Genomic DNA, 144,179 nt, shown 5'->3' on the forward strand with positions numbered 1-144,179 from the left:
AGTTTTAGCAGGTTTAGGCTGTGGAGTCTCCGGAGTGGTATGTTTCGGCTCTGAACTTTTAGGCGCTAAGGGTGTCTGCTTCAAGCTTTTAGGTGTGGAGTGTTTCGGCTCCGAGGCTTTAGGCTTGGACTATCTCATTTCAGAGTCCTTTGTTTTGGAGGGTTTCAGCTCTGAGGGTTTCGGTGTTGAAGGTGTCTTCGGTGCAGACAGTGTGGGAAGTGGCACCTGTTTCTCTTTATGTTGTGGTGCTGAAGGTGTTGGTTCAGCACCAGAATGGGGCCGGCTCGAGTCGAAGGCTTCGGTTTATGTTTCATGGCCGAGATGGAGGGCGGGGCATCTGAATTTTTTTCTCAATGTCGACCAGAGCCAGAGGGAGAGGGAGAGGGTGACACCGGAGCCTTATCTTTTGTTTGAGTGGGCACATGGGGATTTGTACTCTCGGTACATTAACCCATAGTGACGTTCAGGTCTTCCTCCGTGTCTGAGTCAGCTTCAGGCACAGTGACCAATTCTTCATCGGCAGGACGGTGTTCTTGTTCTTCACCCAAGATGTCAGGTACTGAGCCACTTACGCTTTGCATCTTGTAGTGTTGAGCCGACTATCACGGATGGTCTTCTTTGAGCAGAATAATCGACACACTTCGCAGTATTTTTCTTCGTGTTCTAGGGATAAGCACAGGCTAAAGACCTTGTGCAAGTCGGTGCGTAGAAACTTAGCACAACATCCGGGACATAGCTTGAACAGAGTCCGTTCCATCGACTGCTGGCATGGTCGCCACAGGTAGGCCTGACGGCACGACCGAAGGTTTTCACAGTGTAAACGATACAAGAGGAATGGGAAACCGCGATCGAATGACAATACCGTCAGGGTAGAGGATTGCAAGTCGAAGGGGTTCGAAAACGATACCGAACCAGAGTGCGGCAATACACATCCGAATCAGACGGCGGAAAAAAACAATCTGGGGATGGAGTTGATGCCCATGTGCAGTATCACCGAAAGGAGGAGTCACCTACCTTGTGACTGCAAAGACTTCTTCGAACAAAAACAAAGTGCAAACATCCGGACCCAACACCAGATGGCGATCTATGCTAAAGCCGATGATTCTACAGCTCATATGCCTCGAACAATCTACACTTGCTGTTCTGTTAATTCCACATGTTGAGCCAGCTCTCGTCTCACAAGGAAGTATCTAAAACAAACAAAATAGACACAGGGACACAAAGAGCAAATATTTATTCCAAGCATGGCACAGTTTTGCGGACTGAAGCGCAGGACACTGAGAGGTGGGGTTGAGGAAAAAATCAATGTGAAGCCCACTCCTAGAGATTAAAGAAACATTTCAACTGAATAACATTCTACGTCCTGCAAAAACCACCAGGCAACAACAGCAAAAGTGGTTAGACAAAGGTATGCCTCTTAAGAAACCAGAAAATTCACTTTTATCTGAAAAAAACATTCAAGAAATACAAAAGAGATCTTCCACCCAAGCCTATTCCCCAATGACATTACATCTTAAATGAATAATACGCATTATTTAATGTCCCACTTCAACAGTAATAAAGTGTTCAGCACTCGGATAGAAATTTAATCCAACAAAAAGATGCTGCATAAAGGTGTTCGGCAGTGGGAGAGGCAACTCATGCATAAAAAAAACACTGATTTCACTTCTTGCCCTTTCAACTTTTCATATGACAAAGGAACACATTCTGGTGCTGTAAACAACCAACTACCCAATGTCACCCATCCGACTGCTCGCACTTACCCAGGCAACTGCCTTGAAATAATGATCACTAGTCACCCCACATTCACCAAGCCGCATCCGGGCATCAGTCCACCGTCAGAGCCCTCACTAGGTGACAGGTTTCCTGAAACTTTAGCCGTCATTAGAAGACTTCTGGTCATGTTTGAAAATGGTAACGGAAACCACTACTTAAAGAATTAGAAAGCACTCGAACCCCTCAAAAACTGAGATGCTGTTTTTCTTTTATATAAATACACAGTTGTGGGTTCAAGGAGTCTTTCAATGTTTACATTACAGAGAAGATAATGAAGGCATTCTTCAAGCCTTTCAGAAAAAGGATTTGTATGCAGCAGATGTACATTATCAAAATCTAAGAGGGTCTGCAACCACAAGTGTAAAAAATATCCTTGAACAATCAGAATATTATGAATATATACTTTGCGTATGCTTATTTCAAAGCTTGCACAATAGCCTCATGGCAAGGAAGACAGGTCGGAAAATGTAGATAAAAATAAAACACTCTCCAACGACCCCCCCCATCCAAACCCCACAGCAGCTCCTCAGTAAAGAATCCTACTCCAACCCTATACTTAAGTGAAACTCCCTTTGATTCACAGATTAAGAAACAGTCCTTACAGTACTGATGAGTAGAGAACACTACTTGAGATGTAACTCTTCCCCAAAGACCCACCTCAAGATGTTCAACAATCAATCCTTCAAAATGTTGCTACAAGCAGCCCACCTCCTTCCTCCTCTGCAGAAAACCTCTCCACTTTCACAACCACTCAAGGTCTATTTGCTTAAGATTGTTACTGGGTTTCCTCTGTAGAGTCTCTCTCTCATACTAGTGAACTGGCAGGCTACCTCTAACCTATAAGACTGATGCTCCTGAAGTTAAAAATCAAGCCACACTACCAAGAAAAAGGGGTTCACTTTTAAGGTAACAATATTTTAATTCAGCCATGCAGAGATGTCACTTAAGCTGGTACACAACTTAAGCCCCACTGTACTCACGAGCTGGAGGCTTTCCCTTCACCAATCACGTGAAATGTAAATCCACTGGGACAAAGAAAAAAGCAACTCTATGGGTTCATGTTAGGGACAGATGCAAAAACGTCTCGTGTAGAACACAGATTTGAAGCATTTTTAGACCGATGCAGAACAAAATATAAATCTGTTTGCTAAGCAGCAGAGGGTCAACACGTGTTCACACCAGCAACTGACTTCCCATACTAGAACACTGCCACCAACCACATTTCCAGCAATTCTTAAGCATCTTTCTGAAGCAAAGAGTGAAGTTAGAGGCTGCTTAGGTCAGTATGAAGTGTGTCCTCTTCTGCCTTTGTTAGAGGCAAATAAGAGCAAACTCCCACGTCTGGACATACCAGAGAGCTACATGCTTTTGGCACAACATCATGCAGGAAAGTTAATGCTGTGCCTTGCTGCCTCTAATCAACCTTAACGGGTGCACTGTAATTTCTCACCCAATAGGCTGCATGTTTTGCCAGCATTTCCCAGCAGAGGACCAGACTCTACGGCCAGGGGGTCTAACACAGTAGACCCACTCACTGCCAAAGGCACCTTGGGCCCTCCCTACGTTGCCTATGGGACAACTAACTTGAAAGTTGACTAGGTTTAGGGGCACAACGCCCGGTTGTGGACCTACCCGGCTTCTACGACAGGACCCTTAATTCATCCAAGTGTGTGTCGAGGGAAGAGTGAGAACCAGACAGGACTGCTTTACATATCAGAGAGTACAGGGAATGGGGTCCGAAAGGAGACTGTGCTCAGGCATCAAGGTTTCCGCCAAACAACAGTATCCAGGCGCCCCCTTCTGTCTGTGTGCTACTGGGGGGAGCAGACGGAGTGTGAGCCACTCCTTGGAACGAACAGAATGATTCTGCAAAAGCCGGAGTTGAAAGCCTAAAAAATATTCACTTGACAGGTGGTAGAGATTGGAAACCCCACCGATATCCCCATAGCGGATAAATATTGTGCCTCCTAAAGTATCAACTCAAACTTCAAGTGGATGGGAACATTTACAAACGCTGCTGCGCTCCCACAGCTTTGGACGGGCCTAGGGCCATAGAAGCAGCTCTGCTCTCGTGATCTAACCTGGGAATGGACAGAGCTGGAATGGACAGCATGGAGAGGAGCAAGCCCATCGCCACAATGACTAACAGTAAGATCCTGCAAACCGTAGTGTACAAGGAAGTCATCTAAGTAAGCGAGCAGCCCAGAAGTCATAAAGACACTGAAGCTGAGCTGGCGAGAATTACCTCAAGGGCCGCTCTAGATCTGCACGGTTCGCGCCAAGAGGTCAAACAAAATAAGAATGCATCACCTCATATCCTGCTTTTATAAAACCCCAACTTGACCCATCCCAGTAACAGAGCAGAGCCTCTTACTTTCCACTCTAGGGTGGAGTTCCTGCTGGATAAGGTCAGACCGCACAAACCTGCATCTGAGGGTGATGCGCCTGCTGGCTCAGTTCAGTCAATATCGTTAAACCAGAGCGCAAAATCTTGCCCCTTTCCGTGGCGCTTGTGAAGCAATGTGTGTAAAACCCAGACTCATATAGCCCGACACCACTCCTATGATTCTTCAGTGTTGGTTCGGTGAATGTGACCCTATGGTAGGTCCCAGGCTTCGGGCACAGGTATCCCCACTCCCTACATGAAGAGCTTTGTGCAGCTCAGGAATCTGCAGAAGAACTAACATCAAGAATCAAAGGTTGAGAATAGGTTTCACAGCTCGAGCCACCAAGCAAACTCTCTAGCCCTTGGGAGAGCACGTAGAAGACCTTTCTTCAGGCATTCTCTTCTGCAGAAGCCCAGTGCTATACGCAACATTACCCAAGTCTCCCAGGAACAGATGGCCCGTGTCCTGTCTAGGGACCAAGCCTTAAGACAACTTATCTTGAGAACGTGGTAAAAGATTTTCAAAAAGCTTCTCGACTTATCTTTACATATCTGAATTGTGCAAGCTCTGAAACGCGCTGCAGGGGTAGTAATCACAGGAAAAGCAACAAAACCCAACATGGAGTGCGCGCCCGCGCCCTCCCAAATTTGGTAAGACTAATGCCCACTGGTCTGAGCCGCCAGACATTTCACATGTGTGGTTTATTTTCACCAAGTGTGAGTGACCTTAAGCTGGGTTATTCGATTGACAAGCAAAGGATTGCAGTTTACTAAGACAACAAATGTCCACCCCTCCTCCCCACCACCACCACCATCACCAACACCATCTGCCAAACTGTTTGCAGCACCTGCTCCACAGTCCACATTTCATTAGCCCTTGGGCACAACACATACATTTAGCACACAAAAAAAACACATAAAAATGTGCAACCCTTTCCAGAGTTATGGAAGTAAATGAAAAAGGACCACCACCCAACCCCACACCTATTCCCAAGGTAAAGAAAAAGTCAGTCGGTGTTGGGCACAGTAAACAAGGGTGTCTCATCCATTCATTATGTCTATACTGAAAACACAGATGAACACATTTGATGATAGCAGCAAGGATAACACGTGTGGGTGCTTAAATACACAACTGCACCCGCTGGTTAAGGAATGAGGAAGCTCTGGAAATTGGCACCTTGATGTCGAGCAATGATCTCTCCACTAGTGGACATAGCAGCTCCGGGGTCAGCAGATGCTACGAGATTGACAGGCCCAGTTATGTGCAGAACCGGGGGGATCAGGTAGAAGCAATTGGCACAGAGCAAACAGTCCTTCACCTTCGGATTGGCACAGAGAGCCTTACACATCTAGGACTGTATGCCACAGGGGACTGAGACAGGCATAGGGGGCTTGCCGCCTCTAGGGCTGGATGGGCTCATGAACACAGAATTCACAATCGGTGGCCAGGGGACGAGGTAGGGAGGGGGTCACTAGGTGCCTGGTATGGTACTAAGTTAGCAGGGAACTAGGTCAATAAACTCAAAGAACTAAGGAAAACACAAGTGTTGATGTTGAATGTGGGATGCCAAGAAGACACAGAGCACATCTTGTCCTTGGGTTGCATAGCTCTGCTCACAACATTGATACAAAAAATATAAATTATAGCAGCATGTATAGCAGCTGTCAGAAATGAACCCAGGGATCAAGAAACACAGTAACTGGAAATCAACACATGATTATAAAACCATGCAATCAGACAACTAGACCGAGAAGCTCGTTCCTTCCCCTTCAGCACTAAGCAGCTCACATGGGACGGGGAAGCTCAGGGGGCTCTAGCAACTACGTAGCGATGGGGCAGCTTAGAGAAGAGCACTGAGCCAAACAAACTCAAGAATACAGGGAAGGGTTCTGATCTTTGCTTCCAGTCCAGAGGGATGGGAATGGATGAGGAAGTGGGACAATCCGTCCCCTCCAGGGGATATTCCAGGGATCTCACTTTCAGGGGATTGGCACGGTCACCTTTTGCGACAAATTACTCCAAACCTGTTACTTGGAGGGGATTTGGCAGGGGGAAGCATAGTCAAACTCAGCAGAAGAGTGGAGGGGGGCAGTTATCCATTTAAGACCTGCTGGATAACCACAGACTATGGTTATTACTCATTTATATAAAAGTATGTGTAAAACTCATGAGGCGATTCTGAAACTCTGCTCCATGTCTCCAATCCCCAGCACTTTCACAGTCTCCTGTTGGAAACCCTCTGCCAAAAGTGACACTAATGCAGAGAAGTCATGTGGGGGCAGAAGTGGCCTCTTATGAAAACACTGCCCCCCAAAATCCAAGAACTGCTGTCATGGCTGCACATATCAAGCCCTCTTGGTGAAATCACGCTCCCCTGCACAGCTGGCTTAACAAGGACAGAAGTAGTCAAGCTGCTGCGCCTCATAGGAATGGATCCAATCTCAAGTCTGGCCCACTATCCAGGTGCCACATGAAGCACTTGTGGGCATGGTGTTGAACTCAAAACTGAGGTGGGTCTAGAGGGTGGAGGAGTGGGCATGAAGTGCGTCTGGAGGGGTGGCCGTGAGGTGCGTCTGTAGGAGTGGGTGTGAGGTGGGTCTGGAGGATGGCAGGGTGGGCTTCAGGTGTATCTGGAGTGGGAGGGGTGGGCATGGGGTGTGTCTGGAGGAGTGGCGTGAGGTGCATCTGGAGGGTGGAGTGGCCGTGAGGTGCATCTGGAGGGCGGAGGAGTGGGCATGAGGGCTGCGAGGACAGTGGAAAGATCATTGCCACCAACCCCAGAACATTTAATTCTACACTGAACGTTGCAATCTGCAGGGTCACTTAGTGCCTTTCAGAAACATTAACATTGTTTGAAACCAATGCAATGTATGTACAAAAGAACTTTAAATAATATGAAACATAAAACAAGACAACTTAAGAACATAAAATCCAGACCAAGTAATAACTAGTGTTAGGAGACCCTGCGGTAAAATGGAAGCAGGGGCAGAAAGACTTCCCGTGATAGAAACGCGGCCCATAGCCTCTGCATCATCCGGGCACTGCAGCAGCCACCCCCTCATCAGCCCTCCAACCCGTTAACAAGGGTCAGTCAAATGGGATTTCAAGCGACCAGCCCACTTTGGAAGGGGACTATGCGAGTGGCACCTACACATCCCTCCCCAACACTTGCAATTGCAGGCGCCAGGCCCTGCAGCGGGAGGGCACTGCAGTTGAACAGCTTCATAAACGGCTCCTGGTCACAGAAAGCAGACTACAGTGCTCCAGTCTGATGCCTTTCTCGCAGTACAAACTTGCCACTTGGGCTGTGCTACCTACAACCCTGCACCTGCTCGGCCTGGGACATCACAGGCCGGCACAGGATTATTCAACCAAGAATTACCAATGGAAACAGGCGTTTGGAGAGAGCGGCCTCACAAGATGTACCTTCCCAACCCTGTGGAGAAGGCCCAGCCGTATAGAAAGGCATACAGCGTGCAACACCCGACAGTGTGGAGAACAACTGGTGAGCTCCTTGCTCAGGACCTGGCACCCAGGAGACCTGTTTGAGAGGAAGACACTCAATCAGGCAGGTGTCTCAACAGGTAACACTTCTCTTTACATGCAGATTATTTCATCTAAACCCAGCCCTCGTTAAATCGACAGTCACCATAGACAAGAGACCAGGAGCTCTTGCAATGAAGCAGAACCAGCTGCAGGACGAGGACGACAGTCCCAAGGATTGAAATCAAAATACCAATCCCAGCACCTCACGTGCCACGGACTATGGATGACCTCCCTCGCGATGATCTTCAATACAACGCTGGCCTCGGATGCTGAATCTCTGCTCATTATCCTCGCGCTCACTCAATACCGTCCTGGCTTCTGATACTGAATTTCTGGTAATTGTCCTCGTGCTCACCTACAATACAATCCTGGCTTCTGATACTGAATCTCTGCTAACGGCACCATTTAACACCATTAAATTCAATGTTCAGTAGAGGAAAAGAAATTTCCTTATCGCAGCAGCAGACCCAACACAGCAACAAGCATCCTTCCAGTGGGTTTACGATGATCACAGAATCCACAGGCATGTTGAAGGCAAAAATATTAGACACTGAATGTCTGCTGCTGAACTTGGCACAGGGCACCCCCTGCAATCAGGCACCCCTAGCAGCAATCCCTCTTGGACAGACTGTGCGCTGATTCCTTGTTCACTTGTCACAACCTTCACTCAGACTCCTGTGGCTAAACACTCAGGAGGGATAGAGTCCCCGCTTTCAAGGTCATTCCAACAGGATTTAAAAAATCTTGCCATCTAGTCTCATCAGACCAGAGAAGACCTAAAACCGGAGGGATGTCCCCTGCGGTCTGCAGCGAGGCCATTTGCCAGGGGCCACAATACCACGCTGTACCCCAACAGCAAGCGCGCAATTGTGAATATAAGGAACCATGAAGAGGTAAGTCCTCCTCTAGGAGGAAGGGTGCGGTCATTTAAAAGGAGAAGAACCTTCGAGGACGGAGTTCTTAAGGTGTTGGACTTGGTTGACCCTGAAAAAAGTCAGTGTTCCAACAGCATCCTTCCTGATCCCACGTTGAAAAAAGGTCCTCCAATGAGGTGTGACCCCTTGAAAGGAGTGGCATTGCATGGTCCTTCCATAGGACGGTATCACTGAGACGCGCTCTCACTGGTGCGGAGGGAAATTGTTGCTTCATCAACCTCTTCCCTGAAAGACTTGTCCAAGCCATGAGGTGCTGAGAGGGTGCTACCAAACAACAATTTGAACAACAAAATGATACAGAGACACAGGAATCTGCACGTCACAAGGACAATCAGGACGCACAGCCATGCAGCACGTAACAGGAAGGGGCAGCTGCGCGTCCGGGGCCTCCAGGATCCGCGGAGGGCGGGGCATCGGTCCAGTAGCCCACCAGCTGGCCATCACATGTGCTTGATTGTGTACTTCCCCTTCTGCAGCTGCGAGATGTACAGCTTTGATTTGCTCCCGTCCTGCCTCTTGAACCAAACCTCATCATGGTTGATGGTGGTGATGACGGCGCTGCGTGGAAACAAAGTGCATATTAAAAGAAGGCAGAGACACCAAAACACTCAGTAGAAATATATTTAAAATGCATATTTCCAACAGGCTGTCCCTTAGGAGAGCAGCTCAGAGGCGTGAAAGAGGACTTCAGACCGCAATGGAGCAGCTTTTGCCAATGGCAGCCACCGACCTCATGAGTTTGAATGAATTTCCATCCCCTGGAATAAAACCATGACTACAGCCATCACACTGGCTCTGCCGAGGGACATGTGAATCTACAGCACAACACGCTAAGAATAGATCTTTACGGAGTAACATTTTCCACTCATTCCAGAGCATGAGTGGCTGTAAATACACATCCCATGAATAGACTGTAAAGCGGTTTCCCTTCAAAGCAGTGGTTAGCGAGCAGACGCAGAGGATCCTACAGCTTTTAACACAACCTGACCACATACTGCCTGCGGACGGACTTGAAGGTCTACGCAGTAGTGTTTAGCTAACATGTGGCACTGATCAGCTGGCAGCTTTACAGAGGTCTGCTAAAGCGGTGCTACTTCAGAATGCCCTGTGACTCCCTTCCTTTGTGTAGAATGCCCTCTAAGAAGCGCAGATAGTGAGCGTTTGGCATGACAGGTTTGTAAGTATTTAATGGACAAGTTACTTACCTTCAGCAAAGCCTTCCCTGGTAGAGACCTGATCTAGCCGCAGATTCCTTACCTTTGAAATTCCAGGCTTCAGGCTGGATCCAGAAGATGTTTCATAGTAGTACCCATGCGTATTGATAGGTGGCGTCGGTCAACTGTGTGCCTTTGTCAGCGTCACGTCTATGCTGTCAATATAACTGTAACCCCCGCACGGAGACGTCAGTACTTATCACGACTTTCCACCCCAAAAGCACAGAGCCATGAAGTGACTGACCATGTGTGTTAAAAAAAGAGCATGGGCCCTGAAGGGGAACAGCCCTGACAATTCCACAGTGTGAGGAGGAAGAGTGGGTGTGTAAGCAATCTGCAGCTAGATCATGGCTCACCCATATGGAATATGCTACTTACCAGTATGCATCTGTTCTTGGCATGTACGGCTGCTGACATTCATATTTGTGCATAGATCACCGCCTAGTGTTGGGTCCGGATGATTGCACATTGTTGCCCTTGAAGAGTCTTCGAAGTATCACGAGATAGGCGACTCCTCCCTGGACTACAGTGCGCATGGGCATCCTCTCCATCCTCAGATTGTTTTTCGCCATTGTGGCAGAGATGGAGTATGGTACAGTAAGAGATGTCCATGCAAGAAAGTAAGAATGATTGCTACAGCTGCGACAGGCACCGGGGAGGTGGGTGGGCGATATGAATGTCAGCAACCCTACATGCCAAGAACAGATGCATACTGGGAAGTAGCATATTCCGTTCAAGGCATGTGGGCTGCTGAATTCATATCTGTGCATAGAATGTATAGCAGTCTCTCCCTTAGCGGTGGTAACCTGTGCCAGCTGCAGCCATCTGAAAAATAGTTTTTAGAACAGCCTGTCCTACAGCTGCTTGCTGTTTTGAATGTACATCTACACAATAGTGTTTTGTGAAAGTATGTATGGTAGACCATGTGGCTGCTCTACATATTTCCTCTAGAGGAATGTTTCCTAGGAAAGCCATGAACGCCCCTAGTTTGCGTGTAGAATGCGCTCTTGGGGGAACTGTTAGAGTGCGTTTAGCTTTTAGATAACATATTTGAATGCACTTAACTATCCATCTGGCTAACCCAGATTTAGAGATGGGGTTGCCTTTGTGTTGTGGTGAAAAGGCAACAAACACCCGTTTAGTCTTTTTAAAATCCTTAGTTCTATCAATGTAGTATAGAAGAGCTCTCTTGACATCTAGTGTGTGTAGAGCCCTTTCAGGTACTGACTGTGGATTTAGAAAGAACACTGGCAGTTCTATTGTCTGATTGATATGAAATTAGGATACCACTTTTGGCATAAATTTAGGGTTCGTTCTAAAAACTACTCTATTTGCGTGTATTTGGATGAATGGTTCTTGAATAGTTAGGGCTTGCAGCTCGCTAACTCTTCTAAGCGAAGTAATCGCTACAAGAAAGGCCACCTTCCATGTTAGAAATTGTAATTCACATGAATGCAACGGTTCAAATGGTGGTCCCATTAGTCTGGTTAAAACGACGTTTAGGTTCCAGACAGGTGAAGGTGGGTGTTTTGGGGGGGATTATTTGTTTGAGTCCCTCCATGAATGCTTTAATTGCAGGCACTCTAAACAGCGAAAGATGCTGCCTGTTCTGAAGATAAGCTGCAATGGCAGCTAAGTGTATTCTTATAGATGAATAAGCTAGATTGCAACTATGTAGGTGCAAAAGATAGCAAATGATATTTTGCGTTGAAGCATCTAGTGGGTTTATGTCATTGTTATTACAGTAAATGACAAAACGCTTCCACTTTGCAGCGTAAATTGCTCTGGTAGTAGGTTTCCTTGCCTCCTTGATAATGTTCATACAGTCAGGAGGTAAGTTTAGGCACCCAAACTCTAAGACTTCAGGAGCCAGATTGCAAGGTTCAGTTGTTGCGGATCTGGGTGCTGTATGTCTCCATGGCTCTGAGTGAGAAGAGTGGGTGTTAGCTGCAGTCTTTGATGAGGCACCACGGAAAGTTCTAGAAAAGTGGTGTACCATGGTTGCCTCGCCCATGTTGGAGCAACCAGGATTAGTGTCAGTGAATGCTGGCGTAGTTTGCGTGCCACTAGCGGTATTAACGGTGCTGGGGGAAAAGCGTACGCAAATCTGCCTGACCAGTTCATCCATATCGCATTGCCCTGCGGATGTGGAAACCTGGCGGCAAAGTACCGGCATTTTGCGTTTTCCTTTGTGGCGAACAGGTCTATCTCTGGTTGCCCCCAATGTTGGAAGTATGGTTGTAGCACTCTGGGATGAATCTCCCACTCGTGCATTTGTTGGCTGTGTCTGCTGAGCAGATCCGCTATTTGGTTGTTCTTGCCTGGGAGGTGTTCCGCCATAAGAAAAATGTTTCTTTAAATGGCCCACTTCCACATGCTTTGGGCTAGATGTGATAGCTGTGGAGAGTGTGTTCCTCCCTGTTTCTGTATGTAGTACATTGCTGTCATGTTGTCCGTCCGGATCAACACAGTCTTGTTGCATAAATGTACTTTGAACGCTTTCATTGCCTGAAAAATTGCCATCATCTCTAACAAGTTGATGTGCATTTTCTTTTGTTGTGTTGTCCATAGGCCCTGCACTGTGTACTAAAGGACATGGTCTCCCCATCCTATCAGGGATGCGTCCGTTGTCAGCACTATTTGTAGAACAGGCTCTTGGAACGGTCGTTCCTTGCAAAGGTTTTGTGGGTTCCACCAATGCAGAGAGTTGTATGCACGACTGGTCACCAACACTAGGTCTTTCAATTGTCCTTGAGCCTGGTTCAATTGTTGTGCTAAGCACTCTTGTAGCGGACGCATGTGCAGTCTTGCGTGAGGGACTATGAAGATGCACGAAGCAATCATGCCTATGAGTTGCATAAACACTTGGGCAGAGAGCGAGTGTTGGGGCTTGAACTTTTGGATCAGCAGTTGCATGCTGTTGATTCTTGCTGTGTTAAGTGAGGTTTACCAAAAACGTAAAGAGATTTTTTTTTAAAACTGGTTTTGTTTTACCAAGAGACTTAGGCCTTTTAACATCTCATTTGTGTAAAGCCCTTTGCCCTATGGTGTCTGGGTGAGGGGAGACAACGGACAACAAGATGGTTTGATTACCCTGAAAAGGTGAGACTAACTCAGGCAGGAATTCGGGATGTGTGAAAAGGACAACCCTGTCCCTACTGACCCCAATTAAAGATTTTTCTATGGTTAAAGCCTGCAACTCACTGATGCTTTTGAGGGAGAGGTGATTGCCATCAGGAAGTCCCCTCTCAGGACAATAACTCCAGCCCCTAGAGTGGAATGGTTCAAAGGGTGGACCCATTAGCTGTGAGAGAACTACATTAAAGTTGCACTTTATAAAGAATAGAACAGAGATTTTGAAAAGGGATGCATGATCCCTATTTTGCTTGCAACCTGCGACTGCAGATAGGCGTAGATTGGTGTTTTCCAGAGATTGAGAGGTCAGGAGGGGGGCAGGTGGGGGAGGTCTATGGTTTTAGCAATTCCGTCATGAACAAACCTTTTCTACTCTGCTGCTTGGCAGGAGTATGTAGTCAAGTGAGAGCACCTTGTGCAGAATCAGCATTCATTCCTCTGCAAGCTTGGGATACCCAGAAGCTAGTGTGAGCTGTTTGGGGTCTGTTTATCTGAGCTGCCCCGATGCTCAGTGTCTAAGTCTGGCCTCAAGGGGCAGCGTCTTTTGTGGGCGGATGGTCATCCTCAGGAATGTGTAGCCCCAGGGTTGTCTGGCCCAGATTGGAGCTAATAGGACAAGTGTAGTGGCTGCTGGTCTAATTTTCCTGACCATGTACGGAATGAGTCCGAGAGGAGGAAAAGCGCAAGAAAATAGCTAAGAACAGTTCATCCACAGTGCACTGCTCATGAATTGTGGGTGTGGGCAACAGAAGCTATGTTCTGCTAATTTGTGTTTTCAGGGGTGGCGAACAGGTCTATGGTTGGCGAGCCCCAATGACGGAAGCACCTTCGGGGGATTCATGGGTTGTGGTTCCCCTCGAGGGCTTGTTAGTGCACCATAAATCACTGATCCACAAAGTTGTAATCTGCCCTGGCAACAGATGAATGTTGTTGTAAGTAGCCCAATGCTAAATCTTATGGACCAGCGCATTCAGCTAGAAGTGGGTAGTCCACAGTTTCTGAATGTAGTATACAGCAGCTATACTGTCCATCTTTATGGGGAGTGTACTGCCCCGGATAAGCGTGAAGAAACAATTACGGCTAGACCGATGGCCACAAGCTTTAGTTAGTGCCACCTCTGGTATTGTGAGATCAAATTTCCTGGAACAGTATAGTAGGGTAGGTGAATGCTCCCAAACCAACATATACGTGAGGCACCTATGGTAATGGCTACCTGCTGAAGAGGGTTGAAGAAAGGCTTGTTGAGCAACAAGCCGTCGTTATTCTACCATACCATCAACCCTCCGCTTGTGACCACTGCCTCACGAGCCAACCTTTAAGTAATCAGAGGTGCAACCAGTCATGTAGCACTACAGCAATGCATAAAGCAACCATCGCCAACAATGACATGACCGGTCTAACATTAAGAGATGCCCTGTGTGCAAAAGAGGCAGCAGTTTTAGGAATCCCAGCCCCCTTTCCCCTCACCCAAGGATGGACCTTAAGAAGAACTGGCTCTGTTGGGGATGGAATGGGACGTTAGGATATGGATGGTGAATCAATCTGTAAATTAAAGACACCGCCCTATGAAAGGGCGCGAGGCCTTGGCGGCTGCTGCTCTTGATCAGCCAATCATCTACACATGGAAAGAAGGAAATAGTTTCTCTGAACCAATGCTCTGCCACCATTCTAAACACTTGATGGACACCCCTGGAGCCGAAGAGACTTTGAAGTGTAAAACTTTGAATTGGTAGTGTTGTCCAATTAACACAAGGCAGAGCCAACAATGAGGGGAAGAATAAACAGCATCTGGAATTGGCATCTAAACTCCAGCACCATCATGAAGGCCTCTTCTTGGTGCAGGACTACATACTGCATGGGGGCCATGTGACAGTGCTCGGACAGGATGCATGGGTTCAGCAGCCAGAGGTACCCACCCTTCTTTGGTATTAAAAATTAGAAAGAATATATTCCTTTGCCACGCTGATGAGCATCGTTTGCGAGGAGCATTTGAACCTCCTCCTTAAGCAGCCGAAGATAGCCTGGGCTGAGGATGTGGCATAATGTTTGGTGTGAAATTCAAGGCAGAACCAATGCTGTACTAGAGTGCACACCCGTTTGTCAGAGGCAGAAAAACCAGCCTTTCCCCAACAGGTGTTGTATGATTGGGGAGTAGATGGAAGGAGAGTCATAGCTTTGAGGCTGAGGGACTCTGGTTGGTGGTGCCTCTGTAACCACCTCACATGAAGGTCTTAGCGGTCTGCGTGTTCAGAAAGGGCTGCTGCTGGTACCCATGCCTTTGGGTGGATTCTGGAGAGCAGTCGCTGGTTTGGGGCTTGTGAAAGGTGGACCTTAGGATTGAGGACTGAACTAGCTGTGTGCGTTTCTTTTTGATGTAATCTAGTATCTCATTGGCCGATGGGCTGAATAGACGCTTCCCATCAAACACAATACAAATATGCTATTTCACCTCAGGCCGCAAACCGGCAATCAGGGGCCAAGTGTAATGGTGTAAGTAGATGCCAGCTGTAGTTGGCAGAATCCAAGAAAAATCTAATTTATTTATTTTGAGAGTTTTCTAAAGCGTGAACATGTCCCACAGGTATCACAGCACTGTACAAAGAAACCATAACCCTTTCCTTGAACCATATAATCAATCAACGGACAGCAATATAAACACAAATGTTGCTTTGCTTGTCCGCTCTACTTCATAAAACAAGACTGGTGGTAACGGTCTTGGTGAGCGAACCTAGGGTGTGTCACAGTAGAGTATCATCCCTGGTCCAGACCCTTAGGATAGGAATTTGTTTAGTAGGATCCTTTTGACTTCTTTCTTAACGATACAAGTCAATGGGTTTGATCGAATCTCCGCCGGGAGAGAGAGTTTTATATCCTTGAGACAAATCTGTTGAAAGTGCCGGCATTGGTTCTCTTTTCCGTTTGTAATCTAGGAGGTTCCAGTAGAAGGAAACTGGTGCGCCTTTGGGAACGGCTTCCTCCTGAGGTTGTGGGTGTTTGTGCAAGGGACCTGGGTTCATCTTGGTGGGGGACTTCGTGCCTCAGACACACTATGTCCAGCTGGATCCTGGACTAGAACGGGAGTCAGTCAAGAGACACACAAGGGAGGGTGTGATGCGCTCTAACAGTCTTTCCTGTTAATAATCTTGCCGTGGCACTGAGGTACCGGTCGTGACTTTGGTCGCACTCCACCACAGTCCAGTCTGGATACGGCTAATGATTGTGACGGAGGTCTTGAAGTCTAGGGGCAGGATGTACAGTTTCACCTGAGGAGGTCGAGTTGGAAGCAAGCACTGCAGGTGGGTACGATGAAGTGGGCTTGCAAGTTAAGCTTCCTTCCGATTATTTTGATTTGATGATGGCTGGTTTGCAATTGAGGCCACTTAGGTGATTGATCCATTGCTGTAGGGGCAGGGAGCCAAACTGTTTGACAATCTCAGTGCGCATGGGTAATTCTTGGCGTTTTCTAGCTGGGTTTTGAAGAATTATGATTTTGCCTTCCGTATGATCTTTTTGCATGTTTTTCTTAGCTCCTGTAGCTGTTTCAGATGTATCCAGGAGTGTTTATGTCCCCATCACCTCGTCAGGTATGAGTCTCCTCCTCTCTTCATTCAAATTTTGGTTGTACCAGGGGTGGGATAATTTATTATTGTGTCTTGAGACAAAATGGGCTACTACACTCATAATGTTAGCTGTGACATGGTTGTAGTGCTCTGTTAGTTTTTGTAAGCCCCACATTTCAGTTGGGGGAGTGAGGGCACTCCAGTGTTTCTATTCAAACAAGGTCAAGATGGAGGACAGCTTCTGCTAGGTCTGTGGCATGTTTAGCCGCCAATCTGTAATTATGTAGCATGCACGTCAGAGAGGTTCCCTACGTCAGAGAGGTTCCCTACGTCAGAGAGGTTCCTACTCTTGGAGCACGTTTGCATGGTCAGGGATCAACTGGATCAGAACCAACTTCTTAGATTCAAAAGATTTACTTTGGAGAGTGTTCTTTGCAAGTTGTTGTTCACTCCTACCGTTATGTCTAGGATCAGTAATGTGAAATGGTGAGGTTACCTGCGGGTTTTCCTGGTATTCCTGGAGCAGGAATCCGGCGTCTGTGTTGGATAGCTGGCAAAGTGATTTATTGGGTCCGTTATTGAACAGCGCCAGTATGGATGCCCATGGAGGAGCGGTAGATCCTGGGTGTGAGAGGGAATGACTTCTGAGTGGGGGCTAGCAAATGTTACGCCTTCGTCGTAGATCTTGTGAGGCCTCTTTAAGGTATGTCATGATGACTTTAAACAAATTCAAAAATACTTTATTTAGACAGTGAAGTCAAAGTGCCTAAAATTACTAATAAAATCAAAGTAATAGTTATCGCAATTTATTTCGGTCTCCATAATTTAACAAGCAGTTCATAATTCATCATCACTAGTCCTCACTGGTAAAAAAGGTTTAAAATACGGGCTACAGAAAGGGGACAAATTTAGGGATGGACAAGTAAAACGATGGGTAACCCACTAGACAAGCAGCTGGCAGACCGATGCTGCCATTGGGTATTGGCTCCCTCACTAAGGTAGGGGAGAAACGCATACTACGATTTACAAGCTATTCACAGCTGGCACATGAGAAAACAGCGGGCAGAAAGCTCAGGGGGTGGGGGTAGGGCACTGGACACAAGGGAATGGGAGGCTCTACACCAAACAGCCAGAGTTGCAGTAAACTAGCTGCACATTGATACTACCCCAGAAATGTGTAATGTATTGAGACTTATATAGCCCACGTATCACCCGAAGGCATCAAGGCGCTTGCCTTGGGAACCCGTCCTGGCTTTTTCCCTGTGAGATAACCCCTACTGGGCATTCCCAAGGTGAAAGCCAGGCATCCCACAGCGGGTGGGCCGCCGTAGTGGAGATTAAGCAAGCTATTGCCCAGAGTTGCAGATAGGGACCCCATGATTAGAGTAGGCACCGAGGCGAGAATTATCGAGTCCGTGGACATTTTAGGGCTCAGGACCCTGCCGTGTCGGGAATTGAACCCTGGTCCCGGGCCAGACCTCTGCATCAGGGTCTGCCGCTCTAATCAGTGAGCCACACTCCTCCAGGGCATACCTGGAACAATACAATGTCCCTGGCGTGGTGATGTGACGGTCTCCCTTTTGCCTCTGCTATTGCACGGTCTCAAACTCAGATACTGGGAATCAATTAATATAGAGAAGATGTTGAATTACAGGATTCTGAGACCCCAGCATATGTAACCCCTAGAGTAGATGAGGTCACTTATTCTGTGAAACGCCTTCATGGGAAGCTTATTAAGATACCATTGTGTGTGGACAACCAGGCGATCCTGGGAGCGCACGGTAGGAATAAGTTTCCCGGCCTCAATCAGTGGTCCCATAACATATGGGAGATAACCGGCATGGACAAGATCACCAGGACACTGGAACACACATGAAAGGACTTTGAAAAGTTCTGGGACCCATGTCTTTCTTGGCCCAGGAATTCAAGGAACGTATACGCCGTATGCATCTCCGAGTGCTGCGTGTAATGGTCCCTTGGTCAAAAACTGCATAACTTCAGGGGCTGCCTTTCTGTGGAATGGAGAGCCCTCTGCCTGCTCAATGGGGCACACGTTCACATATTTCCAGTGGAGTTGAACAGGATCTGGACTGAGGGTGGGTGGGAGTTATTTAGCTGGTTTCTTGTTTCTGGGATTGTTTTCTATGACTTGACAACTAAACAAAAGCCTGATGGTTGCAGGGAGGTACGTGTCTTCCTTTGAGAAATCTAAAAAAATGAAGGAATATAAAGTGATGCCGGCCAACTACCTGAATAGTGGAAGGCCCCCGTTAATGCCAACAGTTGGATAATTGCAACAATCAGGCTCTACTCCGGCACACAAGAGCTTACTATAGCTGATTCCAAATGAGTAACGTACTAACGGATCAGATGGAGCGCCTCTCACCATCATTCATGTGGACTACTATCAGAGAGGATTCACATGAAAAGGATCTTCGGTGGGCATGCCCCTGCACAGAACTATTGGTACTTACAGATCAGACATCTACTGTTGTCAAACTTAAGAGACGCAGACCACGATTTAACGTCATCTAGCAAGCATGCACCGGACACTACCTGAATTACATCCTTCAGCAGCGTAAGAGGGATGAGTATGCCAAAACGTGGGTCCTGTGCTCGCCATGCCATTGAAGTCAAGCTATCCTGGCTGATGAGGGCTGAAAGCCCGAATCCGGTCCTAGGATGCTTGTTTCCAGTCCAGGGAGGACCTGGCTGCAGTTTGGTCTGGACTGTTCCCATGAGGCACAGGGTCAAGACTGATTTGCTTATGGCTGGGTTCAAGCTAGAATGGCATGGTGAGCAAAAAAACTATTGATTTACGCCCAGATCTCTGTACTTGGGTGAATGTATGACATTGTTCTGCATTCTGTCCATCAATTGCTCTTTTTGCATGCGGAAGAGGGCATGGGGCGCTTGGACGATACTGGCACACATCTACTGCAGTGTGATGCTGATGCAGCTCTTCTGGGATGCCGGGCAGGTTATGTTTGCCTTCAGATTTATATTTTCGACTGAAAAGACGTGAATATCTTGTGCCTTTGTGTTCAAAGAATTACCACAGTTTCGTTGTTTATAGTCATCGCTTTAGAAAATGTCAATAAATGGTTGTATAATTTTTTTGTTTTTTTAAGTCTCGGACATCACATGGCAAAATGAGGTCATGGAGGGGAGATCAGAAAATAGCCCATTAAAGAGAGACCTAATGCAGCCCCTCAAGCGGAATAAAGGCTGCACAAAGCGGAGGCAGTGAGCTTTGATATCACTCACCTTCCTGGCTGACGCAACAGCAAGAAATGCTTCCATGGCTGCACATGGGACTTCCAGGTCGGGGAAAAGAGAACACCTAAACACAGGCTGATATCCAGGCGTGGCAGAGACGCAGAGTGTGAGGAAGGTGCGTGTCTGCCCATGGAGAAGGCATCTTTTCCCTTGGATGGATCTGGTCACTGATCAGCGCCAGAACAGCGCCTGTCCTCTTGAGCAGCTCACCCTCAGTGTACCGTGCTCATCACCCCTCACATCCAGTGAGCAGCCCCTATGACCACAGAGAGGCTCCTTGTTCAGCTTTTGCAATCCCGAACACTGATCTAGCCACACAAAAGATAAACCACTAGTAGTTCACCCGTACCCAGAGTGAAGGACTCACTGTGAGAAAGTGCCATCTTTCTTGCATTGGTATGCCCCCACTTTTTGCTGAACTGCTGATGTCCCTTGACTGAGTGTGCCCTGGGCTCCTGCCAAACCAGGTGCCCAGGGCCCGTGCTCCTTCCCTAAAACTGTATTGAAACTAACACCCAATTGGCATCTCTGGACACCTGTTAGCTCCTGGTAAAGGGTACCCTAGGTACCCAGGGCATGGTGACCAGAGAAGACCCCTAAGGGCTGCAGCACTTATTGTGCCACCCTTAGGGGCCCTGTACCCCGACACCCACACACTGCCTTTGCAGGCTGAGTGTCTAAGTACAGGACTAAACAGAGTCTATATAGCACACATCCCTGTGTGCCATGCCCACAAGACCCACAGCCCTGGCATACATCAGTCACCCCTGTAGCTGCCTGTGGTGTGGGCACAGTTGCATGATCCCTGTGCCCCTACAGTACCCAGGGCCAATCCTGGTCACTGTAAGTGCAGTGATGTCATTAAGAGTATATGGTGCTGGGAGGTTGTCATTACGAACTCCACACCACCATAATGGCTCCACTGAAGACTGACAAGTTTGATATCAAACTTCTCAGGACATTAAAGCCGCACTGATGCCAGTGTGGGATTTAATGTAAAATGCACCAGAGGGCATCTTCGAGATGCCCCCTGAAACCTAACCTACAATCCACGTCTGGTCTGAGTGGCTGCCTGGGCTGCCACACAGCAGACATGTTGCTGGGCCCCTGGGTGGATCGCCCCCCACTCTCCTGGGCCTGCAACAATGCACATACTGGGCGAGGAGCTAGGTCTCCTCCCCCAGGATGGGGAGGGGGAAGCTTCAAAGGCCTGCCGCCCTTGTGAGCTTCCCCAGGCAACTTGCTGTACTCAGCAACTGGCCCCCACCAGTTCTCACCCCCACTCTGGCGGGAGGACTGGCGAGAAACCCTACGTCAGGAAGGGGGGGTGCCAGCCTGTGCCAACCCCACCACTCAGGTGGGAGAGGCGAGGTGAAGCACGACCCCGGCTCCGGCCATATTGAAGATGGGGAGCCCTGCCCAATCACAGCTAGGCTCCTGCACCAATCCCACAGGAGAGGAGCAGGCTAGGGGGTGTACCCACCCCAGGACAGGGACCTATTAGTCCCTGCCCTTGCCCTACCTGTAACAAACCTAAAATTAGTATTTACGGGCACCCTGAACCTTCCTTCCTCAGATCCCAATAAGAAAACAAGAAAGAAGATCAAGAAGAAGACCGCCGCGCAGCTGCTAACAGGAAGACACCAACTGACTTGGCCCCAGCCCTACCGGCCTGTCGATCTGGAACCAGCTCCTGCTGAATCCCGGCAACTCCTGCGGACAGCAACCTTGGAACACCCGGAGGACCTGCCTGCCTTGACGCTCTAACAGACTGGGACTCCCCCGAGCAGAGGCTCTGCTCCAAAAGCAATACCCCTGGTGCCAGCCAGGAACCGCAAATCCAGCCCACTCTGCACCCGCCAAGCCCAGCCCCTGGCCGAGTGATCCAAGACCACGAGTACATCCCCCCGGCGACTGGGACCAGAAGTCCTGTGCCCAAAGACCCACCTCGACGACCCAGACGACGCCTGCAGCCTCAGAACCAGGGACCCCGCCAACCGCGACCAGCTGAGGGTAAGATTTCCCGACACAAAAGACACCCCTGCACCCGGCGCCCTGTGCCTTCCTTTGGGGTACCTACATCTTCTCAAAGATCTCAACATACCTCTCAAAATGGTGGTCGCACCTGAAGAATCTCCGGCCCAGAGTCTGCAGCCTTTGTTCTCTTTTTAACTTTCCCATTTGATAACATTGAGCACCCGACGGCTCAAAAGCACCCTGCATCCAGCCACCCGAGTGCCGCTGGAAGTGCAACTACTACCCTACTCTACTTCCCCACTTGCCCTGAGTAAGTGGCCAGGAGCTCCGCTCCCACAGCCGCGTGGCCTGCTTGCTGGCAGCCACCAACCGAAGGTCCCCTATCCTCCATTGGATTGCATTGGGCCTACTCTCTCTGCACCAGGAGGGCCCTGTGCCGCTGAGGGTGCATCTACTTTACCTTTCTGACCCTGGGAGACCTGCGAGTCTATGCCCAGAACCTTAACTTCACCAGTCGAGTACTCACCTGGAAACCGATAACTCACTTTCCTTCCATAGAAAATCTTTTGTGTGTGAAGTTTTGAAACTATAAAATATTCATCTAAAATCACCCGAGTAACGAATTTCGAATTACTCACATGGAATCAGGAGAGGAGCCAGTACTGTACCTTTCAGCCCAGTACTGAACCGCAAAAGTAATTATAACTGTACTTACCCAGAACGTGAATTTTCTTCCATAGGAAACCATTGACTGTTTTACTGTGAAATTTTTTTTCAAGTGTCTACTTCTGCAAATTACAAATATTCCTTAAAAATCGTAGAATTACTAAAACGTATTCACTTACCTGTCTTAGGTAGAGACCCCAGTACTGAACCTACGCGTCCAGTCCTGGATTACAAAAGTAACGAGAACATACTTTACCTGTGACTTGAATTTCCTTCCATAGGATAACATTGCTAGTTTTTCACTGAAAAGTTTTTAAGTGTCAACTTTTAAAATACAGTTATATTCTTTAAAAACCACTGCAATAATCGAAACGCTTTTTCTAGACTATTTTCAGCTTAGGTCCCGGGACGGAATCTAGGATCCAGTCCTGGAGTTCCAAAAGTAATCCATAAAGTAATCAACTGCATTTATGTAGAAAAACCCATTGAGCTCAATGATAAATTGTGTTTATAATTGTGTTACCAATTGCAACTACTGTAACTATTGTACTTATCAAGTCTATTGCCTTTCTGCAAAGTAACTACCCAAGTGACTCATATTCAGAAAAGTATATTTTGATACCTGTTGGTTCTAAAATAAAACAACTATATCTTTTGACAAAAAACATATGGCCTAGAGTTCAGTCCTGGAGTGTGAAATCTTTTGCTGACTGAGTGTGTACAACAAATGTGTTACACTGTCGTCTGGTACTGCCTTACTGCTCGACAAAGCTACCACTGTAGAGAGTAAGGTCACACCTGGCTTTAACCTCTGTTATACCTCTGGGGGTTGTGGACTCTATACACCCTGTACTTCATTATAGTCCAGTATATATGGAGCCTCTTTCTCACACTCACCTGGTTGGATACTCGTCCTTCTTATCGATACAGATGGTGTGTCCTCGACCGTACCACTCTCCATCATAGTGAAGGCGTCCATCCTCCGACCTGGCGCTGTGCGGGAACTTATCCATCTTCATTGGAACTGAGGAAAACAGTAAGAGGAAGAATGAGCGCCTGCTACATGGAATGACTACTACCCCTAAGAAACAAAGCTGCCCAGAATGCTGGGGCAGGCTCTCTGTGCAAATGCTCTGCAGGGGCTGTGGCTGCTCTTAGATGGTCTTGTATGTTCATGCATTTTTTCTCTTACCAAGACTCAGGATTTCAGTCATGTGCAGATGCTCTTGTGTGCTAATGGTGCTTGGGCTCGGCTGCTTACATTGTGAATAGTCAGAAAGGGCCTCATATGATCATGTGTGTGCGATTACTCAGATCTGAAGTTCAATCTGCCTAGAAATTCCTGAATGGTCATTTATCAATGCTCAGAGTAGACAGGGCTGCTCTCACATGGTCTAGTGAGACAACGCTATATGTGTGGCTTCACCGGGGTGCATAAACACACTGTTGTGGGATATCCTGGAGGAAATTACATTGCGACTACTCTGCTTCCCTGTACAAGGGACCCTGATGAAGAGTAGACTCTCACAGTGGGTAGAGAAGGTCAACGGAGCCTGATCACTGCATAGAAGCGGGATCGAACAGCAGACCCTCGGGCCGCCAAATGATGGTTGAAGGAAAATGTTAGATTCACATACTCTGCATGCTCCTGCCATGTAGTGCTGGACTCGAACGTTTGCACATTGGTTTTCTTCAAAGAAAGTCTTCTGTGGCGCGGGAGGCAGTGGGACTCCACCCCAAAGCAGGACTGCACATGGGCACCGACTCCATGTTACACGGTCTCCACAGAGCAGGAGAAAGTGCTATGGATTGGCGAGAGAACACAGTATGGTGCACATGTAGAATATGAAAGGAATCTCGCTAATAAGGAGCGATCTGCAAGTAGTGCCACACAGTTCCAGTAGGGTGGGTGAATATGAATCTACAGCACTACACGCTACAAACAGATTCTTATGGGGTAAGTAACCTTTTCCATTCGTAGCATTTCATGCTGTTGATACACACACTCTACAAAGACTGTAAAGCAGCACTTCCATTCAGGCGGTGACTAGTGTGTGGATGAGGCACACATCCACACAGTAGTGCTTGGTAAAAGTGTATGGTGCTACCCAAGCGGCTGCTGTACATGTATCAGCTAACAGGACATGGTCAAGGGAGTCTATGGTTTCTGCTGTGTGAGTAGAGGTCGCCCAAGGCAACAGGGACGGCTCTTTAAGCTTTATGACAGCAAGATTGGTCTGGCAAAGGCTACAAACTGGTCAGCCTTGCGGAACAGCTTGGTCCTGTCGATGTAATACATGAGAGCCGGTTGAACACCTATAGGGAAGGGCCCTGTCTGCTACAGAGTCTGGGTGAGGGAAGAAGACTGGGAGCTCTAAAGTCTGGCTGAAGTGGAAAGGGGACACCATTTTGGGGAGGAACTTTGGGTTAGTTCTGAGAATGGCCCTGTGACACGAATTAGGTTCCTGTAGCACAAGGGCCTGCCACTAATAGATGGGTTCGAGAGGTTATGGCTACGAGGAAAACGGCAGAGAGCAAGAGTGCGAAGGATTAAATGGGGGTCCAAGGAGTCTAGGAAGAACCACAATGAGACTGCACACAGTGGCATGCTGGGGTTCCTGTGAGGAATGAGTCTTTGGAGACCCTCCATGAAGACCTTGACTACAGGGATGCGAAGTAGGGAGGGGGTTCCCTGTTTTGCATTTAATCAGCTATTGTTGCCAAATGGAAACACAGAATTATATGCCAAGACCAATTTCTGCAGATATACAAACTAACAGATAATATTTTAGACAGTAGGCTTAAGGGGGTCCAGATGTTTGGAGATACAATAGCAGGCACATTGTCATCCATTTTGCTGCAAAACTGGCTCATGTGGTAGGCTGCAGGACTCCTGCAAAAGGGCCATGCGTTCTAGGACCTCAGGTGCCTGGCTGCTAGATAGATATGTCTGGGCGTCTGATTTGACCTTGGTTCTGCGTGAGAAAGTTGGGCCTGTTGGGGAGCTTCTTGTGGGCCCACCTCAAGAATTGTTTAACACCAGGGCTGTCTGACCCGCTTGGAAGGCTATTAGGATTAGGGATATATGCCACACGTTCCGCACCAAGTATGAAAGAAGTGTGCGAGGAGCATAGACTAAGATCCCTGACCAATGCGTTGCCCAATGACTGTGGGCGTGGGTACCTTGAGGCAAAGTGAGGACATTTTGAACTTTTTGGGGCAACAAAGATCTCAGTGGTGAGCGCCGCAGCACTGAAAGTAAGGGAACAGGATTTGCAAGTGAAGTTCCCACTTGGGGACTTGTTGAGGCATTCTGCTAAGCAGGTCTGCCAAGTCGTTGTCCACCCCTGGAAGGTAGGTAGTCAGATGGTGCATGCAGCGGCAGCGTGCCCAACTGCAGGTCTGCTGTGCTAGTGATGAAAGCTACAGAGTGAGTGACACTTTGTTTTTGGGGATAATGCACAGAGGTCAGGTCTGTTTTGAGGAGGACTTACTTGAAGGAAACCTTTGGGAGCAAGGCGCTTAGCAAGGAACTTGAGACAGCTGATGCGATTCCTTTGAGGAGATGAGAACCCCTGTGTGTTCATAGGAGGTCCTCCCAGCCAGTGAGGGAGGCGTCCACGGTATTGGTGGCTTGAAGAATGGAGTCTAGGAAAAGCTTGCCCTGCAACAGGTGGTGGTTGTTTCATCACTGCAGACCACGATGGACGCTGGCTCTCACCAACACCAGATCCTCCCACTGACCAGTTGCTCCCGATCATTGAACCAAAAGGCATTCTTGCAGCACACACATGTGGAGCAGCATGTTAGGTAGCACAGTGATGCCGGAAGTCATCATGCCTAGAACGAGCAGGAGAATTCAGACTGAGTTGTTGAATGGGCTGAAAAAGAGGAAGAACTTGCTGGAATGCCAACACCCTCTGCGGGCCGAGGGAGGTTTGCCTGAAACCGTGCAGAGTACAGCCCCTGGGAAGGGCTGATTTTGGGGGGGGTTGCAGGTCGGATTTGGTAGCATTTATTGTGAACTCTAGGTTGTGGACCAAGGATGGTTGTCTGGGTATGTGCCAGACACTGATTCTTGCCTGCGATCTGGATTAGCCAATCAGCAAGACAGGGCCCAATGTGGATGTCTTACTCCTTAAGTGTGCGGCCACCACAGCCAGGCACTTTGTGAAAACCCTTGGGGCAGTGGTGACCTAGACAAGAAATATTCAGAATAGGCAAGGAAGGCAGCTCACCACAAGGTGGTGGCAGCGCTGGTAGGTGGGTTGACGTGGGCATATGAAAGTAGGCATCCTTCAAGGTCTAGTGCCATCATGCAATCGCCTTATTGAAGTAGGAAAATGACATCTTGTAGGGTTGCCATATGACAGTGTTCCAAGAGGCACACAAGGTCCAGAACTGGCCTGAGGGAACAGTACTTCTTGGGGAAGAAGTGATATGGTCGATTTTGTCCCAGTGAGAGGAAATGCTGCAGTCTTCTCCAGACAGGTGGTGAAAGATCGCGGGGTGAATGCAAGTCACTGCTTGGAGGTGGAGGCCCCCTTGTTTGGGCCGCCTCTACCTCTGACTTCTTTTTATTATTGCCCCTGTAGGCACCTCTGGTGTAACCTCATCCGGCCTGCTTGTGGAAAGGTTGTGTCTGATAGGAGGTGGAGAGGTCCAGGAAGGTGACCTTGGAGCCTCCTCTAGGCTGCTGCTTTTTTCCACAATCTCTTCAACCTGTGGCCCAAATAGATCTTCCTCATCGAAGGGCAGGATGAGGAGATTCTGTTGGACCTCCAATGTGCAGTCAGAAATTTCGAGCCAAGTGTAAGACCCCCCCACCCCCCCGTCAACCATGAGGACACATGCCTTCACCACTCAGGAAGAAAACAAGTTACTTACCTGTAACTTTGGTTCCCCAGTATTGGTAACTTTCATAGATTCCCATGCTTTGTATCATTTCCCGTCGTCGGAATGGGAGCCTCAGTAAATAGAAAATACCTTAGTAAGCACAAAGTGAAAAAATAGGCCTAGGCCTCATCTCATTTTGTAGCTTATCCACCTCTTTTTGTAAAAGAGACCAAACTTTTGCAGTAGCCAATCAGAGCAGCCTCACCCCATAGAACCTTCCTGAGAGAAGCTCAGAACCTCAGATTTTCGTAGCCGTTGTGAACAGCTATCTCAAAAGACAATAAGACTGAGCTTTCCCAGGGGAGGCGGGTGGGCGCATGGGAATCTATGAAAGTTACCAATACTGGGGAACCAAAGTTACAGGTAAGTAACTTGTTTTCTTGCCCCAGTATTGGAACTTTCATAGATTCCCATGCTTTGTATCAGAATAACCAGCAGTAAATAGAGAAAAAGCATATTTTGCAATTTGTGTACCTGAAAATGTCATACATAATTCTGATAAGAAAACCAGATACACATTAGAATCCTAAAGCACAATAATAACAAGTAACACAAAATATGCAAACAGGAAGGCGGGATAGTAAGGAAAGCTCACCGACTTATTGGAAAAGGTTCCTCAAAACCGCCTGGTCCACTGCCGCATCCTCTTTCACAGAAGAATCCAAGCAGTAGTGGCGAGTGAAGGTGTGGACACTGCTCCATGTCGCCGCTCTACATATGTCCTTGATTGGGACACCTGCGAACAGAGCCGTCGATGAAGCCATTGATCTTGTAGAGTGAGCACGAACTGCTCGCTGAAGTGGTTTTCCAGCTGCCTGGTGGCAAAAATGTATAGCACTGGAAATCCAGCGGGAAATACAGGGTTTAGAAACTGGACACCCCTTTCGAGGAGCACTGAATGAAACAAAAAGCTGTTAAGATTTTCTGAACTGTTTTGTTCGCTCCAAGTAGAATTTCAGGCATCTGTGAATGTCCAAAGAGTGCAAAGTTCTCTCCGCTGGTGTGGAAGGCTGTGGAAAGAAAGATTTTAAGACCACTGGCTCATTTAGATGAAATTCTGAGGGTACCTTCGGGATAAATTTAGGATTTGTCCTTAGGATGAGAACATTATTCTTGAACTGTAGAAAAGGTTCCTCAATTGTGAAAGCCTGGAGTTCACTAACTCTTCTAGCCGATGTCAGGGCCAAGAGAAGAGCCAGTTTCCACGAGAGAAACATAAGGTCAGCCTTATGAATAGGCTCAAAAGGGGCTTTCATGAGATATGACAAGACTAAATTCAAATGCCAGGCTGGTGGTGGAGGCCGGACTGGAGGAAAGACCCTGAATAGACCCTTCAGGAATTGTTTGATAATCCTTGCCGACCACAGGGAAGGACCTGATGATGAACGTCTGAATCTAGAAATGGCCGCTAGATGTACTTTTACAGAAGACTGAGCCAATCCAGATTTTGCCAGAGAAAGGATGTAAGGTAAGAGTTGGTGCGGTGCAGAAGTATATGGATGTAGACCTTCCTTCCGACACCAAACACAGAATCTTTTCCACTTAGCCCGATAGGTCTTGTTGGTACTAGGCGCTCGGGCCTGGGCCAAAATGTCCCTACATTCTCCTGAGAGATTTAAACCTTGGAACTCTCGGAACTCAGGAGCCACGCTGTCAATCGCAGAGACTTCAAGTCCGGATGTAGAACCTGTCCGTGAGCCATTGTCAACAGTGTTGGAACAGGATGCAGGAGAACTGGCTGATCCTGGGAGAGGAGGAGAAGTTCTGAGTACCAAAACTGTCAGGGCCATGCTGGTGCGATCAGAATCATACTGCACGGTTCTACCTTGAGCTTGCTGATCAATCTCGGGATCAGCGGAATGGGAGGAAAGGCGTAAACAAAGGCGCCGGACCAAGCAATCAAAAGCGCATTCCCCAAGGATTCCCGATGGTGAACCCTGCTTGCGAAGGACTGGCATTTGGCGTGCTGGGGAGTTGCAAACAGGTCGATGGATGGTGTCCCCCAGCGTGCAAAGAGATCCTCCAGAATGGTCTGGTCCAGTTCCCACTCGTGTGAGACTCAAAGCGTCCGCCCTGACATTGAGTGTTACCGCTAGATGTTCCGCTGAAAGGGTGATATTGTTCTGGATTACCCAATTCCAAAGTGTCTGGGCTTCCCTCGAGAGGGTGGAGGATCTCGTTCCGCTTTGCTCGTTTATGTAGTGCATGGCTGTGGTGTTGTCTGTACGAACCAGCACTGCATGGTTGCGGATCCTCGGAAGGAAAGCTTGTAGAGCCAGACGGATGGCAAGAAGTTCCAGGAGGTTGATGTGGAACTGGACTTGGACTGGACTCCAATGGCCACTGACCTTCAACTCCTGGAGGACCGCTCCCCATCCCTCCATGGAAGCATCTGTTGTCAAAACTATGGGAGATGGTGGAAGTTGGAACGATAAACCCCTGGAAAGATTGTCTTTCAGTAACCACCAGCCGCTTGCCTTTCTCATTTCTGGGGTAATGACAATCCTGTCGTCGAAGGAGCCTGTGACCTGACGCCATTGTTTGTCCAACTGTTCCGGCAGTGGAAGCATTCTGAGCCTGCAGTGTGGAACCAATGGTATGCAGGATGAAATCGATCCGAGAAGCGATTTGTACTTGCGAACTGTCAGCGACTTTTGAGTTTGAAGAAAGCGGGCTGAACAAATCAGCTTGCTTTGGCGTTCCTCCGAAGGAAAGGCTAGGCAACACTGTGTCCAGGATGGCCCCTAGAAACCTCGCTGTCTTGGAGGGGCGTAGAACTGATTTTTCTTTGTTGAGCCGAAGACCTAGTTGCTCGAACAGTTCTCTGCAGGACGTGACTGCCCCGGACGCGTCCTGGGAAGACGGAGCCTTCAGCAGCCAATCGTCCAGATATGGAAAGACTTGTATAGCCTGTCTCCTGAGAAAGGCTGCTACTGGAGCCAAAACCTTTGTAAAGATCCGCGGAGCGGACCGGAGACCAAACGGCAGTACTTTGAATTGAAAGTGGCTCTTGCCCACTGTAAATCGAAGATATTGCCTGTGAGCTGGATGAATAGGAACGTGGAAGTAAGCGTCTTCCAAATCTAGGGTCGCCATGTAGTCCCCTGGATTGAGAAGGTGGAGGATGTCCTGAAGAGTGACCATCCTGAAGGACAACTTGACGAGATAAGTGTTGAGCTGCCGTAGATCTAAAATTGGACGCCACTTGTCCTTTGTCTTCCGAACCAGGAAGAACCTGGAATAGAACCCTTTCCCCTTCTGAGAGAGGGGTACAGGCACTACCGCCCCCTTGGTGAAGAGTTGGTGGTCTTCGAGATGAAGGAGTTTGAGATGTTTGGGAGGAAAGGCGTCTGGAGCTCTTGTTGGAGGAAGGTCTTGAAACTCCGTGTGTCCTTCTTTGATGATCTGTAGGACCCACTGGTCTGTTATGACCATCCAGTTGTTGAGGCAATGGGCAATCCTGCCCCCCCACTGGTGTTAATGAGGGAACAGGAACAGTGGAAAGAGCCACCTGGCCGCTATTGTTTCCTGGTGTTGTCTCTCCTTTGCTGCCCCTGTCGTCCTCTTGGCTGTTGGCGAGAGAAAGAACCCCTCTGAGTGTATTGGGGTTTGTATGGCTGGCTAGATTGTGAGCCGGAAGAGTAGCGATTCTGATTGCCTCCTCTATAGGTGGAGAATCCTCTACCTCTTGCTCCTCTGAAGGGTACTTTGCGATATTGCACTTGGACTTGGCTGTATCAGTGTCCTTTTTTATGCCCTGTAGGGCGTCATCAACGTGTTTGCCAAACAGCATTTCTCCGTCGTATGGCAGATCCAAAATTTTATTCTGCACCTCCTGTCTGAACCATGTGGCCCTTAACCATCCTTGGCGTTTCAGAACAGCCGAACCGGCTAGCGCTCGAAATGCTGTGGTCGCTATATCCATAGCGCAATCAATGACCTCCGAAGAGGCCCGCTCCCCCTCTAGCAATATCTTCTTCACTTCTTCTTTAGAGGAATCCTGTAATTCCTCCACAAACGGAGAAAGGTTGCACCACATCTGGCGATCGTAACGTCCCAGAATTGCTAAAGCATTAGCTGCCCTAACAAGAAGACTGGCCATTGTGGAGAATCTTTTACCCACATTGTCAAGGCGCCTGCCCTCCTTATCTGGTGGTGTAGTTAGCGGCGTGGATGGATTTTTAGATTTGCTCTGGGCGGCCTGAGAAATGACCGAGTCTGGTTTTGGTTGACCCAGCAGACACGCCGGACTGCCATCTGGTGCTTTGTACTTTTTCTCCAGTCTTGGTAGCACCGGGAGGACTGTGGCCGGGTTATGCATAGCCTTCAGGCCCTCAGACCAAACATGTTCAATGATTGGTATGGAACGTACTGATTTCCTGAATGGTTCCTTGAAATCATATAAGAAACATTCGGACTGAACCGTGGTCACTGGGAGACCAAACCTCTTGGAAGCCCGTTCCATCAGGTTGTGAAAACCTCCAACGTCCGCTGGAGGTGAGGTAGCGTTATCTGGATCAGCGACGTCTGGATCACGAGGGTCATTTGGATTCCAATCCACTTGCTGGTCTTGGTCAGGATCCACTTGTTGGTCCGCATCAGACGAGGCAGTATCATCATCTATATCATGCACCTGCACCACTTCTTGTGGGTGCTCTTCAGGCGCAGTGGTACGCTCTTTTGGAGGCAAAGAGTTTACTGCCACAGGCTGTAACGATTGAGGCGGAGGCGTCGGAGGACGCACTCGTTGAGCTTCTTGGGGAGTAGGGAAACGCTTGCGGTAGTCCTGCAACATAAGTTGTAGATCAGTAATCAAACTGGATGGCATCGCCACCATCCCTTCTTGCGACTGACGTGAAGGCTTCTGCAAAGGCATTTGCTTGGTAGTTGTGTCCTCTTCCCCATAGTAATGTTCAGGAACATAATGTTGGTGTTCCATCTCTCCTTCCTCAGAACTAACATCCTGAACCTTAACTTGTAGGTCAGAAGGGCTATACGCTTGTCCAAACTCGCTAAAAGTCTCTTCATCAGAGTCGTCATCCAACAGAGGACTAGGTGGAAGTTTTTGAACCTGTCGCGGAGACGTCATCTCTGGTGTTATCTGCTTCCTTCTGCGCGAAAAAACAGGTTTTTCAGATGAGACCGTCGTCGACGACATCGTCGACGAGGTCGTCGTCTTCGACGGTAACTCTTTAAAGGACTTAGTCGTCGACGGAAGCGCCGACGAAGATACTGCCCTAGTCGTCGAGGATTGCGTCGTCGACTAGCAGAAACTCATCGTCGACGATGGAAGGAGCGTCGACGGGATCGTCGACGAACTCGTCGTCAGCATCATGGATACAGGAGTCGTCGACACGGTCGTCGTCCTCGTCATCGCCGTCGAAGCCATCTTTGTTGTTATCGTCGTCGACGTGGAGAAGGTGATCTTCGTCGACGACTAACAGGCATCAGGTGTCTTGAATACAGTCGACGGTGCAGGCGCCGTCGTCGACGAGCCCGTCGACGAGGCTACTTTCACAGAGACATCCTTTTTTACAGAAGTCGTCGACGTACCTGTGGTTTTCACCGTCGACGACCGCTGTTTTTTGTCCGAAATGACCTCCTGTGCTGAAGTTGAAGGCTTCTTGACCACTCTATCCTTCTCAGAGGGAGGTGAAGAGATAGTAGTAACCTTTTTCACCTTTTTTGAGGGTTGTGACTCCTCAGGCTTACCCTGCCTCTCCTTTTCACCGTGGTGAGGAGATTTTTGGGAAGCAGGCCTGTCAGACCTATCAGAGGTCCCTGGTAAGGCCTTTTGAAGGGACTCGCCTGAAGTAGAAGGGGGAGACCTACCCCTCTTCTGAGACTTCTTAGATGACACCATCGACGAGGAGCCCTCACTGTCTGAAGACACAATGTCCTTACGGTCCTTCATCTTCTGAAGCCATGTGAGGAGACGTCCTTCCCTGTCCCTCAAGGTCTTCGAGGAAAAGGTTCTGCAAATCTGGCAGTTCGTGGCTTTATGGTCCGCATACAGGCAGTATATACAGTCCATATGTTTGTCTTCGACAAACAACCTCTTCTTGGAGCAAGTAGCACAGGCTATAAAAAGGGCTTTTTTCTCCTTGTCAGACATGACTGAAAGAAATCCAAGTTGTTGAAAAAAGTAGTTTAGAATTGAAGAAACTGAGCAGAGCTCAATGGAGACTACCTTGCACAACGTGCGGTAGAAAATCTGAGGCTCTGAGCTTCTCTCAGGAAGGTTCTATGGGGTGAGGCTGCTCTGATTGGCTACTGCAAAAGTTTGGTCTCTTTTACAAAAAGAGGTGGATAAGCTACAAAATGAGATGAGGCCTAGGCCTATTTTTTCACTTTGTGCTTACTACTAAGGTATTTTCTATTTACCGAGGCTCCCATTCCGACGACGGGGAATGATACAAAGCATGGGAATCTATGAAAGTTCCAATACTGGGGCAAGAGGTGTTTGCAGTGACCGGAGTGCAGAGGATGGTGGTATTTGATATAGTCTCACTCTGAGACTATGACCTCCCTTCACTCCTAGATGACAGACATTCTGAATCTCCTCCCGCTGTGCCCGGTCACAGCAAGAGAGGAGCCCTCCAGAGTTGTCTATCCTTTAGTGGGTGACAGCCCCTACCGCCATCCTTTTGCCCGCAGTGCCAAGCTTTTCACTTTCCTTGTCAGGCGGCAGAGTGTCATCCATGGCTTGCGCGGAGTGTGGACACCCAAGCAGTCGGTGGGACATGACCCCTGAGGTATGCAGGGTCATTGTGAGAGGGTTAATACTTTTATTTTTTAACCTTTTGAGTTACCACCTTGGCTTTCACAGTTTTTTTAATGTATTTGGCTGATTTTAACATGCCCTTTAGCACGGGTAAGAATTGGACTGTCCGCTTAGATTTGATCATCTCCAAGAGGAAATCACCTTTCTCGTGGAGGACGTACATGTCTACTTTATGAAAGATGGTGGTAGGTGGATCACCTCCAGGTGGTATGCCATGGTGTCGTCTAGAAGAAACATGCTCCAACAGGGTCGTGTTCTAGGCCTGCGTCTCCCAGGGGATGGACATAGTTAACCCACAGGTCATCTGGGGGCACCGATTCAATAACTCTCAACAGGTGAGACGGGTCAATGCTCTTGAGCTGGAGCTTTGTTGGCCGAGAGGAATTTGTTTTGTGCTGACAGGGGACTGAAGGTGGCGGAAGTCCGAGACGGAGGATTTCAGATCAGGGCTGGACACCAGACGTCCTCTGGGGGAGTTCTCTACCTGTAAGTGAGGGCTCTTAGGAGGCTTAACGTGTGCATCGGTGCCAAACCATTTACAACCCAAATGAAGGTTTTTGTTTGAGGGCCACTGGTTGTAGAGGTCGGGGGAACCTCTGCCTCTTCGTCTGAGCAGCTGAAGATTGCTTCTAGACTAGGTGATAGTTGGTGGGGGGGAAAGCCTATGGCATATCTGAAAATGCAAGGTGCGTCATTGGGGAATTGCTGATGCATTTTCTGGTGTGCCCAACATCTCTCCCCTAAGTATCAAGAGGGTGTTTTTGACTGAAAAGAGAAGCAGAGTTTGTACACAACATTGTCGTGAAAGGAGCAGAGGTTACAGACCAGGTGATGATCGGACTACGGATACTTAGCACTGGGAACAGTAGTGGAAGGGAGTCCAGTCCAACACCCTGTGTGCATTCTCTTTGAAGACAAAGGGTTACACACCTCTGAGGAAGACCAGAGGCCTCGGTGGTTGTGAAAGGTTGCTGTGGATAAGTGCAGACAAATGTTTTCTCCAATTCTAGGTGTTGAGTTGATCTGAAACTCAACACAGTCCCACGAAAAAGTGGGAATATGTAGAGTGAGCCCATCCATACACTTCTGAACCCAGTGGCGAAAAGAAACATCTAACCAGGACTTGGTGCCCATGCACATTCCAGACTAGACAAACGGCCAATGTCCGAGCTCAACACTAGATGGCAGAAGTATGCAGAGAATGCCACATCAACATGTCAGAAACAAGTTATAACATTAGGATTTTACTGCAAATGAAGCACCAATGCTCACACTGCTGGTTCTGAAAATGCCTCAATCCCCCCCAGACAGTGTCCTCACCTACAGATACAGCAAGACCACGCCCGGAACTGTGACGCGGCGAAGCCCCTGGAGAGCGGAGTGAAGCTTCTACCAGATCTGTGAAAAAAAAAAAAGAGGCAATTTTCAGGATGTTAGTGCCAAACAGCTCCTCGAAAACCTACCAGTCTGCTAGACTAGAAAGACGCTATGCTCATCCTGCCCCAAGTGTTGTTACACTACGGCACAATGTGTGTGCTTCCAAGAGACACCGCACACATCTCTTTCGTCTCAAAACACACACCAAGTCTCTCACCTCTCTCCGCTCCTGAAATACATCAGCCATGGCTACTCCTTTTAGGGGGCACTGGAGAACTCTGTCCTCTACCCCTGCAAGGCCATGAACCAAGGTTCCTTTTCCAAGCCTCCACTAACTACCACACCTGGGGTGCCCAGTAAATGAGTTGTGCTCCTCTAATTCACTGCTACAAGCGGTTCTAGAGATCAGGAAACTAGCACCATGTGGCCCTGGAAAGAGCAGATTTGCCTCAACATTGTACTCGTAGCAATTCTGAGGAAATGTGCTGGTAGGGAGGTTTACTGAGAGTCGAAATATTGACCCAGAAAGGTTTAATGCCAGTGGGCCCAGTCGGGATTTTAACTCACAAGCAGCAGATCAGATCAGATGTGAGCAGCGAGAACTCCGCCCACAGCCATCTTGCAAGCCAACGGTATGGACAGGAATGCAAGTGGGCCTAAACAAAATTTTAAAAAAGAGCTGAACCTAGCAAAAGTCAGCTACAGCGTGGCAGAATGACAGAAAAAGTGTGGTATGCCGTAGGGGGGATTGCAAAAAGGGCCTTCGTTAAAAGTGGTGTCCAAATTTATGACTGGGTAAACAGAACAAAGTCAACCACCATGGCCTTGGAGTCAGGCATAGAGAGGGTCTGAAGATTATTTGTAAGGGAGTGAGAATGGCAATGCACAGACCACGAGCAGATAAGGGCTCAGCTCAGATGCAGCACACAAATGCCTCAAGTCTGGCAGATGGGGTATTGGATGAACCAGAGCAAGGATAGCAGCCAAACATGTTTGCGGTTCCTTGAGATTGGAACATGGACAGACATTCAACGCACCGCAGCCGCACACAGCTGCAGTGAGTTTGCGCTTGGCAGCCTTGCCTGGGAGCCAATGGATTTTGCCTTTGAGACAAGCAACTCATAAATCAGTCCGTACTTGGAGCATGTGCTAAAGTGCAAATCTATTAATTCATTCTTTGTAAAAAAGAAAAAACCTGCAGCACCGCTTCTTTACTTCGGATGTGAAACGTCGAGCTCACTCGCTCCTCTCTGTGCCCTACACAGACATACGGCTCAGATTTAGAAGCTCCAGTTCGACTAGCTGCTGTACAGAGACTGGCCTCCTCCCCATCTTTAATGCTGCTCTACTCTACTCCACGGCTGAACGGATTCTCCACGGCTTACCTTCTGCCTTCACTCGGTGAGGTCCAAGTGTCGCCATTGCCTGAGAGGAGAACAATGAGAACAAGGTTTGGAAACGTCAGTTAAGACACCAGACAAGCAGTCAAGAATCAAACAGCAGTAATGGAGCAGAGCACCTCTTTCCCATCAGCACCCCTTCCGCTCTCCGATGCTAAATGCTTCAAAAGTCCCCGTGCTGCAGTACAGAAGCAGAGCATTCTCCGATGCTTTTTTGTGCAGTAGCTATGCGCCGCAGACCCCTCACTCCCCCAAAGCGGCCACATGCAATGCTGCCTACACAGAAGAACAGAAGTTGTGTTCAGCTTTCTCAAAGCAGAGCACAAGAAGAAAAAAAAAAAAGAAAGGAGTCTATACACAGGTGATGTCAATATTGACAAGTGTGTGCGGGGTACAGTTGTGAAAATAAAGCACGACATGAACCCTCCCGTACCTATAGGCAGCAACTGTAGGACACTCAAGAGGGTGGCAGGTGTAGAGGAGCGGGTCTCTAAAGCTTTCTCTGAACAGGAGACACACCGTGTGTGAAATGCAGCTGACCGAATTAGTCAAACCAGAGTGCAACCATCATCTGCTACTCATACAAAGTCAGAGAAACCAGAGCGACAAACACCTACTGCTGGTCTCAAGTGGGAGAAAAATAAACTACGCTGCCCCAGCAACACCTGCTGCTAGCCTCTGGTAGAAGAAGCTAGACTGACACCAACACCCACTGCTGGTCTCAAATGGGAGAAAAATAAACTACGCTGCCCCAGCAACACCTGCTGCTAGCCTCTGGTAGAAGAAACTAGACTGACACCAACACCCCGCTGCTGGTCTCAAGTGGGAGAAAAATAAACTACGCTGCCCCAGCAACACCTGCTGCTAGCCTCTGGTAGAAGAAACTAGACGGACACCAACACCCGCTGCTGGTCTCAAGTGGGGGAAAAATAAACTACGCTGCCCCAGCAACACCTGCTGCTAGCCTCTGGTAGAAGAAACTAGACGGACACCAACACCCCGCTGCTGGTCTCAAGTGGGAGAAAAATAAACTACGCTGCCCCAGCAACACCTGCTGCTAGCCTCTGGTAGAAGAAACTAGACGGACACCAACACCCGCTGCTGGTCTCAAGTGGGAGAAAAATAAACTACGCTGCCCCAGCAACACCTGCTAATAGCCTCTGGTAGAAGAAACTAGACGGACACCAACACCCCGCTGCTGGTCTCAAGTGGGAGAAAAATAAACTACGCTGCCCCAGCAACACCTGCTGCTAGCCTCTGGTAGAAGAAACTAGACGGACACCAACACCCACTGCTGGTCTCAAGTGGGAGAAAAATAAACTACGCTGCCCCAGCAACACCTGCTGCTAGCCTCTGGTAGAAGAAACTAGACGGACACCAACATACTGCTGCTAGTAGGTGGTAAAAACCAAAGTAATACTGCTAGCAGCTACACCCACTGCTAGTCTGAGGTCAGTGAAACCGGAGTGACACCAACATACTGCTTCTAGTAGGTGTTAAAAAACAGTGATACAGCTAGCAGCAACACCACTGCTAGTCTCAGGTCAGTGAAACCAGAGTAAAAACATCCTGCTTCTAGTAGGTGGTAAAAATCATAGTGATACTGCAAGCATCACACTGACTGCTATTCTCCGATCAGAGAAACCAGAGTGCCACCAGGCAGGAGGTGCAGTCTTAGGTTGTAACAGCCATATGAATCCTGCTACCTGGAATAGCAGCTGCTAGCCTCCGGTCAGACGAGGTAGACCAACACTGGCTGCGACTCTATGGCCCCAAAAAAACCTGAGTGACTGAAGTCACCTGTAGTGGACAGAGGGGAAATGAAAAATGTAAAGAAGGTTTCAGCCCCGCTATGAGCAATTCATGGAGGGATTGATGGTTACCAAGGGGGACTATATAATGTTGGCAATCAGGTAAACAAATCATGTGCAGTACAGAAGGTCTACCTAGCCGGCAGGCTACTGAATACAAAGAGCTGAAAGCTCTCCTAGATCATGAAGAAGCAAGGAGCAAGAGTTTTGAGGGCACCTCAATAGGTGAACTGTTCAGAGATTCTAAAAAGCAGGTGATGGTAATACGGATTCTGTTTCATCAGGAAGATAGACACACAAATGTATAGGAGCTTAGGAGGGGGCAATACAGGCTTGAGATGTTTGAGGCTTAGTTTCCTCATGCTATCATGTTGCCTATGATGCTTTAAATGCACATATTTTGAACTCATGAATAGGACAACAGGTCGATTTACATCCTTCATAAATGCAGCAAAATGCAAAGTTAGAGTCAACAAGTCGTAAGACACTGAACATCTCAAACCAGACCTGTGACCATGTGAGCAACAAAGATAAACAACTTTTTGATATGGGCAGGCGTGTGAGGGATTGTGGACAGGGACTAGCGACGGATCTGTGTAGCACTATAAGAAGGTTCCTCTAGTCTTCCTAATTGTACAAAGCACAACAACAGCACAAAAATCATTCCCTGGAATCCCCATTGAACAAGGAATTAAAGTATTACATGAATGCCGTATTATGGCGAACAGACGGCCCTACCTTCCGGATCGACGTCCAGTCTTCCAGTATGTCCAGGTCCTGCAGCATGTACACAATATATGGGCGTTTGAAAGTTAAGGAAAGTTTGGGTTTACACATTTTTCTGAACCCCTTCCTGATCACACACAGTTCATTTCTGACAAGGGCCTGCTGGCCCAACTTAACATACACACTTTAGATAGAAGTTCCAATTCTGAAATCAGACCTGGTCAAATGAGAGACACAGAGCAGCTAAAACTACTTCACAGAGATGGAAATTAGCAAAGCGACGGGAAAACCAATCCCATTGCTGTTCTAGTTCTTCAAACCTTCCCTGAACTCACAGAGAAATCTGGCACAAAAAAAAACATTTGCCACCCTCAAGCCAACTGAAATTACATCCAAAGAATTATTCCACACTGGAAAAAGAAAAAAGGCCTCCACTGCTAAGCTTCCATTCTTGGGAAAGGAAAAGACCTCAAGAGAAGCCTCTACACGAAGGTTCTTAGAAGGCGGCATTAAAGCAGGTTCCCAATCTCAGAAGCCAGGTCCGTGATCAGGAAATGTGCTGATGGATCGGACAATGTGAATCTAAAAGCTGGTCTTCTACAGACTAAACATAGCAGGTGGTTCTAAGAAGTCTTTGCAGATGGCAAACATTTGAAGCTGGGTCCATTAGGATTCATGAAAGAGCAAACAGAGAGAGGGCCCCAAAGCTGGACATACCTGAGGAAGGGTACTCTCATGTTGACATTCACATGTTGTGGCGTTCAGCACAAGCGCCTTAGAGTCTAGTAGAAGTAAGCCATGTAACCAAAGGACTAGCGGAGTTCAAACCTCCACTCTATACGTAAGAGAGGGCAGTCATATTTGAGTGATAAAGTATCCCTGCCTCGACTCATATTGTACATATCTATATTGCATGCAGACGAGCGAAAAACACATTTATATATCAATCCATATCTCCTTACCTAGTGTATGTCCATACCATGTCTGCAATATGTGGTAATGGGGTAGCGCAGTGTGCCTCAGCACCTGGGTATTGATAAAGTAATCAACAGCTGGAACTGTCGGGTAAACCAATTGCTTAGCATTTAATTATCAATAATGTCTGAGAGGAAATGTTTAGCCAACTATTATTTTTAGACAATCCAATAAAACACACTGAGAAAAGAAAGGCCACCGATGGAGCGTCTAAAAGGTCCGGTTGTCGAGAATGACCAGGAAGAGTAACAACTCCGAATGGCCAATATGTGCGACGATTGCTTTACCAATGGGTCTGGACAATGAGAACAGACCAGAAGACTATCACCGAAAGGTGTCGACAAGGAGCTTGGTGGAGACACAGCCGAAACCAGACGGCGTAGAAAAAAAAATATCTAACTATAGAGCAGATGCCCAGGCACATTACCAGTAATAGGTGGAATCACTATACCTCGCGACTCGAAGGCTTCGTTGAAGAAAAATAAGTTTCACACGTTAGAGTCCAACACTAGACGACAGGAGTATGGACAGCATGTACATTTACAGCTTAATCGCGGAACCCAAGAAGATCTGCAGCATACCACAAGGATGGTTCCACAGCCCCACCCTCATCAACATGTACATGACCCCCCCCCCACAACCCCACCACCGACCAACACAGTTAGATGGCACAAACTCAATATCTCTTATGCAGACGACCACCAGCTCATCCTCTCGCTGTCAGAAGACGCCTCTGCCACTACAACCAACGTACACAGATGTCCTTAATCTAGTCAGTGACGTTCATCATACAACTGCCTCAAGCTCAACACGTACAAGACGGAAGTCCTCGTCTTTAGGAACACCACCTTGGCATTGAACGACACATGATGGCCTGCTAAACTCAGCCCTTCCCCCGCCCTGACAGACCACGCCGACAACCTCGGCATCATCTTGGACAGCAAGTTATCTATGCAGAAACAGGTAAAAGCAGTCTGGTCAATCTGCTTCCACACATTACGAATGCTCTGTAAGATTTTCAGGTGGTGCTCAGTCATCATCGGAACAAACGTCACTCAGACAATCACCAGTAATCTGGACTACAGAAACACTTCGTAGGAATCACTGAATGCCCCCTGAAGAGACTAAAAGACAATACAAAACTCAGCGGTAAGACTCATCCTCGACCTCCCCAGACAGATTCAGATCTCCCCACACCTCAAGAAGCTACACTGGTTCCCGATCTAGAAGAGTAGCCAGTTCAAGATGCTGACCCACATATACAAAGCCCGGTACGACGACGGACCAGCATACATCAACAAACTAATGACCTTCCACAAACCGAACAGACACCTGCGATCCACTTCCCTCTTCCTCACAGACACCTCTGGATCTGCTGAGCCAACATTGGAGGATCTTCCTTCTCTCACCTGGCAGCCAAATGCCTGAAACGACCTACCTCTGCACTTTAGGAACACCGCATAGCCCCGGAAATTTAGGAACGGACTTGAGACCTGGCTGATAAAATGAACAAAGCACCATAAAGCAGCTCGCAACTCCAGCACCACGAGACCCTCACGGGTGATTTGCGGTGCTTTATAAATGCGGATGGATTGATCGATGTTCCTTTAGAAACCCAAGTCCTGTACCCGGGGGGGAGTGGGCTCTAGGTGGTCACACTCAAGATGGCTGCACACCAGTGAGGATCTGGCATCCCGGAACACAAATCCGTAATTACCCTGCATGGTTTCTGGCATTTACGGCATAAAAAGACAGCAGGAGAGAGCATTAAGTGCTCGGTACCTGATAGAGCGAAATGTGGCCCATGAGAGAACCGCCATTGTAAGATACAGCCTTCACCACTCCAGAGCTGCCGCGCAGAGAAGAATAGCGATGCATCGCATGGCTGACGTTACATGAGACTGCAGGGCCTCGCATCGCATCTGCTAAACCAGAGGTTGAAGGTACTAACTGTCCGACCCCTGTTAAAGAGGAGGCCAACAATCAGGAAGCACACAGTACCGGTAAACAAAGTTCCTGCGCACACATATAAATTACAAATACAATGATTGACTTCTCAGAAACAAGACCATCCAACAGCAGGTTCTTTGTTCCGATTTGGATTCTTTAATCGTATGCCAGAGATAATAAATACAAACAGCCAGCCGACACGTGTTTCGTTGTGGGAAAACGTAATCCACAACTCTTCAGGGCTAAATGGCTTGTTCCAATTGAAGCAAAGCCCACTTCCAGTGATACTTCCAACCCAGTTGGGTAACACAAAATAAATAATCGTCTCAATTAGCAAGGTTCACGGATAGCGGTATCAGCTATAAACCATCCAAAAGGTATGAAGACGCCAGTATGTGGTAGAAACATTCCTCATAGGCAAAAACCGGTAAATCCCGGTGTAGCACGGGTGCGTGCTTTCACGATCACTGCTCTCATGAAGCGTCTCCTCTTTCCGGCGTCTTGTTCGAATAACGTGTCAACACAGTACCGGTGCCACCACGAGACCTCCAGCTGAAACGGCGTTCGGTGCCATGAGGCACAGAAAACTCTTCCTCCCCCACTAGTAGCAAGACTGCAAAGGGAGGTAAGGAGCGGCGCGGGACAGCCAGGGATCAGCAATACCAAAAGGCCATAACTGTAGGGCAGGACAGGCCCTGGGTACGCATTGCAGGGGATATTTAAGCACATGATATAAACGCACTAATGACGGATAAAGCTACAAAAGAACTCTACTCCTAACTAGGCCGAAGCAGCGTGATCCTATGTGACAAAAACAGGTGGGCAGTCGTACAAACTATATGCCACTATTAATATAATATTGCACTGTTACTGGAAGGACATTTGCACAAACGACAATGAGACACAGCGTGTAGTGATATAACAAACAGTGGGGTCATCTTTATTGGCCCAGAAAGTCCCGAAGAGTGAAAGGGGAAAGGAGGACTTTAATAACTGAAACAAAACCTTAGGTACAAGCCACAGCAAAGAGATAACTGTGTACAGTGGCATAGCGCGCATTGGTAGTGAAGATGTGTCAAACTGAAGTACAGCAACCCCAGCTTGAGTATTGTGAAGATGGCAGCGAGCCTCCATTGCTTGAAAATGGGAAGGACGGAGGGGAAGCAAGCTAAACTACCATTGGAACCTAAGGTGGTGCTGCACACACAGCAGGAAGAGCTGGAACTTATCAGGAGACACCCCTGAGGCAGCACAAAGTCAAGAAGACTATGTGAAAGTACTTCTGCTCGCCATGAAGCAAAGTCTCACCTCCATCGAGACTTAGATGGACTGAATGACAGCCTGCATGGGCTTCACAGCAATCAAGCTCAAAAAGCACTAATACCGCCTTTACAGGTGTTGAGCACAGAATATCGGACCTAGAGGATACTTTGACCAACAGGCAAACAAATAACACAGATGGATCAACTACTGAAGGGAATGGCAGCAAAAAAGGAGGACCTGGAAGCCTGCTCCAGGCAAAATAATATAAGGATACTGGGAGTGCCTGAAAGCGCAAACAGGGCAGATGGAAGAGTACGTTGAGCAGATGCTGTGGACTGTCCCTGGGGCAGACACATTTTCCCCATACATGGGGCTAGAGAGGGCACATCCATCACTGGGACCACAGCCACCCCCAGGAACACCTCAGCGACCAATAATTGCAAGAGTCCTGAATTATCGGGATCGGGACTTGGCACTATGAGTGGCTAGATAGAGGAGGCAACTCCAGTTCGAAGGAAATGCATTTGCATTACATATTCAGACTTTACAATTGCAGTGCAAGAAGAAGTTTGAACTGGTGAAAGAGAAACAGGCACAAACAGACTATGCCCTGATGTACCCCACATGCCTCAGAATCACTCATCAAGGAAAGCAACACTTCTTTATCAATCCGCAGCAAGTAAAAGACCTCCTAAAAACACACCCAGTGTAGAGAACAATAAGTTGTCTATTCCATCATCAAGAGCAGCATCACCGGCATCGGAATGAAAGCACCTTCGGTCGTACAAGCAAGGAATAAAGTAAAGATGTCGACTGCCTAAGGCATTCAAACGCGACATGGCACTATAAATCTGCAAAAGGTCACAAGCCAACCCTAACCATTACAGACGGCAGAAGTCATCAATAACAGTGGCGGAGTACTGTGGTAACTTTTGGACATAACAGCAGATGAATGCAGTACCACAGAGCACTCTCCCCCCATGGGTATTCCACTAATTGGGGTGGGAAGGAGAACACTGTGATGCCCTCTGGCATACCTCAAAAGGAGAGCCCCCCTGTTCTAAATCCTGAACTCTGTCTCAGTTAAGCTAATCGTTCACAATTATTTGGGATGTGATGGGAAATCTGATCCCAGCAAGTTTACATTGCCGGTGTGAGTGGGAAAGGGAATGAAGTTGGGGGATTGCACAGTACAAGTAACTTTGCATAATAAACGGATATCACATACATCCACAGACATATTACTACCACATCATAGCTTCATAGCTCAAGGATTCCTCTTTACTCTACCATCACACAAATCACCACCTCTTCAACAATTGCATTTCCTGACCTGGAATGTGAGGGGTCTGGAGGAACCCGCGGAAGTGTATATAGATACTGGTGTAGCTAGATATGCACATTATCCAAATTGTGTTACTGCAGAAGACACATATTAGCCCCTACGCTACCCCTGCATTTGCTGCTCATTGGGCGGAGCAGAGACTTTGCATTGTACTCTACATATTCTAGAGGTACAGCAATACTGATTAAAAATCCCACCCCTTATGTCCCAATAGGAGCGGCACATGTTCAGCAAGGCAGATACAGTATAATGTTGGAGAAAACTGGGTACCACATCTGTAACAGTTGTGAATTGCTATGGTCCCAACACAGACAATCCCACTTACTTCACTACACTATGGGGAAAGATACTAGATATTGGGTCTACACATGTGATATAGGGAGGAGATTTCAACAAGATACTGGAACTGAAGTCAGATGGATCGAACCCCCTACCCCACTGGTATACCAAAGGCAAGTACAAAGTATAGCTGCGGAACACGGCTTGGTAGATGCCTGGAGGCATTTTCTCCCCACAGCTAAGGAGGGCATACACCACTCTGCAGTTCACTCCACGTCGTCTAGACCTCATCACTGGCTGGACGCCAAGCAGTCTCCAAAGTAAAAACATAGCAAAAACATATTCAGACCACTCACCGGTTCACATGACATGGACTCCACCAGATATTAGGGCACCTCATAGGAACTGGAGGCTCATGTCGACAACGCTGTTAGATGAGGCGTTCCATACAGAACTAGGTCTAGAAATAACTGACTTTTTCCAGGGTAACATTGGCACGGTAACACACTTGGCCACAGTATGGGAAGTCTTTAAGGTCCCAATACGAGGAATCTGCACAACTAAAGGAACCGGAATACTCTGGGATATTCGCAATGCATTACTTACACTAAAGATTGAGCTGAAACTACACGAACAAGAGACCAGTTCTACTTCGAACAGTAACAGAGTTCTTATGGATAAACTGAAGGAATATAAAAACACGGCTGATCGGGAAAGGCTATTTCAAAGTAATATTATACGGCACGTAAATAAAAGAGTGAGAATGACCTGGGAAGGCACTAGCAGATGAAATTCGCAAACCCTACTTTTCTAACTATGTGCTGGAGATTTGAGACCCCAATGGCCAAAGCTACAGAGAGACAGCTGACCGGATTCAAATATGCACTACATACTATTCCACAACACGTAGGCAAACAGTAAATTTTACACCATTTCTGAGAGACGTGGCCCTCGGGTGGCTGGGCAATACGCAAAGAGAATTTCTATCTGCGCCTATACAGAAGGACAAGATTCAAACTGCAATAATGCAGAGGAGGTCTGATCAAGCTCCTGGCCCGGATTCTCCTGGGCCGGGTGGCCTACCGGCTGAATACTACATGCCTCATGTGGATCAGCTAACCCCATACTAAACAAGCATTTACAATGCAATAGGTCTCGCAGCATTAAAGTTTGAGTTATTGGCATTGTGTATGACAATGCCAATAGCTATAACATTTGCAAATGTAACACCTATAGCATTTGTAATGCAATATGAGTTGTATTTACATGACATGTGTGAATGGCTGGATGACCCAAGCGCCCCCTCCCCTGGGGAGGCGGTAATCGCTTTATAACACCATGACAATGTTTCTGAGCTCGGATTCAGCGGCAGCAGGCCATCAGGCTCAGTGTCCGCAGTCTGTGAGAGCGCAAGCTTATGTCAATGATACCCCCGCTCACGGCGCCCGTGCCCTCTCTTTACCCGTGCCTCAGCGCTGAATCTCCGCTCGCTCCCTGCCCCCACCAGCACCCCCACCCCCCTCCCCAACAATACATAGGGAGGGTGGGAATTGGCGGCTGAGGCTCCGACTGAGTCTCAGCACAGCCCGTGTCTAGGCTGCAGTCATGGCTGTTAAATGGCCCCACGTCACGAGTAATGGGGATGACTTTCAGTCTTCCTTATTTCAAGTAACTGTAATGAACATTCCGAGACTCGCGGGCTGATAGCGTGGTATACGTAGAGTCAAACTACTAGTCCCAGCATGCTTAGTGTCGTAGGCTGTAAAAACAGGACTGGCCGAAAGTCGCAGCGATGACATGGATGCTGTTTGACACTTTGTTGGGTAGCGCCTCTACTGCCACAGATACCCCTACTTTACAACACAATCGGATATGTGACCCTTGTCACCATGTCCATTAATTCAATGTAATGTAAATGGTGCAGCGTTTAAGTGCACGTGTGCTTACTGCACTCCTCAACACCCAGTTCCTCTCGGAAGTTGACCACGCGCTGCCGGCAGTAACTGGTTGGTTTAGCCCCAACAATACGTATTATCCACATACGCCAGGCACCGCATATACAGTCACGTGCTGGCATGGATTCGCGTGTTTGAATTGTATTGTGTGTGAACATGTTTCTAATAAGCATCTTGTGTTCCGCTCCCCTGGGGGTTCCTCACAGAGCGAGGAGGCGCTCACGCTGCATCTCACAGCTGAACAAAGCCAAGGCGACCGCTGTGCCGGCGGCAGCCCCCGTGCCCGGACTCAGCCGGCACTGCCAGTGGTCAGATACACGCCCGCGCACATATGCTCACAGCGACAAAAAAACGTGCTGTCCCGGAACAGAACGTGCCAACCAGTGGTGGCTGGTGAGATTTTAAAGTGGTGTGGCGTAAAGTTTCAGTGTATGTTCATAAGCCCGAACAATTAAAGGATGGGGGGGGGGGGGGGGGGTCTACCTTGAGAACATTTTGAAAAATGAGTGGGCAAATCGTGCATCTTCAAGCAAATTTGAGAAGCAAGAAGCTACATACAATTTCAGGTCTTCCTCTTCCACACATGCATTGAGGTGTCACTCAGTGACGTAAATAAATGAATGTATAATAAATTAGCAATACTTCAACCTAGGACGGAAGGGGGTCCTCGTGTCACAAATGTATCAGGACACACACGAACCTACAGAAATAGAAACGTCTCTTATATATAGCGCCCAGAAACGATATGTGTGCTACATAAAAAACAAAATGATAATGCTTCTTTTTGAAACCACCGTTCTTTGACGGCACGTGTATACCGGTACCCCTCGATGCACCCGGCAAGCTTTGAAAACAGTAACAATATAGGGCCTTACTTCAGTGCTTTCCTGTTGCTGCACTTTAGTTACCAACCCCTTGCCTGCGAGGTCCATGCTGTTTGTAAACCTCCCTCCTCCCCGAATGCCCTTTTGTGAAGTCCCTCCGCCCTCCTGCTAGTCTGACACACGTCTGGGCTGACCCTACCCTACCGCTCTTGAGTTGTTTTTTTGCAGTTTTAATTAATAGCGCAAACTCGACCGACACTGTACTGCAGGCGGCATTGTTTCTGCATTAGAATGACAAACAGACGCTTTGGGGATCCCGTTACCTCTTATTCTAATTAATCTGCTAAAGACACCTTGAGGTCGTGTTTTCTGTTAACCGAACTAACTGATCTGCAGCTCCAGCGCCAGATATAATTAAAGATAAGCACACAGACTCGTGCTCACATACTAAAAGACTGGACATCCGACATTCAGTAATGACCCACATATTCCACCAGTCTGAAAAATGAAGAATCAAAGGGCTTCTGAAGTTGAAAATTATAGCAGCATCACCACTTCGATTCGAACCGCCGAAAACCACACTGTGCAGCAAACACGCCACAGAACACTCCAGGTAAAAAAAAAAAATCAGGCACTGACTGCTATAACGCAGCCCAAATCCACAAGCCTATCAGACACATTCACTCTCTTTGGCGTTGTAAAGTAGCTGTTAAACATTTCATTTCGCGGTAGTTCAGACTGAGCAGCAGCATGTCACCTTCTGCATTATTTGAACAAGTATTATTTCCCACAAGAACCTCCACACGTGCAAATTCCGACCGCTGCACGTCTTTAGGTCTTTAGTGTGTGACAGAGGGGAGCAGTCGCGGCAGGAATGAGAATGAAGGGGGAGGGGGGTGCACGCCCGGGGGTGGGGAAGCAGTCACGGCAGGCATGACGGAGGGAGGGGGGGGGGGGAGGGGAGACTGAATTAAATTAAAAATAATAAATTTAAAAAAACTTACCAGGATATGGCATCGCCTCCGCCGGTCCCACGTTGCATCCCGGAACCCCGCCGCGGCCGCCCCGGAAGTCAGGCACGGTCGCCTGTGACGGGGGCGGGTCCACGTCCAGACCGGAAGAGGAGGCAGGCGGAGTCAATGCGTCTCGCGGCCCGGGGCTCCTGTGAGCGGTGTGGAGCCCCGGGGCCGCGCCAGCAGGAGGTTGGGCGCCGCGTGCTGAGAGCAGAGTCCCCGACATTGGCCAGGTAAGTTCCAAAAGGCTTGGGGGGCTTGGTGCACGTGTGTGTGTGTGTGTGTGTGTGTGCGTGTATGCTCGTGTGTGTATGTATGTGTGCGACGGCGGGGGAGGGGGGCCTCGGTGCACTTGTGTGTGTGTGTGCGCGCACGTGTGTGTGTATGTGTGAGGGGGGTGTCTCTGTATGTGCGTGCGTGCATGGGCGCTTGTGTGTGTGTATGCGCATGCGTGTGTGGTGCTTGAGCTTCCCAGGAGACAGCGCCTGGCCACAGCGCGTGTTCCAGTTTCAAATCACCTCCAAGGCGGTGCGCGCGGCCGGGACTGTCTCCTGGGAAGCACAGTCGGCAACAATAGATCTCTAGCGAGACACAGCGCTGACACGCTGTGTTTTCGCTACGAGACCTAAAAATATGCATGATGAGGCTAAGGAGAATGATGTTCTCCCACCGACCATAAGGGAAGCAATGATCACCTCACTGCTGAAACCAGGAAATAAGGCTAATAAATGCTAATCATAAAGACCATTATCACTGTTAAATAGTGACACTAAAATTCTCTCTACGGTGTTGTCTAATAGGCTGAGTCTGCCAACAGAGGGGTTGGTGCTACCTGACCAAGCAGGTTTCATTTCCGGGCAAGCGACATGCCATATTCTCAGAACCCTCTTTTCTGTAATGCAGGACATTGACCCAGAACTGGCAAGTCTTTTAAGACACCACAAAAGCTTTTGATTCAGTTGAGTGGGATTACCCAAGAGGTATCTTTCAACGAATGGGAATGCTAATTGGCTTTCATTCATGGATAAAGTTATTGTACAGTCGGCCAAAGGCTAGAGTCCTCATAAACAGGGTAAGCTCACCTTCCTTTTCAATAACACACAGCACAAGACAGGGGTGCCCATTATCCCCTTTTCTTTTTGCACTATCAATTGAACCCCTCGCAGCAAAGTTGCGGCAACATCATCAAGAACAATCCCTCTGCTATCTCTCACGACTTATCCTAATCTCCCAATATGCAGATGACATCACACTGTATATCAGGAATCCACAAGTTAGTTTAAATCCCATAATGAGGGAATTTGTTGCTTTTGATGAACTGTCAAGGATAAACATCAATTGGCAAACATCACTGATATTCCCTCTTACAGACGCCACTACTCCCTTCTCATTGGATTACACCATAGAATGTTGTGCTGCAGAGGTTAAATACCTGGGCATTCAAATCACAAGAGACCGCACAGACCACCCTGACATTATCAATAGTTGGAAAAACGTCCCTCATTAAAATGGTAATACTTCCCAAGCTGCTATACTGATTTATAAATATAACATACAATCCTGGACAACAGTTTTATTCAGCTCTAAAAACGCAATTAGTACACCTAACATGGGGAGGCAAACAGCTTAGGTTGAAATGAGACGTACTCACTAGGCCCTTTTCACAAGGAGGTTTTGCAGTTACCGATCTATAACTATATCATACTTTCGTTCAAGCACACTATGCGATGTATTGGTTCACCCACCCCCTCATATGCCACCTATCGCTGTAGAATAGGGCTACATGGATCCAACCCTACTGACGGGAGCCATAGCTGCTATACATAGAGTACAAGCTACAGATCTCACGATGGTGGAGTGCACCACAGTAGCCTGGAGACATATAGCGGAGACACTAAATGCCCCAATGCTGTATTCGCCCCTACTACCACTTACAGATCACCCAGAATTATCAGTGATCCAAGAAATATGCTGTAAAGACTACTTCACAAGGCATAGATACAAAGCTGGGGAGACCTCTATATAGATGGAAACTTCCATACACAAGAACAATTTTTGGGCAATGTGGGCCCTACACCAATGGATATATTCCTATATGTCAAAATAAGACAAAGCGTCCGAGCAATCGCACCGCCTTTCAACAAAGGCCCCAAACTTGACCCCACTGCATGCAATATTACAAACCACGAAGCCTGCGCACACTGTCTCACTACTATATCATACAGTACAAACATGCTGTACGCACGGACCAGTCATCGCACGTCTGCAATGGGCGGCAGAGCTAGGGATTAATCTATCGGACAAACAGTGGGAATACTGCTGATGCAAAGAAGGCAGATATCTGCTAGCAGAGTCTGCGCATTATTCATATCAAATTTATACACCGCACATATTATACACTAGTTAAATTGCATAAATTCCAAGTACGGGATAACAATGGATGTGAAATGTGGGAGTGACCATGCAGACTTCCTGCACCTAGCTTGGGAATGCAACAGGATCAATCAATATTGGCAACCGTTTTTTAAAAGCAATAGTCCGAATTATAGCAACACCACTACAAGCATGCCCAATAATAGCCCTGCTGGGACACACAGATGATAGAATCGGCATATATAAAATATGCAGCACTGGGGATTTTCCTAGCTAAACGTAGAGTGGCCTGTAGATGGAACGGGGGAAGAGTCCCGAAGTTTAAGAGTGGCTCAGATCTGCAATTTTGGCAGGAACTTACGCCAACACAAGCGGAATTACTCCCACCCACGTACCGGCCGAGGAACATATAAGACCCATTAAAAACATACCTGCTAACCAATCACCTGGAGGAACCAAGTCACCCAACGTAATGACATACAGTAAATAATGGATCACAGACTGTAAACAAGCATTTGCAATGCAATAGGTCTCGCATTATTAAAGTTTGAGCTATTGGCATTGCTAATAATAATGCAACATCAATAGCTCTAACATTCAGTAATGCGAGACCTATTGCACAACACGTCTTCGAAGAATCTTTGATTTTAAAATAGAAGATGCTTATCTGGTAACTGAACTGCTAAAAAAAAAAAAATGCTTCATGAACCTGCCGTTAAACAAAAAAAAAAAGTCACTGACAAAGCCACTCCAAAGGGGCAAATGGAAAATACACCTAGTCTTTTGGGAAATAAAATAAATATCAATCTGTGCATGGCTCGTCGGATAGCAGTGCTAGCTCGGTATTTGCATAAAATCAAAGAAAAACGTAAATGAACATTTCTCCTCAGCCCTTTCAACTTGAAGTGAGGGAATATTGCATTCAGTCAGGAGTTGGGATTCCAACTCGAGGGTAGTCCTGTGATCTGTGGCCATAAAACAACAACTAGGGAGGGGACAGAGTATGTAAGCTGTCTTCCAACCTTTCCCTGGTCTACACAGAACCAGAGAGGGGATTATTTGCACTAGTTTGCCTGTTCTAGAAGGTGGGAACTGAAAATCCTGTGCGGTATATCAGCAGACACCCCAGCCTGAACTCTGGCGCCAGGGAGCAAAATCCCCAGGTGGTATTCCTTCTACAGCCAAACCTCTTCCAGGCCACTCCCAGCGCCCCAACATTGACCAGAGTCGAGCAGCACAGAATGTCTGTGTCACCTACATTATTTCCCCCGCTTACCGGCGCCAACTTTACTGATACACAACCTGGAAGGCCACTGTTCGCGACAGGACACCAGATATTCAATTAAATGAACGAGCTGTTACGTGTGAACGAGCTGTTACGTGTGCGTTCTACGTGTATGGAGTGGGGGGGGGATATATGGCCAAAGGGCATGCCGTGGATCTAGAGCCGAAGGTGTATGGTCAGAGGATACTCGCTGCAGGTGATGTGTGTCCCGAGCCTATTGTGAAGAGCCGAAGCCAGTACACAGTGATATCTAAGGGTACAGAACCACACCCAGAGTATAGCCATGCCCTTCACTTGGTGCACACTGCACGCAGCCAAAGCAGAATTTGGTGGCAGGTGCCGCCACACACTCTGCCCACTCCTCATTGGCCAGGGCTGTGTGCAGTGGGTTCTCTGTCCAAAGTATACCATTTAACAAAGTTCACTGAAAAAAACTTTGCAGGGAAGTTATGGCTCTTTACTGAGTTGAGAAAGTAAAGTATATAATAAAAAATAAAAAAAAAACATTAAAATTCACCAGGCATGAGGCTATGCACTCATGTGATGTAATAGCTGGCATCTCATTATCGATGCATACGCATTGTGGGCAAAACATTGTACACTGTAAACTCGAGTTAATCAATGTCAGAAAAACTGGACGACTTCCAGAGAGTGGTGGGAAAAAACAGAAACGAGCTGTTTTTGGCATTTGTATAGGAAGCAGTCTTCCTTTAGGATAGCTGGAGGTCTGTCTCCTAATCACGTTCAGATCTCTGCAACGGGTGCATTAGTCAACTGAGGCACCAACCCACGATAGACAACAGTGCAGATAATTGCAGAGGTAAGAATTGGGGCAGACTTTCAGACGCACTAGCCACGAGAAGTGCAGAGGCAGGAATAAGGAAATAGAAAGATTCCAAAGCGAAAGCCAATGAAAAAGAATTGAGGAAATAAAAGAGCGCGCTTGAAAGGGGAGAAGGGGGAGAAGGGGAGTGTAAAAGACATATGCAGATATATGAAGAAACAGTGATATAGATATTAAGAAGATACAAGAAGATAGAGGTTAAATTTAACAGCAATTGCAGTGAGATGGGAAGAGAGCCGGGAAACAGGAAGAGAGATGGTGGGACAGAGACATTCAGAAAACCAGGAATCGCTCCAGAGGATGACGACGCCACGAAGACAGTGCCAAGATCAAGGCAACGCCTACAGGAGAGCGTCAGGGTGCTAGGCGTCTACAGTGGTCGTGCTGTGCGAGGAGAGACGGTGGACAAGTCAACCTGTATCCCTCAGTCAAGATACCACACCCTGTGTCCCCATCACCACTGGAGTTTCCAAGGTTAAGGTGTGGGGAGGGTGGCAGGCCGCCTGGACATTGTAATCAATACCCCGAGCAGGGCAGCACCCCTGAAAGCACATGGGGTGGGGGGGAGGGGGCACCGAGTATATGAACCAGGCCGTGGCTGCACTGACGTCACGACCCGTGCCCCCCACACAGTAACCGTCCCTGGAGTTTACAAGTTTAAGGAGGGGGGGAGCAGGCCGCCTGGACATTGGCAGCGCTCCTGAGAAACAAACATGTCCTGATGTTTTTCTTTTGAATAGAAAACAGAATGAGGACATTTCCAGCCAAAGTGTTTCACATTTTTTTTCAGCCATTTCACAGGGGAACAAATAAAGACTTGCCTGCAGCTTCCATCCGTCGGCCCCAGTCCAGTGCACACACGCTTGGCGTATTAGCGCAGCTCATCGGCGCAAGCCCAGGTTGTCTGTATGCGCTCGTGCCGCACCAGCGCTGTCAGCAAGTTCAGCCGCCTAGTAGTGGGGGCAGGGTTAGGGGGTGTTATCTGAGTGCAGGGACGCATTGCTGACGGGCTTAACAAAGCCATTGCAGACAATGGCTGTGACACCGCGCTTTAGGAGACGCGCTGGAAAAGTGAAAGTGTGGGAGAGCGCAAGAAGAGACGCGCGTGTTCACAGCGCATGTCTCCTAAAGCGCGCGCGTGTCTCCTAAAGCACGCTGTCACAGCCATTGTCTGCAATGGCTTTGGAAAGCTAGTGCACATCTTGTGTCCCACTTCGCCAGCTACACAGCGACAACAAGTCTGGCTTCGCATTCAGCCTATGGCGCTGCATCGCTAGGCGAGACCTAAAAAGCGGCAGGCTTACACAACAAATACCGGCTTATAATTGGAGGCGGGATACTTCAGACATATAATCAGAAAGACAACTAACATGGAAAAAAAAAAAAAGGAAAAAAAAAAAAGAGGGCTATAAAGGAAAGATCCTCTGGAAATAACTGCAGGGCAGGAAATTCAAAGATAGAAGAGGGTATAACAAACAGTTCTGTAATTGTGGATGTGATGATGTACATAAGTTGTATAAATTACTGCACAGAAATTGTGCTTATGTTGGATACTATGTTTGAATACTAAATAAAGAAATGTAAAAAAATTAAAAAGTCCTGTATCCACTTTCACAATTTTCAAAAGAGCACTAGGATTATTTTTAATGAATGATTCACTACTCTACCACGACAACATCCCCAAATTTCTGGTGTCCATGAATTGATGCTCCTCCAGCCGAACATCACTAAACCTTTAAAGTAATATTAAACTGAAAGATTCTAAAAGTGGACGAATGCGGCAGTAAACTAAAGTCTGGTTTTCTGCCTGGCAATAGAGGACAATCAACACGTCTTCAGAAGAAATATGTGGATAATTTACATTATGGGGTTCTTTTTTCTTGCAACACAAGATCATCTTCATTGTTTGCGGAAGAAGAAAAGAAAGGAGTGAGAAACTACTGTTCGACAAAACAGATTAAGACAGACTTCACCCTCAAAAATGTTTTGAGGAGGGCTTGATGAAATAATAAATTTTAAAGTGTTAAACAATTACAATTGACCTACTTTTTAAATCTCAGCAAGCGAAATGGCACCAACAAATCCTAATGCAGCCACCCTTCCTCACACAAAAAGCCCCAGGAACAAAACCCATCTTAAAGTTTGTGTTTCTTTTAGTAGAAGAGTCCACATGCCGAACGATGACTAGGGAGTAAGCAAAGAGGAGCGGAAACAACATTTCACGTGCTATTCAGGATCATTGATTACAGTGAAAGGTGGAATGATGGGTCAGGATTCGAGGCAGTGAGCTGTAAATCACACAACGATCTAAGCAGCTAGCACTTGTCACCAGAAGCAATGAACTCCTACACTAAGCAAGGTTAGTCAAGTGATCAAGCACGCTTAACGGGAAAAATCAGAGTGGTCAAGAACATCTGTGGGTGGGGGTGAGGAGAACAACATGATGTTTCAGCTACATAAGGGGAAAGCAGGATAAGTGCAACTCACTGGCCGTGCTCATACTCCCCTCCAAGACACATTGGCCCGCTGGCTTCTGCTGGAAGGGATCTGGCACACTGCAGGACAAAAGATATCAGACACAACCATCGGCTTCTTCTTCTTATCTGGACTGAAAGGATCCCTCCGCTTCTTCCTTGACTGGATCTCATCATTCCACAATTCTAAGAGAGGCAAAGGCAAGAGAACAGATGTCAATATTGAATGCACCACAAGCGAGAAATTCACTAGTAACAGAAGGGGGTGGAGTGGACTTGGTCTCTGGGATTTGAGTGCAAGTATTTAGACTGTCAGACAAGCTATCAAATGGGCCCAATACTCCTCTGTAAGAAGAGACTTAAAATACATGAGAAAAGGATGCTGAGTGCATAGGCTGTGCCACGATGGGCGAGCAGACCGGTCTGTAAACTAGACTGGGCAATCAGCATTTGTATTTATTTCTACAAGGGTCTCTTGGCGAAAATACACAGTCAGAAATGAACTTTACAACATGTATACAACACTTCAAAGCCGAAATCAAAAGGGCTCGCCACTTGCGAGTATGTCGCTGAAAAATAGTCTCACAATGCCATCAAGAACTACGTGGGAGTGCGCCCCTCAGCCTATCATTTCAGGCAGTAATCAGACAGTTTATCAAGTTTTCTAAGAAAGGCCCCATGCCAGGACAGTGAACGCAAAGTGAGTAATAATGGGCACGAGTTCTGGAACCACGCTTCCTTACCAGAGGTGATGTCTATGCTGTGGCGGTCCTCCTCGAGCCTCCGGATCTTCTCCTCCAGTTCACTCTGCACGGTATCGAAGAGAAGCAGCTTCTCGCTCTAAATGGCAAAAAACACAGACGTCAATCGTGCAGACAGAGGAGGAGTAAGGTATGTGGAACCAGAGAAAACCGGGCTGAACTAAATTACATCTACCCACAAAATCAGTTATGTTTTTTTTTTAACATGTTTTTATTGACATTTTGCATTTACAGTGACATGTTGAACCATATAGCGATTTACAGAGCACATTTACTCGTGGTTATCTCATAATGCAGTGGTGGTCTCGCAGTTATTAGTTAAGTTTCTTGTCATCATTAAGGTCTTGGTGCTCATGGAGTTCCGGGTACAGATATTGGGTGAGGTCTTAGGATGGCGTTTGCTCCAGTGAGTGGTGGTGGTTCCGCGAGTTGGCGGGGGGGGGGGGGGGGGGAGGAGGACTTGTGGTCGGTCTAGCTCCGGGGGTCCGACTTACGCATTGCCTGGCACGAATACCTAGTGGCTTTAAGTATGCACTATGGGAGGAGATCTGGCATCCGTGATTGTGTGACTCATGCTGTGCGAGGGACTCTCTCCGGGTCGTCATGGGGTAGTGGTTGTTTAAATTGGTGCAGTAGGATTGCCCAATCCATTGATAAGGGTTTTTTGCGCATCCCTTTCACCTCTTCTCAATGTTTCTTCCTCCGCCGCTGCCCATTTGTGTACTGCGCCAACCCATGCGGCGATCTGAGGGCCTGTGGGGGACCGCCAGTGCATGGCTATGTTCCGCTTGGCTAATAAGATGGCCAGTGAGACAAATCTGAGGGGCACTTTGTGTTGTTTCCTCTTCTGATAGATACCCAGTGCACAGATTTCCCCATGTATCCAGATATGTGAACCCAGAGTGACTTTTGAATGTGCTGCCAGTATGATTGCAATGTGGGGCAGCTCCAGAACATATGTTGAAAATCCGCAGCTTGCGAATGGCACCTGGGGCATGAGAACTGGGTGTCGGGGTAAAAGCGTTGGAGGCAAAAATCAGTTGTTATGGTACCAACTCCAGAGCACACAATGAAGACTTCACTGGGGAGGGCTTGTGTGGCTGTGGTCCCATACTTCAGTCAGAGGGTGTGGGGAGCATCCACTGAGAACCCAGAGAAATTAAATCAGAGGGATTAGGGGGGGGAGGGAGAGGGTACAAATGGGAGGAGCAGGAAAGTTAACACCTGTAACAGGAAAGGGCCAGGACAAGCGTTGCATACCTCACAATGCTGGCGTGCAGCCTGTATCTCACAGTCATACTTGTTCTTCACAGACTCCAAACACAGCTCTCTGTAGATTCCTGCGGAGAGAGGTAGGTGTTCATCCTGCACCATTCCTTGACACTTTAGGTAGTTCCCAAAACATTTCATAATATTCCTCATGCTTCATAGAGCAGAACAGCAGAGACCGACTCGCCCTACGCCCTCGTGACGAGTCTACACAAAGTAAACTGAAGGCTTTCCTCTGGGCATATCCTAAAGTCTGCAAGTCTTTGTAAGTGCAAAAACAGATCAGGCCACTCCTTAGGTCACACAAATAGGATTTTGACAGAATCCAGGATCAAGAACCAGAGAAAAGCTATTGCGGAGTATTCATTCTTCTCTAAAAACGAGCAGTGGAAGCGTGCACTCCTTTCATCGAGACCTTCCAGAACAGGGGGTGCTTAATCTGCAACTTCTCATGAAAACTAGAACCATGGCTTCCCACCGAGCAGCCCTCACACTTCGCAACAAACATCTATGAAAGTCCACTGCATGCAGAGTATTCTACAAGTAACAAGAATCCACAAGCTGCCACCTTTGCAGTAAGCATGCATACTCCCACTGCAAGCAGTGTGCCCTACCAGTACGAACCTACAAACTCCCCCCTTCAGAGCAAGCGTTCATGCCCTCCCACTGCAAGCAGTGTGCTCTACCAGTAACAAGAACCAACAAACTCCCCCCTTCAGAAAAGCATTCATGCCCGCCCACTGCAAGCAGTGTGCTCTACCAGTAACAAGAACCAACAAACTCCCCCCTTCAGAGAAAGCATTCATGCCCTCCCACTGCAAGCAGTGTGCTCTACCAGTAACAAGAACCAACAAACTCCCCCCTTCAGAGAAAGCATTCATGCCCTCCCACTGCAAGCAGTGTGCTCTACCAGTAACAAGAAGCAACAAACTCCCCCCTTCAGGGCAAGTGCTCATGCCCTCCCACTGCAAGAAGTGTGCTCTACCAGTAACAAGAAGCTCCCACCTTCACAGCAAGCATGCATCCTCCCACTGCAAGCAGTGTGCTCTACCAAGAACGAGAACCCACAACACCCCCTTCAGAGCAGGCATTCATGTCATGCCACTGCAAGCAGTGTGCTCTACCAGTAACGAGAAGCTCCCACCTTCACAGCAAGCATGCATCCTCCCACTGCAAGCAGTGTGCTCTACCAAGAACGAGAACCCACAACACCCCCTTCAGAGCAGGCATTCATGTCATGCCACTGCAAGCAGTGTGCTCTACCAGTAACGAGAAGCTCCCACCTTCACAGCAAGCATGCATCCTCCCACTGCAAGCAGTGTGCTCTACCAAGAACGAGAACCCACAACACCCCCTTCAGAGCAGGCATTCATGTCATGCCACTGCAAGCAGTGTGCTCTACCAGTAACGAGAAGCTCCCACCTTCACAGCAAGCATGCATCCTCCCACTGCAAGCAGTGTGCTCTACCAAGAACGAGAACCCACAACACCCCCTTCAGAGCAGGCATTCATGTCATGCCACTGCAAGCAGTGTGCTCTACCAGTAACGAGAAGCTCCCACCTTCACAGCAAGCATGCATCCTCCCACTGCAAGCAGTGTGCTCTACCAAGAACGAGAACCCACAACACCCCCTTCAGAGCAGGCATTCATGTCATGCCACTGCAAGCAGTGTGCTCTACCAGTAACGAGAAGCTCCCACCTTCACAGCAAGCATGCATCCTCCCACTGCAAGCAGTGTGCTCTACCAAGAACGAGAACCCACAACACCCCCTTCAGAGCAGGCATTCATGTCATGCCACTGCAAGCAGTGTGCTCTACCAGTAACGAGAAGCTCCCACCTTCACAGCAAGCATGCATCCTCCCACTGCAAGCAGTGTGCTCTACCAAGAACGAGAACCCACAACACCCCCTTCAGAGCAGGCATTCATGTCATGCCACTGCAAGCAGTGTGCTCTACCAGTAACGAGAAGCTCCCACCTTCACAGCAAGCATGCATCCTCCCACTGCAAGCAGTGTGCTCTACCAAGAACGAGAACCCACAACACCCCCTTCAGAGCAGGCATTCATGTCATGCCTTGTCATGTCATGACTTGCTTGACCACTTATCTATTTGTACGAGCTGTCTTATCACCCACTTGACTGCTTTGCAGCCACCCAATTGTATTATTTGTATTGTATGATCTACTGATTTACGTATTTGACTTTGTTCCCTCATGTTCCCTTCTGTACTCTGTGAACTATCGACCTACCTATTTGACTGTGTTCCCTCATGTGCTCTTCTATGTAAAGCGCTCTGATATCTGCAAAGATCTTGTTCGCGCTATATAAAACTCTGAAAATAAAAATAAAATAAATAAATGCCACTGCAAGCAGTGTGCTCTACCAGTAACGAGAAGCTCCCACCTTCACAGCAAGCATGCATCCTCCCACTGCAAGCAGTGTGCTCTACCAAGAACGAGAACCCACAACACCCCCTTCAGAGCAGGCATTCATGTCATGCCACTGCAAGCAGTGTGCTCTACCAGTAACGAGAAGCTCCCACCTTCACAGCAAGCATGCATCCTCCCACTGCAAGCAGTGTGCTCTACCAAGAACGAGAACCCACAACACCCCCTTCAGAGCAGGCATTCATGTCATGCCACTGCAAGCAGTGTGCTCTACCAGTAACGAGAAGCTCCCACCTTCACAGCAAGCATGCATCCTCCCACTGCAAGCAGTGTGCTCTACCAAGAACGAGAACCCACAACACCCCCTTCAGAGCAGGCATTCATGTCATGCCACTGCAAGCAGTGTGCTCTACCAGTAACGAGAAGCTCCCACCTTCACAGCAAGCATGCATCCTCCCACTGCAAGCAGTGTGCTCTACCAAGAACGAGAACCCACAACACCCCCTTCAGAGCAGGCATTCATGTCATGCCACTGCAAGCAGTGTGCTCTACCAGTAACGAGAAGCTCCCACCTTCACAGCAAGCATGCATCCTCCCACTGCAAGCTGTGTGCTCTACCAGACCAGTGATGAGAACCCATAAACATCCCCTTCAGGGTAAGCATGCATGTCCTCCTAATGCAGGCAGTATGCTCCACCAGGAACGAGAACCCACAAACCGCCACCACAGTAGCTCTCTGCCAGCCACACTGAACACTCACACCCTCCTCCTGCAGATGCTGTGCTCCCCTTCACATAGAGCAGAACAGTCACAAGCTCTAAAGGCATTTCACAGCCGTCCGGCCAATCCCTTAGCTGCCATTGCAGCAAGCCCTTTCCAACTAGCACCGTGGCCCCCACCATCTGCATCACAACGAGCGCTTTGACAGCCTACTGCAGATGATGGTGCCCTTTACTTCTGACAAGCACCCACAACCTCGCTCCACAGAAGCACCTCCCTTCCGTTCAATGAGCTCCACAACGTCTCTCCACAGCAGTCTTAGCACCACGACCTCCTGACACAGCCCTATCACTTCCAGTGGGGGGCACAAGCTCCTGCCACAGCCCCCATGCTCCACTATCCAAAGGGTGCTAAAAGCCTCCAGTGGCAGGCAGAGCCCCGCTCCTGGTACAAGCCACTTGTGCCTCGTGTCAGAACCCCAGCAAACGACACCAGGGACCTCACTGCCTTGCAATGTAGGCAAACCGAGGAAGTCCAGAGCAGAAAATGTAGTGGTTCTTTTCCTGGAAGACCTACTCAGCACTCCTAATTTACCCCCTCTTCTTAATCACAACGCCCAGTTCCCAACAATGCACATAAACGGGCTGTGAGCAAACCTGCTCTTCTCCTTACCTGCAACTTTTGTTCGTATTTGCATGTTGTCCTGTAGTGTGGCCAGTGGTTCCAGGTACTCGGGACCCTTTCCCGCACTCACCTCCTGAAGCTTGAAATCCACCTGGTTCAGGCGTTCCTTGTAGAGTCTAACAGAGACAAGGAGGAGAGAGCATTACCAGCATGCCCAACCGAATGCTAGACAGAGCGTCTGATGCAGAAAACAAAAACAATAGACCCAACTCAGGGTACAAGTGCAGCAACACAGGAGAAGTGAGAAGGTTGTAAAAGGAACCCAATGGATTTAGAATGACGACATCTGGCAGCTACCTGGGTGATGATAGGGTGCAGCATAAGTGACCTGCAGAAGGCTGGCCGTTTCAACAGGGTGGAGGCCACAGGAAGTATGCAAAGGTTACAGCTGGATACCCTGAACGAGTCGTACACAAAGCCTTCTTGGCCAAAGACTAGGCACAGAACTTCATGCCAGAATGCCACATCCAATACAACCGTGCTGTAATAACCCTCACCAGAAATCTGCTGAGAAACCACCCTTTTAAGATAGCTGGTTAAGGCAACTTTTCACCACCACTATGGTTTCATGGAAAATATTTCCCCAATTTGTTTTCCTCAACAACAACAAAATAAAGATAGATATCTAAGAGTCACAATGTGACTGAAAAATAAAAACTGAATTTTTTGTGAAAAACACTAAATGATGTCAACTTGCAGTGAATACTTCCAATTAGGTGTTAACTTTTTACACAAATATTTGTGGGTGCAGGAAGATTGCACTCACCTGCATGGATCCTAGGTCAGCTGTGGAGGATTTTGTTTAGCTCTACATGTGTTGGAACTGGTCTACATGCTAAAAAGGAGTTGCTGTGTCATTTGGCATGGTGATATGTCAGCACCCAATTAATGCCCAAGATTATCTGTAACACCATGGAACAGGGAGTGCCAAAAGGGGTGAAAAAGCCCAACTCCGACCTGAAGATTGAATAATCTATCTCTGGTTTATGGGCTTCAGACTGAAGTATACCCAAGAGAGGACACGAAGCTGCATCGACCACCTACTTCCCATGATCGAAAGCTACACTAAAGGAGGGAGCAGCCACCCTCCCACCCAAACACCACCTGGGACCTTCACCCTCAACCAAGCTTTCGGAGTGCATTGGAACAGATGCAGGGCAGATTCATGAAAGTGGGTTCAGTGTGAAGGCACCATGTGGTGGTGTGCAGACTTACCCGACAGCCCGTTCTTCAGACTGGGTCGCCGCTGCACTACAAGGAGAATATAAATGGAAAGCCTTAGAAAACGAAAACATGCTCCTGAGAGGTCACTCTAGATCAGCAAAAAGAGCCAACAAGGGAGCACTACTCAAAGACAGGACCCCCACCAGCCCGCCTCTAGACATAGGGAAAGTTAAAGACCACCAGGATCTCAAATGCCCAGAAAGACTTCACGAGGACTTATACAAAAAAAAAGGTTGTTTCTATTACCAGGAAAGATTCTAGTCTAAAGGAACCAGCTCTGTGCACATCACAATACCCCCTGCCACATACACAAACCTCCTGAGCCCAATATAGTCTGAACATTTTGTCATTAAAAGAACACAGAGGCTCAAGTTATAATGAAAGCTACAAGATACTTGTTAATTCTCAACATGCAGCATTATGCCAGGGGCTTCTTTAGTGCTTTGTATCAAACTCATATGGCTGTCAAAAGGCAAACATTTGGAATCAAAGGACTTTCAGTTTAACATTCTCTTCTAAAAGGGCAAGAGGGAAATAAACGGACCTTTGGGGATCATAAAAACGCAGCATGCAGAGGCCTTGCTGTAAGAGATCTTACAGGCTTTACCATTCCAAAGACAACCAAATGGGTGGGTTACACAATTAACCTGACAAGGGAGGGCCGATACTTAAAACACATAGGGCGAAGCAAGAGAAAGTACTCCATCCTAAGATTGCATTGTTTTACACAATGTATACCAAAGTCCACCTAGTCCTCACCACAGCAAGACCTTAGAGACAAAAATTCTGGTGATGAAACTGCTGGGATGAGAATGCCCTCTTTATGGTATATGGGTGGTTCCTTTACCCTGAATGCCCACCTGCATACGTATCTGGTATCCTGATGTTTATTTTGGCCCTGGAGGGCCGAGACAGGTTCTTCATTAAAAAAGTGCAGGATAGGGGCGTGGCGAGCAGCCGAACAAGATGGCCTCAGCCTAAAGGGGCTCCAAGGGTGAGAACGTCTCCCCAGCGATCCGCACATTGATCCGCACTTAAAATTGTGTCCAGAACTTACAATACGGTGGAGGAGTCGAAGCGGTATGCAGCGATCCAGCGCCGGTGAAGATCGGAGGGTGCTGGGCGGAGCTGCGAAGAGACACAGATTGCGGCCTGCCCGGCGTGCAGCAGCCGGGGACTACATTTTCGAGACTACCCCTGGAGGTGACCTGGTGACCCCCTCCCCTCCCCCCGAGACACTGGGGACCAAGGCCAGTAGCAGGCGGACAACACGCATAACAGAGGCCGCAGCGCCGCAGTTCCGGAGGTGCCGGGGAGAGCGGACTGCGGCCTACCTGCACAGCTGCCGCCGAGTGCTGGGAGCGTAAGCTTGGTTGGTGGAGGGCCCTCGCGAGCGGCTAGTTGGGCCGGATTGTAGGCGGTGTGAGCACACGAGCCGAAGGACTGCGGAGGGCAGGGCCGGTGGAGAAGCCTATTAACTTTGGGACGGGACCAGTGAATACTCGCGCCCGCCCCCCTCCCCTCGAGGAGCGCTTGTGAATAAAGCGCCCGAGACACCAAACTGCCTGCATATGAAAGCTGCCACGATACAGTCGACCAAGTATGGCGGCGGAGACTAGAGCGGTGCTACACGCCACGGTGGTACACACAAACGTTGATCTGTGGCGCAAGTGTTGTACAGTTACATTTCGCTTGTCCTTGGCGGGACAGGGCCCCCGACTTTTTTCTCCGGTGGAGGTGATGATGGACACTACTCAGGAGCAGTAAAGGCTGGGGCTAAGCACCACTGAAATCGGTGAGACACCTAGGGAACCATCAAGCTAGCCCCCGAGCTATGAGTCTACTGTTTGAGAGTCTCAGGGATATAGGGTGACATTAAGTGGCAGCCCGGCTAGAAGAAGGCCAATGTAGTAGATCAGCCTGGAAGAGGTGTATAATTGGAACTTATCCTACAGTGGTCATGTGGTCCCCTTTGCTCCCCCCTGCCCCCCGGTGAAGGTGCTGGTGTGAAGACGAACGGTGCAACACACGGTAATCACGTGCAGTGCTGGGCGGGAGATCTCCCTGGTGCGGTAGGATTGGAGGCCCCCAATGCATTTATTGAATCTCTTGCTTAGGGGGTTGAACGACACAGAAAAACAAACTGAGTGGCAAGGGGTCCCACGCGAACCAGCAAAGTAAGCTGGACACATTTGCATATACTAAAGACTTCCCTCCGTTACCAGAACGTAAGGAACAGGCGGCTAAAACCAAAGAGGATGAAGGTGGTCCCAAAGTGACGTTAGAAGATATCATGTAGGCCCTCCATAAAGTACAAACTACGGTGGGATCCATCTCGACTGATGTTACGTTCCTAAGAGCGGACTTTCAGAAAATGTCTGCCAGAGTACCGGAGGTGGAACAAGTGACGACTACCGTCTCCAAAGACTCCACACTCCTGATTATGAAGGTGACACAATTGAAGTCGGAGAACAAGCGTATAACGGCGAAACTGGATGACCAGGAAGGGCGCTCCAGACAAAACAATGTTCGATTTACGGGGCTTCCGGAGTCGGAAAGGGGCCCCGCTATGGATCTGTACATTGAAGAACTCATAAAAACACGCCTGCAGCCAAAAGGACTATCGACCTTATCGGTGGAGCGGGCGCACAGGGTGCCAGATGGCAGGCCGAGGCCTGCTCCCCCCAACCCCCCACGTCCAGTACTGGCCCGTATCTTAAAGTTTCGTGATAGAGACGCTATCCTTCAAACGGCCAGGGTGGCACCGCCCGTCCGTGTGCAAAACTCTACAATCTCATTTTTCCCTGACTATACAGCAGCAGTCTCGGAGCGCAGCAGAAATTTCCTAGAGGTCAAGAAGGCGCTGAGAGCCCGTGAACTGCCATACTCCATGCTATTCCCGGCGAGGCTCAGAGTAGTCGCTGACGGAAAAACCTGTTTTTTCGACACGCCGGAGGAGCCCACTGACTGGCTTGAAGGGTGGCGAACGGCCGGAAAACCCGGAAGGGCGCAGAGGGAAAGAAGACGTCTGGTAAGAACAGATGATCCGGAGATCGTTGCACAGGACGAAAGGGACGAGGAACAATCACAGAAGGAAGCAGGAGAATGAGCCCTTTTAAGAAGTACCACCTCCCCGCTGGGGAAAATGTCCACAATTAAACATTTCATAGCTCGCTTCGACATAGTAATTGCGACAAATCCACCTCGATTTTATGACTGCAATAGAATTGCTGATGACTCAGGACTCTGGGACGTGTGGATTGAAAGGTCTTCCTCGGACTACCCACCCTGGTGCATGCAAGTAAGTTCCAGGGTTGGGGTTCTGAGCACTCTGCTGAGTTGGGGAGGCGGGCAGTTCTGGGTCCCCAAGGCAGGGAGGGGGTTTGGGGGGCAGGGACTGTTTAAGTTTTTTGTATCTGGTATATGCTATCGATCAGTATGGAGCTGGTTATGCTGCACTAACACACTCAGGGACACACTTAAGAGCCACTTTGAAACAAGTCACTTGCATCTATAGATCGGTAGTCCATAGCGATGGAGGACGGCGCACAGACTGGCGCAATGGGAGATTCCAACACCGTGATGCCATCCCTCTCAATACTTACATGTAATGTGCAAGGGCTGGGTAATAAAATTAAGCATGGCCTGGTCTTACAAAGTATTGAGAAAGAAGGCCCGGCAGTGGTACTACTGCAAGAAACACATCTCATGGACACGTCCACCAAAGCACTAGACAGGTGGGGATATAGGATGGCGGTACATTCCGAATTTACATCTAGCTCCAGGGGGGTAGGCATATTAGTGAAGAAGCAGTTTCCCCTGATAATAAAAGAAGTTAACTCTGAAGGATCGGGGTGGTTTGCGGTCGTGCACGCCCAATGGAAGGGGAGGTCCCTTAATATAGTTTTGGTTTATATTCCGCCAGCATTACACACGGTGGCCTTCCCGGATCTGTGCGCGTTCCTGCTTGGACTCCCGGTAGGGTAGCTGCTCCTAGGTGGGGACTTTAACGCAGTTGCAAACGACTCCATGGACAGGTTCCCTCTGAGGGCGGGTGTTACCGGCACTTCGTGCCTGGTTAGTTTCATGGAGGCAATGGGAATGATAGATATATGGAGAAGACACCACCCCACAGAACGTCAATTCACATATTATTCCAGTGTTCACAATACCCTCACAAGAATAGATTACTTCCTAGGTTCGATGGGTAGCCTCCAACAGGTCAACAATATAGAAATCAGACCACGGGGCATCTCTGACCATTCCCCACTATTGCTCAGATACACCAGCCACCGGCAGAAACTGCGCCGAATATATCCAATGCGCCCTGGTTACCTTCAAATCCGTAAGATCAGAAGGGAACTCCAGAAAGCAACGAAGCACTACTTTCACGACAATGTAGGGTCGGTTGCTTCCTCAATTACTCTCTGGGAAGCGTTTAAGACAGTCATCAGGGGACAGGCTGTAGCTTCCATCACAGCTCACAAACAAGAGGGACAGCTGGAATTGCAGACCCTAGAGTCTGAATTGACTACTGCAGAGACACAACATACTTGAGACCCAACCCCCGACGCCACACACAATTTACACCTCGCACAGCAACGTTATAAAGCACACCTGACGGAGCTAACTAGACAGCAACTGGTGCACACGCGCCAGAAAATATACGATATCTGCGACAAGGGAGGGAAGTTACTGGCGTGGCTAGATAAAAAGGAAAAAAGTGACAGGTGGATAGCGCAGCTCAACATGGGGAGGAGCGACCCTCGACTGACCTGCGCACAATAGTGCGAACACTCGCACATCACTTCCAGACAGTATACTCCTCGGACTCCACAATAGCAGTAGATGAGGCACTGACTTATATCAAAGACCTTGACATGCCCACATTGACACCTGAAGAAGCGCAGGACTTAGAGGCTGACCTCACGGCAGAGGAGATACAAGCAGCCTTTAGGGCACTGCAATCGAGCAAGGCGGTAGGACCTAATGGCATTCCTATCGAATTTTATAAGAAGATGGCTGGTTCCGTTACGCACCACCTGCTGAAGATGCTCACTGAGAGTCTACAGGCGGGAGAGCTCCCGCCGGACCAAAGCACGGCCACCATAGTGGCCATCTTAAAACCTGGAAAACCTGCGGATAGCTGCACCTCGTATCGGCCTATCTCCCTCATAAATGCAGAGGCTAAAATCCTCGCAAATCTGCTGGCACTCCGGCTCAAGCCGCACCGGACGAAGCTCATACACCCAGACCAGTCAGGCTTTATGCCTAGCAGAAACACAGCGCTCAACCCAAGGAGGTTGCACGGGGTGCTTGCACGCTCCGCATACTTGAAGGAGCCAGCGGTGGTGCTATCACTAGATGCACATATGGCGTTCAACATAATCCATTGGCCCTTTCTCTTCGCAGTACTACGCCATTTAGGGTTCGGTCCGAAGTTTTGTTCTTGGGTTCAGATGTTCTACACCAAACCACTGGCGCATGTTCCCACTAATGGTCACATCTCTGATGACTTTCCCTTAGCGAGAGGCACGCGTCAAGGCTGCCCTTTATCACCGCTATTATTCGCGCTAGTACTATAGCCACTAGCGGTATGGATACGATGGGATCCAATGATACGAGGCCCAATAGCTAGTACTAGAGCCACTAGCGATATGGATACGATGGGATCCAATGATACGAGGCCTTAAGTGGACCGATACTTGGGAGGATCGTATCTCCCTATACGCCGACGATAGCTTGTTATATTTGACCTATCCTAGGCGCTCCATAATCAGTCTGTTAGATTGGTCCAAGTACATCATGTAGGTGCTGCACGGCCCACCACCACGTCTCCCTGACAATTGCCAACTTAAAACAGTGGATCATACGTTAAAATACATAGGGGTCCACATCACAACAGACCCAGGAGAATTCTATACTAAGAATTTGCAGTGGCCGCTAGAACGTCTCAAAAAAGAGATACGTCACTGGGAAAAACTACCGCTGACCTTGCTGGGGAAAGCAGCACTCTTTAAAATGATGGCCCTACCGCGGTTCATATACATTTTGGAGAATACACCATACCTAGTGACACCTTCCTACTTCAAAGCTATCGCAGCACAGGTCTCCAGTCTGCTGTGGGGCAATAAACCGGCACGTATTGCACAGGCCAAGCTAGTGCGTGGTTGGTATGACAGTGGGATAGCGCTTCCGGATATAAAACTTTATTATTGGGCAAGCAAATTAAAAGTGATTAATCAATGGGTACATCTCCCACAGTCTGACCCGCCATTACAGGCAGATAGAGCACAGCTGGGTGTGAGGGACATGTTAGCTCCCCTTTATGATAAAAAATTGACACTGGCAATGTATGGACCGCTACGTCATACCCTGGGATTATGGCATACAGCTCAGGCAATATTAGGGTGGCAGGGAGTGATAACCCGGCTCACTCCATTATGGGACATGAAACGGCTAGGAAAACTCAGGTACATTAAGGGTTTTAACCATTGAGACGATATTGGGATATCAACGGTCGGAGATATGTGGCAGAATGGGGAAGTGGTTTCCTTTGAAAGCTTACAGCAGCAGTACGAACTGGCCCCCTCTGAACTATTCAGGTACACACAGATACGACACGCTCTGGTGAGGGCATTGCCGACTGGTTCAGAGGTCCCAGAGGCGTCCCCAATGGAAGATAGATTGTTGACAGACTACATGCCAAAGAGGGCAACCTCTCTAACCTACCGTAAACTTATAAACAACCTGCCTGACCCAACGGGACCTCTGAGGGATAAATGGGCACACGATCTTGATGAAATCGACGATTCAAAATGGCAGGAAGCATTAGCATCCCCAAGGGAGGTGGGTATACCTTTGCGACTTAGAGTGGTGCAGTTACCAATTTCTACACCGCTCCTACTACACTAGACACACCTTACATAAGATAGGAAAGGTTGAGCATCCCTACTGCCCGAGAGGCTGCGGGGAAGAGGGGACCTTTTATCACACCATATTTCCAGCAACGGGTACTTTGCAGGAAATTAAGTCCACGTTGGCTTCCACTTGCAAAAGAATAGAAATATATTTACAGATTACGACATAATCCGATCTTGAATACCAAACATCTCTTGACCTTACCTCTTTCGTACGAAAGAGCCCGTCCTGGTCCTGATGAGAACCCTTCAATGGTAATAGGGTTCTGAAAGGTGTCGACCAATACAGCTAGACGAAATAACCACTATTCCACTGATTCGCGCAGTGTGCAAATAAGGCATTTTGCAAGTTGTATCTTTATCCCCGACTAGCTGTCTGTAGCAGGTTACAGCATTGTAAATTATAAATAAGCCTGCACCGCAACAATTTTGTTTCTAATTTGAGGACTGGTCATTTCTTGTTGTTTATGTTTTTGTCATGTGTTGGCCAAATGTAAATTATTGTGTATTTATGCATTCATTTATTTTTTGATGTATTGTGGAATGTGTATGTATGTCCGGTACATGTGACATGAATTTTTTGTCTTGTTTGTATGCTAAAAAACTAACATTGAAAGTACAAGGTGAAATAAAAACACCTAACCCGGTTTGTCAAAAAGGGTTCTGTTCTAAAGAAACTCAATTTAATAATACGTCCAATCACTTTGTTATTATTACCCTCCAGAAGAAGTCAGTGACTGCGCACCCTCGCTGCCCTGAGAGTAAAGTGCAGAAAAAGCTGTGCTTGGCCCAGTATGCAGAGCCCCAGGACACTAGTGGAAAACGACCCCAACCACCACAGTACAGGCCCAGTGTCACTCTGAAACACTGCTAACATTCAGAAGTTCAGCTTTACTGCTTTCATGTCAGTTAAAAAGGCAATTAAAAACAGGTTTTGCTACAAAAGTGCAATAAATTACTTGGCTAAGAAGTGCTATAATCTTTATATAAAATGAGACTGTGCCAGAAGGGTCTGGAGCATTCTGGTTTGTGGTAACATGGCCCAGATCTAAAGACATCTGTGAGGAGCTCAGAGAAAGAATAGCTTTCGCTCATCAGTCTAGAAGTGTCATAAAACCATTTCTAAGCAACATTAAGTCCATCACTTGTGAGTCAGAAATATTTACAAAAGGTGAAACTTCAAGATTGCTGCCAATCTACCTGGTGGGCAATACATCAAAATACCTTTTACCCTGATGTGGGATCATCACAAAAAAAAAAAACTCAGTGACCTCACTTTAGGATGCTCATAGAGGTCAGAAAGAACCCAAACTCTACATGTAGGGCTGGACAGTCTAGAGTAAATATTGTAATTGTTAGAGTTTAAGATTTTACCACCAGAAGATTTTAAACTTACAGCTTTCGTGGAAGTGCAGCCATGTGAAAACCCTTTTTCTCTTTAATAAAAACAAAAAAATTAAGCACATTTATGCAGGAATTAAGATGTACAAACCAGAACCCAAGTGAACCCAAAGACTGGCGGAACAATGACCTTTTAACAGGCAAGGAAGAAGTGGAGATTTCTGGCTGAAATTAAATGTACATATGGCGAAAATCAAACAGTATCCCCTCAATAACCTCACACCAACTGTCAAGCACTATGGTGGCGGGTGATATTTTGGGCCACTTTGGATCCATGTGATCAGGACACCTCACAATCATTGATTGCACCTTGACTTCCTCTCTCTACCAGAGTGTGAACAGGTCAAGCTGAGCTGATCCTGGTCGACCTGAAAGAAGGAGCAGAGGTGACTGAAAACGAGCGAGGCAGTGTTTACCTGACTCGGCCTGCGAGGGCCTGGATGCTGTGGGCCTACACGCAGGCTTGAGTAACATGCTGCCCCCGGGAGGCTGCGGCACCCAATGTGAATCCAGACGGGATGGGGGCTGCGGACTCATCAGTGGTGGCGGCACAGATAGCGGGCCTGGAAGCTGCCACCTGTGGCCCTGCGGTAAAGTCGGCTTGCCTGTCCCCGGAGGCCCTGCGCTGAGAGGGGCCTAGGGAGAGCCTAGGGGCCTGTCACCTGACAGAGCAGGCTGGCGGTGGTAGTGCGGGGGGCCAGGGGAGCAACATCCATCCCCCGCTGAGGTTCTCGCCCGTGTGGCACCCTGATGGGAGCACATAGCTACAGTGGAGCTGATCAGAGCTCCTAAATGAGCCATCAGGGGCGTGGTGGGTCCTGGCTCTCTGGGCTGTCCTGACAATCTGAGTGATCAGTGCCTGCGACAGGGAAGAGTCTGCAGCAGCAAATACTAGTAAGAGGCCACTTCTCGGACACGATGACGCCTGCATAAAGCGTGACCCATTGCCTGCTAGACAGTATGTGCGCCCACATGTAGGCATTATTGTCTGCTGAGACCATTTTAATGTACCCCAGGTGACGCCTGTTTGATGAACTGCTCCCCTCTCATGGCTGACTGAGATCGCCCACCACCCTAATTTTTGGTCGCGGAGTGACTATATTTGTGTGCATGGTCTGGGGTATGGTGTGAAAAGTGCAAATTGTTGAGGAGGTACGCTAAGCCCCTTAAAAAGGGACAAAAGCGGTCTTAGCTTATGATAAAAAGGTCTGTGGAAAAGTGTAAATTCTATGTTACTGTAAGAGGCAGCCATTTTGATTGTCGCGTCCATTTCGTTCACGTTCATTTTACTCTCTGCTGTTTGCCTTTTCACCCAGCCTGTGTCCTTAACTTTAGCGGACCTCTCTGATGGTCAATCTGATGTATGTGCTGGGGGGCTGCAGCTGCACCTGACTCTCAGATGTTATCAATTGATTGCTAATTGCCGCCATAAACATTCCTTACTCCCCCTCCTCATCTCCCGACCACCTGGTCATCCATCTGCTGTTTGTCTGTAGCTATTTTCGTGCTTAAACCCGTTTCCTCCAGTTTTTCTTCCCATGCGATTACACTGCAACAAACTGTATACAAGGGTGATGGTTTTTGTGTTCAATGTATTTCCTCCCACAGCACTTCAGAGTGTTGTCCGGTCTCAGTCCCACTCATGAGTGTTTAATAAACTTGGTTTGTTTTACTTCACTCCAGTGCCGATCTCTCTTTTGTTAGTCTTTGGTCCCATGGACGAGAGGGTGACCCTGCACCTGTCTGCCCTCACGGGGGTACATTTCCACAATTGGCGCCCAATGTGGGACCCCATCGGAGAAGCGGCCGTCCGAAGGAGTGGACTCGGCGGAAGATCGAAATTATCACTGAGGAATCGCACTGCATGAGAAGACCCTCGTCTTTGCAGCTGACGTGAACTTTACGGTTTTCCGGACTTAAGCCTCCGGGTGGTGGCCGGTCTCGACTGGGGCTTCTTTGGTGAATTTGCAGTGACCATTAGGTCGACCAGAGATCAGCAGGTGGGAGTTGAAGACTTCTGTTTGGTAAGGTCGCTGATGCGGCACTCTTGATTGTTTGGTTTGTTTTTGGCATTCATTCTTTGCAAAGACTTAAGGGAGGTATTGGGGGGATTTTTCTCTTCTGAAACTTGTTTGGATAAGTAATATTTTACATATACTTGTAAAAGCATGCCTGCTTTGAGCACACTTCTTAAATGGTGCTGCTGTTGTAGTACTAGGACTGTTTTGGAACAAAGTCAGCCGGCTCCCCCAGAGGGGACCCCAAATAGAGATGTGTATATAAAATATGTTATTTGTCCCATAATGTATGGCTCGCTGTGGAACAAATACACAAAGAAAGAACCTGACCTGCAGTGGCCAGTAAATGGGTCATTTGATTCTAAGAAGGTTCAGTACGCCAGTGTTTGTTCAAAAGGACGAGTAAGACAGGATATGTTTGATTGTTTGCGTATGTGGGTAGTGGAGGAAGTAATGCCTGGGGCTTCCTGGCTCAACAGTACTGCTACATCGCCTGCAACAAAGAAACACCATTATTTCGATTTGCCACTACATGAACAGGGGTTCGGCAAAATCTGAGAAACAACTCATTTCTTCAAATGTTGCCATCAGACACACCAGTTAAGCAATGCTACTAACTGTTGGGTTTGTGGCAAGATTTCTCCTCATCAGAACATAAAAGGAATCCCGTTGCCCCACTGCCATTTCCTCACAATGGCTCATGCCGAGCTTGGTTAGAGCTTCTATATGCTTCCTACAAATTTAACCTCTCAGAAACATGGGATGTGGGCGACCTCAACGCCAAACTGAATAAAGTATGCTATCCCAATGAAGACAGGGACCCACAAGTAATGGGGACCGTCTTGGAGATGGAAGAATATAGTAGAGGAAATGCAGCAACATGTGTATCCAAACTAAATGGGCCACCTGTTATCTCTGTTGTTCTGACTACTGGCCCTCTCTGTGTACAGAGTACAGGCAATGTGCTAGTGGGTCACAGTAACTGTACATCAGTGTTGCAAATGTCCATGAGGGGCCAAAGCAGCTTCATTGCATCACTTCATACTTATTTTGTTTGTGGAGCTATGGCATACCACTGCCTAACTTCAGAATGGTCTGGGACCTGTTATATAGCCTTCCTTTTGCCACCTGTATTTCTAGCTCCCCCAACATACCACCAAGGTTTGCAATTGTTCAATCCCCACGTTGGTAGAAGGAGAAAATGTGCCATTGATGTCTCTGTAGTCGATCAGACAGAGGCCACATGGGAACAATATACAGACTTTAATAAAGAATTTTTCTTCTTTGTTGCCCCAGTACAAAACAGCAAGCTGGTCCGTCACCTCACTCGTACAATGGATGCAGTGATTAATCAAACAACTGCAGCCTTAGGAAACTTGGCGGAAGAACAAGCATCAATCCACATGGTCACTTTACAGAATAGACTTGTTTTAGATGTTGTTCTAGCGGACTGTGGTGGAGCATGCCATCTTATTGGCCTGCCCTGCCATCTCACCAGGTTTGAGGCCAGTATCCCTTGTGGGGATTGCAAAAACTAAACCTCTGTGCACTTCGTCCAACTTGCAGTTGCAAAGGCTTGTTGGCTTCCTTTAAAAAAGATCTTCGGGCTCCAAGTAGCCCCAACCTTGAGCACCGCCACTCAAATGACCAGGCCTTTCAGCCACACAGCAGCGTGTGCATCGTGGCTTGTATCTTTTGGTGAGCTGCTTGAGGTCCTCTCACTACTCCAGTGCCTTTGGCCTTTGGGTCCACTTGAGGGTAAAATTGGTTTCTTTTGGGCTCCTCTGATTCCTCAGGCCTGCCCCGACTCCCCTGCTGTTAGTGAGTCCCCTGGACCTTCCTGGTCCCGACGTTGCTCCTTCTTAGATTCCTGCGTTGGTTGCATTTGCCAAGGCTTGTTGGCACTCCCGCCGGACACAGACCCCTCAACACTTGACACCCTTCATGGGACAGCTTGTGCACGGCTCCTGCTCCTCCTCTTCTTCCTTCTTCCACAGTGTCACTTTCCTGAAGTCTTCCATTGGGTTCGACAGCGGTTTCCGACACCACTTAACACGTACGAACCCAGCTTCCCTGGTGTAGGGAACGTGTGTACCAGGGTATTAACGGGTGGGATGGCTCTCCAACCTTCTGTCTTCCACAGAGTTTCTTCATGTTCCACAATCTTTAAAAATCCAACCACGACTTGCACAGAGTTTTGTACGGAGCATGTGGTCACGTTTCCACAATCCACAGCTCTCCGTGGGGTTCCTTTCTACACCTTGGTGGTTCCTTGGCTCCCCAGCACTTTTATGTTCTTGTGACCCGGTCTGGATCCTAGTCACGGTTCTTATACCATTTTATTAGTATGTGGTTTGGTCCCCCTCTGGGGTCCACTGAGTATTTTGTGCTATTCACTGGGTTTCTTTGTTAAAGTATTGTGTGCATTGTGTTTATCTTCGTGTTGGAGATATCGGTACATACTAGAGAGTATTATATAATAAATACATATTTGTATAAATACTTGGTGTTGTTCTTTTTCACTTAATCAATATTATAAGATAGCATTCTGGTAAGACAAGCTGCTTTACACTCCTCCTGGACTAAGCCTGGAGGCTGCTCTCCACAGCTACCACTTTGAGAGCTTTCTAAGTTAGTCTAAGACCTCTTAAATCACCATAAGTGTTGTCTGGACTGCTGTAAGGTGCCCACGTACATTAGTGGATATCATATCAGGCAAGCGTCTCAAAATCACCGAATGCACTTTTTATACAAAACAGAAGGTTGGACGTTTTTATTTATCAATGACAAAGTGAACTGTGTGCACTATGTCACATTAGATTGGAGTTATGTACAATTCGGACTCTGTGAGGACCCGATGGTCAGGTCTCTCTTTATAATAAAGCTACTGAATCTTAAAAGCACATTTTCACTTTAAGTTCATTATAACCCAAATAAATCAAAGTGGATATACACTACATGTTTAAGAAATTGACTTCTAGACCTTTAGGTCACCGTATGCTAGAAAGGGTCAGCAGTAAGCAGTGCCTTTCACTGCACCTGCATATTGTGGCCTCACAGCAGATGGTGTAGAAATAAAAAGAGTAACAGCATTAAGAAGTAAAGCGGAATACTTGGTCAGATCTATCTCAAGAGTCGACTGGAAATCGGCAGTGTTTCCTTTTACACAACATCCGTATGTAAACTGTTTGGCCAACTGCAGGACTAAGCATGCGACAATTTTCATATTCCATGTGGGTCCTAGAGCTTTTTTAGGTCTCGTAGCGAACACAGCGCGTCAGCGCTGTGTCTCCGCTAGAGATCTTTTGTTAGCGAGTGTGCTTCCCAGGAGACAGTTTCGGCCGCGCGCATCCTTGGAGTGGATTTGAAACGGGAACGCGCGCTGTGGCCAGGCGCTGTCTCCTGGGAAGCGCAAGCACCACACACGCATGCGCATACACACACACAAGCGCCCATGCACGCACATACATACATACAGAGACACCCCCCTGACACATACACACACACACGCGCGCGCGCGCACACACACACACACGTGCACCGAGGCCCCCCCTCCCCCTCCCTCTCCCCCGCCGTCACCGTCGCATACACACACGAGCATACACGCACACACACAAGTGCACCAAGCCCCCCCAGCCTTTTGAAACTTACCTGGGCAATGTCGGGGACTCTTCTCTCAGCACGCGGCGCCCAACCTCCTGCTAGCGCGGCCCCGGGTCTCCACACCGCTCACAGGAGCCACGGGCCGCGAGACGCATCGACTCCGCCTGCCTCCTCTTCCGGTCTGGACGTGGCCCCGCCCCCGTCACAGGCGACCGTGCTTGACTTCCGGGGCGGCCGCGGCGGACTTCCGGGGGCATTTAGGATGCTGCTGCTGATTTCTCTGTCCTCCGTGGATTCCGTCCGTGGATTCTTTCCGTCTTCTGTTTTTCTTGTTTAAACTTTGGAGCTCCCGTCCATATATATTTCACTTTATATTATCTGGCTCTACATGTCGTCAGATGTTTCCCTTTATGTATCTGTGCATTGAGGATAGTTAGTGTAACACTGAATTTCAGTGTCTGAATGATGGCCTGAAAAGAACTCTTCATTTTCACTTGATTGGAAAGGCGCGTGCCCAGCTAGAGTCTTTGCTCCAGAAAACCATCACCGACTAAACCCGCAACCGCAGGAATCTGTGGTGCTACTTTACTTCTGTCCGGTGCTCTTGTTTGAAGAGTATATCTGTTGTGTAATTGCGGTGCTCGTCTGACCTAAGAGGATAAATGTAAGGCAGCTCCGGCCATTGTGACATTGATCAGAGTTGCGGTATCACGTTCGCTGCCAATTTCGCGTGAGAAACCTTAAGTAACGCTCAGGAATCCGAAGGGCATTCATTTGAAGCATGCATGTGTAGCTTGTTGTCACCTAGCGAAGGATGCAAGTGTACGATAAACGCTGCGGGAGTGGGAGCTAATCCCTCTCATAAAGTCGCGATGCAGAGTAAAATACATTAATCCTCAAGGACGAGTCACATGACGTGGACTCCTTGGGCTCGTTTTAGCATATTTCTGAGTTCAGGAAGAAGGTGTTGCAGTCCCTGTAGGGTATTCGCCGCAACTGATAAAAATTTGAAGGTCTTGGTTCGGTGTTTGTCTGTGGGTGGAAACACCATACTTGTCAATTTTAGAATGTATTTTTAGTTTTGCTACCTCCCAGTCATTTGCCCAGCTAAGACGTTTCAGACTAAAAATGAAATCAAAGTGTCCGTTGGAATTATTAGGAGGATGGGTAAAGAAAAAGGAATCCACAAGGCGTCACTGGGATCTAAAATAAAGTTTTGGGCTTTCATGGAGTGGCGAGTACATAAAGGTGGTATGAGGTAGGTCTGATCATTTGTCTTTTGCCGGGCAACAACCCATCAAGCTTTGTATGTCTTGCACTCTTTTATTGGGTACCAGTGTGTCCAGAGTTTTAGCAATGACCGAACGAGTGCTTGCCTGCCTTGAGGAACTTGAGAGGGGCTTATGGCATGAGCTCCTGCTCAAACTAGCCTCTTTCGGTAAGGAGAAGTAGGTGCAATCTGGATTTGGAAAGTGTTGCTTTTGTTTTCCTCATGTGGCCTACTTTCAATGCCATTTTAAGTGCTTTTGTTGTTCTCTTTGCTCATTTGGTGTAATTTACCCGATTGTCCACAATCCTGCTTTTCCAAAAAAAATTTGTTTCTGTTTAGGTTATCGGTTAAATTACTGGACTTATTGTCATTAGAACTCTTTGTGTAAGCATTCCGTCAACTCTCCTGCCATTCGGGCTAGTTTTATGCTAAGTATATCCCGAACAGCTAATCCATAGTATAAAAAAAATAGCAACAGAGGCAATGGCCTTTTTGCTTGTAACAGCATTTTATGATGCTCAGACTCTGTATTATCTAACGGTACACATTCAACAGAACTTGTACATCGAAAAACGTCCCCCGTATACACGGCAGGCCTAAAAAAGATGGACTAGCATGTAGCTTCCAATAATTATCAGTGGCTGAGATTATTTCATGCATTCTACCCATCACTGTTTTGTATTCCTCAGTGCGACTTCTAAACGCAACAGGTATGCCCAGATGTGGGTCCTGCATATCGTATTACTGGAACCAAGCTACTCCCAATGGCCCAGTTAGGCTGAAACTGGTCTTGGGTTGCTTTTCCAGTTCAGACAGGGCCTGGCTTGGCAGTTTAGACTGGGCTGTTCCCATTGGAGCAGCACTAGGGCTGATTTGCATATATCTAGGTCTAATCTGATGTGGGCAAAAAAATTATCTGGCAGAGGCTCCTTAGTATTTGCCAGTAGCTGAGATTATTTCAAGCATTCCATCCATCACTTTTTATTTCTCAGTCCTTAATAGGCAAATACACACTTCAATGAAAATGTAATAACTGCCTAATCGAGAATACAACCAGATCCCAATAGCAGGAACACATCTTGGAAACAGACGGACAGGAAACATTCTCCCAAGTGGAAACCTTCTGGATAGTTAAACGTGCGATGAGGCCATTATAGTGCCATATTATTGTGCTATATAAATACTGAGAACATAACCTGCACACAGGAGTAGAGTCATATTTGGGAGTGCAGAGCAGTAGATTCACGTTTGGCAGAGGGCTGAAGTTTCATCATTGGGTGACCCTCCGAGGGAGGACCAGTTCGTACTTAAGACCTTTTTAGGTCTCGCTAGACGTACGCAAAAGCGAAGCTTTTGCGTCTAGCGAGACAACTAATGTAATCACTTTCAGGGGAATGTAGACAGGAGACTGTCAGGAGCGTCTCCTGCCGGAGATTCTACCTCGTGAGCGCGCACGGCCAGCCCGGCGCCGTGCACGTCCCCTGCCACAGACACACACATGCACACTCAGGCAGGAAGAGCCACACACACAGACACACGCGCGCACCCCCCGCTGCGCACACGCAGGAGCGCACCTACACACACGCATGCATACAGAGACACTCCCCCCTCCCCCCCCCCAACGCGCCGCGCGGCATACACATAAGCGCCCCCGGTTTTATCTAAAGACGTCAATTCCAGCATGCAAAAATACTCCCCACAACAACTTTCCAACCAAAGAGTGAAAAACGACATAACGAATAGCACGCATCTGGCTATTCACCTACAAACACACTGAGTTCCCATTACCACCCCCACACAATACCCCACAGACTCGAAACCCACCCTCCCCCTCCTACATCAGCCCTGGACTCACTGATCTTTGAGGTCTGTGAACTGCTTCTCAAGGTTAGACATTTCATCCAAGCATTCCATCCTTCGCCTCTCACAGTCTTCATCATCCATTTCTGTTGGGAAAGAAGTTCAAATCAGCGAAGCACTCGTCGTAAAGAAACCCTGGCACATTGAAGAATGTTGAGAAAGGGCCCCAAAAACAATGGGAAATGGAGGGACATATGGAAAAAGGGCAGTGCAAAAGGAGACTGGTTGCTAGCAGTTAGGGCTAAGTAAAATGAAGCTTCAGTCATTTAAAAACTTACACTGGTAGAGTGAAACAGATCAACGTGGGGGTGAGGGGGTGTTAAGATACAGGACAAGTAACATGAAGAAAGGGGATGGATTGCCAGCATTAGGAGGAGTGTTGCAGATGGAGACGTAATGGGAAAACCTGTGCCAGGCTGTTGAATGAATGAAAGACAAGTCCAAATGGTTGGAAAGGATAAAGGAGACAATATGTCAAAAACTAGAGCAAGCTGAGAAATGGCAGAGCATCCGAGAAACCTACAGCAAAGCAAGACACGTTGTGCCAGAAAAAAAAGCCTGGGTGGGCCTGCCGGTGTCCTAAAAACATAGTAAACCAAAGAAGGTTGTCTGTGACTAGGGCGAGACAAGGGAAAAAGGCTGCATGAAACGATGATAAAACGAAGTACCTACCTCTTGACTTCCAACTGTGGGTGACTATTAAAGTCTATAGAGGCATTTTGTTTCTTAGGTGGGTGAATGTCGGTAAAAACAGGTTAACATCCACCAAATGTGGGTGACTTGACATATAAGCTATGTGCCCAACATGTTCATATACAAAAGGACGGTGCACCAAACAGAGTGCTCGGAAGCTCCAAATACCATTCAAAATTCTTTTATTTCTATTCCGATTAGAAACCTCAGCCAACGCGTTTCGTTCAAATGAACTTCGTCAGGGCTCATAAAAGAAGTAAGTATCCAATGTTCTGTCCCAATCAGTAGTCTGTTGTAAAGATATTACAATAAGGTAATTCAAAGAAGGCCAACAAATTCGTTGACCATGGAACGATCAATGTAATGGTCGCCCGTTCTCAGTAAACTAGCGGTGTGGGTAACCGCAGTGCAAATAGCGATGAAAGGGGTCCGACCTGTGTATCGGCCGCCCGCTCGAGTCACTCAAATGATAGCGAATGCACAAGCCGCAAAAAAAAAAAAAAGCCTACAGGCCGTCATAATCCTCTAAAACACCATCATCTGTGCCAACATGTGTTCAAAGTTTATGTCTGCCACATGATTGGTGATAAACTATTGCCCAGATTTAGTGTGCTGAATTAAGTCCACAAACCCTACAGAACCCCGAGACAATGACTAGATGATGTCAGTGAACTCATCAATGATGTCATAAGTTAATGAGTAATGTAATGTGAGGTCATAAGCAATGCACAGTAGGGGTACAGGGTATAGGTAGCTCAGTTAACAACAACTTATGAATTTAGGGGGTTTCTGTTTTTTAAACATTATTGGTTCTTTTCAACACCCAGCTATAATGTCTCTAACTTTACGATCGGCGAGTTTACTTTATTTTTTTCAATGTACGCCAAGTGCTTATTACCATACCTAACTATATCACATTAACCTTTAGGATTTTTTTTCCTCCCAAAATCTTTTTTTATTCTTTTAATCACATTGAGAATGTGCCCAACAACCTCGGGCAACCTGAAATCAACGCACCCATCATGCATGCTCCTTAACATTCTAATCCCCCATTCTCTTTTTTTGTCATTTTTTCGGATACCATGGTACTCCTGTATTACTCAACATGCAAGCTTCCACCCCATGGTACAGCGGTACTGTGCAAGCTTCTTCAGGGAATGGTCGGTACCATGTGATGGAAGCTTGTACAGCTGCTCCTGTGGGAGTATCACAATACTTCATTGGAGGACTGCAGTGGGTTCTGCAAGAGTACAGTGGCATCTAAGGCCTGAAATTATTTTTTCATTTTAATGGAATCCCTCCCTTGCCCCTCCCCGACAAGTGCCTGGGCGTCAGGGTATCCCAACCCTGCCCTCTTATCTACATTTTCATTTACTGTTTCAGCACACTGGGACCAATTCCCTGAGTTCTGTAATGGAGGTTCCAACATTTTGTTCAACAATGCGCCCAGTCGATCAGATCGCCCGATACTGGCACCAAAATGCCTGAAGGGAGAAAAAGCTACCATAGTCAATAAAGCCATTTTCATTTGTAATTTTTCAGCCCTGCTGGACTACTGTGGTATGAATCTTCAAGATATAGGTAACTTTTTCTGAGTTTTAACCCCTTTGTGTCCAATTTGAGAACCTCTTTAAATGCTAAGCAAGGTGCAATGAATTAATTGTGAAAGGGCTTGGATTGGACAGTGCAAAAAAGAGGAAGCCTATGCAGAGTTTTAGGAACAACATTACCCTCGCTGTCCTTATAGGGCACATGAGCTTACCAACCCCTCACTCAAGGCTCACCCCCGTTCACCATTATGTTTTCACCAACTCTACTCATCACCTCAAACTCCTCATTCCCAATTCTCTCCCTACAACACTATCTGGCCCGAAGCAATTAGCTGGCCCAGTATAACTATGACTTGCGAAAGTCCTTGCCAGTCCCCCACAGGTGCTTCCTAAAGAGGCATTTACAGGCTAAAATGTACACGGTGGAAGTCAAAATGCAAGGCTTGGTACCAAAAAAATAACATTAGTTACCCAAGGTCTTCTGCAAGCTCTGCTCACCCATCCCAATTTCAAGTCTCAATCCTTAATCCCTCCCTCACCCATGTTCGCTTACATTAAACACTTTTACTGTCAAACTCCAGGCATCCCAGCTCACTATGTCACAGGACTCCTCATATAGGTTGCTTGTGTTACTGTATGGAAGGGACCTGGCAACTCAGGTTTCTGCTCCTAATGCAGAAGGATCAAGGCTGATTTGCATATGGATGGCCTCTATCTAGGATGGTATTGTGGGTGAAAAACAATGAAATGGAATCCAGTCCTGAAGGACAATGATTGGCTGAGATTGATTCAAACATTCTTTACATCACTTTGTTTCCTTATCCTATAGGTGTCCTGTCTATGAACTCCCCCACTCTCCCTCTTCCCCCATAGTCCACCTACAGGCCGCCATCATCTGTGCGCCATCTACACGTTAACTCTCACTGTCCCACTGACTAAATCCATGTCCCACTTTCCCGTGTCCTCTTACTGATTCATGCTGGCCCAATGTCACCCCATGCCTCCCCCTTTGTTCATACCAACCACATCTGAATATCACATGCCAGCCGTTCATTGACTGTGCCCTGCTTTTTGTGTTTCTTCCTCTGTCCGCTCTCTTACCCCTCACGGGAACTACCTCCTCTCCCACATCAGCCTCTACCTGCACCACCCTCACCGCCTCTACTCCTACCTCTCCTAGCTCTTACCCCTCACGGGAACTACCTCCTCCCCCACATCTTCCTCTACCTGCACCATCCTCACCATCTCTACCCTTACTTCTCCTGGTTTTACTCCTCACTGTCACTACCTCCTCCCCAGCTTCATCCTCTACCTGCACCACCCTCACCTCCTCTACTCGTACCTCTTCTTGTTCTTACCGCTCACTGTCACTACCTCCTATCTGGCTTCATCCTCTACCTGCCACACCCTCACCATCTCTAGCCTTACCTCTCCTGGTTTTACTCCTCACTGTCACTACCTCCTCCCCACTTCATCCTCTACCTGCACCACCCTCATCGCCTCTACTTGTACCTCTTCTTGTTCTTACCGCTCACTGTCACTACCTCCTATCTGGCTTCACCCTCTACCTGCCACACACTCACCTCCTCAACCCTTATCTCTCTTGGTTCTTACCCCTCACTGTGTCTACATCCTCCCTGCTTCATCCTCTACCCCTACCTCTCTTAGTTATTACCCTTACTTTCCATTGTCACGCCCCACATGCTTACGCCATCCTTAAGTAGGACCCCGCTACCTCTCCACATCCTCCTCTCATGTCCCTTGCACTCACTCACACCTTCACTGCTACAGCCTCAGACCCCTGGCCCATCCACCTGCTCCCCAGTGCCCTTTACTGCCCAGTCGCCTCCTCGTGCCATCCTGTATCCCCACCCCATGTGACCCTGGCCTCACGCCGTCCCCTAACCCCAACCCCATGTGACACTGGCCTCCTTTCGTCCCGTAACGCCCACCCTGTGTGACCGTGGCCTCGTGTCATCCAGTAACCCCGCCCTGTGTGACCTCGGACTCATGCCATCCTGCAACCCCTGCCACCTCACTGTTGACCCTGACCTCATGCCATCATACAAATCATTCCCCTGTGACCCTGACCCCTCACCGTTTACACTGACCCCTCACCGTTGACCCTGGCCTCATGCCATCCTGCAACCCCTGCCCTTGTGACCCTGACCCCTCACCTTTGACCCTGGCCTCATGCCATGCTGCAACCCCCGCCCCGTGTGACCCTGGGCTTAAGCCAGGGGGCAAACACCTGCCCCATGTGACACGAGCCTCATGCCATCCTGCCACCCCTGCCCTGTGTGACCCTGGCCTCATGCCAACCTGCAACCCCTGCCCTCGTGACTGACCCCTGCCCTGTGTGACCCTGGCCTCATGCCAACCTGCAACCCCTGCCCTCGTGACTGACCCCTGCCCTGTGTGACCCTGGCCTCATGCCAACCTGCAACCCCTGCCCTTGTGACTGACCCCTGCCCTGTGTGACCCTAGCCTCATGCCAACCTGCAACCCCTGCCCTTGTGACTGACCCCTCACTGTTGACCCTGGCCTCATGCCAACCTGCAACCCCTGCCCCCTCACCGTTAACCCTGGCCTCATGCCATCCTGCAACCTCTGCCCTTGTGACACTGACCTCTCACCTTTGACCCTAACCTCATGCCATCCTGCCACCCGTGCCCCTGACCTCTCACCTTTGACCCAACCATCCCTCTCTCTGCACTTACCCCTCCTCTATCCCTCATCGGGGCGTGCCCCCTCCCCAGAGGGCTCCCAGCCTCCATGGGCGTCGGGGGGGGGGGGCACACCCTCAGCCGCGGCTATCTCCCCCAGCCCCCCCTCAGCTCACCATCACCCCGCCCTCGTGGCCCCCCCCTCTCGTGCCCCCCCCCCCTCTCGTGCCCCCCCTCGTCTCACCCTCGCTCTCGCCCCCGTCGCTGCCGCTGCTCCCCGGGCTCTCCTCGTCCTCATCGTCGTCCTCGTCGCTGCCGCTGCTGCCCTCGGGCTCCCCGTACTCCAGCTCCATGTCCTCGCGGCCCGGGGGCCCGGGGGGCTCCTTCTTGTCCCGCGCGTGCACCGGCATCGCGTCCCGGGGCCGGCCAGGGCTCGCTGCTGCCGCCGGCCCGCCCACCGGAGGACGCGCGCCCAGACCTGTCCCCTATTGGACGGCCGAGGCCGGGGCTCAGCGTCCATTGGACGGCCGGGGCCCGGACCCAGCGCTCATTGGACGGCTGGGGCCCGAACCCAGCGGCCATTGGACGACCGGGGCCTGGGCCCAGCGCTCATTGGACAGCCACGGGCCTGGCCCAGCGCCCATTAGCCAACATTCACCGCCCATCGGCCTAACGCCAAGGACCATTGGGCAGCTCCATCCGCCTCAAACACCTAACCACGCTCCGATTGCACAGGTTTCTTGCCATTCTTCCAAGTGAGGCGCCCATTGGAAAGCTGGTCCACTTCCTAGTTGGTCACGCCTCACATCTGTCATAGTTTTTCATACTGTGTGATTGGTTCTTTCCCTCCGCCCCTCTCATATACCACCAATCCGTTACAAATAAAGCGAGAGGCAGGTGCCCTATAGAAGTGACATGAACATCAAAGAAGGACTTAACAGGTCACAGAATCTGACAGCTCTCATGCATGCATGAATGAATGAATGAGGAGCACCATGGCAGTCACTGGGCCCAGGTAGAGGTGCTCTAATGAGGTGACATGAACATCAAAGAAGGACTTGGCACCTCACAATATCTGACAGCTCTCATGCATGAATGAATGAGGAGCACTCTGGCAGTCACTGGGCCCACGTAGAGGTGCTCTAATGAGGTGACATGAACATCAAAGAAGGACTTGGCAGCACACAATATCTGACAGCGCTCATGCATGAATGAATGAATGAGGAGCACCATGGCAGTCACTGGGCCCAAGGATAGGTGCTCTAATGAGGTGACATGAACATCAAAGAAGGACTTGACAGCACACAATATCTGACAGCGCTCATGCATGAATGAATGAGGAGCACTCTGGCAGCCACTGGGCCTAGGGATAGGTGCTCTAATGAGGTGACATGAACATCAAAGAAGGACTTGACAGCTCACAATATCTGACAGCTCTCATGCATGAATGAATGAGGAGCACTCTGGCAGTCACTGGGCCTAGGGATAGGTGCTCTAATGAGGTGACATGAACATCAAAGAAGGACTTGGCACCTCACAATATCTGACAGCTCTCATGCATGAATGAATGAATGAATGAGGAGCACTCTGGCAGTCACTGGGCCCACGTAGAGGTGCTCTAATGAGGTGACATGAACATCAAAGAAGGACTTGACAGCACACAATATCTGACAGCTCTCATGCATGAATGAATGAGGAGCACTCTGGCAGTCACTGGGCCCAGGTAGAGGTGCTCTAATGAGGTGACATGAACACCAAAGAAGCACTTGACAGCTCAAAATATCTGACAGCTCATGCATGAATGAATGAATGAATGAGGAGCACTCTGGCAGCCACTGGACCTAGGGATAGGTGCTCTAATGAGGTGACATGAACATCAAAGAAGGACTTGACAGCTCACAATGTCTGACAGCTCTCATGCATGAATGAATGAATGAGGAGCACTCTGGCAGGCACTGGGCCCAGGTAGAGGTGCTCTAATGAGGTGACATGAACATCAAAGAAGGACTTGACAGCTCACAATGTCTGACAGCTCTCATGCATAAATAAACGAGGAGCACTCTGGCAGTCACTGGGCCAGGGATAGGTGCTCTACCAGCTCCCCGACACTGCTGATTCTATCAATGCCACAGGCATCTATCTTCAAAAATTAAATAACTTATGGAATGCATAATTTATTCTTAAAGTTCACCTCCATTCTTTTCTTGTAGGTTCCCCTTTTTCCTGCTTGATTCCTAGGCTCTTCCAGGAGGACAAATCCATTCTTAGATGAACCATAGGGAATGGCATGGTAAACACTTTACATAAGCCAGTGTGTTTGCAGAAATAAGAGTGCCAGTACTCCATGGGCTTCCAATGTGGTTTTAGATTCCTGTACCAATTTTCAAACTCTCCTTTTATTTACAGGGGGAACTCACTGTTTTTAAAAGCAAAAATGATGTTATTTTATTTTTCTTCCACTTATAACTTCCTCTACTTCAATGCAAGTAAATGGGGAAATTCAATTCCCCATCTTTTATTTGAAATCTCCTTTTTGACTATTCCAAAATGTTGGCATCTAATTAACAATGTAAAGTTTCTTCACTAACTTGAATGAAAACGTATAATTGCAAGGGGATGGATGGAAAGATTAAGCTTAGTTTTGTTTTTTGACTTAGTCTTACAATAGTCAAATATACAAAAACTATAATACTCATAAGCCACATAAATAAAGCTAGAAATAACATGACTGATGTCAGCTGATAACAATTATATGTGCACAATGTAATGCATGTCCTATTGTCCTTCAACAACTTTCTTTGCCTAAAGTGAAGTCAGATCAGATACTGTTTTCAATTCAAAAAGAGCCATAAAGATTTGCGTATATACAGTTTCATTAAAAACAAATAAACAGAAACACAGGAAAATACAGGTTAATAGAAATACCTAGTATTTGCTACGAACCTTAAAAACAGTAAAATTATAGCTTAAAACTCTATGTATAAATAACATTTGTAGTTCCTAAGGAAAGCAAATAGGCCATCGCCAATTCATAAGCTCTAATCCCCATGCTAATAATGGGGATTAGAGTTTATGAACTGCCTCCTCTGAGGAATATAACATTTACAAAATAAGATAACAAGTTTACTGCTTTGACATGAGAAACTGTCACAGGGACAGACAGGAAGTGAGGAAAACCATGAGCCCTGAGTAGGGAAAGCAGTCAAGAAATGTATAGTTTTTAGGGGAGACCGAAATGGACTAAGAGATGAGAGGAGAGGAGAAGGGGACTCCATCCCATACTAATCAACGTCGCCCGATCACCACCGCCAACGCCAGTGACGTCAGCCACGTGCCAGGAGGCGCATATCTGGGCCCCGGGTATTCTGCAGGGCAGCCAAGGGCGAGCCTGTCTATGCCCGGAAGAGGCTGGGCTGGCCACCCCTCTAATGTTTGATATCTGGCCTGCCCAGAGCAGTCTGATTGGTATCACAATGGGTAAGAAGGGACAAATTTCCATATCTACCCCAGGGTTATCTATATCTACTATTGATTCATTTTTAATTAAAGAGTCAAACGCTATTTCTCAGGAAATCGCTGTAACTGAGCGCAGACTTTCTTTGGGGGAATCTGCTCAGACTGGGCATGAAGTCTTATCAGCTGATACAATTAATTATCCCATTGCTAACATTACTAGCCAGAGTTCCACTGGACGCAGTTTTATGTTTCCAACCGTCCCAGTCCCTGTATTAGATACTTTTTCATCTGCTAATCCTTCGAGCGCAGTGAAGCCCACCCTTTTAATGACTACAAAGGGCAAGAGGAAGAATGGCCCTCAAACTGACCGCCCTTCCTCTAAATCCAAGAAACCAAGTAAATCAAGACCAATTCAAACCAGAGTTCAGCCGCGTGCGGACAATCCTGACCTGTCGAGGATGTCAGCCAGCCTCTCTTGAGGACATTTATGTGAGATTAACTATCATGTTAAACACCATTTTACTTTGCTTGGACAATGTTGAACTGAAACTGCAAGAGCTAGTAAGCATCCACTGAGCCCCTCCTCAGTTAATTTCACCTAGGAACCCACCTTCGCCTGCAGGCAATGGTCCACCAACGGATTGCACATCTCATATTTCAGCCCAGTAGCTCCCTGGTGGTGGCTAACCCTGGTCTTGTATTTGACAGCCAGGTGGGATCGCACCATGCCAAACATTATCAGGCCCCTTTTCTCAGAATCGTCCCGTTCTGAAGTACCGACAAATATATTACAACCCACCTAGAGCCATACTTACAAATAGCCCCAATAATAATTACCAATAATCAGTCAGTTGGCAGTGTAGAAGGTCCAATCGTTTATTATAACAAACAAACTCTGCCAGAGGAGCTCCTTGCGACCTAACCCCACGAGGTCCGCCAAGAAGACTGCTGGCACATTGTCAGAACATCACATATATACTGTTACATTTCGAAACCATTACCTAAGATGGAAAAGTACAAATTGGTACAGGTTGGTACAGGGGGAAAGACCATATATGGGAAACAAAGCGTTCTTGGTTTAGCTCATCTCATTATAGCAAGGTCCTGAGGGTGACTCCCTTCTGCTAACTCCGAGAGAGTCCGCACAGCACCCCTCGGAATGTGCTTATCCAGCCTCCCCCCTCTACCTACAACCTTGACAGGCCTAACGTGCAGAAACAGCAGTTTACAACAGTTGGCCTATTTCTCAGGGGAACGGCTTGGGCAGAATGCAAAGATAGGTTTTACTAATGCAGTGAGCGAACGAGGCCACAAAATGGCGTCGGTCGAGTAAAGCGGTACTGTCTGTGATTTAGATACAAAAACGTGTAATATGGTGTTCGCTAAGTCCTGAATTATTACATTTCGTGTGTGTATTAGTGTTTGATTCTCTTCATTAGTCTTACTAGATGCATCACGCTAATTATTATAAAGCAACTATACGTTTCGCTAGGCCCAAATTGAATTCTGGTTCCTCAGTTCCTAAAAAGCCAAAGGCGGGTTGTGGTGTCGCTATTTATACTCATACTACGCAATCTCACAGCGCATCCACACAGAACAACAGGGAACTTAAGTATAGAATTAACAAAGATACTTTGACGGCAGACTGATGTTTCTGCACCTCACACTAACTTCGATTATATTAGATGCCCTTGCGCAACAAGCCCTGGCACCAGCCGTCAATTGATGCCTCTGTAAATCCGATCCTAAGCAATGGAGGGTTTGGGCGTGCGCCAAGTGATGAAGTACAGAAAGTCAATATTTAGTTTTCAGGTAAGTCTTCATGTGCAATCAGTTAGTTCTCTCGAAATTGGAGATTTAACGGTCAGCCAACGCGTTTCGTTCTTGTGAGGAGAACTTCGTCAGGGTGAAATGTGCATGTGTCCTTCTGGTGAAGTACAAGATATATTGAACAATTTTGCACACTAAAGGTATAACAGGTGCAGTATAGCCTAGCTCCAACGAGACCTTTTGTTAGAACTCAAATAAGTGATCCATCAATGAAGTCGGTGTACCAGGCAGTTACTCTGGAAACAATAAGGATATCACAAGGGCTCAGTCGGCCTTAGCGGAAAATCTTGGATTGGAGGTGCTCCTGCCAGAATTAGCGAGAGTTAACTTAAGCATAGAACCCTTAACCTGCCACCTGTGGGCTGTCCATTTGTTCTTGTCCTGACAAACGTCCCAATACTTAGACTTTCCCAAAATGAATCCACAGTTCTGCTCATGGCTAAAGCACAGCACTGGTTCAGTAACTGCACTAGTTCAGGGTATCTAATTCAGAACCATTTGTTAATGACGCGGAGAATCCCGTGGGTTGATCTGTCACCAAAGGAATATGAAGGAGATTGTGTTGTATTAAATTTTGATTACTCAGCTTGGAAGCAATTTACTTTCTCAGTCCATACAAGCTCCTGAACTAGCGACAAAGATATGCCTGGTACCTCTGGGCTTTTTTTACAGAGCACAGACCACTCATAACAATGAGGCCGTAGTTACTGCATCAAATTCTGACATTAATGGCAGTAGGCCCATATTGACCAACCATATGTACCTGGGTACTTCCAATAGGTATGCCCCACTCTCAGGGCTGGAGTCATGCAACTGACATGAGGTTCCAAATCAGAGTCCCCAGCTGCCACCCAGAATGGCGAGTGAAGGGACTGAGATACACGGTGCCACTAGGCCCTCACAGCGGGAACTGGAACCTCAGAGGCGCATGGTCCAACATATTTCAGATACTTCAAATAGGACCACGACTGGTTACACTCTGGGTGTAATTAATTTAACTTACACCCTGTTGACATGGAACATAGCAGGCTATAATAACAAGTGGAACCATGAGGAGTGGCTTTCTGCCTTGGTCGATTTCCAGATTCTTAGCTTACAAGAAACCTGGGAGATTGCACCTATTACAGTCAATGGCTGTCGGTCTTTCCAAACTGCAGCAGTGCCTTTCCCAGGCGGCAGGCCAAAGGAGGTCTACTCACTTTGATTTCTAACCTGGTCCTTTTTAAAGTCTTAAGATTTATAAATACATCACCTTATTTCCACATTTTGGTTATTAAAGGGAATGATACAAGAGACTTATTGCTTTTGAATTATATAGTATTATTATTATATAATAACTTCCAAAACCCTGAAATGGCACCCCTGCTTTTAGACGACCTGTCAGAGGACCTTGCAGAGTCCCACCCTAAACCCTTACAACTCATCTGGACGGGTGATTTCAATAGAAAGCCATGTTCCAGGGACTCTGAGGATTTATGTGAGATCACAGGCCAAAGGGGAGACCCTATTCCCCATTTTTATCATGATGCTCAGAGGAATTTTTTTAAATAGTATTCTAATGAAGTGGCAACTCAAAATACTCAACATATTAGATCCACAGTTCAGAAAATGTCCCCCACTTTTTATAGAGCAGGTTACTCATCCATTATTGACTATAATATTTTTTAGCCCTAGTTTAAGACTAGTCAATTTTCAGACACGTTTTAATGAACATAGCGATCATGCCATGCTCGGCTGTGCCTTACCCTGGTGGGACTCTAAAAAACGCAACTGCACCATTGCCCCAAAACTAGTCCTTGCTAGCACAAATGGCTTCACGTTAAAGTGGGACAAGCTTGATGTGGTCACTCTTTTTAATAGTCTTATTCTGGTAAACCAGGAGGATATCAAAACCTGCATGGATCCTTTTGCAAATCAAGTCGAGGTATCAAATGCGTATGGCAAGCTATTTCATTTTCTAAAGCTGCAGTTGATTCACGCGTCACACACTTGAGATAGTATTTCGCATAGGTGGTTTGATCAGAATTGTACTCTGGCTTCTGCAAAATTGCATAAGGCTCTTAAAACCTTATCCAGAGATAAAGTGCATGTTTGTGAATTAAGGAAAATCTTTAAACAAGCAAGGGAAAGCAGATTGAGGCATGATGGTTCCCTGATTCTCTACATCTGGTTTATTCCTTGCTCTTTGCTCTCTCCCTCAACCTGTGCTCCTCCCTGCACCTGTGCTCTCTCCCCGTGCTCCTCTGCCTGCACCTGTGCTCTCTCCATCTTTGTAGATGTTGAAGAGCGTGGAGCTGAGCGGCGATCCTTGGGGTACTCCGCAGTTGATTTCCGTGGGTTCGGAGAGGAAGTGTGGAAGTCTGATTCTATGGGTTCTGCCGGTGAGGAAGGAGCAGAGCCAGTCAAGGGCGGTTTCCTGTATGCCGGCATCGTGTAGTCTGGCTGTAAGTGTGCAGTGGGAGATGGTGTCGAAGGGTGCGGAGAGGTTGAGTGGGATCAGGGCCGCAGTGTGTCTTTGGTTGGGGAGGGTGCGGATATCTTCTGTGGCGGCGAGTAGGGGGGTCTCGGTGCTGTAGTTGCTGCGGAATCTGGATTGGGAGGGGACTAGGATGGAGTTTTCTTTGAATAATTTCATTAGTTGGACATTGAAAGTCTTCTCAGTGACTTTGGCCGTGACGTGGAGGAGGGAGATGGGTCGGTGGGATTGGCTGTAGGCTTCTTGAGAAGGGGTCTGACTTCTGTGCCTTTCCAGTCACTGGGAAAGATGCCAGTTTCGAAGGTGCAGTTAATGGTGCGTCACAGTAAAGAAAATGAGTTTTCACTAGGTTCTAATAATTTCCTTACATTCCTCCACTCCTTGCCATCTTTGCAGTTCTCGCTCCTGCGTTTTGGAACTCCCTTCCGACGGAACTCCGCATGACATCTTCTTATACCGAGTTCCGGAAAGGTCTTAAAACTCTGCTCTTCTCCCGAGCCTATAATGTCTAGATTCCCTCCGCTCCTGTTGTCTCCTCGCAATCCAAAAGCGCCAAGAAACCGCGTGGTAGAAGCGCGCTATATAAATGTTTTTAAATTCAAATTCAAATCTCATGATAAAACCCTGCCTGCAGCCTCCATTTCTGCTGACGCTCAAAACTATCACATACCCAAGTCCCCCTGTTCTTTGCAGTTAGCCAATTCATCAACAGAACACCATGAGACACCTATGCCCTGTGTAAACAAACTTATTTTTCATCTTCTGCTTCCTGCTTGGTAAACATCCTTGACGCCGTGATCATGTCATCTGGACAATGGTCTGACTCACCGAGCCTTGATCAAGCTGATTGAATAATGGTCTGAATGCCGAGCCTTGATCAGGTCATCAACCACAAACATCGCCTTCATCAGGTCATCCACTACAAACATCGCCTTGATCAGGTGAATGCCAAAAGAGTGGAGTAAAAATGTATATAAGGCTTGTTCGCTGTGGATTAAAGCAGCAGCCTCCTGGGTTTTGTCTCTGACCAGTGATGGAGCCCAAAAACTAAAATTCATTATAAATGATGACAAAATCCACTATCACACTTACCAATCAATAACAGGCCCATAAACATAGAGAGTGAGGTGAATGAATCTTATGTTATTTATGACTTTAAGCAAGAAACTATCTACAATAAACAAGACCAGCTTGTCATTTTGAAAAGTTTATTTTTAAAATTCATAACTGAAAAATCTTTATTAACTCTCTTTATTAAAATCAAGCATTTAGTTTTATTAATTCAAATCACATAATCATTGGCACAATGTAAGCTGTCAAGTTAGAATTGATCAAAATGATGAATTTAAGAAATCATAACTTTTTCTCTAAGTTAATTTTCTAACCTGAAAGAGAAACAAATAATGAACAGTTGAATGCTTACAAATCCCAAGGCAATCCGACAGAGCTTCGCCCCTCTGGAAAAGACAGTCCCAAACCCCTCAAGAGCGCCAATTTTATATCATTTTTCGCTCTCAATACTAACTAAATGTAATATTTTAGAAAAGTTCAGCACTATGATTGGATGGTGGCTGTCAGGCCACCACAGCTACCAGTCCAGAGAATATGCGCGTCACCGTGCCATTGTCCATAGAGTGACATCAGCTTCCGAGGCTTTGCAACAAAAAGTTGCCAATCTACTTCCACCGAAAGCTCGGCAGATTCACGCTTGTCACTTCCTCGGCCTTGAATAAGAACATTCAGAGCAGTCCATGGAAATAAACTTCTTTGTTAGAGCCTCTTTTTTTAAAAAGTCAGAGCCACGAGAAGTAAGTTCAATAAACTCTTGCATGAAAAGTTTCCAACGTGTAGCTTTGCTCCAGCTTCTGCTCAGTTCAGGCCGACCAACTTTTCTCCAAAGCAAAGACTAGGCCTCATCTCACTCTTGAGCTATTATTTAAACAAACACAAAAAGAGTGATTAATTCAAGTAAAGCAAACCCTTCTGTACCACCCAGTCCCTTATTAATTATTAATTAACCCACTAATAAAAAACATTTAGCAAAAGCAAACATTTAAAGCAGCACATAAAATATCCACCATTCTTCATGTAATCCAGCTTTATGTTTCTGAAAGAATAAAAAGATAATTAAATGATACACAGACAGACAAACACAACATAAGACTTACATGTAAGCACATAAAATAAGCACATGCCATGAATAATCAGCTGCATATTAATGGTGACAAAGACAATAGGACAGACATAACAAACAGGACAATATTAATAATGTGTTACAAAAACAGACTTGCAAATGCAACAAGAGCACATGTAATTAGTTTCCCGCGTGTATATGTGTGGTGCAAACTTAATCTAGGTTGGGTTAATAAAACAAATCATGCAACAGTTCATTAATTAATCAGTTAATGTTATGGGAAATTGAATCCACAAGCCAGAATAAAATATTTTCTGCAGCCCGCTTCATCACCAGCTAGGGACTCTGTTCCATAGCCCGGGCTATTGCAATAAAGGTGGTTCTCTCTGTAGACAAAGGTTTCCGGGCCCACTTTAATATACAAGGAGGGTAAAAGTAGACTCGGGTAATTCCCGCACCGCCAAGCCCCCACTCCTCCTTGAGGTGGGCTTTTCTTGGTTCTACAAATGGCGCCCGAGCAGGTACACCACGGAGACGTAGGTCTGGGTTGGTAGTCGTGAGGGGGCCCGTGGTGGAAGTCCGACGGAGGTACCCTACCCGAGGGACTATTTTGAGTCCGGTAGACCAGAAGTCTTGCACACGGTCTTCCCCATCCGGTCTGGGCCACCTGACTGCGTCCCGCTGGTGCCCCCTTTAGTAGAGTCTCTGTCTGGATCTGGACTTGTGCCTAAGTCTGCAGAAGAGAACAACATTTTCGGGTAAGGGTGGACTGATCATCCGTCACTTGTGCTCTGTTTTCTGTCTGTATTGACTTTTGCAAAAGCCAAGCCAGTGAGGTGAGTGTTTTTCTCCCACTGTTGTCTGCCTGAAGTAAAAATATGCCAGTCAGTAGTAAGTTCCGAAAGTTATGTTGTTGCGTATGTACAGAGGACTCCCTTCTGGATGCAGCCTGCCCGCTTCCTCCAGAAGGAACTCCAAGTTATGAGATGTATTTTAAATATGGGCCATCTGCTATCATGTTTTCTTCCTTATGGGTAAAATATACGAAATGAATCAATGTTGAATTACAATGGCCACAGTTTGACTCCTTTTGCCTTCGGCACAAAAGCAGCAGGCCTGCAACATGCGGCCGCACAGTGGCTGCCATTAAATAGGGAAGTGGAGCTGGGAGGCGAGAATGGCAGGGGGAGGAGCCACGGGGGCAGCAGCTGCAGGAAAACGGGCCACGAAAAAGGGCACAGAGGAGCAAACAAGGGCACAGGCACAACAATGATCAATGGGCAGGAGTGAAAATTAAATAGCATGTTGATGACCTCACAGAAACTGATGTCACATTACCTTTGACACTGTCATCGGTAAAGTGACAAAATGCCTGAAATAAATGCTGTAAATAAAACAACACCAAATCTGACAAAACAGATACATAAATGAAAAGCACACTTAACGAATAATATGTGCAGATGTCTAGATGGTATCCTGGAAAATCAATATGTGGTGCGTGTGTGCAGTGTGGAGCAGCTGCTGTGGAAGAGGGCCCGCCCTTTGTGGCAAGACTTACTGTCGCCTCTGTGGACTTCAGGAGCTTTACTCATCTCAGCAGTGGTCTGATCAAAGCCGCATTTGTGTTCTGGTGCCAGCTCTCCTAACCAGGTGTGAGATTCAGCCTGCTGAGAGTTAGGCTTAAACTGACAGCAAAATGTGTGAGGCTCACTTGTGATGAGTCCTTCTCTAGGTCTCTGGTGATTTACCAGCAGTAGTAGCTGGCACTGACCATTTTAATGCATTGCTCTCACTGTAATTGTGACACCTATGCTACACATCCCTTGTACTTGCACCACCCGCATCTACCGAAGCTACAGCGGAGGACGCTCCTTCTCCTACCTCCCCGCCAAAGCCTGGAACAGCCTCCCCTCCAAATCCGAGCAGCATCCTCCCTCAGAGGGGGACTTACGGCCTGGCTCCTCGGCTGACTGCAGCAGAATCACAGCTCCTGGATACCCTCAGTCTTGGAATAGCCTCCCCTCCAGCTCCGAGCAGCATCCTCCCTCGTGGAATTCAGAGAGGGACTTACGGCCTGGCTCCACGACTAACTGCAGTAGAATCACAGCTCCTGGATACTCAGTCCTTGAGCGGCCTCCCCTCCACCTCCGAGCAGCATCCTCCCTCGTGGAATTCAGAGAGGCACTTACGGCCTGGCTCCACGACTAACTGCAGTAGAATCACAGCTCCTGGATCTTATCTTATCTTATCTTAGGTGCCATTTATAAAGCGCGCTGTCGCCGGAGCTTCCTGGCGCTAGTGACAGAGTGAGTGAGGAGGAAGTACGGGGAGCGGGAAACCTAACTGAGGGGGGGAAAGAGGTGCGTTTTTAGCGATTTCCTAAATTTAAGAAGGGATGTAGAAGATTTGATTGAGAGGGGGAGAAGGTTCCAGAGTGCAGGAGCCAAACGAGAAAAGCGGCGGCCGCCAAATTTTTTAGTTTTGATTTTAGGGCTGACTAGCAGATCACGGTGGGCTGAACGGAGGTTGAGTGACGGACAGTGAGGGTGGATGAGGGATTTGAGGAACCCGGGGCTGGGGCAGTGGAGAGCTTTGAAGGTGAGACAGGCCATCTTGAAGGTGGATCTCTGGTCCACCGGGAGCCAATGAAGGCTGCGGAGCAGAGGCTTGGCTGATATTTTACTCACACTTGACAACGTTTGTCAACAAATATGAGCAAGATTTACAAAATAAAATTGAGAATGGTATTGAAGTGGGTGACGTTTTAAGCAGGAGTACATTTAAATATATACCTTTTCGCTTAAATAATAGAATGTCTGCTTCGTAAAGCACAAGTGCTGCACGTATCAAGTCAAGTCAAATCAAAATCTTTTGTTTCCAAGAAATACATTATTGTAGAGACATTACATAGACTTCATTTGACAGACACAATTACAAACATCATAAAATCCATGCATAACACTTTGGTTGTTCCATCGACACGTACAGTCAGCCTGAAATAAAAGGACATACAATATATACCATATCCTTGCTAATGATTCTCTATGTGTCGGTAACAGCCCGATGCCGAGCATGACCGCACAGGCCTTCTATAGAGCATGGGTGTACTCCGGGCCGGACTGGCCATAGCAGGCACCAAGCGTTTCCCCGGTAAGGCACTAGTGTGGGGGCCAGTTTTGGGGCCCTGGGGGCCGCTTTTGTTATCAGGGGTCGGCAATATTGGCCCCCTGTACCAAAATCAGCAGAAACCGGTTCTCGCAAACTGCTCGGCTGCACTCCCTCTCACCCGGGGGGGGGGGGGGGGCAGCTGAGCAGTTTGCCAGGGCCGGTTTTTGTTCCCAGTCCGGCCCTGGGTGTACTGACTCAGAGTGGAGGTTCTACTTTTAAGTGAAAAGGAATTTTCAAGACCAGATTTCATCTTGTGTATATGGGGCAGATCTAATTTCATTAACGATGGTGTTCCAGGTCCTGCCAGTGTTTCCTGAGAAGAAAGAGGAGATGGCGGAGTTCTCAATGACAGCGGCAGTTTCTAGGCACCAAGGGCCTGATGTACAAAGTTTTTTCAGCTCGCAAACTGCCCGATTTTCACAATCGGGCCGTTTGCAAATGGGAAAAAGCATTTTTGAATGTACAAACCCCTATTTGTGATTCAGTGACCTATTACCTAATTGCAAATTGGTTTTGCGATTCGGTATCAGGAAGGGGTGTGTTAAAGACGTTCCTCCCTAAGACCAAATCATACGGGTGTGTGTGAATGTTATGCGAACAAAGTGAGGTCGCAAAACATTTGCTTTTTGCCACCAGCTTCAAGTTGTTGATAACCCATTCACAAATGCGAAGAAGTCCCCATGAGACCTCTTCCCCTTTTGTGAATGTTAGCAAAAACTTTTAAGTGCAGGCAATTGTCGGAAGGGCCACTGTATACTCTTAAAAAATGAAACTGAAACGTTTCATCCTTCTTTTTGAAGCGCATCCCATTTTCCTTTAGATAAACGTGCTGCCTTTAAAAAAAATTGCTTCATTTAAAATAAACCGGAGGCCACCATTCCTGTGTTTTTAGCAATTCCCAACGGGTTGCAATTTGTGACCTACCGTACAAATATTAACGAGTTAGGTTAATTGCAACTCGCTGGGAATCGCACACAGTGTAAAACACACTGTTGTACACGGCTGTTTGCGATTTCCTAATAGTGAATCGCAAAAATTTGCTATTAGGAAATTGCAAACCCAAAGCTACGTAGATCTGGCCTAAAGAGCCTTACACGTCAACGAAGAGGCAGTACAGTGTGTTACGGTGCACAATCTTATTGACAATTCAGGAGGTTCTGAACTAGCACAGGTCTTCGATTAGCACCCAGAGGAGAGGTTCTAGGTTTAGCCTCATGTGATCATATTTTCTAGACTTGGAAGTTAGCCACATCCTGCCTCCCAACCTTTAAAGTCTGCTAGAAGGATGAGATAAAGAGATTTTAGGGAGTGACGAGATTGAACTCAATGGCGATGAACATTTGTTGGGATGGTGGGGAAGGTTTTCAGTGAGAGCTCGCCAACTGAAGTCTATCAATCAATCAATCTATCAATCAATCAATCAGGGATTTGTGAAGCTCACTACTCACTGTGAGGGTCTCAAGGTGCTGGGGGTGGTGGGGGGGATTTGGGCAGCTGCGTCTAGTGTCAGTGTTTTGCTTCTTTGGAGGAGGAACATTGGGAGTGTGAGACCTTTCACGTGATAGTCAGTTGCAGGGGAAGATCTGACTGCTGTTTGTGGTGCTGGTTGGAGAGATGTCATGCGTAGTTCTGAAAAGCTGTTAGTAATGAGATCCTTTACTCAAGTACGGATAAGGCAATAGTCTCGAGGGAATGCCAGCATTGTTTCTTGGGAAGAAAAGTGTAGGGCACTGGCTCTCCATTTAGTGCACTAAAACGAAGTACATTGTGTGGCGAGTCGAGTGAGATCCAGATTGGTGCACAGAGGCAGAAATAAGTAATACTAACGGTCTATTTGTTGTAGTGTGGGTGAGCAGTCAGACTTATCAGACGGCTCTGCTAAGCATTTGTTGTACTCAGAAAGGCAATAAATGAGACACACACTCAAAAATAAATCTGAGACAAAAACAACATCAATTTTTATATAGTTTTTCAGACCAAGAACTTTATTATAAAGTACGTACTTTTAAAGATATGAATTTTTCAAGTTTGCAAAATAAATCACTTTTGTGTGCAAGTACGCACCATTGAAGTCAATGGGAGAAAATAGTAAAATGCATGTCAAATTGCACAGTTGGTAAGGAGCAAGCATCTTGTAGAGGCGATTCTGGAACAGCTGGGCCACTCACAAAGTGTGTGTCAGGGGTTTTGACATCCCTCGATGGGTGTTAGCTTCCTGGGTAGCTGGAGTACGGATTGGACTCTTCGTCTTGGTGTATGCTGCAGAGGGTGCGGTACCCCAGGTATTGGTGTGGCACGGCTCCGGTAGATCCTGGTGTCTTCACACCTAGTGGGGAGACAGATCTGGTCCTCCAGAGCTGGTGTGCCTCTTTTAGGTTCAGGTGCTGTGTCAAAGTGGCCAGAGAGCAGCAGGTTGAAAAACCGGATTCTGCAGGTTTGATGCCTGCGGACTGCATGGGAGTAGTATCTCCACACCAAGGGAGTTCTTTGGTGATTTCTCAAAGGATAGAGGTGCTCGAGGGTTTTTAAAGGCCTCACAATTGCAGGACAAGACAACACACCATGATTGTCGTGTCCTTAAGGCAGCAGGCAGCGTTTGGTACCAATTTTCTGCTGCAGGGCTTCAGTCCAAGGGTCAGCAGCTCTTCTTTGTCTGTATCTTCTCTGTGACCATCGAATCTAAGTTGCAAGGTCCAGGGATGCCACATAAATACTACATTTAGGGGCATTAAAGGGAGTGACAGGTAGTAGAGAATGGGCTACCTACCTTTAGGGTGTCTACGTTAACACTTCCTGTGGGAAGGGGCACTACCCTAGCCCTGATAGCTGTAATTCATGCCATCCCAAGGTGGAGAAATTGGATAAGTCATGTCCACATTACCTGCTCCACCTAAGGGGTGCTGCTGGCTGAATGTGGACACGCCTCCTAATCTAACTATTTTTCCCGTCAAATGTGGAGCAACAAAGGGGGTGGGGGTTGGCATACTCCACTATCTGGAGCTGCCAGGTTGCATTTCAAAGGCAGCATCTCCTTTGAAGCCTCCCGCCCTGGAGGGGCCATCCTATCCTGGAGGAGGTGAGAAGCACCTCCGCCCAGAGCAGGCTTTGTTCCTGGCCTCTGAGAGCACCGGCTCTCACCCCATGAGGTCAGAAACATGTCTGGTGGTGGCATGCTGGCTAATACAAGTCAGAAACGACACCTGTACTTTGTAGGTTTTCAGGGAACCCTCTAAAGGTTCTCCAGTATGCATTTATTAATAAATCCAACACTGGCCGCAATGAGGATTTATTAAGCTGAGAGATTTGGTACCAAACATGTTATGGTACAGTGAAGCCATCAAGGAACTAGGAAATCAGTAATGACCGGTCTCCAGCCCAAGCCCTCTTCATGGCTTCCTTATTCACTTACAATATCCAAGAATGGACTTGATAATGTAGGCTTATATCGGCTCATTCAGATATATCATCACAGGGGATATAGTGCACCCTGCCGTAGGGCTATAAGGCCTTCAGTACGGGTGACGTACTATACCTCGTACAACAGCCTGATGGAGTAGGGGGCATTGAAGGAAGGGCACCACACTGCAATTAGAGTGGATGGCAAGGTGCTTTTTTTCTCTCTCTTACTTGCAGGAAAACATCCACATAATGAACCTCAGACCCAGGCAAATGTCTGCCCATGTGTGTGAGTCATTCAGTCAATCAGGGGTTTGTAAAGAGCGACTACTCACCCGTGAGGGTCTCAAGGCGCTGTGGCAGGGGAGCTGCTGATCGATCTTGGCGCAGGGGTTAGTTGTTTGTTTTTTAACACCGGAGCTGGCTTTTGAAAATCATTCCAGTTTGGTGGACAATTGTAAAAAGCAACAGAGACTGCCCACCAAACCTTTGGGATGTTGACAGGAACCGCCATGATGGGGGTGACTTTCAATGTACAGAGGTGACCTCTGGGCCAGAGGTGAACTCCAAATATGGCAGGCAGGAGATGTGGACGTAATTTCCTCCACCACCCTGACGCCGAGTGTAATTTGACACACTCTAGATCTGGCCATAAATCACATAGATATCCCTTGGGGAAACGTCTGTCATAGGAGAGATATTATGTGATTTCATTGGGTAAAGCTCCCTGGAAAGGAAATAGTATTTAGAAAATATTATGCAGCTACAAGGGTGAAGCTATGAATGGTGCAGCAGGCGAAGTGGCACCAGAGCCTTGAAGTCTTTGGGAGGCTGCGAACCCTGGATGTTTCTATATGTTACTACTCCTACAGCAGTCAGAGGGGCTACCTTCCTTGCTTGAAAAGCTGCCCACGGCACTCTTACTATAAGCAAAAGAGCACGGAATGGGCAACACGTTTGGAAACACATGAGCGATTTGATGAAATGTACTAAGTGTGTTGTAGCAGGTGTTGTGTCCTGTAGATGGGGAGTGATCGCCCTAGGGGTATCAATCTGGGACCTACACTCCGGGGCATCTAATCCTAACTAGGCCTAACACGTGGCCCTAGAATAAACTCAGTCAGACACTGGGAATAACTTTGTTGCTTGGTCTGCGCGCCTCTGAACCCCTGCGTGCGTGCGAGACCTCTTTTTATTATCAGGAGTCACATGACTAGCGTGCCCCACGCCCAGGGCGCCAGGGGCGGACCTCCAGGAACATAACAGCAGGGAGGCGGAGGCGGGTAAAGATACGGACGATATCTCTCTCAAGGACTGGTGGTGTACTGACTTACCTTCCACCTCCTCTCTGTCACCACCTCAGGACACCTGGGAGTCGGAGTCCGAAGACTGGTGGAATCAGCACACTTTGGCAACAGAGGGATATTCCTTTAACGGGGCCGAATGGTACGAAGAAAGCACCTCCCCCTGTGACGTGTTACTATGCAGAATGGACAGCCTAGAGGGAACAGGCACGCCCCTTGATGACGCGCGGACCATAGGAGTGGTGAAAATGCAGGAAGTGGAAGAAACGGTGTGTCCCGGCACCTCGGAGGAGATGAGAGGAGAGCGAGTCGAGAGCGGAGGAGGACGGAGTTCGGAGATAGCAGAGGAGAAGAGGACAAGAGGAGCTGTGCCGGGAGGCCCACGATACCACGCAGCACCCAGCCACACTCACGGAGGAGGAGGAGGAGTGTGGCTCTCTCAGGTGCGAGACCGTGTGTCAGGCTGGTTGGGGAGGCAGGGAGCCGCAGTCTGAATAGTGTAAATAACGTCTTCAGCCTACCCTCCCTTTCATTCCCTACCTCCCCGTACCTCATTTCCTCCATGATTACCCTTCACCTGTACCACTCTGTACAAAGTAGTACACAAGCACCGGTGTCCTCACTCCCCCTTGCTTCCCATTGGGAGAACGCTACTGTGAGCAACCCACTAAGAGGCTTTCTCTCTCTCCCACATGTGGCGCTGGAACCCAACCAGAGAAAGAGAACGGGTCTCCCCAGAGAGAGGAGAAAGACAGACGAGTCCCCGAAGATCACGCGACCTAGCTGCCACCTTGGACCCCGCCGCACTAGCCCGAGAAAGACGAACCCAAAGGAAGAAAAAGACCTTCATTGAAATAAGCCTCAGTTACCCCGCACTGGTCTCTGTGTCCCTCCATCTGAACATGTGTAAAGTGCTGGTTACTGCTTCGAGGGAGGGGGGGTCACCAGAGGCAGTGGTTAAGAAGAAAGAGACTTTGGGGCACTTATATCAAACATTTTTGCCTTCATGAACGCAAAAAATGCTTTCCAGATGCAGCAAACCTCAATTTGCGATTTGGTAACCTGTCACTGATTCACAAAACGGGTTTGCGTTTTGATATTTGGAAGGGCGTGTTTAGGACGTCCCTTCCAAATACCAAACCCTAACGGTATGCATGAATGTTTTGAGAACGTGAATGCGGTCGCAAAACATTCGTATATTACTACCTACTTCAAGTAGGTGGTAACCCATTGGCAAAAGGGAAGCGGTCCTTTAGGACCCCTTCCCCTTTGTGAATAGTTGTAAAAGCATTTTTAGGAGTAGGCAATGTCCCCATGGACCAACGCCTGCTCTTAAAAAATGAAAAGAAAACTTTTCATTTTTCTTTTTTGTAAAGCATCTCGTTTTCCTTTAAGGAAAACGAGCTGCTTACAAAAAAAGATTGCTTTATTTAAAAGCAATCACGAACGCCTTCCCCGTGATTTTTGAGATTCTTAGGGGGTCGCAAATTGCAAACGACCTCATTAATATTAATGAGGTGGAGCGACTAGCAACCCCCTAGGAATCGCACACTGAAACTCTAGCAGCCTGATTCATCAACGGGCCGTTTTGCGAGCCCCTAATAGCGAATCATAGCGATTCACTATTAAGGACTCGCAAAACGGTAATCATGTAGGAATCGCATAATAAAATGCGATTCCTACTGATTCCTTATTTGCGATTAGCAAATTGCTAATCGCAAATAAGGAATAACTCGCCATTCATTCCTATGGGCCAAAAGGCCCATAGGAATGAATGGGGAGTATTCCTTATTTGCGATTAGCAATTAGCTAATCGCAAATAAGATTGCGATTTGAAGGGTGCCAGGGGTGTCCACAGGACACCCTGTAGCACCCCTCAAATGAAATTTCACACAGGTGTTGCACACACACATGTCCAAAGGACATGTGTGTGTGTAACATGCAACTCAGAAAAATGCATTTAAATGCATTTTTCTGAGTTTTCGCAATTTACCGCGAGGTCTAACCTCGCGGTAAATTGCGGCAAGAAATTGCGAATTCGCAAATTTTAATTGGATGTTGAATTGCATTTAAGGAATCTCTAATAGAGATTCCTTAAATGTAATTCCTCGCACATTTGCGACATCGCAATTAGCGATTTTTGCATTTGGGATGCTGAATCCCAAATGCAAAAATCGCACTCGCAAAGGGCCGGATTCTGAGAATCCGGCCCTTTGCGAGCCGATTTAGCCTTCATGAATAAGGCTGTATGAGTTTCATGCATTGCAAATTGCGATTAACTAATTGCGATTCTCCGGAATTTGCAATTAGGTATTCGCAATTTATATTTTGATGCACGTGGCCCTTTAAAACTAAAACATTTCAGCGACACATATTTTTGTCCTACCTAGGACTTTATATCTCCTTTCCAGCAGGTGGCGCTGTCCCCTCAGTCAAGCTTTCTAAACACCTCCCTGGTTGAAGACAGGGCTTTTCACTCTCTATGTGATGGCACAGCCAGGCATCCTGCTTTGAATGATGTACTGTTTGGCATTAGTCTCTGCAAAGATTGAAATGTCACCCTAAGCGGCAGCTCTTAAAGCCGGATGGACATGCAGTTCTGGGGGGCCCTGCAGCTGAGGGGGGCATGTGAAAAGCCCTCTCTTCTCTCAGGGAGGTATCTAGAAACCTTGACTGAGCTGACAGCGCCACCTGCTGGACACAAGATATAAAGTCCTTGTCAGAACACAAATATGTGAATGACCACACCGAGTTGAGTTAGCCTTCGCCCAATCGTCATTTTGAGAGGCCATAAGAGGCGTCCAAAATGTTTTTATTTTAAACTTGTAGTATGCCGCTCAGCCAGGATGTTGAATGTTAGAATGTTGGTTTGATTGAATCAGTTGCTGAATGGGCTGAGCAGAGAACTGGAATCAATTCTTCATTGAAATGACAAAGAATGGACTACCCTCATTTATTCTATCACAAAACTCTCTTTACTCTTAAACACTGCCTCAGGCGAACCCTCCCCCCCCCCCAAGGAGTTAGCAGCCCTTTACACACTCATACATTTCATCAAACCGCATGGTGCGGGCCGCCTTGTGCGAGGGGAGGTTTCGGCAGCTCCCGTTTGGCCACAGGCGTCTCTGCCGCGGCCCTGAGTGGGCTCTGTGGGTGCCGGGGATGGAGGGACGCCGGGGGCAGCTGTGTACTGCGCACCCGCTTTCATTTGTCCGTCCTAGGTGGAGGACTTAGAGGTGCTCCCGCCTGCGAGTCAGTCGTAGCCTTTGGGGCCACAGCCCACGGGTCAGAGGCCAGGGCCCCAGTGGGACAGCCGCAGGAGGAGGAAGGTAGCAGGCACTTTGAGGCACCTTCCCCCGACATGTTTCAGTAACTCCAGCAGGAAAAGTGGCACATAGCCGTGTCCGCTTGGGGCACCAAGCTTTCCAGCGGCGCGGGGGGGATCTCTGAGGGCTGCTGGCAGACGCTACACTAAAGGCACCGGGTCATCTGCCGTGTTTCCGGTGTATGGCGGCGGGGTCCCCTGTGTTATGAAAAGTTGTGTTTGCACGTGCTCCAGCCCTGCTGCCCCTAGCTGCTCAGCCAGAGTGTGAGTGAGTTACGGAAGGTCAGTGTGCCTGTGATGCGTGGAATGCCTGGGAGCCTGAGTGGATAAGTGGTGACAGGTAGAGATGGGCTGAGCAGGCTGCTCCTTGTGGGGCCGGTACGACACCAGTGCTGGCTGGATTCAAGACTGATGTAACTTGAACTTAAGACTAAATAAAGAAGACTTGAAAGTACATCATGGCTCCTGGTGTTTACTTACCTGTACAGGACACAACACCCAACCTCATGGGCGTTGGGGGCCCAAGCCCGATTAGGCCAGTCCTCGGAAGAGGGGGGCAGCCAAGCCTGCCCGGCGGCCGCCGAGGTCACAAAGGATTTCTGAGGCTCACTCCTCCCCTAGCAGCCCTTCCCTCCCCCCAGGTACACTCCGTATGTGCCCAGGGACATTCTAGGGGTGGGGGCCCGACAGCGAGGGTTCCCAGCTACGGGGGAGTGGGCAGCAGTCTCGGGGGTAAGAGAGCTCCCCCTTGCGTGAAGGGACACTCTAGGTTGCATGCTCTCTTCCTTCCGGTCAGCTTTATGAAGTGGCCAGCCGGGGTAGAGTGGGGGGGGCTACTAAGGCCTTGGGTGAGCGGAGGGAGCAGCCCCCGGTCCATTCGTTGCATCATATACGGCGCAGGGTTTACGGATGCGGGGGCCTATTTATTATTCGGATTGGCAGCTTTGTGGAGGCTGCATGGGCGAAAGTTGTCCCGGTGAGGCCCGTCACCAACCTGGGCCCTCGGTGCGATTCGGGTGGGCATGCTCGCCCGCTCCGGTTGGGAGAGTGTGCCCGTACTGGGTTGACCAACTTATCCACTCCTGTGCCCACATGACTAGCATGATTGTTCGGGAGCCCCTGTGCCATCCGGCGGGGGCAGTCAGTGCTGTGGATGCCGCAATTGGACACAGCCTGTAGGGCTGCCTGGAGAGAGCGGTCCGGCCAGTAAATGCACTCCAATACCTGCAGTCGAGCTCGCACTATATTAAAGCAGCACATTTTCTGGCGCCTCACATGCATGTACAACATAGTCAAAAGTCAAGTCAAAATAATTTATATAGCGCGCTACATACCCATAGGGTCTCAAGGCGCTAGAAGAAGGGAGGGGAATTATTTGTCGAATATCCAAGTTTTAAGTTGCTTTCTGAATGCTAGGTGGTTCTGAGTGAGTCGAAGGTGAGTGGGAAGTGAGTTCCAGGTTTTAGCTGCTAGGTAGGAGAAGTATCTTCCTCCCATGGTGGTTTTGTTGATGCGAGGTACAGTAGCAAAGGCTTGGTTGGAGGATCGTAGATGGCGGGAGGGGGTGTAGAAGGAAAGTCGTGTGTTGAGGCATTCGGGTCCAAGTTCGTAAAGTGCTTTGTGTGCGTGGGTTAGGAGGCGGAATGTAATCCTCTTATTGACGGGGAGCCAGTGAAGGTTTTTCAGGTGACCGGAAATGTGGTCTTTACGCGGGATGTCTAGTATGAGTCTGGCTGAAGCGTTCTGGATGCGTTGGAGTTTATTCTGGAGTTTTGCGGTGGTACCGGCGTATAGGGTGTTTCCGTAGTCCAGGCGGCTCGTGACCAGTGCGTGGGTGACCGTTTTTCTAGTTTCGGTTGGGGTCCAACGAAATGTTTTTTTGAGCATGCGAAGAATGTTGAAGCAAGATGATGAAACGGCGTTGACTTGTCTGTTCATTGAGAGTGAGGAGTCCAGGATGACGCCCAGGTTCTGTGCGTGGTCCGTCGGGATGGGTGCTTTTCCAAGGGCCTCTGGCCACCTAGAGTCGTCTCAGGCGGAGGGGGAGGTACCTAAGATAAGGACTTCTGTTTTATCTGAGTTCATTTTCAGACGGCTGTGCTTCATCCATTCGGCTACTTTTTTCATTCCTTCATGTAGGTTGGTTTTGGCGGTGTTCGGGTCATTGGTGAGTGAGAGGATCAGTTGGGTGTCATCAGCATAGGAGATGATGTTGAGGTTGTGTTGGCGTGCGATGGTCGCGAGGGGGCTCATGTATACGTTGAAGAGGGTGGGGCTAAGTGAAGATCCTTGTGGCACGCCGCAAATGACTTCAGTGGCCTCTGATTTGAATGGTGGGAGGCGGACTCTCTGAGTTCTTCCGGTGAGGAACGAGGTGATCCATTCCAGTGCATTTCCTTGGATTCCGATGTTTCTGAGGCGTTGTAATAGGGTGCTATGGCAGACTGTGTCGAAGGCTGCAGAGAGGTCAAGAAGGATGAGGGCGACTGTGTCTCCATTGTCCAGTAGAGTTCGGATGTCGTCTGTTGCTGCGATGAGGGCGGTCTCAGTGCTGTGTTTGGCTCGGAAGCCGGACTGTGAGGAGTCGAGGGATTTGTTGGTTTCGAGGAAGGCGGCGAGCTGGTTGTTGATAGCTTTCTCGATGACTTTGGCCGGGAATGGAAGGAGCGAGATGGGGCGGTAGTTTTTGAGTTCGGTGGGGTCAGCTGTGGGTTTTTTCAGAAGGGCGCTGAGTTCTGCGTGTTTCCAGCTTTCTGGGAAGGTGGCGGAGTTGAGGGAGCAGTTGATGACGTCTCGGAGGTGTGGTGCTATGATGGAGTCTGCTTTGTTGAAGATGTGGTGAAGGCAAGGGTCTGTGGGGGATCCTGAGTGGATGGAGTTCATCAGGCGGATGGTGTCCTCAGTGGAGATTGAGTTCCAGTCGTTGAGGATGTTCGAGGGGGGTGAAGGAACGGCAGGAGGTTGGGTGGGTTGGTCTTCAGGTTGGTTGTCGAAGCTGTTGTGGATGTCTGCGATTTTGTCGTGGAAGAATGAAGCTAGGGAGTCGCAAAGAGCTTGAGAGGGGGTGATGTTGTTGGAGTTGGCTGAGGGGTTGGTAAATTCTTTGACGATGTTGAATAATTCCTTGCTGTTGTGGGCGTTGTTATCTAGTCGGTCTTTGAGTGCGGCTTTCTTGGCGGACCGGATTAGTTGGCGATGAATGCGGGTAGCGTTTTTGAAGGCGTCCTTGGTGCTGGTGTTTGGGTCTTTTTTCCAGGCCTTCTCGAGGGAGCGGCAGCATTTCTTAGATTTCTTAAGATCATCGTTGAACCAGGAGGCGTCTTTTCTGCCTAGTTTGATTTGGCATTTTTTCAACGGTGCTAGGGTGTCGGCGCTGTTGGTTAGCCATTGAGTGAGGTTAATGGCTGCTAGGTTGGCGTTCCATGAGTGGGCAGGAGGGTTTTGAAGAAGCGATGAGGAGATCTGGTCGGTGGTGATTTTGTTCCAGTTTCTTCGCAGAGTAGGTTGAGGATGGTTGTGGGTTGTGGTCTTATTGTAGATGAAGTGAACGCAGCTGTGGTCCGTCCAATGGAGAACTGTGGTGTGACTGAAGGAGACATGTTTGATGGAGGTGAAGATAGGGTCGAGTGTGTGACCTGCATTGTGGGTGGGGGTATTGACGAGTTGTTTGAGTCCGAGGTTGGCGAGATTGTCCAGCAGGGTGGTGGCGTTACTGTCATTGCTCTTTTCCAGGTGAAAATTGAGGTCTCCTAAAAGAATGTAGTCCTCGGAGGGGAGGGCATGAGGGGTGATAAAGTCAGTGATGTCATCACTGAATTGTGCACGGGGTCCTGGAGGCCGGTAGAGGAGGGTGCCTCTGAGTGTGGTCTTGGGGTCGGTGTGGATCTGGAAGTGGAGGTGTTCGGCGCTGGCGAGGTTGACGTCTGAGCTGGTAGAGATGCGGATGGAATTCTTATGAACAATGGCGATGCCTCCTCCTGTTTGCTTGATGCGGTCTTTTCGGATGATCTTATAGCCTTCCGGATGGCAATGGAGATGTCTGGGGCTGATGAGGCGTTCATCCATGTTTCTGTTAGGAAGGCGACGTCCGGAGAAATGGTGTCGAGTAGATTCCAAAGGTCGATGGCGTGTCTGTGGACCGAGCGGGTGTTGAGCAGGATGCATTGTAGGTGGTTGGTGTCAGATATCTGTTTTGTGTTCGTGGATGAGGAGTTGGTCTTGGTGCCGTCGAACTTGCAGGAGTTGCAAGAGAAGGGTCCATGGGTGTGTCCAGGAGCGGCTTGGGTGCAGTTGGGGAGTCGGCCGGGGTTTAGGGCTAAGAGGGTGGTGGCGTCGTATGTAATGCGGGAGGGGTGGGTGGGACGGGGACCAGGGGGTCTGGCGCTGGGCGCGGGCTTGGCGCGGACGGGCGTAGACGGGCTTACCTTTGGCGCACCTTCGGCGCGGCCGTAGCACGTGGACGCTGCGCGTGGGACCATCTGACTTAAATGGATGGTGGAGGGGGCGGAGCGTGGGAATGTAAATGTATAGGCATTTATATAGCGCACTACTTACCCGTAGGGTCCCAAGGCGCTTCGACCGCTGCGAGACCCTTCCTGGCTTCCCTGAGAGATGGTCCCTTAATGGGTATCTCCAGGGTGAGACCAGGCATCCCCGGTGGTCTGGTGGGGCCGTTAGTGAAGATGAGGCAAGCTAATGCCCAGAGTTGCCGAGTGTGATCGCTGATCAGAGTGGGCACCGAGGCGAGAGAATTATCGAGTCCGCTGACCCTGGTCCAGAAACCTGCCGCGCCGGGAATCGAACCCTGGTCCCGGGCCGTCCTCTGCTCTCGGGTCTGCCGCCTCTAACCAGTGAGCCACACTACTTCAGGGTCAGCTGGGAGCCGGGATCGGGGATGCGGGCCAGGTAGGGCCACGATGAGGTTTTGCAGGATAAACGAGAATGATTACGTGTTGTTTCAGCAGGGTGAGTGTACCCGGGACAGGGAGGTGCACGTCTACTCACTGGTCTTCAATGCAGCACTGGCAGGATACTAGTAAGCGTGGCACGTGGCAGGGGGCGCGTATCAGCCTTGGCACGCCTGTTGTACGTTGGGGTGCTTTTAGCAGAGGTAATGGTTGGAGTATCTGCAGCGGGGTGTGCCTGCCTCAGAGTTCAGGTCTGCTACAATGGAAGCACCTTAGATGAACAAGCATCGCATCAAGTCTCGCATTTATTGTATTAAAATTAACAGTGGAATTGTGGGTTTCCTTGCAGGGATGCACATGCAGAGCCCTGTCCGCATGTCCCCCAGGCCTGCCCCCCCCCCCCCCCCCCCTTAGTGTACTAACAAGGCTTGGGACACGCAGGCAGTACCGGGGTGGGAATGTACACATTGCATGTGCTTGGCTAACATGTTTATTTCAGGGGCAGTGTCTTCAATCTCATTCCTTGCCTCGAAGGGTCTGGCGAATTTCTTCGAGATGGCCAAGGTCAAAGGCCTGGCATGGGCCAATGGCATTATGAACGCTTCAGTACAGGAGGACTCTGGCATCGTCAGCGAAACCCTAGCAACAGAACATCAGCCCAGCGCTGAGGCAGGACCCTCTAGGCCCAAGCGGGTCCGCAGGCCCACGATCAGGGACTTCACGCTTCCCGGCAGATCCGCTGCCACAAACCAGAAGCAGACCAGCTGAGACCCCCAAGGAAGTTGTTCCTGCGCTGGCCGCTCCCCCACCCCCGGGGCCGCCACCCCGATGGACAGTACTGCGGCCCCAGGTAACTACGCCACTAGGGACGAGCTTGCCAAGCTCATGACGCTATGAACAGTTTTATGTCACAGCTTTAAGCGGGTTCTGTTGGCCCCAGCCCTGCGCATCTGGGTGGCAGTATTAACCCAAGGGAAGGGGGCAGCCGCTAGCGTGCCCGCCAGTGTAAGGTCAGCATGTGTTTGTGGGCCGTTAGGGCAGCGGGGGCACAGCTGCCGCAACCTGGGAGGTGTCCAAGGATGGGGCCGCACTCCCGCTGGTAGTTCTGCAACCCCCACTTCAGGGGGAGATATCAACGCGCCACCACCGGTCTTGCTCCCCCCCCAAACATCCAGCCCGGTGCCACCTCTGGGCACCACCAGTGCGGAGGCCGCAAGCGTAGTGTCTCCTCTCACCCTCACGTTGAGTACGCCGGCCCCCTTCACACCCCCACGGTCCAGCAAGCCACCTCCGCCCGCTGCTGTCAGGCCATTGCTCGCTGGCCTGGCAAGTGCCCCCAGCAGCCAAAGAAGGTATTTGGAGGCGCAAGTTTATAGACATTTTTACACTGCTCATGTTGGGTCAGGAGGGCCTGGACGCCAGGAAAATAGGGGCTAAGGAGGATGACAAAATGTGAAGTAGAGAAGAACATAGAAAACTGTCTCGAGGCTTTCTCTATCTTAGCTGCTGTGATGATGGAGAGATTCCCAGAGTTGGGCCCCGGGCTGGTACAGTACTCCAGGACGATACACAATGAGGCTATGAAGTGGGGGGGAAATGATTGGTTGAATTATGATAGGGAGTTCAGGAAGAAGATGTCCCAGTGCCCGGAGATGGGGTAGGACCAAAAGGAGGTTCAACTTTGAATGGACCACATGGGCTCCTGCGCTCAACAGAGCGTAGGCTCCATGGTTAAAGCACAGGGGGGACAGGCTTCTTCCAGAGGGTCCTTTCAGGCAGGCACATGGGGCTTCAAGCAGACTTTTCGGGGAGCACACAGGGGGGGGAGACAGAGGGGAGGTTTCAGGAGGTCTTCCCTGGGGACATGCCGCCTTTTTAACAGTGGATCCTGCTCCTGGGGAAAGACGTGCAAGTTTTTGCACGCATGCAACATGTGTGGCGGGCCCCACCCAGAGTGTTCTTGCCACATGAAGCAGGATCGATAGCCAGCCAGCAAAGGTGGGCAACAAAGTTAAGACCATAAGATCTCCAGTATCTCAATGAGGCTTTCAGCTGCTTCCTGCAGTGGGCTCTCCAGGAGACCTATGGGGTGGAAGGGATGACTCATTACCTAGATGATTTCCTATTCATAGGGAGTGATGGCACTCAGGACTGTAATCAGGCCCTTGCGGACTTCGAGAAGTTGGCCAGTCATCTGGGGGTCCCCCTCGTGCCAGGTAAACACAGTGGACCCAGCGCAGGTTTGAACTTTTCTGGGGATTCAGCTTGATACCATCGCATTGGAGTCCAGACTGCCGACAGGCGAGGTCTGTGACCTAGGACAACTTATCAAGGCAGTATTGGGGCAGGACAGGGCCACCTTGGAATCCATCCAATGCCTCCTGAGAAAACTGAAGTTTGCGGCCAGGGTCATCCCAGCGGGTAGGGTGTTTGCCAGTAGGATTGCCCGGGCCACTGCCAAAGTCAAAAAGAAGCAACACATGGTGAAACTAAGCAAAGGAATGAGGCAGACCTGGTCATGTGGGCGGAGTTCTTGGCTAGTTTCAACGGCTCAGAAATTTGGAGAGCTCCCTGGGCTGGCAATCCTGACCTAGCCCTATTTACAGACGCATCAGGCAGAGAAGGTTTTGGGGCTATCGTAGATAGAGAATGGTGTGCGGAGAAAGGGCCCAACTCTTGGCACAAGAAGAAGATCACGGCTAACATCACAGTTTTAGAGTTGTTCCCGACAGTGGTAGCTTTCCACCTGTGGCCTGCAGTACTGGTGGCTAAGAGGGTCCTCTTTTGGTCTGACAACCTAGCAGCAGTGCAGGCCATCAACTCCCAGCCAGCAAGTTGTCCCCTGATATTGTGCCTCTTGAGGGAGTTGGTGTACAATACCGTCGAATGCAGAGCTCGACACATTCAGGGCGTACAGAACACAGCGGCTGATTCTCTCTCTCGTCGTCACTGGCACCGGTTCCGGGAGGCGTGGCCAAGAGCGAGAGAGGAGATGACCACTTTCCCGCCACACCTCTGGTTCCTGCTGAAGTGGAAAACAGACTGAGGGGGCTGGGTGAGCTGTCCCTAGCACCCAAGACCAGCAAGAGATACAGGTCTTGCGTTGCCAAATTCGGGTCAGTGGTGGGACCCCGGGAGGAGGGAGGGGCGTCCCTGGAAAACAAGGTACAGTCTTTCATAATGTGGGCCAAGGACAACCGGAAGAGTCATTCTTGGATTTGCGGCCATCTGGCAGCAATCAGTCACCATACTAAACTGAGGGGCAAGTCCGACCCCACCAAATCCTTTGTGATCAGAGCAGCATTAAAAGTTTGTGCCAGGAGTGAACCGAGGGCACCGGACAATAGGTCCCCCACAGACTTGAAGATCCTGCAGGGGATGCTGGACTGGGTGCACAAGGCACCCACTCTGCTTTTGAGGCGGCATTATTTGCAGCCACCTTTAGCCTGGCTTTTTTCAGGGCCCTCAGAATTAGTGAGATAGTGGCAAGATCTAAGCACGACAGGTCTGGGGCGGCTCTGAAGGTTCAGCATGTGGGGCTCTCGGGGGCTTCCCTCAAAATAACTCTAGGAAGATCTAAGACGGACCAGTCTGGGGACCAGAGGGTTTTCTGGCTACACAGTTTGGGCGATGGCAGGTATTGCCTTGAGGGCCTGTTCACCGCCTATCTGGCCCTGCGCCTGGCAGATGAAGGGTATCTGTTTTTGCACGCAGATGGCACGCACCTTACAAAGTACCAGGTGGAACACATTATGCACGCATGCTTGGCGTTGTCAGCCAACACTGGTCCGGGCAAGCGTTTTTGCAGTCACTCTTTCCGCATAGGGGCAGCAACAACAGCTTTCAAGGAAGGCCTGCCAGCAGAAGGTATCAAACAAGTGGGACGGTGGGAATCCCAATGTTTCAAGAGAAACATACGGCCATGAGCCCACTAACTTTAATTTGGTCAGTCACTGGAGTCATCGGAACTGGAAGCAGTGTGTTGTGGAGAGTAATTTAATGTTTATAATTTGGTGTGCTATGGTGTCAATAAAAGTTTTGCATCATCACAAGTTTTTATTTGCCAGGAACAAAAGTCTGGGTGATTGGCCATTCTGGCATCTTGAGACCGGCACAGTGGGCTGAACGCAGGAAGTGGAGGCATGGCTTTTCCAACACCAAGATAATTTGGCCGGGGCACCCAGGCATGCGATGGAATGGGTTGTTGGGCAAACTGCAACAGAGACTAGGGGGAGGCACCCATCCTCCCAACTTTCTAGTTATACATCTGGGTGGGAACGACCTGACTGCCTTGGGGACAAGGACATTGCTTCAAAACAGGAAATCCACAATGTGTAAATTGAGCAACCAGTTGGCAAGCCCGTCTGCGCCCGTCCGTGGCCGGCCGGGGCTAGGGGCACCACACTATGACCCTTTTCTAAACTACACCCCAGACCAGCTGTGCACCCTTCAGGGCTCTTGGTCACTCGGCGCCCCCACTATCACCCACATTTCCAACCTTGCCATACTCTGACCCCACCCTACCACTTCCCTTCCTTGGGGCTTCCCCCCAACCCCTACCTCCCCGGCGTTCTCTCCTCTGCCTCTCTCGTCCCCTGGTGCTGTCCCTCCTTTATCCGCTTTCCTCCTTAACACCCGGTCAGTGGTTAAACACCACCTCGAGCTTTTTACTTTTCTTGAAACAGTAAATCCCAATCTCCTGTTCCTTACAGAAATGTGGTACTCCTCGTACTCTTTACCTGACATCCTGGCAGCTCCACCCGGCTCGCACTATGTAGTGCGCTCCGACAGTCCCCCAGGGGAAAGTTGGAGGTGGTGTTGCCCTGATTGCCCGTTCTAATCTTCACTTCCAGGCACTGCCATCCCCCCCCCCATCCAGGCGGTGGACTTCTTGGTGGTTCGCTCCGCCTCTTTCAAAGTCCCCCTTACCTGTGCACTTTTTTACCGACCGCCGCAGCGAATGCCTCACTTTATTCCCGCAGTACAGGAACTACTGTCTTCTCTGATAGTTAATAATTCCTCTGTTCTGGTCCTAGGTGACTTTAACTTCTGGCCTCCATACCCTCACGAAGACCTCATGTCTAAGAACTTTACAGAGCTGCTTCTCAACCTGAATTTCACTTCCCATTGTCACACCCCTACACATTCCGCTGGCCACATCTTAGACCAAGTCTGGTCAGCCAACACTCCTATTTCCCCCCCTTTCAGTCTCCCCTTGTCCCTGGTCTGACCACTCATTCATTTCTTTTCCCTTTGACCAGGACCTGGCGACTAAGCCCCCCCTTCCTAGCAACATCTGGGCTCGCAATTGGAGCCAGGTGGATCTAGCCACTCTTTGTTCCTCCTTATCAGTTCTGCCGCCTGATCTTGACGGCCTCTCCCCTCATTCACAGGCTACTACCATCAATAGTTGGCTCTCCACAGCAAGCGCCCAAGTTGCACCTCTCAAACGCGTCAGAACACGACGAGCTCATGAGGCTAACAGATGGTTTAATCTGGAGTTTAAATTAAAAAAACTCGCACTTAGACAGGCAGAGCGCCTCTGGAGGCGCGACTACTGCCCTGCACTAAAATTACAGTATACCACCCTACTTCAGGAATATAAAAAAGCTATTCTCCACTCTAAATCCGAATATTTCTCTTCCAAGATCCTTTTGGCCGAAAATAAACCCAAAGAAATATTCACCATAGTTCACGAATTAGCCTCCTCTGACAGAGCCACTCTTAAACCGGTCCCCTCACAACTCCTCTGTAATTCCCTTAACGACTTTTTCATTGAGAAAATCACCACCATTAAGGCTAACATCCCACTTCCCTCCCCCTCCTTTCAAAGCCTCCCACCTGCGCCCAATTCCTCCCATTTTGATCAATTTCCGCCGGTCTCCAAGGAAACCTTCCTCGGTCTGTTGACTAAGGTCAAATCTGGTTTGTCGGCGGACGCCTGTCCGGCTTATATACTGAAAGAAATCTTCTCCGCCTTTCCACAGTCCCCTTTAACCTTTCTCAATAACTCCCTTATTCAGGGAATTGTCCCCGACGTACACAATCAGCCAAAATCATCCCGATAACTAAAGAAGCCCGGTGCGGATCCTTCCTCTCCCTCTAATCACCGCTCCATCTCCCTTCTTCCCTTCCTGGGTAAAATCCGAGAATGCTATGTCACCAAAGTCCTCAGTAACTTTATTGAGGAAAGTCGCTATTTAGCGCCCCCACCAGGCAGGGTTCAGCCCCTCTCATTCCACCGAGTCTGTCGTCCTTTCTGTCCTGGATGAGCTAAGAGGAGGCGCGGATGTCAACTCCCCCCAAGCGCTGGTCCTTCTGGACTTGTCCGCGGCCTTTGACACGGTCGACCATTCCATCCTTCTCAACCGTGTCAGAGGCGCCGGCATTGGGAGGCCCGCCCTGGCGTGGATCACCTCCTTTCTAGGAAACCGCACCCAGGCGGTCCAGCTCGCAGACTTTTCAGCCCCCACACGTACTGTTCCCTGTGGAGTCCCACAGGGTTCTTCTCTTTCTCCCCTCCTCTTCAACCTCTACATCTGTCCCCTTATATCCGCCCTTCAACATATGGAGGTCTCGGTATTTAACTATGCCGATGACCTCCAGCTGATCTTTACCCTTTCTTCACAGCCTGCCTCTATTCGGAACTTCCAAACAGTCATGACTTTCATCAGTGAGTGGATGAACTGCAACCACCTCAAGTTAAACCCCGACAAGACCGAATTGGTTCTTACGGGCGGCAGCTCCAGTCCCTGGACCTCAATCTTCTGGCCTCCTTCTCTTTCGCCTCCTCCTTCCCCCTCTTCCTCAGTAAAAATTCTGGGTATCAAAGTCAATTCTGAGCTCACAATGCGCTCCCAGATCAGCTCTGTGGTCTCTGCTTGCTTTCTGACTCTTCACATTATTCGTAAGATCTCCCGTTTTTTTCTTTCACTGCCCTTAAGCTCATGGCCATGGTCACCTCACGACTTGACTACGGCAATGTCCTGTATACAGGCACACCTGCCTATGGTCTTCGGTGCCTGCAGCATATTCAAAACAAGGCCGCCCGACTAATTTACAAACTTCCCAAATCCCACCATGTCACCCCTCTGCTAAAAGCACTGCACTGGCTCCCCATTGCCGAACGCTCTCTCTTCAAGATGGGTTGTCTGACTTTCCAGGCCTTGGCCGGTACTGCACCAGCCTTCATCAATGCAAAGATCAATTCATACGTCCCCTGCAGAGACTTACGCTCTTCTTCCCAATTTTTACTGTGCGTGCCTCGGTTCAGGAAGAAGAAAACTGGGGGACTAAAGTTCTCCTTCCTGGCGCCATCCTTCTGGAATGCCCTCCCTGTCACTGTTAGGTCCCTCCCAGTCTACACTGACTTCCGCAAAGCCCTCAGGACTCTCCTGTTCTCTCGAGCCTTCCCTGCCTAACCTGTCTCTCTGCCTCAGCGGTTCATTTGTTCCTCAGCGCCAAGAAACCGCATGGTGATCGAGCGCTCTATAAGTCCCTTAACTTCAACTTCATGTGAACTTTGGTGGCCCGAGATCACCCCTCGGCTCCTGTGGCATGGAGCTCAGTCAGGGGAGGCAATGGAGGCTGTGCACAGGAGGGTGAATGGCGCTATGCATAAATTCACCAAGCAGCAGGGAGTTGGCTTCATTAGACATGGGTTGCTTCACGCCAAATCCACCGGGTGTTTCGAGGATGATGGGGCACATCTGTCCAGAATAGACATGGATCTGTTCTTGCTGGATCTGGAGGAGGTCCTAGAAATAGCAGCAGGTAAGTAGGGATGCCGGCCTTGGTGGGGGGCCCTGGCTGTAACTGTTGCCACACCCAGGGCTGTGGCCGAGTTACAGGGCGATCCAGAGGCGGAAAGGTACTCAGAGGTACCCTCTGCAAGAGCACAAAGGGTGCTGAGGCCTAATATCCCCAGGAAGTCTTTGCGGTGGACCCTGAGGTGCGACGGCGCCCCGTCTGTCCTACGGGCGGTTGGAAACCTGTACAACCGGGGGTTGCTTGAATGCTCCGCCCCTCGGAGGGGGGGTGTGAGTAACAGGGTGGACCGACGGTGCACCGGAAGTGGGAGGGGCTATCCCCTCACCATAACCGCTAAGCACCGATTGGCTTAGGCCACGATGCAAGTTGGCCCATCAGTCGGTAGGCCGCGAGGGGCAGCTTGCCTTTGGATCGCCTGTAAGATAACCCACCATGTTGGCATAGTTGGTATGCTAATAAACCCGCAGCAATTTTCTCCACGAAATCAGTGTCTTGTGTGTTTATTTCTTGGGTATGATGCTGCATGAGGGGTGATGAGTGTTGCCGATATTGGCACTATGAGCCTGGCGCGCGGGCACCTCCTTCACTGTTTCAGGGATGGCGGGGAGGCGGTGCCCTGCTCCCTGCCTGCGGTGTGACAGACAAGATTGTCGAGCTATCTGCTCTTTATGCCTAGCACGCAGCAGCTGGTCATGGGTCATCTCTGCTCCACCAATCGTCGGGATGACCCCCAACAGAGCTCGGCCAGGGGGACTCCAGGTGGAGGGAGGAGGTCCTCAGGCTCAAAACGCTCAGGTGGACACATCAGCGGTGAGCGTTTATTTCCTCAAGCTATAGAGCCACTTGGTGTCTCTCTGGTTTGCCTGATGCACTTCTGTGCTCGGTCTCCTTTCTTCAGTATAGATTACTGTTTCCTTACTTACTTCTTCATCTTGCTTCATCCCAGGGGAGTAGCCGGAAAATTAAAGTACCCCCTCCATCCCACTTTGAAATGAAAGCTCTGGTGGCACTAAGCAAAAGAAGCAAGTGAGCCGAGCCCTCCCAATATGAGCTCCCCTGTGTCTTCCATCCAGACACCTCTCCATTCATCCTTTCAGCCTTCCATCCACCCACTGATAGCCAGAATTTCACATTTACATTCTTACATCCATTCCTTTTTTCATGCGTCAGTCAATCTTTCCCCATTCCCTCAATCCATCCACTCTGCCATCCACCGATCCATCCATCCTTTCTGCTACCCATGCATCCATCCATTCACTCTGCCATCTATCCATCTTGCAATCATCCATCCACTCTGCCATCCATCCATCTATCCATCCATCCATCTTCTGCGCAATCCTTTCACCTGCCAATCCACCTACGCATTCACTTATTCTTTCACCTGTTCATCCATCCACCCAAACATTCATCCAGCTACTCATCCACCCATCCTTCCCTTCACCCTTCCTTTTATTCAATATTCGGGCCTTCTTTCCCTTTCCTATTTACCCATTTTTTGTTTTTCTTTCCTCCTGTTTGCTCTTTTATTGACGTTGAATGCCTTCTAGTGTTAATTATGAGATTTTGTCTGCCAGGTTGCAGACAGAGGAGGCCATACAGAGCCCCGTCCTGCTGTAGCTGCAAAAGAGGGGGGGGGGGGGATTAATGACACCCCTACTTCATCCTCTTTGAAGACTCAGTAGGGTCAGAGCTATGGAATTACCTCTACCCAATTTGATGGAGAGTAAAGACCATAAGGCAGCATATAGTATTGAGGATTTTACCGGTTATTTCATAGATTTTCTGGGTCATTTTTGTATCAGTTTCAGGGGTCAGGGGAGGGAAGTGGGAGGGTTTGATGTAGGGTCTTCTTATAGTGGGACTGTACTTACATTGATTCATCCCACATCTTCCCTTGTGCAAGGCTGAACAATTAATAATGCACATCAATGCATAGGCAAAGCTTGCTACAAGTATTGTCACATCCTTGGAAATAGAGGAACCAGCAACCCTAACTAAGCATTAAAGCCTGCTGCAGAGGGCATTAACAATTGTTAAAGGCCCCTAACACGAATAATAGCCCCAAGCTGCATGTGGGGGTAGATAACGAGAGTGAGGGCTTTCGATAACTTTTATAGCTCAAGGCAGAAGGGCTAAACTGCTATTAGAGCATTCCATCCACTGAGGGTAGAGAGTTATAAAAAGAGACAAAAGAGACAAAACGAAAAACAAACAAACATTTGAATGTTGGAACAGAAGGCTTATACCAGCCATAATCGGCCCTGAACTACCCAATTGTCTTCAGTGGAGCTATAAATATTACAATGTTCTAATACTTCTTAACAATTTGTTCTACAAATGATGTGCAGGCCAAAAAACGGTGTTCTTTATACCCACACGTGGGATATGTAAAGGTACCTAAGATTTGTCATTTATCTGGCAAAGTCGCCAAAATGAAGCAAAATAAAAAAACATCTGGAAAGTAGCGGAAATATGCCGGTCAAGAAATTGTGTATTGTTTCTAAAAGAGGCATCGAGAAATGCTTTGCTGTGCTAATATTGCCCATTTTCCAGATTCCAGGCGCAGAATGGAAAAAACATTTCTCACTTCAGTTTTTTTGGTTTCATTTGTGGTCAGTCGACCCTCTGTGCTTGTCCGGCCTGCTTGCAGTTGGTGGAGGACACAGGTGTGGAATACTGCAAGCTGTATATTTCTGAAAACCAGGTAAACTTTCAAACTTACTAGTGGGTCATTTGTGTAGCTCACTCAAGATGTGTCCATATAAACACTTTGTTGACATTTTTTTTTAAGTGAATGGAAGTGGTGAAGGAAAAGAAATAGGTGGCAAGGCTTCGTCTGTAACTTTTAGCCCCGATGACCAATCTTCAAAAGTCATATTTCGTTGCGTCTGCGGCCCTTCGCATCCCAGGGGGGACAGCATTGCAGTTTGTCTACGAAACCCAGAAGCAACAATTGAGCCTCGACGCTAAGTCATGTTCATAGCGCCAACCAGACACATGTTCATAGCGCCAACCAGATATCCCTCGATAATGAAACATGAATGAGTATAAATAGGAAGAAGAGTTACGCATTTCTGAAATAAACAAAATAATCTGAGTTTATGGAGCTGGGACATTTGACCCACTCTGAACTCTAGAAGACACATATAGTTGGATGATTGGGCGGGTGTTTGAGGGGGGTCCCTGCCAGCCCCATGGCTGGAGGTGAGGGCTTCCCAAGGCCCTGTCAATGGATGGCCAGGGGTCTGCTTCCTGACACTGACAGCCCCCAGAGGCCTCTGTTGGTTGTTGGCCTTTGGGCAGAAGTCTGAAGTAATGGGGTAGAACAGGCTATAAGAACAGGATACATAGATGGCCATGGTTGCACTGTCCACTTACTGAGACCCCTGGTGTAACGCAAAATTATGAGGCCGCTCTGCAGAATGTGATGAGGAGCCCTGAGTCTCACAGATAAGAATTGGGAAACAACCTTTACAACGCAGTCATCACAACACAACATCCTTTACAACGCAGTCATCACAACACAACATCCTTTACAACGCAGTCATCACAACACAACATCCTTTACAACGCAGTCATCACAACACAACATCCTTTACAACTCAGTCATCACAACACAACATCCTTTACATCGCATGCCATTACAACGCAGCCATTACATCGCATGTCATTACAACGCATTATAAGGTAAGTAATGGGGAATAGTAATTTTTTTTTTTTTTAACTTTAGGGAATAGTAATTTTTACCCCTACACTATCCAACACTTACCCCACTGTTACACTCAGTGGAGTGGGAAAAGTAATTTTTACCCCCACACTATCCAACACTTACCCTACTGTTTCCCTAGTAGGAATAGTAATTTTTACCCCTACACTATCCAACACTTACCCTACTGTTTCCCTAGTAGGAATAGTAATTTTTACCCCTACACTATCCAACACTTACCCTACTGTTTCCCTAGTGGGAATAGTAATTTTTACCCCTACACTATCCAACACTTACCCTACTGTGGCCCTAAAAGTAATATGCGTTGTAATGGCTTGCATTGTAATGGTATGCGTTGTAAATGTAGTTTCTAAAAATGCATTGTGATGGCATGCGTTGTAAAAACATGCGTTGTAAAGGAAGCTGCAATGTAAAAACTGCATTGTAAAGGCATGCGTTGTAAATGTTTGAGTTGCACTGTCATACATTCATAATAATTAGCCTAAACGTTTGGGGGCCCTTGAAGGTTGGGGGCCCTTGAAGGTTTGGCCCACATGCCACAAGGTTTGCAGGGGCTTGTGTTACACCCCTGGTGGGATGTATCTGAAAGCAAGCTAGGTTTAGGCGTCCCCTATGCAGTGTGTGCAGGAGATGAGAAAAGGAAAGAAAGGGAAAGTTTGGAAAAAAGTGCAAACAAAATATTCAAATTAAACAGAAGCCTTGTACCTGAGTCACCGCAAGATGAGTTACAAATGCATGTGCGTCCTACTGTGCATACCCAGTGGTGTCAAACACTGAAGCAAGCCCAGTCATGGGCTCTTTTACGAGTGTCCTATGTTGTGTTTCAGTATTTGTAAAGACCTTATAACCAAGCTTCGCCAAGCCGCTGTGCTGGACCAAGCTGAGAAGTGAGGATTTGGCAGCCCCATCGGCGACCCCAGACCAGGGAGTGGCTCCGGGCCAGGGTGAGCCGTCTGCATGACCAATCAGAGTATTTGAGCAACACCCTGCATTCACCTGCATTAACCTACACCAAGCCATCATAACCTAAAAGTCAGACTGGCTGTCGGGTCCCCCTGGCAGGTGCCTTTAGGACTTCCTACTCAGGTTCGTAGCTCCAGTGGCCGGTCTAGGTACCAGTGTGGCTTGTGCAGACGGAGCCAGGATCGGAGGGCTCCCGTCCCCTCTGCACATTCGGCAGAAGTTCTAGCATTGGGTCAAGCCCTGTCATCATGAGCTCTGGAGGGCTCAGATATGCACTACTAGCGGCAGCAATAAGAAGGAACAAGCATTTGCAATGCAATAATCAATCAATCAATCAATCAGGGAATTATAAAGCGTGCTACTAACCTGTGAGGGTCTCAAGGCGCTGGGAAGGGGGCATGGGGGTGCAGCTCCGGATCAGTCGAAGAGCCAGGTCTTAAGGTTCCTCATGAAGGTGTGGAGGTTGGGGGAGCGTCTGATGTTGACAGGGAGCTCTTTCCAAGCTTTGGCTGTGATGTAGGAAAAAGCTCTTCTGCCTGCTCTGGTTCTGCGGATGCGGGGGGTTTCTGCGAGGGCAAGGTCTGCGGAATGGAGGTCCCTCTCTGGTACGTGGAAGGAGACTCTCTCGCTGAGTGTGGGGATGGGAACAGACTCACGGACGCAGGAACTGTGGGTAAGGCGGGTTTTATTGACTTGAACACTTTTCTTCGCTGTATTGCTTTCCGGTAGTAGGGTAGGGGAAGATCTCGGTCCGCTTCTGCTCCGGTTACTCTTCTATCCCGGTGTCTTCTGGGACTTGTGGTCCGGTCGGTAGGCTCGTTGTCTTCCAGCTCGGGGTTCAGATAGGAGAAGTGAAAGGAGGAAAACGGGATATGTCTTAGAATGGTATTGTACAGAATGTTCAGAGCTTCAGGGAAAGGGAGTGAGGGACACATATGTGCACAGTACCAACCCGCTATACAAAAGTGAATGGCAATGCCGTGACTGGGTAGGGTAGTGCACTGGAAACTCAGGTGAACACCTCAAGGAGGTTTAGCCCCCTTACGTCCCGCCCAGCCCGCAAAGCGTGACCATACCTGCGAGAGCCACACTTCCCTTGAAGTGTGGCTGGGCGAAGCGCCTTCTCGTTGGCCTCCTGGCTTGTTGCTGCAGTCGTCTGCTCTCCCTCCGGTCTCTCCTCCGACCGATTCCTCCTTCGTCTCGATGTTCCTGATGCTTTCGCTGTCTCCGCTCGCCGCCTCCAATCTTCCTCCTCTTGCCTTGACTCCTGGCTCGCATCCGATGTCCTCTTCTCCGCTCTTCCGCTCCTCTCCTTTCCGATCTCCAATCTTCCACTCCTCGCCGTCGCACTCCTCGCTACTCCAAACTCCTTCTCCGCCTCCGGGTGATGAACACACCTGTGTGTGGGTCTCGTAGGCTTTTACCTGGTTGTCGTGGGCGTGGCTAGCCCCGGGATACGTCCAATTAAAGTAGCAGTGTTGCTCAGGGTGGTTGTACTCGAGTCCCGGCGCTACAACGTCGTCTACCTTCCAGTTCTCGGGGTGCTGTTTGAAGAAAGGCAAAGGGTCAATGTTTCTTAGGTCGTCGTCCGCAGCACCCCCGTCACACACCTCCCCCCTAGGATTCTCCCGATCGGGGAGAGGAAATCGAGACAGGTAGTCTGCATTTGCATTATCCCTCCCCTTTCTGTGATGTACCTGGAAGGAGAAGGGTTGCAGAGAAAGAAACCATCGCAGAACCCTAGGATTGTTGGAGATGTTGCGGCTCATCCACTGCAGGGGGGGCGTGGTCAGTGAACAGGGTGAACGGATGCCCCTCCAGGTAATAGCGTAGCTTATCAACGGCCCACTTAATGGCGAGGCATTCTTTCTCAATGGTTGGGTATTTAACCTCCCTAGGGAATAGTTTGCGGCTGATGTATAAAATAGGGTGCTCAATCCCTGCATCGGTCGCCTGTGATAATACGGCTCCTATTCCAAAGTCCGAGGCGTCAGTATGAAGAATGAACGGTTTGGAGAAGTCAGGGGAGGACAAGACAGGACTGGTTGTGATTATTTTTTTCAGCGTGTTGAAAGCCTTCCACATTTCTGGGGAGGGTGTTTGTAAGTCAGAAGCAGTCAAGCGTTTTTTAAGGTGTCTGTGAGTGGGGCTGCGATGTTTGAAAAAGAGGGGATGAATCGCCGGTAATAACCAACCAGTCCCAGAAATGCTCTCATATCTTTTGTGGATTTAGGAAAAAGGGGGGCCGGCTATTGCTCTCACCTTCTCGATTTGGGGCTCTATGACACCATGTCCCAGCACATAGCCCAAATATTTCACTTTCTGAAACCCTATCCGGTACTTTTTGGAATTGATGTGCAGCCCAGCCGATTGTAGCTGATGGAGGATGGTCTGTAGGTGTTGTAGATGGCTTTCCCATGTAGGACTGAAAATAATGATATCATCAAGATAAGCCGAGCTGAACTGTTGATGTTCTTTCAGGACTTCATTCATGAGTCTTTGGAAGGTGGCAGGCGCTCCATGTAGTCCGAATGGTAGGACGTTGAACTCATACAACCCGTCCGGGGTGGCGAAAGCCGTCTTTTTTCTATCTTCCTCTCTTAATGGGACCTGCCAATAACCTTTAGTGAGGTCAAGTTTACTGATATATCGGGCTTCTCCGAGTTTTTCAATTAGCTCATCGATTCTTGGTATGGGGTATGCATCGAAGGATGACACCGAGTTCAGGGCCCTGAAGTCCATACAGAATCTGCTACTCCCATCAGGCTTGGGTACCATCACGATGGGAGAGGACCACTCGCTCCGCGAGGGTTGAATAACTCCGAGCCTGATCATTTCTTGTACCTCTTTACGTATGGCGTCTCTTTTGGCTGCAGGTATCCGATAGGGGCGTTGTTTAACTGTGGTTCCGTCAGGGGTTTCTATCCTGTGCTCCGTCAACGTTGTCTTCCCGGGTAGGTTGGAAAATATCTGTGAAAAGGGGAGAAGCGCCTTCTGTAGCCCCTCCTGTTCCGATTGGACGAGCTCCTCGTTGATCACTAACTCATCCAGGGTAGACTCGTCGTGTGGTCCTGTAGGGAGGACAAGATGGTTATTTGTTGGGGGTACTCCCAACCATTTTTCAAAAGATTAATGTGGAAGATTTGAGTTTTCCTCCCAGCTAGCTGCAGACGGTAAGTGGTCTTTTCTATGGTTTCTGTCACTCGGTAGGGGCCTTGCCATTCGTTCTTAAATTTCTTCGTGGGGGACGGCAGTAACACCAGGGCCCAGTCGTCCACGGCGAGCCTTCTCCACTTCTTTCCTTTGTCGTAGTGGGCTTTCTGCTTCAACTGGCTGTTTTCTAGCTGGGAATAAGGCAGGTCCCGTATCTTCCCCAACTGGTTCTTCAGGTTTTGGCTGTATTCCAATAGGGTTTTGGTTTCTCCTTGCTGCTCTGCCTCCCATACTTCTTTCGTCATTTCTAGCAGGCTTCTTGGCTGTCGTCCGTTAAGCATTTCAAATGACGAACAACCAAGGCTGCTCTGTCTTTGGCCCCGAATGACGTATAGCACCAGAGGAAGGAGTGAATCCCAATCCTTCCCGTTTACTGTGAGCATTTTCTTCAATGTCGACTTCAGGGTCCTGTTATACCGCTCCACCAGTCCGTCCGTCTGGGGATCATATACAGAGGTCCGGATCTGGTGGAGGTTCAAGAGCTGGCAGACCTCCCTCATGACTCTGGACATAAACGGGGTACCCTGGTCCGTCAGGACTTCTTTTGGGAATCCTACCCTCGAAAACAATTTCATGAATCTGTCAGCGATGGTCTTGGACGTAGGGGCCTTCAGTGGAAACGCCTCCGGGAATCGGGTGGCGTAATCGACGATTACGAGGGCGTACTGATTTCCTCTTCGTGTTTTGGGGAGAGGGTCGATGAGATCCATGGCTACTCTTTCAAACGGTGTCCCTATTATTGGGAGCGGTTGCAGTGGTACAGCTGGGGGTCTGTGCGTATTTTTCCGCTGACAAACGTCACAGGTCTGACAGTGGGTTTTTATATCCTTATAGACTCCTGGCCAGTAGAAACATCGTAGCACGTTCTGGGTGGTCTTTTCGCTACCTGTATGGCCAGCCAAAAGGTGAGTGTGTGAGTAGAACATGATCTGCTCTCTGAAACAGGTCGGAACAAGAAGCTGGAGAGGGTCGTCGGGGTGTCCTTGTCTATACAGTAAATCGTTCTTTATCAAAAACCGGGGATATCTGGGGAAGGGGCTGTCTTTGTCTGTATGGGCATGCTCCCAGGCGTTAAACAAGGTAGCGTCGTTTGATTGCGCAAATCTGACGCTACGGTCACCCTCCCATGGGTCAGAGGAGGTCAAGGCAGAGAGGGGCTGAGGAGTTATCCCCTTTTGTAAGGTCTTGGTGAACAGGACAAGAAAATGGGGGTTGTCAGTCCCTATTATAATGTCCTCGGGTAGCGTGTCGAGTACGCCTACTTTCACCACTAAGCTCCTCTCCCCTTCTATCTCAAGAGGTACGTAGGCTACGGGATACCTTTTAATGTCTCCGTGTACGCATTTTATGTGGACCACTGTTCCTGGCATAACCTGGTGGGACTTAACAAACCCGCCCTGTACCACTGACTGTTTACAGCCCGAATCTAGGAGAGCCCTGATTTTAGCCCCGTTCACCCCTACACTTACGTGGTATGCCCCTCCCAGTTCTGCTGTATACATGATGGCCTTTGGAACATAACCAACATCCATGGGCTCTTCTTGGTTCAGTTTTTGGGGGCACAGGCGGGCTATGTGGCCCCATGCGCCATAGTCGAAGCATTGAGGGCCCCTGGACACAGAAGTTGCAGGATTCATAAGGTGAGGCACAGAAAACCCGGGGGGGTGGGGGGGGGGTCGTGGTTTGCGCTCCATTCGGGGCGCAGGCTTGCGGGACCTGTCCTGTTCGCCGGGATGTATCCAAGGTTGGGCATGGGCGAACGTAGAAGCCATCTCCATGGCTTGGGTGGTGGTCAAGTTGGAGTGTTGTCTCAACCATTTTTGAGTCGCGTAGGGCAGCGCCTCGAGGTACTGCTCCAGGTATACTTTGTCCATGATTTCCTCCTTGGTGCTGGTGGCCGGGGTGAGCCATTTGTCGGCAGCCGACTTTAATCGAAAGAACAGGGTCTTGGGATTCTCGCCCTGGGCTCCCCATTCCTTCCGTAAGCGAACGCAATATGCTTCGGCGTCTAGGCCCAGGTGGTCTAGGATGAAAGTCTTGATTTGGCCATATGGGGTTTGTCCGGTGCTATTGGCCACCTGATAAGCCGCTTGGGCTTCGCCCGTCAAGAGGGGGGTGAGAAAGAACGGCCATTTCTCTAGTGGCCACCCACAGGCCAAGGCTACCCTCTCGAAGTTGACTAGAAAGGCATCTGGGTCTTTCCCCGCTATGTACTTCTGCAGTGATATGCCGAATGGGGTAGGGTTTGGTGGTCTGGCTTCTCTTGGGGGATTGATTGTGGGGTCAATGATCGCTTTCTGCAATCCCTCAATTTGGGTGGTGACGGCAGTTCGGTACGTCTCCATGTCGGCTTGTGCAGAGGCGAGCTGTTGTTCTACTGCCGATCCCAATCTCTCTTGTCCTTTAATCAATGCTTGCAGTAGTTCTTCCATCTTTATATTACAGACGGCTATCGGTGTGCCCGCATTCTCCACCACTTGTGGGGATGGGAACAGACTCACGGAGACAGGAACTGTGGGTAAGGCGGGTTTTATTGACTTGAACACTTTTCTTCGCTGTATTACTTTCCGGTAGTAGGGTAGGGGAAGATCTCGGTCCGCTTCTGCTCCGGTTACTCTTCTATCCCCGTGTCTTCCGGGTCGTGTGGTCCGGTCGGTAGGCTTGTCGTCTTCCAGCTCGGGGTTCAGATAGGGGAAGTGAAAGGGGGAAAACGGGATATGTCTTAGAGTGGTATTCTACAGAATGTTCAGAGCTTCAGGGAAAGGTAGTGAGGGACACATACGTGTACAGTACCAACCCGCTATACAAAAGTGAATGGCAATGCCGTGACTGGGTATGGTAGTGTACTGGAAACTCGGGTGAACACCTCAAGGAGGTTTAGCCCACTTACGTCCCGCCCAGCCCGCAAAGCGTGACCGTACCTGCAAGAGCCACACTCCCCTTGAAGTGTGGCTGGGCGAAGCGCCTTCTCGTTGGCCTCCTGGCTTGTTGCTGCAGTCGTCTGCTCTCCCTCCGGTCTCTCCTCCGACCGACTCCTCCTTCGTCTCGACGTTCCTGATGCTTTCGCTGTCTCCGCTCGCCGCCTCCAATCTTCCTCCTCTTGCCTTGACTCCTGGCTCGCCTCCAATGTCCTCTTCTCCGCTCATCCACTCCTCGCCTTTCCGATCTCCAATCTTCCACTCCTCGCCGTCGCACGCCTCGCTACTCCAAACTCCTGCTCCGCCTCCGGGTGATGAACACACCTGTGTGTGGGTCTCGTAGGCTTTTACCTGGTTGTCGTGGGCGTGGCTAGCCCCGGGATACGCCCAATTAAAGTAGCAGTGTTCCTCAGGGTGGTTGTACTCGAGTCCCGGCGCTACAACGTCGTCTACCTTCCAGTTCTCGGGGTGCTGTTTGAAGAAAGGCAAAGGGTCAATGTTTCTTAGGTCATCGTCCGCAGAACCCCCGTCACACTGAGGTATTTGGGTTCAATGTTGTAGAGTGATTTGTAAGCGTGGGTGAGGAGTTTGAAGGTTACTCTCTTCTCGACGGGGAACCAGTGTAGGCCACATAGATGTTGGGCTATGTGTTCGTGCCCTGGGAGTCTGGCTGTGGTGTTCTCGATGGTTTGGAGCTTGTGGAGAAGTGTTTTGTTGATACCTGCATAGAGGGCTTTGCCGTAGTCTAGTCTGCTGTATGAGAGGATGGGAGATGGTTTTTCTGCATTCTGGGGGTATCCATTTGAAGGTCGTGCAAAGGGATCCGAGTGCGGTCAAAACTGGTGGAGGCGATGGAGTTGATCTGATGGATTATAGTGAGGGAGGAGTCGAGATTCATGCCGAGGTTCCGTGATTGGTCTGTCGAGGTGGGCGGACTCCCGAGGGCAGAGGGCCACCAGGTGCTGTCCCAGACGGAGGTGGAGGGTCCGAGGATGAGAACCTCGGTCTTCTCCGAGTTGAGTTTCAGACAGCTGCTTTTCATACAGGCGGCTATGTCCCTCATTCCTTCCTGGAAGCGGTGTCTGGTGTCTTCGGGGTTCTTTGTGAGGGAGAGGATGAGCTGGGTGTCGTCAGCGAATGACACTATGCTGAGCCCGTGTTTTCTGACGATGGCGGCGAGGGGGGCCATGTAGATGTTGAAGAGCTTGGAGCTGAGTGATGATCCTTGGGGTAAACCGCAGTTGATCTGCGTGGGTTCGGAGATGAATGGGGGGAGTCTAGGGAGTCTGATCCTCTGGGTTCTGCCAGAGAGAAAGGATTGGATCCAGGAGAGGGTGGTTCCTCGTATCCCAGCGTTGTGAAGTCTGGCTGAGAGTGCGATGTGAGACGGTGTCGAAGGCTGAGGAGAGGTCTAGTAGGATGAGGACTGCGGTGCAATAGGTCTCGCATTTACGAGACTTTGAGCTATTTACATTGTAAATGTCAATAGCTCAAATTTTCGCAAAAGCGAGGCCTGTTGAATTGGAAATATGTTTTGTTTCCAACTGCCCCATGCCGCGCTTGCATGTGACTAGAGGCCACGCACCTTTCTTTTGATGAGCCATGTCTAAAGAAAGGGGCGCAGCCGCCATTAAAGTGAATGCGTGTTATGGAGTGTTTTTCCCAAAAAAGCATTTTTGTGAAAACCAAATTTTTTTGGGGGAAAAGCTTGACAAACAGCACTTTCATTTTAATGGCAGCCACACCCCTTTCTTAAGATGTGGCTCATCTAATGAAAGGGGCTGGGCCTCTATTACGTGCAAGCGCGGCACGGGGCTCTTAGAAACATCCCCCCCAAAAAATATTTGCAAAGCAATAGGCCTTGCATTTGCAAGAATTTAAGCTATTGTCATTTAGAATGCCAATAGCTCAAATTCTTGTAAATGTGAGACCTATTGCATTGGAAAGAAGCGTAGCCTTTAAGTATAGTGTGGGGCCCACTCAAATTGCCTTGGAGAGCTGCTGGGGCCACAGACTCCAACACCCACACTTTCTGGCCTGGCTGGTAAACAGTCAAGATGGCCGTTTGGTCATGCGAAGCTTTCTGAAGATCTTGGCTGGCCACCAGGTTTTTGCTGGCCTTCTTCATGCACTCCGCCATGTGAGAACGCAGGCCGAGGACATAGTCTACGATGTCCTGTTTTGGCGGTTTGAGAGGTTGCTCCTAGCCTTCCTTCACTAGAATCGAACCCTAACTTGATGTCACAACAGAAGCTCAAATGGGCTGTAGTCAACCCCCTTCTGAGGAACTTCTCTGTAGGCAAAGAGAAGGTAGAGTAGTAAGACATCCCATTTTGTCTAACCTTTTCTAGGAGTCCCATGATCATACCCTTGAGGGTCTTGTTGAACCTCTCAACAAGCCCATTGCACTGTGGATGGTAGGGTGTGGTAAACTTGTAGTTTACTCCACACTCTTTCCACATGGCAGTGATATAACTAGACATTACGTTTGTATCTCTGCCTGTTAAAACCTCCTTAGAGAAGCCCCCTCTGGAAAAGATTCACAGGAGGGCCCTGGCCACCACAGAAGCTGTAGTGGTTCTAATGGGAATAGCTTCTGGGTACCTAGTGGCATGATCCACCACCACTAGCATATAACTGTGCCCAGATGCAGTTGGAGGGTTCAAGGGACCAACAATGTCAATCCCTAACCTTTCAACAGGGACCCCAACCACTGCAAGTTTAATTAAGGGGGCCTTTGAGGTGCCACCTGACTTACCACTGGCTTGGCAAGTGGCACAGGAGCAACAAAACTCCTTAGTGTGTTCAGACATGTGGGGCCAGTTAAAGTGAACGCATTTGCCGAGAAAAGGGGATTGCGTCGCGGCAGGTGAGGGTTTAATAAGAAGGCACGCAAGTTGCTCCCTTTGTCTACCTGCCCTTGTCCTCGCCCACCTACGTTGGGCTCACCCCAACGCCGGCAGAAGCAGTTTGTGCCCAAATGAAGGAGCTGAGATTCAGTACCCCGTGGCAACAATTGCCGCCTCTCCTCGCCTCAGAAAGAAGTAAGTGTATGCTATTGCCATCAGTGTTATTGCTGGTCCCCCATTTTTTTGTTCTCTGTTTTTAGACCTTGTTAATGACCCAAAATGTAAGGATATCCTTCAGGGTTTGAGACAAAATGTGCAGTTATCTTTTGGGATTTACGAGGGGGCTAACATCTTTTATGCTTGTTTCTTGCAAGGTTTCGCATATTTATTTATGTGCATGCGACAGTAGATGGCGCTGTTGTCCCACTCTGTGGACAATTTTGTGTTAGTCATCGGCTGAAATTTGCTTTTCATGCGAATTTGTGCTCCATGAGTTAACAGGCAGGGCTTTTGGTGGTCCAGTTGCTGGCAATGTTTCGAGAAACCTACACGGTGACTTGGAATTCCTTACCACATCACAGCTCAACCGCCAGATGGTCTTTACAGAACAGAACGCTAATCTCTGTCCTAGGTTTGAATTCTGTCTTCAAAGTTCATTTTTGTTTGTCTTGGGGTCTTTCCTTTCTAGATTTATGAATACACACATTAAACGGTAAGTACATTTAGGCAATAGCTTCTGCCATTCAAATAGATGCTGCCTTTCATACATGTCCATAGACTCGATTCAGGCAGGAGACTCACCATTTATCACAGCTCTCCACTGGACGGATCACAGCTGTGTTCACTTCAGCTACAAAACCACCGTGACCCACAACCGTCCACTACCTATTCCTCGGAGAAACTGGAACAAAATCACCACCGACCAACCCCTCACATCACTCAACCAAAACCCTCCCACCCTCTCAATGGACCCAGACCAAGCGGCCACCAACCTCAAGCAATGGATTACCCACAGTGCGGACGAATTAGCACCCCTGAAAAAGCACCAGATGAAATCAGCCAGGAAAAAGGCCCCCTGGTTCAATGATGAACTTAAAAAATCCAAGAAGCTATGCCGCACCATGGAGAAGAATTGGAGAAAAAACCCAACCTCAGACAACATGGCCTCCCTCAAGACAGTCACCCGCAAACACCACCAACTGATTCGATCCACCAAGAAATCAGCATTCAAGGATCGTCTTGACAACAACACTCATAACAGCAAGGACCTCTTCAATATCGTCAAAGAATTCACCAATCCCACCGCAGCATCTAACGACATCACTCCCTCCCAAGACCTCTGCGATGCGCTATCCTCCTTTTTCTACAACAAAGTCGCCGACATCCACAACAGCTTCAAGAATACTCCCAGCGTTCAACCCTCCCCACCCCCCTCAGATCCTACTCCGCCAACTAACAACCTTAGCGCCTGGAACCCAATCACCACTGAAGACACCATTCACCTCATGAACTCAATCCACTCTGGCTCGCCTTCTGGCCCCTGTCCCCACCACATCTTCAACAAAGCTGACTCCATCATCGCACCCCAACTCCGCGATGTCATCAACTGCTCTTTCAACTCTGCCACCTTTCCAGAAAGCTGGAAACACGCAGAACTCAGCGCCCTTCTGAAGAAACCCACAGCAGACCCCTCAGAACTGAAAAACTACCGACCCATATCCCTCCTCCCTTTCCCGGCCAAAGTCATCGAGAAAGCCGTCAACAGCCAGCTCACCGCCTTCCTTGAATCCAACAACTCCCTTGATCCATCTCAATCCGGGTTTCGAGCCAAACACAGCACCGAAACCGCCCTCATTGCAGCGACCGACGACATCCGAGCACTCCTGGACAACGGAGAAACAGTGGCCCTCATCCTACTCGACCTTTCCGCCGCTTTCGACACAGTCTGCCACAGCACCCTTATACAACGCCTCAGCAACATCGGCATACAAGGAAAAGCCTTGGACTGGATCATCTCATTCCTCGCTAGGAGAACTCAAAGAGTCCGACTTCCCCCATTCTACTCAGAGGCCACCGAAGTCATCTGTGGCGTACCTCAAGGATCCTCACTCAGTCCCACCCTCTTCAACGTCTACATGAGTCCACTCGCCTCCATCGCGCGTCAACACAACCTCAACATCATCTCTTACGCCGACGACACCCAGCTAATTCTTTCCCTCACCAAAGACCCCAACACCGCCAAATCCAATCTCCACGAAGGCATGAAAGAAGTAGCCGAATGGATGAAACAAAGCCGCCTAAAACTCAACTCAGACAAAACGGAGGTGCTCATCCTAGGATCTTCCCCCTCAGCTTGGGACGACTCTTGGTGGCCCTCCGCTCTGGGCACAGCACCCACACCCACAGACCATGCACGTAACCTTGGCTTCATCCTAGACTCCTCTGTCTCGATGTCCAGACAAGTCAACGCCGTCTCGTCCTCCTGCTTCAACATACTTCGTATTCTCAAAAAGATCTTCCGCTGGATCCCCCTTGAGACAAGAAAGACTGTCACCCACGCATTGGTCACGAGCCGACTGGATTATGGTAACACACTTTACGCCGGAATCACAACAAAATTACAGAAAAAACTCCAGCGCATCCAAAACGCATCAGCGAGGCTCATATTGGACATCCCCTCGCCAAGATCACATCACCGGACATCTAAAAGACCTCCACTGGCTTCCCGTCAACAAAAGAATTACTTTCCGCCTTCTCACCCACGCACACAAGGCCCTCTACAATCTAGGACCCGAATGCCTCAACACTCGACTGTCCTTCTACAAACCCACCCGCCAACTAAGATCATCCAATCAAGCCCTCGCCGCAGTCCCGCGCATCCGGAAATCCACCATGGGTGGCAGATCCTTCTCCTTCCTGGCTGCCAAGACCTGGAACTCACTCCCCACCCACCTCCGCCTTACTCAGAACCACATCTCCTTCAGAAAAGAACTTAAAACCTGGCTATTCGACAAATAATGAACCCTTTCCCCTAGCGCCTTGAGACCCTCTGGGTGAGTAGTGCGCTATACAAATGCCCGAACTTGAACTTGAACTCCACCGCAGCACAAAGTATTTGACGTAATTCCAAACAGGCTTGTTTAACTTCTTTCACAGTTTCATCATTTCAGAACTGAAGCATTTTCAATGTTATATATGACATACAACAAAGCCATCGTTGTTGCTTATTTATCTTATGCAACTAACAACTATCGGGGTCTCCATTTTTGCCCTCAGGGTGAAAAAGAAATACCGTCTCAATAGCAGCGTCACACCTCAAAGATTCTGATATTATTTCAAATAGAATTGTTTTAGTTCTTTCACAGTCATCTTTTCAGAACTGAATCATTTTCAATATAATACTTTTATATACAACAAAGCCATAGTTGTTTGGTTATCTTATGCAACCACCATTGGCAAAGCCAATAGTCCTGACTTGTTGCAGGTATAACGTTACTTGTATTTGATATATCTGGATATAATGACAAACTAAATACCAGTAGGGTGGGACACTATGCTAAGCTCAGATTTTAGTTTACATGGTTTTAAGACATGACCTTAATTTCATCAGTTATGGCCCGTTGAGAGAACCCCCAGGTTTTTCATCCCACTGAAAGCCTTGTAACCAGGCGATCCGTGTCAGTTATGTGTATATATCGCCGTAGTTCACTCTAAAAATATATTTTGAGGTTCTGTTGCGTGTCTGTTTATAGTAGAGAAACACTGCTATTTGATGAGTAGTTGCAGAAGTAATGCATTTTTCAGAAGTGTATGAGTTTTTTTTTTACTAAGGTCATAGTTCACATTTTGTTTATTTCCAGCGTCTCTACTGTCCCCTATAGTATTTATTTGTTTATTCAGAGCCCAGATTTGGAGCTATTGTTTGAGCATTCATTATATTGCACTTATCAAGCAGGAGGTCGGCCCCGTTAAGAGTCTTTCCCGATACACCTCCAATCTCACTTGAAGGAGACCAGGGGATCCCATGGGTGGGTGCAGAGCGTGTCTTCTTGGCCCTGTTGCTGTGCATATCAGGGCTGTAAGTGGGATGAAAAAAGTGAGTGGTCCCTGAAAGCTGTGGTGGCTATATAATTAAGCAGTGTCGTTCCTGGGTTAGCACTGCTTTGGGTTACTGAGCGCCGAAGGGGGTGCACTATGGGTGGAACTTGGGTGTTCACGTGCAACCACCCAAGGTTTCTGATGCTAAACCTTATTTGCTGAATACAGTAGACAGGGTTTAGCATCAGAAAACTTTGCACTTTTGAAGTAGGCGAAACGAAGGAGAAATGCTTTCATTTCTCCTTCCTTTTCCGATTTTGTATCTGTGCTGTAAAGTGCATCCCACATGCAAATAGGGGAAAGACCACCCTATGACAGGATACCTATTGTTCTGCCTTCCCCTGCTTGAGCTTGGCTCAGCAGCAGGAGGGCAGCATTGTGTCTCTGGTCAGCAGCAGCCATGTTGTGCTGTCCGGGTCTAGAAGACTGGTACTAGGAGCACTGAGGGCCTACCGCAGGAGCTTTACAGAGCATGGAATCATACCTCCCACACTGTTTATGGTGTGGGGTATGATTCCAACATGTTTGATACCAAACATGATAGGATTCGTTACAGCCAGTTTTGAGATGGTCATCGCGTACTGACGAGGTGCCCCTCCATGTTATATGGCTGTCTCACTTACAATCCGGGAGAATGGACTCCATAGGCTGTAGGGGCGTCCTGCTCATGCAGAAGCATCCTCACACTTAGAACCAAGCACCCTGCCTTCAGGATGATTGTAAGGCCTGCCTTAGGGGTGACATAGGTTTAAGTGCAGTGGCCTTTTATATAGGGAAACCTATATCTTTCGTGAGTGGTGCTAGCACTAGATTACACAGGCTGCAATGGCAGACCTGTAGTTACAAATTGAGTGGCCTCCCATACATGCTTCTGCCCATGGGGGGCCCCTGGGCACCTTAGTACCACATACCAGGGAGTGATGGGTTTAGCAGTTACGCTTATCAGAGGGTGGTGTGGATTGCATTTGTTGTACTTACTCAATCATACAAGGCAGCAACACGCCCTCAATGACTGACTCCAGGCCAATGGTTTGCAGAAAAATATTACCTTTGTTACTTTTAGTTCTAGGAATCAAGTTGAACTCAGTTAATAGTGAAGTTCTTTTATGCAATACTTTCAAATTACGGGCAATAGGCTTGTGTAGCATTAAATAATACTGTACATGTGCAAGAAAGGCTTTTTAATACAGAAACACTTTGTTTTCAGGCTCACATTTAGTACAATGCAGTGAGAGACCAATGCAATCCGATGGGAAAAATACAGGGGAGTAACTTACAGGTAAGTAAGCGGTACTCAAGTTCAGTCTACGGGGGATTGGGTCAACACTGGGCCAGGGTCTTACCAAGGTAGGTACTTCACTACCAGTTGCACTGGGGCAGTCGGGTGCAGAGGTCACTGGGCCTGATATTATCCTATGGAGACTGGGGGCATCTCGAAGAGGCACTGATTGCAGGTAGGTACCTGCGGTTCAGGTACACAGGCCCTGGGGTTGAGATCAGCACTGGAGGGGCCACCAAAGAGCACAAAGACTGCATCACCAGCGGCACAGGGGCGGCTGGGTGCAGAGAGCAAAGAGGCGTTGGGGGCCCCATTGAAATCAATCAAGATCCTCAATTGGGGGAAAGTTAAATAGTGGGGGGATGTCAGAACACAGTCGGGTGGGTACACCAAGGCCAGGGGGCGACAGGTGCAGAGGTGTATCTCGCCATCAGGGGATCATCTCCAAGGTGCCCGAGTGCACTTTGTAAGAAAAATCCATAATTGGCATCAGTGAGGGTTTATTATGCTGAGAAGTAGTTTGGCACCAAACTTCACAGTTTTTAGTAAAGCCATCATGGAGCTGTGCAGTTCATAATGACAAACTCCCAGCCCAGGAACTAAAATGGCTTCACTACACTTACAATGTCTGTGAATGGCAAACACACTGTAGGGGCATATTGCTAATGCAGCTATGCCCTCACCGGTGGTGTGGTGCACCCTGCCTTAGGGCTGTACGGCCTGCTAGAGGGGTGGCTTACCCATGCCACAGGCAGTGTCGGTGGGCATGGCAGACAGGGATGTGTCTTCAGTTTGGTCTGCAACAAAGCATGCAGCCTGCAGTGTGTGAGTGTTAAGGTGAGGGGTCTCAGAGGGTAGCTTAATACATGCTCCAGCCCTCAGAGGCCCTCTCTGGTCACAAGGTTCTTGGCGCCAAGGGTGCATTTTACAAGGAACTTACATGTGGCACAGAGTTGTGCCAATTGTGGAAACAAAGGTACAGTTTTGGAAGGAACACTGGCGCTGAGGCATGGTTAGCAGGGTCACAGCAAACATTCAGTCATGTTGGCATCAGGAATCTGTCAAAAAGTTAGGGGAAACCATGCAAAAGGGGGCACTTTCCTACACTGGTAATAAGAAATATTACTTCTTATAATACTCATGGATGTGTCAAAATGTGATGCAATTCTTACCTTAGCTTCCATGTAGGAATCCCACTCTACAACGCCTTTATATTTTTACGTTGGGGCAATATGATCAATGTCTCCATCTTTCTTTTTCCACGGAGTTGTATAATGCCTACTCCAATTGTTCTTCTTTAAGGTGCTGCTAAAACAACTTCTACAGTTATAAGCTGTGTCTATCTCAATAATATATCAGCTACTGATCCCAACACCTGCATATGGTTCTTTTATGTACTGCCTTTTTGTCTGCTATAAATAATCAAAGTGTAGGGAGAAAGAAGAAGCTGTGAGCCATTCAGCTTCCTTAATCTATATCCAAAAATCAAGGGGGCGATTAGGATGGTAGACGGATTGCCCCCGCCGGGCTGGCTGAAGCCACCGCTGGCCCAGCGGGGGCAATCCGTCCGCCATCCTCACAGAAATGACCCCCCGCCACATTAGGATGGCGGGGGAGTCCGCGGCGGACGGCAAGACCGTCCACCGGAAAAAAGAGCTTACATATGGTGGCGGTGTCTGCGAGACACCGCCAAGCATATTAAGATGCCGGCGGTCCTATGCATTTGCCGTGCAAAGGCATACAGTCTTTGCTTTGGTAGCCCGTTGCGGGCCCCCAGGGTGAAGGGGGGGTGCACCCTATGGTACCCCCCTGCGTTTCAAACTACTACATGGCAGGCACCGCGCGGTGCCTGTCATGTTGTGCTTTGAAACGCACAACATGCATTTTTAGCATTGAGGCGGACAGTGCTTTCAGCACCGCCCACCGCAATGTTAAAAATGCAGAATGCACCCGCCACTGTGGCGGGTGCATCCTAATTCGCCGCACCGGACCTCAGCCCCTGTGGCAGACGGTCCCTTCCTACGACGGGATGGTGGACGGACAAAGTCCGTCCGCCATCCTAATTGGGCCCATAGTGGGGAATGGATCACTTGTCCTGCATAACCTGGGTTAGCAATTCTTTGTATTCTATGTCCCAATACTTTTTGTCTGCTATGTCAACACCAATATGTATTATGTAAACCTTTCAATTACTACAGTGTAAACATTGTGAAGTGCTCCGATGCCTTCGGGTCAATTTCGCACAATATAAAACTCTACAAATAAATAAAACTAGTCTTATTTTCTCTTTTTTTTTAAATTAATGTTTTTTAAAATTTTCCAGAGTAATAAACCAATAAATGTTACAGCACATTTATACATTTCAATATCATAATCAGTTCATTACAGTACTCATACCATCATTTGCAGATAATAATAGCTTGTTTAATTAAAGCAATAATAGAGCCTCAGCTACCTAAACATTGGGATCAGTCGTCCCTACCTGATTTATCATTCCATTTTTCCAATTTGCCACTGGGTGCCAGATCTTCTTTCCCAGAGATCTACTTTTTTTCCCCTTTCTGTCATAGATAGCTTTTTCTAAATTATAAGTTGATAATAACCGGGCAATCCACATCTGAAAGGTTGGCGGGACCCTGTCGAGCCATGATATTGCTATACAAATTCGGAAGACTGCGGCCAACATAAATATAAACTCAACAGGAGCTTCCTCAGTTCCTACCGAGACCCCCAAAAATAATATCTCATCTGTGAGCTTAATTTTAAATCCCAGTGATACGTCAGAAAATTTCTCAATCTCTTTTTTAAGGGAAAACAATTGTGGGCATTGCGAGAACATGTGTATAATGTCTGCACCGTCTGAATCACAATGTGGGCATGTTATTCCTGTATTTCCCCCCATTGTGCAATTCTAGCTGGGGTATGATATAGCGAGTATATAGTCTTGTAGTGTTGCGACTGTAAGGTAGCAGAACATAAAACCGTTCGGCCCAAATCAAGAGATAACTGAAAATCTTCTGGCTGTATCCCCAGACTATCCGCCCATTTCCTGACATATTTCTCTCTATCGTCGGTTTTATATGTGCACAATTCTGCATATAAATAGCGAATCGTACTATGAGGGCTGCTCTCTAAATAGTCCATTATACGACAAGTCCCAAAACCCAACGTTCCTCCCTGTTTATTTGCCAGATAACTTCTGATCTGTAAATATTTGAAAAAGCTATTATTTGTTACTTTGAATTTGCTTTGGATTTCTTGAAACTGTAGAATTTCGCCCTGTTGGTTCATAAGATTCCCAATTTTCTTAATCCCTTTGTTATCCCAGTCCCTCATCACCATATCTCTAAAGATATCGCCAGGTAGAGATCTATTTGTATACATCCGTGTGTAGCTATTGTGTCTAAGTTGTGGAATACCCTCCCTCCTGATTTAAAACTGCAACCTTCTATTTGGCTGTTTAGGAAAGCTTTAAAGACATGGCTTTTTATCGAGGCATACCAGTAAACTCGCACCTGACTCCTTCTTTATATTTTTGTTAGGCGCCTTGACGCCCGTTGGGCTAAGTTCGCGCGGTATAAGATGATTTTCATTCATTCATTCATTCATTCTTCCTAATCCCATTTTCTTTTGTAACACCTTCCAGATACTATAGGCAGCTTTTAAAGTTTTGAACCTGGTATGCTTGAAATAGCTGAAGTCAATTGTGTTTAAAAATCCGTTTTCAGCCCCTTCTCCCAGCAGTGCATTATAAACATTAGTGTATCCCTGTGTACCTTCTCCTAACTCTGTGCCCCCGCCCCCTACTAGTCCCTGAAAATATTGCATAGCTGTGGCCCAGTAATAAAAACGAAAATCCGGTGATCCCCATCCCCCCTTTTCTCTTGGAAGTGTTAAGTGTCGACATGCTCTCCTGGTTTTGCCTTGTGCCCAAATACATTTATTTAAAATAGCTTCTATTTTGTTAAACCAAAAGTGTTCAAAGAAGAGTGGGATTGCTCTGAATAGGTACAGGAATTTTGGAAAGGTAGTCATTTTGATCACGTTAATTCTCCCCATCAAAGTCAGGTTAAGCTTATGTATCCTTTCCGTGTTCTCCTTCACTTTGGCTACCAGTGGTTTCATATTTATCTCTACCAAATTGTCTAAATCTGCCGTGACTTTAATTCCTAACTATGTGGCTACTTTGACAACTCTATTGTCTTGATATATCATAAAGGAATTTTGTACTATTTGTGTTTTCTCACTATTAATTTTGTATCCAGAGATTGCTCCAAAGCCTGTTGGTTCTATCTCTATCTCAGGAAGAGCAACATCTGGATTGTTGGTAATTATAGCCACATCATCCGCGTATGCGAATACTTTGTAGCTACTATTGTGTAGCCTAATTGGGGAGATCCTACAATTATTTTCGAGTCTACGCAATATAGGGTCGATATACAGGGCAAATAATAGCGGAGATGCAGGACAGCCCTGTCTTGTGCCACGTTTAATTTGTACTGGGTCAGTGTATCCTTTGTTGATCCTTATTCTAGCATTCGGTTCTGTGTACAATGCCTGAATTGCCTTAATGTATACATCCCCCAGCCCAAACCACTTCATTACTTCCCATAAATATTTCCAAGAGACCCTGTCGAAGGCCTTCTCTGCATCCAGAAATACGGCCACAACAGGGTCTCCTGCAACTCCCATGGCATCTAAGATAGTGATCATCTGCCTCATGTGTTGTGTGGTCCCCTTCCCTGGAATAAACCCGTGCTGCGAAGTACTCACCAAGTGCCCTATAATCTTACTTAATCTTTGTGCAAGTGTTTTAGAATATATTTTGGCATCTGCATTCATAAGTGTTATTGGGCGGTATGACCCGGGTTCTAGTGGGGGTTTGTTTTTCTTTAGTATTACGATAATATCAGCCCCTCCCCATGATGGTGGAATTGATTTACCAGACTGTGCCTGCAGGAGAGTTTCATGCATGTCCTTCCCCAATACGTCCCAAATTTTTTTATAGAACTCTGCTGGGATTTGATCTGGGCCTGTGGCTTTTCCTACTGGGAGGATACTTACTGCTCCCTGAACTTCTTGTGCAGTAAATCTAAGCTCTAGGTTTTCCTTCTCCTCATCTCGTACCCCTGCACAGTGTATGCCTTCCAAGTACCCCGTGATCTCCCGTTCTGTATTTTCAAGTGTCTGATCATAGAGTTTGGTGTAGAACTTTCTGAAAACCTCCTGTATTTCTGTTATCTTATTAACTACCTCCCCTACCTCATTCCTTACTTCCTTTATTTGGCCTGCAGCCAAGTTCTGCCTAGTACGGATTGCAAGAAGGTGTCCTATTCTTTCACTGTACTCATAGCTTTTCTCCCTTTTAGCCAAATAATTAGCTGCCGTTCTCCTCACTATACTTTCGCTTGTGTCAGCTTTATTCAGCTCTATATTTAAGAGTATATCTTCCAAAGGTTCTTGCTTAGAGATGGCTACTATTAGGTGCTCTTCCAAATCCGTTAAATCCCTTATCTTTTTCGCCATTTCCTCTTTCTCATTTTTAGTCCTTCGTAACGTATAGCATAAGGTTTCCCCCCTGACACCCGCTTAAAGGCGTCCCATACCATGCCAGCCGAAGTTGATCCTCTGTTAGTCTCCCAGAATTGGCTAATCCAGATTCTCATTCTATTCACATAGTTTCCATCTTTCAGGAGCCCTCTTTCAAACGTCCAAATATAGGGGTTCCTTTCCCCCTCAACAACGAGCGGAAGAGTTAATACAAGCGGATTATGATCCGATAATATCCTCGGTAGTCTCTCTAAGTGACTATTGCCTATCAGAGAATTGGAGATCCAGAAGTAGTCCAGTCTGGCCACCAATTTGTGCGGTGCCGAATAGTATGTGCTCCCCGTCCAATATGGGTGTTTATAAGACCATACATCAGTTAATGCGTTATGATAAGCAAAATTACCTACTGCTTTACAAACTTTCTTTTTCCCCCGTATATCCCACCTCTGGTCATACCCAAACCCATTAATCCATTAACATTAAAATCCCCGCAACAAATAATCGGTTCAGGCCATAAGGGTAATTCGTGATCTAAGTATTCAAAAATCTCCGGATCATCTTCGTTAGAGCCATATACCGAGACAATAGTACAGAATCCTGCCTTTGATTCACCCTCAATCATAACCCATCTTCCTCCCTGATCCTCTTTCTTCCTCTTTACTATGAACACTCCTTTCTTTGCTAGTATGGCCACCCCCCTCGTCTTTGATTCTTGTCTGGTATAAGCTAATACCTCGAAA

General features: G+C 48.4%; 1 protein-coding gene across 2 annotated transcripts; it reads right to left on the minus strand.

Moving 5' to 3' along the window:
• Nucleotides 1-1,217: 1,217 nt before the first annotated feature.
• On the minus strand, nucleotides 1,218-85,545 carry BRMS1L (BRMS1 like transcriptional repressor). 2 transcript variants are annotated; one of them, XR_015299862.1, is made up of 12 exons: nucleotides 85,321-85,545; nucleotides 80,163-80,253; nucleotides 61,860-61,987; nucleotides 58,071-58,150; nucleotides 56,793-56,889; nucleotides 56,149-56,235; nucleotides 39,482-39,546; nucleotides 36,918-36,957; nucleotides 35,476-35,553; nucleotides 23,373-23,499; nucleotides 5,988-9,202; nucleotides 1,218-5,917 (listed from the first exon to the last, which is right to left on the minus strand). XR_015299862.1 is itself a non-coding variant. In XM_086936919.1 (12 exons), the coding sequence occupies exons 1-12, from the start codon at nucleotides 85,484-85,486 to the stop codon at nucleotides 9,085-9,087; spliced, it is 1,113 nt and encodes a 370-aa protein (XP_086793045.1). In that variant the 5' UTR covers nucleotides 85,487-85,522; the 3' UTR covers nucleotides 7,080-9,084. The 2 variants fall into 2 exon arrangements, 1 of the variants encoding a protein (XP_086793045.1); XM_086936919.1 differs by lacking the exon at nucleotides 1,218-5,917 and adding an exon at nucleotides 63,087-63,122 and having other exon boundaries at nucleotides 7,080-9,202; nucleotides 85,321-85,522.
• Nucleotides 85,546-144,179: the final 58,634 nt, after the last annotated feature.

This window comes from Lissotriton vulgaris, chromosome 9, assembly GCF_964263255.1.
Source record: "Lissotriton vulgaris chromosome 9, aLisVul1.2, whole genome shotgun sequence".
Classification (NCBI taxonomy): domain Eukaryota; kingdom Metazoa; phylum Chordata; class Amphibia; order Caudata; family Salamandridae; genus Lissotriton; species Lissotriton vulgaris.

What these genes read in the sequence shown, in the direction of transcription:
- BRMS1L (XM_086936919.1), bottom strand. Translation starts at nt 85,486, where the DNA reads ATGCCGGTGCACGCGCGGGACAAGAAGGAGCCCCCCGGGCCCCCGGGC. An exon ending in TCTGAAGAACGGGCTGTCGG is followed by an intron (nt 61,988 to 63,086) that starts GTAAGTCTGCAC and finishes TGTCTCTGTTAG; the next exon opens with ACTCTACAAGGAACGCCTGA. An exon ending in TCACCGAGTGAAGGCAGAAG is followed by an intron (nt 35,554 to 36,917) that starts GTAAGCCGTGGA and finishes TTTTTTTCACAG; the next exon opens with ATCTGGTAGAAGCTTCACTC.